The 137,694-nt window shown below is 51.2% G+C and overlaps 6 protein-coding genes across 15 annotated transcripts in view; 5 read left to right on the top strand and 1 right to left on the bottom strand.

Moving 5' to 3' along the window:
- The window catches only part of LOC111154144 (protein phosphatase 3 catalytic subunit gamma), a 103,580-nt gene extending 81,541 nt beyond the window's left edge, over positions 1–22,039 (top strand). Inside the window, exons 11-15 of one of the 2 annotated variants that reach the window (XM_022513570.1) lie at positions 10,861–10,887; positions 11,810–11,891; positions 12,519–12,616; positions 18,426–18,455; positions 19,628–22,039. In XM_022513570.1, the coding sequence (XP_022369278.1) occupies positions 10,861–10,887; positions 11,810–11,891; positions 12,519–12,616; positions 18,426–18,455; positions 19,628–19,854 (464 nt within the window). In that variant the 3' untranslated portion in view covers positions 19,855–22,039. The remainder of the gene's footprint in view (positions 1–10,860; positions 10,888–11,809; positions 11,892–12,518; positions 12,617–18,425; positions 18,456–19,627) is intronic. The other variant, XM_022513562.1, reaches the window with a different exon arrangement.
- An 8,882-nt stretch (positions 22,040–30,921) lies between these two features.
- On the top strand, positions 30,922–52,611 carry LOC111154314 (sorbin and SH3 domain containing 3). 4 transcript variants are annotated; one of them, XM_022513859.1, is made up of 21 exons: positions 30,922–31,188; positions 33,601–33,757; positions 34,056–34,128; positions 35,544–35,737; positions 36,765–36,828; positions 38,930–38,968; positions 39,422–39,515; positions 41,708–41,795; positions 42,030–42,116; positions 42,216–42,269; positions 43,055–43,141; positions 43,716–43,762; positions 44,169–44,308; positions 44,522–44,574; positions 44,701–44,747; positions 44,943–45,057; positions 46,461–46,586; positions 47,789–48,097; positions 48,753–48,856; positions 49,394–49,500; positions 51,776–52,611. In XM_022513859.1, exons 2-21 carry the CDS (start codon positions 33,656–33,658, stop codon positions 51,835–51,837), a joined length of 1,992 nt encoding a protein of 663 aa, XP_022369567.1. In that variant the 5' UTR covers positions 30,922–31,188; positions 33,601–33,655; the 3' UTR covers positions 51,838–52,611. The 4 variants fall into 4 exon arrangements, with proteins under 4 accessions (XP_022369567.1, XP_022369550.1, XP_022369557.1 ...); XM_022513842.1 differs by having other exon boundaries at positions 34,011–34,128; XM_022513849.1 differs by lacking the exon at positions 30,922–31,188 and having other exon boundaries at positions 33,156–33,757; positions 34,011–34,128.
- Positions 52,612–56,148: 3,537 nt separating this feature from the next.
- LOC111156705 (PDZ and LIM domain 2) lies at positions 56,149–69,180 on the top strand. Of its 2 annotated transcripts, none has more exons than XM_022517745.1 (10): positions 56,149–56,208; positions 57,626–57,743; positions 58,413–58,564; positions 60,993–61,062; positions 61,174–61,325; positions 61,480–61,558; positions 65,367–65,449; positions 65,694–65,839; positions 67,390–67,507; positions 68,568–69,180. In XM_022517745.1, exons 2-10 carry the CDS (start codon positions 57,651–57,653, stop codon positions 68,737–68,739), a joined length of 1,065 nt encoding a protein of 354 aa, XP_022373453.1. In that variant the 5' UTR covers positions 56,149–56,208; positions 57,626–57,650; the 3' UTR covers positions 68,740–69,180. The 2 variants fall into 2 exon arrangements, with proteins under 2 accessions (XP_022373453.1, XP_022373462.1); XM_022517754.1 differs by having other exon boundaries at positions 56,162–56,223.
- A 946-nt stretch (positions 69,181–70,126) lies between these two features.
- On the top strand, positions 70,127–79,436 carry LOC111156919 (chromosome unknown C8orf58 homolog). Of its 3 annotated transcripts, none has more exons than XM_022518061.1 (7): positions 70,127–72,630; positions 76,007–76,518; positions 76,869–77,048; positions 77,143–77,269; positions 77,443–77,555; positions 77,812–77,918; positions 78,443–79,436. In XM_022518061.1, the coding sequence occupies exons 2-7, from the start codon at positions 76,189–76,191 to the stop codon at positions 78,552–78,554; spliced, it is 969 nt and encodes a 322-aa protein (XP_022373769.1). In that variant the 5' UTR covers positions 70,127–72,630; positions 76,007–76,188; the 3' UTR covers positions 78,555–79,436. The 3 variants fall into 3 exon arrangements, with proteins under 3 accessions (XP_022373769.1, XP_022373777.1, XP_022373786.1); XM_022518069.1 differs by lacking the exon at positions 70,127–72,630 and adding an exon at positions 75,406–75,790; XM_022518078.1 differs by lacking the exon at positions 70,127–72,630 and having other exon boundaries at positions 75,406–76,518; positions 76,869–77,009; positions 77,836–77,918.
- Positions 79,437–80,491: 1,055 nt separating this feature from the next.
- On the top strand, positions 80,492–94,342 carry LOC111154098 (cell cycle and apoptosis regulator 2). Of its 3 annotated transcripts, none has more exons than XM_022513501.1 (20): positions 80,492–81,317; positions 81,594–81,685; positions 82,112–82,203; positions 82,403–82,517; positions 82,678–82,807; positions 82,992–83,088; positions 86,673–86,792; positions 88,715–88,937; positions 89,021–89,134; positions 89,671–89,834; positions 90,288–90,459; positions 90,547–90,777; positions 90,887–91,066; positions 91,877–92,021; positions 92,152–92,234; positions 92,662–92,808; positions 92,960–93,071; positions 93,172–93,360; positions 93,517–93,722; positions 93,899–94,342. In XM_022513501.1, the coding sequence occupies exons 1-20, from the start codon at positions 81,260–81,262 to the stop codon at positions 93,941–93,943; spliced, it is 2,715 nt and encodes a 904-aa protein (XP_022369209.1). In that variant the 5' UTR covers positions 80,492–81,259; the 3' UTR covers positions 93,944–94,342. The 3 variants fall into 3 exon arrangements, with proteins under 3 accessions (XP_022369209.1, XP_022369200.1, XP_022369191.1); XM_022513492.1 differs by having other exon boundaries at positions 90,887–91,108; positions 92,155–92,234; XM_022513483.1 differs by having other exon boundaries at positions 80,493–81,317; positions 90,887–91,108.
- Positions 94,343–94,974: 632 nt separating this feature from the next.
- On the bottom strand, positions 94,975–115,681 carry LOC111153683 (bridging integrator 3). The gene is made up of 8 exons (XM_022512837.1): positions 112,538–115,681; positions 109,652–109,692; positions 109,173–109,234; positions 105,739–105,875; positions 105,126–105,166; positions 98,978–99,119; positions 98,628–98,762; positions 94,975–95,907 (listed from the first exon to the last, which is right to left on the bottom strand). The coding sequence occupies exons 1-8, from the start codon at positions 112,790–112,792 to the stop codon at positions 95,761–95,763; spliced, it is 960 nt and encodes a 319-aa protein (XP_022368545.1). The 5' UTR covers positions 112,793–115,681; the 3' UTR covers positions 94,975–95,760.
- Between the last annotated feature and the right edge of the window lie 22,013 nt (positions 115,682–137,694).

Genomic DNA, 137,694 nt, shown 5'->3' with positions numbered 1-137,694 from the left:
GATCCCAGGACCCTGGGATCATGACCTGAGCTGAAGGCAGAGGCTTTAACCCACTGAGCCACCCAGGCACCCCTGAACCAGTTCTTCTTGAGGAAATAATGCAGACAAGAGAAAATTCAAACAAAATAAAGAATTTAAGTTAGGGAAAGATGGAATATGTAAGAAATAGATCTAGTAGAATTTATATTCAAATCTAGATAGATATGGAATTTATTGTCAACTCTTAATGTATATACTAAAAAAGGATTCTTAATTACCATAAAGATATGCTTACAAAATTATGCCAAAAATTGTATATAGGAATATATATTAAAGTATTGTCATAATGTCAACAGATTCAAAACAGTCTAAACGTCCCTCAGCAGAGAGGTGGGTAAATCAATTATGACATATCCATATGACAGATTCTCTACATAGAATATTATTTTCCTTATGCAAGCCTCCTTTCCCCCTTTCTCTTCTGGTTAGCTTTCATTCAGCTTATTGTAACATCCTCATGTAACATTTCTGACCTACCTGACTAGATCCAATACCCCTATCATGCTATCTCATATCATCGTGTACCTCTCCTTAGCGTTTGATAGAATTGTAATTTTGCATTTATTTGTATTATTATAAGAGTAATATATTTTACTTCCACTCAACTGTAGACTCCCCAGGTGCTAGGACACATTGTTTTTTGCTTACCAAAATAGCCCTAAAGCTAATTATAGTAGAGTAAGCATGATAAGTAAATATTTGTTGAGTTAGATTGAGTGATATTTCGTGCAACTCTTAAAAAAGAATGGAGTAGAGCTTTCAGTGCTAATGTGGAAAATGTACTAGATACTCTGTTAAGTACAAAAGTAAACAAATAGAATCCTTTCATTCCCATTTTTTACAGGATGTGTAGATAACAGCTGATACATGTTTTTTAATTTTCTTTTCTGAAAGGAAATGAAGAATAACTTTTTAGGTTATGATGGTGAATTGAACATACTTCTAATTCCATTCCATTCTGAAACTACACTAAAACCACAATACAATTTTGGTTTCAGTGATATAAACTAAGGATTTCCACTTTAGTAATGCCGCACTAGATAGTTTGGATCAACCCTGACTTAACTGTAAAGGCTAGACACAATATTCTAAAATTTGGTTTAGAGGCATTCAGAAAGCTAACAAAATAATTACCAAGTTGAGATCTGGAAAAAAATCTAGAGAGGTAAACCCAAAATTTGCGACTATTTCTCTCCTAGAGATATTCATGAATTTCAAAATAAGGGACTAAGAGGCTAAGCAGCCCTCTTGATAGAAGCTAAAAAGTTAGGGCTTGGGGTTCCTGGATGGCTCAGTTGGGCATCCAACTCTGGATCTCAGCTCAGGTCTTGATCTCGGGGTTGTGAGTTCAAGGCATGTGTTGGGCTCCATCCTGGGCATGGAGCCTACTTAAAAAGTTAGGGCTCAGGGTTTGCCAAGGCTGATGTGAGGGCTGGTAAGTTTCTGCTTCTTGGTTGGGGACCACAGAAGATTTCATCTATGTAAGAGTAAGGGTAAACTGGAAATAAAATAGCCCTAAAAGGCACTATAACCTACCTTTAAATCATTTCAGTCCATGAAATTTAAATAAAGTAGCCCTGGGCACTTAGCAAAAGAAACCTCTCTATATTAAGAGAACATCATGTAGGACTTTAAATTACTACATATAGTCTTTCAAATATAATATGTGACTCACAACCAAAAATAACTAGGCAGATGAGATTCAACAACATGAATGAGAACCAGCAGAAATAGCAAAAAATAAAAACTGATGCCAGGTTCTCCAGACATTGGTTTTATCAGACTGAACTTTAAAATAGCTATGCTAAAAACCAAAACAAAACAATGCTTACTGTGTTTGAGAACATAAAAAACTAGGTTGAAAAGTTTGGCAGAAAATTGTGAATTATAAAAACAGAGTTGATAAAGCATCAAAAGAAAATGCTAGAAATGAAAAGTAAAATAAAATTTTAAATTGTGAAAGATGAACTAACAGATTCAGTAATGCTAAACAGAGAATAAATGAACTACACAATAGGTCAGAAAAAAACCAATCTAGAACAAATCATGAAAAGAAAAAATAAAATACCAAAAAAGGACTAAGAGACAGAGGATACAATGAGTAGGCTTATCATCTGTGTGTGTGGAGTCCCACAGATAGAATGGGATAGAATAATTGTCTGAGGAGATAATGGTTAAAAATTTTCTAAAATTGACAAGACATTAAGCCACAGATTGAAGAAGCCCTGTAAACCAATGCAGAATGAATACGAAGAAAAATCCTGAGTACATCATAGTAAAAGTGCTTCAGATGACAAAAAAAAAATCTTAAAGCAACCAGAAAAAAAGAGATTACTTTCAAAAGAGATCAATTAAACTGACAGTAGAAGCAAGAAAAATGGAATAACATATTCAAAGCACTGGAAGATAAAATTGGTAACCTAGAGTTTCATACATAGCAGGACTATCTTTCAAGAGTGAAGAGAAAATAAGCATTTTTCAGATACCCCTCCCATAAAAAATTTACTTAGAGAATTACCAAGAGACCCACACTAAGTGAAATTTTATTTTATTTTAAAAATTTTTATTTATTTGACAGAGCACACAAGTTGGGGGAGCAGAGGGAGAGGGAGATGCTGGCTCCCCACTGAGCAGGGAGCCTGATGTGGGGCTTGATCTCAGGACCCTGGGATCATGACCTGTGCCAAGGCAGACGCTTAACTGACTTAGCCACCCAGGTGCCCTCTAGGTGAAATTTTAAAAAATATTATTCAGGAGGAAGGAATATACCAAATGGAAGCTTAGAGATTCAAGAAGAAATAAAGAGTAAAAATAGTAGAAAATATGTGGGTCAAATGATTGTAAATTGTATAACACAACAATAATAATGTTTTATTAGGTTTTAAAGAAAGAATTAAAACAAGACAATAATAATTGGCAGTGGGATAAATAAAGTATGTGAGGGCTGCATTATCTGGAAAGAAGAGGAAAGTAATTGTTAACATTACGCTGGGTGGGGAGGGGGCATTCCTCACCAGCTCAGATGGAAGAGCATGTGACTATTGATCTTGGGGTTCTAAGTTCAAGCCCCAGGTTAGGTGTAGTCTTTACTTAAGTAAATAAATAAACCTAAAAAATAAATTGAAAAAAAAAATTAAATTTGGGGACACCTAGGTGGCTCAGGTGATCTCTGTCAAATAAATAAATAAAAATAAAAAATAAATTAAAAATCTTTAAAAAAATTAAATTTTGGTAAGTAAGAGATACGTGTTGTAATCTAGAGTTTCCTTCAAGAAAAGAGAGTTTGTGACTTTTAAATTATAGAAAAAAATGGAATGATTAAAAAAAACCCACAAGAAGGCAAGAAAGGAAAGAAGGTACATATAACAATAAGACAAATAGAATAAATTATCATTAAGAATATTTCAGAAATTTTATTAAATGTTAATGTTTAAAAGACAAATTGTCAAGTAGGATTTTTTAACTTAATGTTTTATTAGAGACAGATCACAGCATAAGGATATAGAAAGTTTGTAAATAAAAGGAGAGGAATGAATAGATAATGCAAACACCAACCAGAGAAAAGTTGTTTTAGATAAATATTACATGAAATAGAAACTAAAAAATAAAATGTAACAATTTTATGTGTATATGCAATTAATAAGATGGCTTCATAATATATCAAGCAAAAAATAACGGAAGTACAATGGAAAGTAAAAATACTCACAATGATGGTGGGAGAATTTAACAAATATCTCTCAGTAATTGATGGATCAAGCAGACAAAATTAGGAAGACTATAGAAAATTACACTGTAATTAATGACCTTGACCTAATGTACATACAAAGAATGCTGCATCCAACAGGTGCTGAATATACCTTTTTAAACACACATAACGTTTACAAAAATTGGCCAAATACTGAGCTAAAAGCAAATTTCAGATGTCAAAGTATTTAAAATCATAATGAGTACGTTCTTTGACCATATGCAGTTAATACATAAATCAGTAACAAAAAGATAATCTAGAACATCCCCATATTTTTAGGAGACTTGGGGCGGCCTGGTAGCTCAGTCAGTTAAGCCTCTGACTCGTGATTTTGGCTCAGGTCGTGATTTCATGGGTTGTGAGATCAAGCTCCAGTCAGGCTCCACACTCAGCAAGTAGTCTACTTGAGATTCTCTCCCTCTGCCCCTCTCCCCACTCACACTCTCTCCCTCCCTCTCTCTCTAAAATAAGTAAATTTAAAAAATAAAACTTCAGGAGTGCCTGGGTGGCTCAGTTGGAGTGTCTGCCTTCGGCTGGGGTCATGATCCCAGGGCCCTTGGGATCGAGCCCCATGTCAGGTTTCTTTTTCAGTGAGAGGCCTGCTTCTCTCTCTCCTGCTCCCCCTGCTTGTGTTCCCTCTCTTGCTGTGTCTCTCTCTGTCAAATGAATGAATAAAATCTTTAAAAAAAATTTTAAGAAAAGAATAAAATTTCACATGTATATTACATACACACACACACTTGATAGGAGCGGCAGGCTGACTCGGTTGGTAGAACACATGGCTCTTGTTCTCAGGGTCATGAGTTCAAGGCCCACATTGGGGCTAGAGCTTACCTTAAAAGAAAATAAAAGTGTATGTACACACACACACACACATATACTTGATAGCCCATGGGTCAAATAACAAAACACATTGAAAATCTGAAAATATTTTGAGCTGAGTAAAAACAAAAAGTAGTACATATTAAAGTTTAAGGACAGGAAGCAAGCAGGGAGGCCTGGGCCTGGGGCTGGAGCCTGAACCTTGTGGCCATGTTAGCAGATGCTTAGTGGTTGACAGCTTCTGCTGTCTTCTGAGAATAATTAACTTATACTTGACCTTAAAGTAACAGGATGGTCAGAATTAAATAAAAGAGATGCCGTCTACAAAGAGTACTTAAAAAATTATTATCAGGCATTTTGCTTCATGTCCTGAATCACTCTACAAGCAGAGAAGATGAATCATCACCCAGAATGGTTCAGTGTGCACAGTAAGGTCCAGATAACTCTCTCACCTTGCATACCTGTGGTGTACTGACTAAGAGCAATGTGAAAGTGATCAAATTTATTGACAAAACAGCTGCTTCTGTGTGGTGTCTTCCAAAATGCATATAAAATCTTATATACAGCTTAGTTGCAATGTATTTTGAAGTCAATTTCCATGAACAAATTAAATTGTAAATTTAGTTCACCTTTATACCACACCTTGTGGTATAAAAGCAGTTCTTTTTTTTTTTTTTTAAATCTTATTTATTTATTTGACAGAGAGAGACACAACGAGAGGGAACACAAGCAGGGGGAGTGGGAGAGGGAGAAGCAGGCTTCCCGCTGAGCATGGAGCCCGATGTGGGGCTCCATCCCAGGACCCTGGGATCATGACCTGAGCTGAAGGCAGACGATTAACGACTGAGCCACCCAGGCGCCCCATAAAATCAGTTCTTAAATACCAATTGATTTAAACTTGGGGGAAAAAAAAACAAAAGTTGGGGGATGTATCTAAAGCTATGATTAGAGGAAAATTTATAGCTTTAAATATTTTGGAAAAGAAGAAAGGCAGAAAATCAGCATCCATCTCAAAAAGTTGACAAAAGGATAAATAGTACTTTAGACCTAAAGAAAATAGACGAAATAAAAAATTGATAATATTAGTTACAAAATAGGAAAAAAATACAGACGTAGTAATACCAAAATGTGCTCTTTTAAAAGACTAATAAAATCGATAAATCCCTGGTAAGATTTAACAAATAAGATAAGACAAAAATAACCAATGGTAGTACCAAAAAGTGGAGACATCAGACCCTACAGATATTAAGAAAATAATGAGAATTAATTTCTACCAATGAATTTTAAAACTTAGGTGAAATGGGCAGATTCCTGAAAAATGTAACTTACTCAAACTGACAGTATAGAAAATCTTAATAATTACGTACCTACCAAGAATAGGTTCTGTAATTTAAAGTCTTTCTATGAAGAAAAAAATGCCAGGTGAAAATAACTTCACCAGCAGATTTACCAAACACTTAAGAAAGAAACAACAGAGACACCTGGGTGGCTCAGTTAGTTAAGTGTCTGCCTTTGGCTGCTATCATGATCCCAGGGTCCTGGGATTGAGCCCCGTGTCAGGAGCCTACTTCTCCTTCCTGCACCTGCTACTCTGCCTATGTGTGCTCTCTCTCTCTCTCTCTCTCTCTCTCTCTGTCAAATAAATAAATAAATAAATGAATAATAAAGTGTTTGAAAAATTTTTAAAAAGAAAGAAACAACACTAATCTTACACAAACTCCTCCTAAGAATAAAAAAGAAGAAATGCTCCCCAGCTCATTAAGTGAGGCTAGTATAACTATGATACTAAAATGTGAAAGGACATTAATATAGATACAATAATCCTAAACAAAACATCAACAAATTGAAACTAGCAATATACATAAAAGAATTAGATCTCCCTACCAGGTTGATTTATTCCAGGAATTTTAGAAGATTTGGCCCAAAATTCAAATAGTATATAGTAATACAAGATTTTTTTTTTTTTGAGGTTTTTTTTTTACTTATTTGACAGAGAGAGTACAAGTAGGGAAAGCAGCAGGCGGAGGGAGAATGACTTGGGGCTTAGTCCCAGGACACTAGGATCATGATTTGAGCTGAAGGCAGCCGCTTAACTACTGAGCCACCCAGGAGCCCCTAAAATCTTAATAATAGCAGGAACTGGGTGAAGGGTGTATACAAACAACTTTATGAATATCTAAAACTATTCTAGGGGCGCCTGGGTGGCTCAGTGGGTTAAAACTATTCTAAAATAAAATTTTATTTAAAAGTGTAATTCATTGCATTAAAAAGATGAAAAATCATATCTTAGGAGATATAGAAGCAACATTAGGTAAAATTCATCCTTTTGCAAAAGATCCCTTAAATTCAGCTTAGAAAGGAATTCTTTAATCTAACAAACATAGCTATAAAAGTCTGTTGCAAACATCACATGGCAAAATGTTGAAGGCTTTCCTTAGTGATTGGGAACAGACAAGGATACCAGTTATCAATACCTCTATAGGGTGCCTGGGTGGCTCAGTTGGTTAAGCAACTGCCTTCAGCTCAGATCATGATCCTGGAGTCCCTGGATCAAGTTCCACATAGAGCTCCCAGCTCCGCGGGGAGTCTGCTTCTCCCTCTGACCTTCTGCCCTCTCATGCTGTCTCTCACTCTCTTTCCCTCTCAAATAAATAAATAAAATCTTTAAAAAAATCAATACCTCTATAGAATATCGTATTAGAAGTTGCACCCAATACAATAAGGCAGGAAAAAAGCTACATAGGGTATAAAGGTTGGAAAGAGAGAAACTCAACTATCATTATTTATAAGTGATATGATTGTATACAGAGAAAATTTGAAAGAATCTCTAGATTGTTAAAATCAACAAGTGCATGTAGCTGAGTGGCTGGATACAAAGTCAATAAGCAAAAATCATTTTTATTTCTATTACCAGCAACAAACAAAATGAAATCTTAAGAAAGATGCCATTTACAATATCATCCCTAACAATAAGTCTAACAAGAGGTGTGTGGTGCCTCTAAGCAACAAACTATAAAGCATTATTAGAGAAATAAAAGGAGATTACATAAATGGAAAGAAATGAAATGTTCATTGATTTTTGGAAAACTCAATATTGTAAAGATCTCAGTCATTCCCAAACTGATCTATGGATTCAGTACAAAGTCAAGTATTAACAGCCCATTCGATTCTAAAATTCCCATATGGAAATGCTGAGGATAGATTCTAAAATTTGTATGAAAATGCTAAGGATAGGTTCCAAAATTAATACGTAAATAGCTTAAGTCTTAAAGAGAAACAGGGTGGGAGGGCTTGTTCTTTATATCAAGATTAGCTATAGAGCTAGAGTAACTAGAATTATTATTGCAAGAACAGATGAGCACTGGAACAGAACAGAGAATCCCGAAACATTACAATGTATGTGGACACTTGATTTACATCAGAGATGGTGCTGCCAGGAGTAGTAGGAAAATGATGTTATTTTTAATAACTGATTTGGGGATATCGGAGAAAAAAATTAAACCTGACCTATATCATATATCAAATGCCCAAATAATTTCCAGATGGATTAATACACTCAAATATGAAAGGTAGGGGCACCTGGGTGGCTCAGTGGGTTAAGCATCTGCCTTCAGCTCAGGTCATGATCTCAGGGTCCTGGGATCGAGTCCCATGTTGGGCTCTCTGCTCAGTGGGGAGCCTGTTTCTCCCTCTCTGCCTGCCTCTCTGCCTACTTGTGATTTCTCTCTCTGTCAAATAAATAAAATAAAATCTTTAAAAAATATATATGAAAGGTAAAACAGTAAAAACTTACAGGATTCATAATGTAGAATATCTTCATGACCTTGGGGTAGAGAACAATTTCTTAGCCAGGACACAAAAGCACTTATCATACAGGAAACTATTAATAAGTTGGACTATGTTAAACAAGAGCTTATATTTATCAAAAGACCCTTTTAAGAGTGTGAAAAGACAGGGTACAGAGTGGGGGGAGCGTATTTGCAACACAATCAACAAAGGGCTCACTTGCAGAATGTATAAAGAGCTGCTGGTCAGTTAGATGAGACTTGAACAATTCTCTATTGAAAAGAGAATATCAAAATGGCCTGTAAAGATATGACAGGATATTCATTCACATTAGTAATTGTGAAAATGAAATTAAAACCACAATGAATGATTCTATAAACCCACCAGATTGGCTAAAATTGAAGATGAATTAGCAAGAACACCAAATGCTGGCCTGGGTGTGTAGCAACAGGAAGTATAAATTAGTATGTACACTTTAATAGATAATTCCAAACTGTTGTCCAGAGTTGAACATCTACATAATAACTGAGCATTCATTTTTTTTAAAGATTTATTTATTTATTAAAGAAAGCACAGGCAGGGAGAGGGAGAAGCAGGCTCTCTGCTCAGCAGAGAGCCTGACAATGGGGCTCAATCCTAGGACCCTGGGATCATGACCTGAGCCAAAGGCAGACGCTTAACTGACTGAGCCACCCAGGCGCCCCATAACTGAGCATTCTAATTCTAGGAATATACTTCACAGAAATGGCAGCAAAGAAAAATGCATAGAAATAGTCATAGTAGTCAAATTCACAGTAGCCAAAAATTGGAATCCGATCAAATGACCACTGACAGTAAAAAGGATAAATTATGGCATATGTATACATAGCAGAATTGTATACAATAATGACAATGAACTACAATAGGCAAAACACAAACATAATCTTGAGCAAAAGAAGCCAGGCACAAAAATACATATTTGATTGTTCTAATTACCTAACGTTCAAAAACAATGAAAACCATAGTGCTTGTGGATCCACACATGCTTACATGGTAAAACTGTAAAGAGCAGCAAGGAAGTGGTTTCAGTAAAGGTCAAGAGGATGATTTTCTTTGGGAAGTGAGAGACCTTATACATTTGTATTGTGTAGTTTTAGGTTTCTCATACTTGACAATAAAAAGATTTAAAAGTTACCTACATGAACAAGATTTTTGCAGGAGTTTTTAGAAGCCGGAAAACAAAGTAATGTTCCTCACTTGGCTGATTCAAGAAAGCTAAAGTAAGGGGGAATGCTGAGTTCCAGCTCAGAATTCTCAGAAAGCAAAGGAATTGGTAGTAGCAGTTTCTAGAATTGGGAACTGTGGGTTGGTGGGAGGAGGGAGATGGTCACTGAGCTATAATAAGTCTAGGCAGAAGCTGTATGAAAAGCAGTTACAGTCCTAGTTGCCCCTGGGCAACTGCCTGTTCTCCAGGTCTGGAGGCTAATCTCCAAAAAAAGTGTACACCGAAAGAATTCCTGGATTAGGGATACAACTGAGGGCATCAATACCTTGCCCAAAACAGGTGAATTGAGTGGCCATGTGCATCCTCAATATTGATCAAAAGAACTCCCTCACACAGGCCCATGCTGATGACTACCTGTAAACCTGCCAGTCAGTGGTCCATCCAGCAACTCGGAGAACCTTTTAGGCCCCCATTCTCAATCACAGGCAGACTCCAAGGATTACCCGCCACCTCAGGAAAGTCTTGTAGAAAATCAGCAACACTAACAGCAAAAAGCAATGTGAATGAACTTGAGATTCTGAAGAAAATATGAAACTGAAAAGGGGAATGACTATAATATATAGTATCTCTAAAAAGAAACAGGAAGATAGTGGCTCCATTAAACAAAAGCATACGGCTTTATTTATTTTTTTTAATATTTTATTTATTTATTTGACAGAGATCACAAGTAGGCAGAGAGGCAGGCAGAGAGAGAGGAGGAAGCAGGCTCCCTGCTGAGCAGAGAGCCCGATGCGGGACTCGATCCCAGGACACTGGATCATGACCTGAGCTGAAGGCAGAGGCTTTAACCCACTGAGCCACCCAGGCGCCCAAGCATACGGCTTTATTAAGAGATTTGTAGGCTGTTCATTTTGCCCTTTGTTTTTGTTCCCTGTTTTCAGCATCATTTGTTTCCCAAATAATATCTCTTTTTTTTGTCCAATTTTATTTGCATGACTTGTGGGGATAGGGTATTTTGGATGACAGCAGGTATGAATTAATGTAAAACTATAAACTTTTAAGAAATGGAAAAGCTGCTGACAAAAAATCTGTAATTTAATACCCTATCATGCTACCAAGGATGTCTCTTCTGAGCCAATAAAGATAGTAGCCAGCTTCTCTCATTGCATTTCACTTTGTTTTCTCTCTTCCATGTCAACTTAAATTTCTCTTCCCATATTTCTATCTTCATCTCCTTGTTTCTTGGTGTCTCTTCTCCCTGAAGATCACTACATTTCAAGCTATCGGAAAGGTATCCGACTAAAATGTGCTAAGAGCTTAATACTCTCTGTCTGTCCCACCACAACCTGTTAATTTTATTAGACCTTTTTAGTTGTAGTTGAGTGATTCAGACAGGCTCTCCATCCTCCCTTTTCTGTTTTAGTGTAAATGTTTTCTTTGCACCTGCTATATAATTCTGCAGGATGTTGAGAGCTGGAGAGGTGAGGAAGGAGAGACTATGTTTCTCTTTCTGACTTTTGAGTGCGGTCACCTGGTGCATGCCTGGACCTTGGCTTCTCATGTGCGAGCTGTTCCCTGAATCTTAGATGAGAAAAGTCCATACGATGTTGTTGTAACTTTTTTGGTGTTGCTTTAAAAAGACTTTCCCCACCATCATAATTTATATTGCACAGTTGTCTATGGTAGGAAATAACTCACTGGCATGTGAGTAAGTGAGGATTATAGAATGAAAGCAGCCCTCACTAAGTTGAGGAGAGCTAGCTCTGTCTTTTGTTTGCCCGCAGAAGACAACTGTGTGAATCATCACTTGCCATTTGGCAGGCCAAACCCCCGCATCCTGAGGTGGCCCACAGCATTCTCAGAAGAGATCTTTGCTCTAGTGACTGTCTTTGTTGACTCGTGTATGTTTCATTCTTTGCTGTGCTCTGTATTTCAGAACCACAGATGAGTTCCCACCTCTTGTAGGTCCATCCAGTCTGTCTGTGTTGTGACCCCCTCCATTTTTTTCATCTTGCTTTTCCCCTCTTCTGGGTTGTTTTTTCTCTTGCTCCTTAGAACTTCTTGGGATTTTTGTTTGTCTAAACAAGCTTAGGCCTTGATTTCTTTTTTAAAATGACAATTTCTTTAACTTAGAAAGATACTTCATCCTGCATTTTTAACAACTAACCTGTTAACAGATTCTTTTAACTCACTGATTCTTTGTATTCCTGAAGGAGGCACTACAGTTCGGAAGGAGGTCATCAAGAATAAAATCAGAGCCATTGGGAAGATGGCACGGGTCTTCTCAATTCTGCGGTAAGGATAAATCTGTTATTACAGTGTGGGAGCAAAGCATTTTGAGAGAAGATTAGAAGTTGATTTCAGAACAGGTTTTTTAGAATTGGAGTTTATATGATTAGATAGGTCTTCAGAGTCAGAGCTAAGTGCACATTGAATCTGACCTCTATGTTAAAGTGACTAGAAATGTTTTGGCAAACATTTCTTTGGTATGAGCTTAAATGTAGTGAATGGAGTGATTTAGTGTGGCTTCTGGAGCCAGGTTGCCTGTGTTCACATTCTAGCTTAGCCTCTTCTTACTGTATGATTTTGAGCCTCAGTTTCCTTGTCTGTAAAAGTGTGATAATAACAAGACCTGTCTTACACAGTTATTAGGAGGGTTAAATGGCATGATATAATGGAAGCATTAAAATAGTACCTGGCTATTAAGTACCTCTAATTGGAAAAACAAGAACCTGCTCGTTGCTTAAAATTGGAATACTTAGAGAAAACATCTCTTTCTTTGGGTCCGGGAAGAGGGATAGGAAGAAGGAGAACCTTTCCTCCATCTCTGTGCATCTTTTCTTAACTTCCCTTCTAGTATCTTTGAACTGTTGAGCAGTAGCCACCCTGACATTAACACGGGGCTTTCAACTTCCTTTGCAGAGAAGAGAGTGAGAGCGTGCTGACTCTTAAGGGCTTGACTCCAACAGGAACACTCCCTCTAGGTGTCCTCTCAGGAGGAAAACAGACTATTGAGACGGGTGAGTATGAGAAATGCTCCTTTCGTGGAAGCCCAGCAGTCAACATAAAATTGAAAATCAGGACTTCTTTCAATAAATGGTACTAGAACAATTGGATATCCACGTGGGGGGAAAGTGAATCTTAACTCTTCTTTATATACACAAAAATCAATTCAAAATTAATTATAACTTAAATATAAAAGAAAAAAATAAAACTTACAAACAAATATGGAGAGTGTTGGAGTAGGTAGAGTCCTTAGCTAGGACACAAAAAGTGTTAACCTTAAAAGAAAAAAATCAATTAATTAAATTTCATTAAAACTAAGAATTTCTAAAAATACATGTTTAGGAAATGGCAAGCCATTAACTGAGAGAAGATTTTTTGCAGTACATATATCTGACAAAGGGCTTAAATTCAGAATCTGTAAAGAACTATAGACTCAATAAAAAAGCACAAACAACCAATTTTTTTAATGGTCAAAAGATTTTAACAGGCACTTCACAGAAGAGGGTATCAAAGTGTCCAATGAGCATATGAAAATATGCTCAATATAGTTACTCATCTGGGAAATAGACATTAAAACCACAGTGAGATACCACTACATATTTGCCAGAATGGCTAAAATTAAAAAGTCTAATAATACCGAGTGTTGGTAAATTTGTGGTGAACAGAACTGGATACATTGCTGGTGGTCATGTGAATTGGTTCAACCACTTTGGGAAACTCTTGGGCAGTTAAACAAAATGTATATCCTACCCCATAACCCAGCAATCCCAGACCTAGTATATTGAAGAGGAATAAGTACATCTATCCACCAAAGGATTTGCATAAGAATGTTCACTAAAGCTTTATTCATAATAGCCCAAAACAGGAAAAAATCCAAATGTTCATCAATAGTAGAATAGATAAATGTGCTCTGTTTATACAATGGAATACTGTACATCAATGAAAAATAAAATTACGAATTCATGCAAAAACATGGTTGAATCTCACAAATATTATGGTAAACTAAAAAAGCTAGGCACAAAAGGGCACAGACTGTCTGATTTATATGTTCAAGAATAGGTACACTAGCCAAACAGTAATAGAAATCAGAATGGCACTTCCTCTGGTGGGAGAATATTGATCCATAAGGAGAAAGCGGCTTTCTGGAGTAATGGCAGTGTTCTATATCGCTCTCTGGGTAGGAGTTACACATGGGTATTCATACACAAAAATGTATAGATCTGTGCACTTTAGATATGTGCACATGATTAATGTCTCACTTACATATTGTTTCTTAAAAAGATTTATTTATTTTAGAGAGAAACAGAGCACTTGAGTTGGGGGCAAAGGAGAGAGAGAATCTCAAGCAGACTCCCTGCTGAGCGTAGAGCCCTCAAGGGGCTCCATCTCACAACCCTGAGATCATGACCCAAGCTGAAATCAAGAATTGGTCACTTAACTGAGCCACCCAAGCACCCCACTTATGCTTGTTTTATTTTGGGGTGTTAGAATTTCTCAGAGAGGGTGTTTGCCTCTGCCTGTGAGCAGAGTGCCAGTTCTAAAAAGCGTGTGGACACTGTCTTATAAAGAGAGGGCTTTATGAAACCCCGGGATGAAAATATTAATGTTTGTCAGGATAGGCATAGATCTGATCAACCAAGACGACTGATTCTAGGCACAAAAATGCAGTTGAAACATTAGCAACTTAAATTAGAGTTTCACTGCTTTTTTGTCCCTGGTTTGTTAAATTGTTTCTATTTAAGTTTTTCTTTTTTCTTGTCATTTCATTACTTATAGGAATGCTTTGCTTTTTGTACTAAGTCTGCTGATACTGATTAATAGAAATAAGCCCTTTTTTCCCCTTTCTGTTTATGGGATTGAATTCCTCCTTCTCTTTCAAATTAAATACTGGAATATTGGAGGTTAACTATTTAGAAGGAGGAATGAACATTTTTCTCCTTGGAAGTACATAACTAGTTATGAGACTGATGTGCCGCCTACTACGCTGAGGCACCTAGTACATGACTAATTAATTTCTTTTGTTTCATGGAAAGGATTAGTAAACTATTTCAGGATGAATTTTTTTCTCCCAAATGAATGTACAGTTTCTTGTGAGCAAAATACTTCCCCCATTACTTTGGTAATTAGTCATGTGAGTTACCGTGAGAGCACTTCTGACAAGGCAGGTTGGAATTAGTAGGAAACACTATGGTTGAAGAAAAAGGGAATGTCTTCTACATCCTTACTTGAAAAGTTTTGGAAACTTGCTGATCCACAAAGTTGTTTCAGTCTGGACATTGAAAGAGCAGATCTGGGATGAATTAGGAGGAGAATTAAATGGATATGCTATTTGGAGATTTGTTTGTTTATAGTCTTTGGTCTGCCTTTTGTTCTCAGTTCCAAGTATATAGTTTCTCTTCATTCCTAATTGGAATATGAGTGTTACAAACAAATACAATTTTTTATTGATGCTTTTGAAATTGATAGACATCTTCAGGAATGCGTAAGAATAAAACTAAGCTGGAGCTAACTTTTTAGAGCTTTTTATGTCTCTTTTTATGTCTTGACTGACAGAAAGTGCATTTGTCATTTTACAATCAGAGTTTTAGTTCTACAAGTTCATTGGAAAACTGGAGCATTAGCTGAAAAAGACCTTTTATTGTTCCTGTAACTTTACTTGGAGAGCTTTCCACCAACAATATCCCATATGGCTTTATAGCATATATTCATTTATGCCTTACCTTGTTTCTAGAGGGTTTTGAATAAGTTACAGTATACGTATAACACATTGAAGTAGAAATAAATATGCTTGGAATTTGGAGCACAAAGGAAAACAAACAAACAAAAAGCCAATAGATGGCCACAAATTTTACTCCTAAGCTTCCTAGTACTGAAATAAAGAAGATTGCCAGGAACTGAATGAAATTCACGAAGGTCATAAAATAAAAAACAAATAAGTTATAAATTGGACTACATCAAAATTAACATGTGTGCTGGAAATGGAACCATCATCAAGAAAGTGAAAAGACAATGCAGCCCATAGTTGGGTGGAAATATTTATAAATCATATGTTTGAGAAGGAACTGGTATCTAGAAAATAGAAAGAACCCTTATAATTGAAAAATAAAAAGACAACCCAATTAAAAAATGGGTAAAATTGAATAGGCATTTCCAAAGACATACAAGTGGCCAACAAGCATGGGAAAAGTTGCTCAATCATTAGACGTTAGGGAAATACAGATCCAAACCACAACAAGATACCGCTTCACACCGCTAGGATGGGTGTGATCACAAAGACAGATAGTAGCAAGTACTGATGAGAATGTAGAGAAATTCGGACCCTCACACCCTGCTGATGGAGATGTGAAATGGTGCAGTACTTTGGAAACCAATCTGACAGTTCCTTAGATGCTTAAACATGCAGTTGACCTTATGACCAGCTGTTCCACTTGTAGCTATATACCCCCAGAAAACTGAGAACATATCCACACAAAGACTTGTAAGCAGATATTCACACCAACATTTTTCTTTAGAGCCGAGAAGTGGAAATGGCTCAGACAGCCATCACGTGATGAGGTGGCTCTTCACACAGTAGCGTACTATTCAGTCATAAAAAGGAATGAAGTACTGGTACATGCTTCAACGGGACTAAACCTTAAAAACATGCTAAGTGAGGGGCGCCTGGGTGGCTCAGTCATTAAGGGTTTGCCTTTGGCTCGGGTCATGATCCCAGGGTCCTGGGATAGAGCCCGGTGTCAGGCTCCCTGCTCAGCAAGAAGCCTAATTCTCCCTCTGCCCCTCCACCTGCTTGTGCTCCCTCTCTCACTCTCTGTCAAATAAATAAATAAAATCTTTAAAAAAACAAAAACAAAAACATGCTAAGTGAAAGAAGCCAGTCACTAAAATCACATATGGTACGATTCCATTTATTTGAAATGTCCAAAACAGGCAAATGTGTAGAGACAGAGTTGATTATTGGTTGGCTCTAGGATTATTGGAAAGGGATTAGGGAGGTAAATAGCATTCTTTTGAGGGTGATGAAAATGTTCTAACTATAGATTGTGGTGATGGTTATACAACTCTAAATATATTAGATCATTGAACTGTACACTTTAAACAAGTGAATTTTATAGTATGTGAATTATGTTTCAATAAAGAAATAAAATAAAAATAAATATATATAAATTAAATGTAAATAAACCAGGTTTTTTTGTGACTTTTTCTTATATATAATGCCCCTTAATGCAGGCTGGTATCTTTATGCCCAGTGCAAAAAAGCATTCTAGAAGGACCCAAGACAGTGTAATACTAGTACACATTTCACCACATAACACTTAAACTCTAATTAGACCAATAACCTATATACAAATTTCAGGCTATGCTTTGTTCTTCAACTTTGTAACAGTAGGAGTGATGTACTGTTTGAAGGCGCTACCTTTTCTTGTGAACATTTATTTGTTCTGTTTGAGGAGATTAGAGAGGGTGTGACATTGCTTTACCACAGGCCTACATGTGGTTGACAAATTTCAGCACTCGATAAATTGATTCCCAGTTTCCAGTTTTCACATTGTGACAGGAAGTTAACTGTCAGTTCTTCCAGTTTCTCCTCTCTTACTGATATCAAAACCTCAGGAACAGCAAACTGTCCTGTTCATTATTTTTCCCTGACTTGTAAAAATCGGTACTGGAGGAACTGAGAGGGTTCTTCTAATAAGATCTTTCTTGCTACAACCTGTAATCTTTTCATGTATTAGGGTTTTTACTGCTTTAAAAAGATGATGCAAGGAAGTTTACCTGTTGACACTAACTTTTTTTTTTTAAAGAGAATCATTTTTTATTTTTTTAAAAGACTTTTATTTATTTATTTGACAGAACACAAGCCCGCAGAGAGGCAGGCAGAGAGAGAGAGAGATTGAGGGAGGGAAGCAGGCTCCCCGCTGAGCAGAGAGCCCGATGCGGGGCTCGATTCCAGAACCCTGGGATCACGACCTGAGCCGAAGGCAGAGGCTTTAACCCACTGAGCCACCCAGGCGCCCCTTGACACTAATTTTTAAATTACTTCCTTTTCCATCACCAAAGGAGAAGGCCCTCTTAGTAATTGGCCCGCTCTCTCCTGCACAGTGAATGGAAACCGTATGGGTTGGAAATGGCAGCTTCTACTAGATCTCTAATCCCAGATTGTACAGGAATTTGTATCCGGTATTGAGTACTTTTATGCCTTTGCCAGTTTAGTACTCCACCCCTGGGCAAGAAATAACCGTTTACTTAAAACCCATGTTTCTCTAATCTGTTATTCAAAGGCCATTCCTTTTTTATTAAGTAATTAAAAAGGACAGTTGGACCCCACATAAATTCCTTAAGAACAATAAGTAGTTTCAAGTAACTATTTTGAGTAGGACCTAGCAACAGCGCATTTAATGCCATCTGAGCTGTTAGAAACTAAAGAACAGTTGTAATGTTAAATTATTTGACTCAAGTTATTTTGATACGTGAATGTCAAAACATAAATTAGCAGCTGGCTATTTAAAAATGAGGAAAGCAGCATAACTTTTGGTTTCTTATAGTCAGCTTGACTGATCCATTGTCTTAGCTATAAATGCTATTAGCTAAAAGGGTTCCCATACCACCCGAAATGTTAAAAGTATTAGAAACTCTCCCACATCACATTTCCGCCCAATTTAGTGTTTCACAGTAATCCTCGCTTCTCTAACTGGTTGACCTTTATTATGGATGGGAATAGGCTGAGGTGGGAGCCTGGGTTGTCTGTGCTGGCAGCAGTACTGTTGGTTTACTCACTCTTTTTCTGTCTTCATTTTTGCATGCCACTGCTCCTGCCTCTTACAGCCACAGTAGAAGCGGTAGAGGCCCGGGAAGGTATGGCCATATTCCTATGATAGATGTGATCTTGTGTCTGTCTACTAGTTTTAAAGAGCTGTGTCAGCATTTGGAATCGTCTATTATTGCATCACCAGAACTGTAACAGTGAGGAAAGGAGTAAATATTTCTAGGCATGCTCACAAAGTGTTTCCTTTGTGTCCCGTATTTCTGTTAATGTAAATGACCCTCTCCATAGCTAAAGTCCTCTGTGGTCTCTGTCAGTTTTAATGCAATGGCTGAAGCTTAAGCAACTGGTCATAAGGAATCAGGTGGTTTAATCCTGTAGCCCTTCTATATAGAAGTGACTTCTGTGTCACTTCTGTGACACTTCTGTGTCTTCTGGGGAGGAGAAACTCAAACAGGTCAGCCTCTTTATCTAATGATTCTAAACGATATCAAGAGCAGAGGCAAAAGTGGACTAGGATTTAGTTTGATTTGTTTCTGAGGTTGCCCTAAGGCAGTCAAGCTAAATCATCTCTGTTTCTCTGAAAACAAATTTTGAGTAACAGGTCATCTAGGAATCTGACAAAGAAAATCATTAGAATTTATAAACTTGTGTTATTAATTTAATTGTGTTTTTATGTAAGGTGGCTCAAAATGGGAATGCCTTTCTTTGGTGATACAAAAGTTCAGTCAGAAGGAAGATATCCAGAAGCTATTATCTAGATGACTTTTAACTTACATTCAGCTCCTGGTTGTGCATGAGAAAAAGCTGTCCTTCTAAATGAAAAGATGAGCTCTTTTATTACTTTTTTTGGTCATCAGTACGCTGTTCGTGCTAAAGTTGACTACTCTGTTCAACTTGTTCTGTTATTCCAGTGTTGCCTTTTCTCTTACATTAAGCATGTTTCAGCCCCATAAGAAACCCTTACTCAAATACACTGAGGTTCAGAATGAACTTGTTAGCCATTTGTCAGGTTTACTTATGCCATGATTGATTGTCCTGAGCTTCTGTGAAAATTACTTGCACAGTTTCAACTGCCCTATTTGCCATAAGAAGCAGTAGCTTCAGGTGAGGCTGATTCAAGTCAAATGTTGCCCGTTACCTTCACCAGACATGTGCTCCTACCCTTCTATGGTTTTCTCTAGGAAGTTGCTGTATGCTAAAAAACTTCAAGCTTGTTGCTTTGCTGTCTAATCGAGCTCCTCCCTTTCCTGTTTTCCTGTAGCCATCAGAGGGTTTTCACTTCAGCACAGGATCCGGAGTTTTGAAGAAGCCCGAGGTCTGGACCGAATTAATGAGCGGATGCCACCCCGAAAAGACAGCCAGTACCCCGATGGGCCAGTGAAATTGGTGGGCCCTGCACAGTCCAATGCTGCGCACAGGAGTGACAGGGGGAGAAGAGCCAATAGTGACACAGAGCCCTGCTGTGGCACAGGTGGATCCAAAACTTAGGAACAAATTTTATTTGTTTCTTATTGGAAAAAAAACAAAAACAACTTTAACAACTTAAACCTGGAGGTGCATTCATAATTCACTCTGCATTTATGCTGTAAGAAAGGTGACCATTTTATAAATTGTTTTTAATTTATGTTTAATGTATAGAAAAAGTGCATCTGTTTTGTTTTTCCCTTTTTTCCCTACTTTTGAAGAACTGATCTGATTGTCTGATACATATGTGAAGTTCTGTGCTGCAAAGGGGACCTTCCCCTAATAAAAGGGCCGTGGAAACCTCCACCCTGGTTTCGAACTAGCCAGCCTTTTCTCCTATTCTTTTGGAAGGTAATATCTTTCATTTCAGACTAATAATAGTGTTTCAAACATAAGAGGGTGTTTTCCTTTTCCCTGTCTACAGGGTGCTGTTGAAAAAGATTGCTCAGATTTCAGTGGCTAAAACTTCTCTTCTTATGGAAAACTTGATTAAAGTAGAACTTCTAAATGAATAACCCAAACCCAGTGGTTTGAGGGCCAAGGAGAATGTTTTCCATATAACCTACTTTCTTCTGAACTCTCAGTTCTTTTTAATATGTTCTATGTTCTAGTAAGGCAGAATAAAAAGCAGTGAGGGATTTTCTTAGAGTTACTCAAAATTTCTTCTTCCAGCCATGGGCATGATGGGTTTAAACTTCCCTTAGAGCTTTGGACATTTGGAACAGTTTGCTTTCATTTTTGAAGCCCAGGTGATGTACCCAACTGCAAAGGAAGGTACAATTCTAAATATTGTATGAATGCCCTCTGTAGAATTCCTGGTAGAAAGAGGTATTTATGTCCTTCTGTGCGATTACATCAGCTCTTGTGTCTGTTCTCCCCATTGTCCTTCTGTTTTTCTATGTCAGTGTTTTAAAAACCAACGGGGGTAATGGAAACTGACTAGGGTAGAATGATCCCCTTGTGATTTGGAAGTCTTGCTAAAGGGCATTGGATGACGAGGATTTCCTATATTGTATATCAATTCCTGTGATGTTTCTCCATCTTTAAACACTCATTAGGTTGAAACTGTATGTCAGTCTGTCAGCATATTTTGGAATATAAAAACAAGTGTTCAGATACAGTGTCTGAATAGTCTTCTCTTAGTTTTTCAAGTAACAACTAGCGAGGGAAAGAAATTTCAGTGATCCTTGGGCTCTCGTTTTTAGTTTAGTCTGGTGACAGATGCCATGTCATAATACTCATCGGTCAACTTTGCAGTGACTGTGCATGTCTGGGTAATACTACACCAAAGTGCTTATTTACAGAATCCTTAATATCATTTGGGAGGTAGGAGTCCAGCAAATTGAAGCAAGCATCCTGACAATAGTGCTTTATGTTAAGTAAGTTTTAAGGACACCAGAAACCTTTTTCCAAAAAAACCCATATAATTTCACTAGAAGAATGAGGATTTAGCCTATCTGTCTCTGTTTTCCTATACCTTTTGCTAACAGTTCCCAGTTTATGACAGAGATCAAAGTATTTTAGGGCTTGGAATCTGGTGGCATGGATTGCTCTGTCACTAAAAAATGGTAGGGAGGGTATGGAGGAAGGAGATAACAGACCTCTTACTGGGTCATGAATAAAACCTACGAAAGGAAGGACACAAAGTCTTAAGTAATTATCTTTACTGATCATCATTTTTTTATATTCAAAGAGGGAATTCTTCACCTGGATAGCCTCACAGTCCTCCCTCCCCCAGCCCCAGTCTAGAAAGGACCACTGTTTTGGAAATCTCACCTAAGATGAAGGTCAGTCCACATGACAGACTTGATGGATGTGAGTCTCCTCTCTTTCTCTTTTCTCCTAGCTGAGGCTGTTACACTTACATAGTCTGCAAGTAGAAACCACTCTTAAGAGCTTTCGTCATCAGACAAGTAGTGAAATAGTTACTGAAAATCCTACAAGCAAAAAAATGCTGTTCTAGTAAAGGGATTATTATTTATGAATGTCTTCATCATCTTCTCAAAAACAAGTTGTACAGTAAAGCAAGGTTCCTTGACAGAGGCGTGGCAAAAGACCTATAAATACAGAGAACATTCTGAGGGTTGACAGATGGAGGGGGATGGGCAAAATGGGTGAAGGTGAGAGGGAAATCCAGGCCTCCAGTTATGAATGAGTAAGTCATGGAAATAAAAGACACAGCATAAGAAATACAATCAATGATACCATAGTAGGGATGTAAGGGGGGGACAGATGGTAGCTACACTTGTGGTAAACAGCATGATATATAAACTTGTCAAATCACTAAGTCATACACCTGAAATGTAACATGTGTCAACTATACTTAAAAAAAAAAAAAAAGGGATGTATTTTACAGGTGTCCTGTGAGCTGTGGAAAGATCAGCCAGAGAGGTAAGAAGTCATGTAAGAAAATCAGAGTGAGTTTGTAATAAAGCAACAAGGAAGTTAGGTTTGAAAATTCAAATTCTATTGAATTCTAAAGGTAAAGGTATTTCTTATGTTCTATAGAAAGTTGAGGTATGTGTTTCAAGAGTTTGGAAAGTTGTGTATAAATGTGTCTCCATGTGGTACATGTAGCTTCTGAAAGTGAGACCATCAGTCTGTACTTTCATCTGTTTTTGCACCTGTGACTCAAGACGGTTCAGAAGGTGTGAGCCTTGGGGATATGTGGATATATCATATATGGATATACATATTATGACAACAGTACTTGTTTTTCATTTTAGACTTCATTGGAGGGTTTTCAGCATGTTTTCGAATGTTTTAATCTAAGCAGTAGCTCCCAGGATGGCTGATTGCCTGTTCCAGGTTTGTCTAAGGCCATCATTTCAAACATTTTAGCTGATGTCAGAGCTCTGCAGTATCCCCATTCTCAAAGCCTCCTCTGTTTTATTAAATCTTCCTCCTGCATGTTTTAAAGATACTAAAAATGCTTTTCTCTTATTCCCCTTCACTTTAAGGTCCCTGGGGACCTTATTTTCTTCAACTCCTCCCATCTGGGGGGAGAAAAACACTTCTTATATCAGTTCCTTAGACATGTTGCAGGACCCTTTTGTATACTTTACTGAAATATCATTTAAAAAATGACACTTCCCAAGGACCAGTTTTTCTAATTTTGTTTTACATCTACATTATATGGAATTTCAAATTGATTGGATGACTATTTTTTTAAAGATTTTATTTATTTACTTGACAGACAGAGATCACAAGTAGTCAGAGAGGCAGGCAGAGAGAGAGGAGGAAGCAGGCTCCCTGCTGAGCAGAGAGCCCGATGTGGAGGGCTGAATCCAGGACACTGGGATCATGACCTGAGCTAAAGGCAGAGGCTTAACCCACTGAGCCACCCAGGCACCCAGGATGACTGTTTTTTTGTTTGTTTGTTTGTTTTTTGTTTTTAATAAAAATTTGAAAACTCATCTAACACAAACTTAAAACATACATACTTTTAAAATTTCTGTGTTCTGAATATTTAGAGCAAAAACAACCCAAGAAGCCAAGGGTGTGTGTGTGTGTGTGTGTGTGTGTGTGTGTTTAATGGAATGCTTAAACAAAAGCAGCCTCAGTTTTCTTTAAAACTTCAAGGCAAACACTTGGTTATGGGACAGACATTGCTAATTGGCTTGGCTGCCCTTTTTTGACTGGATACTAACCGGCAAAGTGAAAATTGTGTATCACACTCTGATGGGCTTGATCTGGCTCCTTGCCTAGGGATAGGAAAGTCAGACTCTCCAGGAATATCAGTATTTCTCATATCCTTCTGTCTATATTTACATGGCCTTTTCTGTTCCTACACAAACAGTTGTGGTTCAGTGAGGCAAATTCCTGTCAATAGCAAAGATTTGATATCTTATCCTAATAACTTAGGTATGACTTCCTGACACTGTTCAAAATAGGAAAAGAAAAATCCTTTTATCTGTTTTGCCAACAGAATATTATTATTTAATGTCATTAAGGAGCAAGGGTGAGATTTCTAAAATTAGATAACTTTAGGGCTTTTCAGCCTTGTCTTTGTTCCATAGATCCTCTTCTAAATAATATTAAAACACAAAATTTGAGGTAGCTGGTCTTCATAAGAAAATGTTATAAACCATGCTTATGTGACATGCAGCTGGGTTTACATGGTCATTACTCAAGAGTCTCCAGCCTCTCAGAAGAAGCAAGGCTAAAGTCACTTCCCTCCACCCTCCTTTGTTTTATGTAGATAAAACAGTTTACATTTTAGGGAGAGCTTATCCCAGATGACCTAGTTGATAGTTTTTCTTTCTATTCATTATCAGATTTTTTCCTCCAATTTTTTTTTTTTTTTTTTAAGATTTTATTTATTTATTTGTCAGAGAGAGAGGGAGAGAGAGCGAGCACAGGCAGACAGAATGGCAGGCAGAGGCAGAGGGAGAAGCAGGCTCCCTGATGAGCAAGGAGCCAGATGTGGGACTCGATCCCAGGACGCTGGGATCATGACCTGAGCCGAAGGCAGCTGCTTAACCAACTGAGCCACCCAGGCGTCCCATTTTCCTCCAATTTTTATATTGAAAATTATTTCTGATCCCATGTCATTCTAGAATCCCCAATATTTGCTATGGTTGTTATAGTAACAGTGGAACCCAAGTTTTTTTCAGAGCATTATTCAGCTTTTCATACCTAGGCAGAAACAATTTCAGAGGGAAGGTAAACCCAAAGCCCCAGTTATGGGAATGAGTCTCCAATTTCCTAAATAATTTGTGGTTATAATGATGGGTACCATCTTGCCTGGCACCTGGTCCACATCTTTCCTGATGTCTGCTATTAGAAGGGCAGGCTGTGGAGCCCCAACAGGAGCCAGAGGAGGGTCTGGATGACCTGAAGGGTAGTTGCAAGCATTGTGTTGCCTTAGTCCCTCTTCAGCACGGCTCGGATGAAATGCTCCCGGGAAAGAGCAGATGTGTCTAGAGAAAATTGTGTAGTTGGAAAGAAAGGGTTGTTACTCTTGAGTTGTACAGAGAACTGTGTTAACAGTAGAGCTTTGTGCCGTTGCCACAGTGTGAAAGAGGGGACCTATATTACTCTGAGACTCATGGCCTGCCCTGCATATGTCTAGCCAGCCGAAGTGAATGGGGCCAGGCTTAGCTGCCTTCATCTATGCAGTCACAAAGGTAAAGATGATACTGGCGAGGATATTCCCTCCCGGGAGGCCTTGGCCTCACGCCCCAGCAACCTTGGCAAGACTTGCTAAATAACACCTTTGTCTGAGACAGGGTTATGCATCTTCTCCTCTTCTACACCCTCATGACAAGTCAAGGTGGTTTAAGATCAAGAAGCAAGGACATGGCTGTGGACCATCCCTCTGCGCAGCTCTAAAGTAGGGCTATGCATACTGCCTTCCTGTAAGTTCTTGCCCAGATCCCCTTCACTTCCTTGACATAGCTGTTTCCAAATAACGTTTTGTGGGTTTTGTTTTGGGCTTTTTTTTTTGGCATGTTAAACTGGAAGTGCTTGTAATAAGAAGGAAGCTTACCGCAGATTTTGATTTTCAGCAAGAAAGACAGGTTTTTTTGGTCTGTTAGAGAACCTTTTCGAAGATGCCATCATGAACGCCTTACATTTCCTTTCTCAATGCACTGTGACCAATAGTATTTTTTTCCCAGTGGAAATGTTAGGAGGCATTTTCCAAGAAAGGATTCTGGTTTTACTTCCTAAATGAGGTGGTCAGACATAGATTAGCTCATGATGTCATTTTTTAAAAGGCTTTTCTGAATGATGGATTATTTGCTTGTGCTGAGAGATTACTTGCTTTTTCTTGTTTTTGGTTAGGTTAAAGAAAATGGTGGAAATGTTATTTATTGGCAGAAATTAACAAGTCTTGTGATCAAGAAATTAACTTGTTAAAACTTTCTTATTGTAAATTGGAAGTCACCTTAAAAAAAACTGTTAAAATTAAATGATAACTTAATTGGCTTCCTGTGTCTTTATTTCCTTTATTTCCTGGTAGAGGCACTTATATTTGGCTCTTACCCATTTAATAATAATTCCAGAAATCAAGGGAAAGCCTGCTGTTTGATGTCTGGTCTGGTATTTGATAAAGGAATCTCATCACAACAAAAAAAGGCCTCTTTCCCTTACCTCTTCAGCTCTTTCTTTAGTTTTAAATAGGCTTTGGGGGCTGCAGTGTTGCCTCTCCCATACTGCCTTGTCCCACCCTCCTTCCCAGCATTCGGCCCACCACTAACTCCTGCTAAAGTCCCAGCTCCTGCTGTGCCTTCTCTAGCAGAGGCCACTACTTGTAGAAAAGGAAAAAAGACATCCCAGAAAACATATAGTCTTTATAAAAGATAAAGATAATTTTTATTGTAGTAATTTAATAACTCTACTTATGATCCTAATAATAGACAGGCATGAGTTCCATCTTGGGAAAAGTAAAAGGAGCCAGAGAGACATTGAATGTGGAGCTGGACTAACAAGAAAAGGAAGTGTAAGACCAGCCTTTTGATTCCTCCCCAAAGTAGAAATACCACGAGGCACTGTGGATTCACAAGGGAAAATAATTGGAGGATTGAGGGAAGGGGAAGCACCCAGGGCCCTTGGAGTGGATAACTGTATCCATGAAGGCATTTTACCAATTCGGGCAGGAATCCCTGGCAGGCCTGAGTAAGGCAACTGTACTGTAAGCACAGCACCATCAAGGGCCACAGTGCAGTTTACAGGCCAGAAAACAGCCCAGATTTCTAGTTTCAGATAAGCTGGGTATGCATTTTGGAATCTTTGTTATCCAAATAGAGTCCTGACTTAGCAATGTCCTTATACCTCAGCTAAACCTTCAGTAAAATGAGGCAATGTTTGCCCTTATTTCCAGAGTTGTGAAAAAGGTTACTTAAAATCCTGGAAATTAAGAACTAAAATGCAACCTCCTGTTTACCTGCCACCACATGTAGACTGACTCCCTACCTTCTTGCCTGCTGTATGTAATCACATGGTCTTCCTGGGTTTTCTCTCATGACTTGCAGGTTTTAGAGAGAAACTAATCAATTTTGGTCCAGTAGATTAATAACGTAATGGTAAATTAGACAGTCTTTCTGATGTTGGTGCAGTTCAGGAGAAGGTTGGTCATAGACTTCAGGGAGTGGGAAGGCAAGATTATTCTTTGTTTGGAGGCCAGTGGACACTGTGAGGTCGGGCTCTGATCAACAAATCAACCCTCTTATCTTCCTTATCTCAGTTTACCTGCGCTAGGAAAGAAGGTTGATGCAGACCTAGTTTTCCAGCCCCTGCTCTGTGTGTCCTTCTTTGTGGCTAAGTTGACTTGGCTGGATTTTCCCTCTAAGGTCATCACTTATTTATTCTTCCCTCATAAAATCTGCTTTCTAAAGAGCTGATAGCCAGTTGCTCTTTCTTTCCTGAGAACTGAAAGAGGTTCATCCAGCTCAGTTCTTCTCAAAGACCCGCCATGTGCCCATGATGCTCGTTTGCTCATCCATAGAAGGAGACGGAACAGTTGCTGATGTGATGTCAGTGTCAAGGCTTCCTTGAAGATAACCTAGACAGTTGGACAAAAGGCTGAGTTCTGTTGCAGCCTCCGGGGTTGGGATGTGACTGACTCTGAGAACCTGCATAGATGGTTCCTGTTAATATCACATGTGTGCTGTGGAGAGACTAGAGCAAGGTAGGCCTGAAAGCCTCTTTCTCCACTCCCGTGAGGGTCTACCCACACCCTGGCCGCCAGGCACAGTCCGTATGTGACCTGTGGTGGATAGTTTTTCACTCCATTCCATCTGCTTGCTCAGTCCCCCTGGCAGAAAGAGAACACTCTTCTGAGAGACAAATTAAAAACCTGCTCAAAGCCTAACTAAAGAATATGCCAGAGTTCATCCCTGTGGAGGAAAAGGGAAGGAATAGCGATGCCCTTTCTTTGCCTACTGTGGGAGGACTGAGGTGCAGGGCCAGGAAGCCACTCAGCTGCTCAGAGGCACATCTCAGAGTGTGACATTCAAATGCCAGACTCCCAGTACTAGATAAAGATACTGCTCCAGAAATTGAGAGTTCAGGTGTATGTCTTCTGGGGTCCCTGGCTTCCGTTTTTCCATTTGAGAAATAAAACTGAATTCTCTGCTCACTTACAATAAAAAGCCACTTAAGGGCTCTTTCCATTCATCCTTTTTCTTGGTGACAGAGGTTGGTTTTCAGAGTGACCTGTATTCCTGTATGAACAACCACCACCTTCTCCGGCTCCGTATGAAGAGCCACATCTCTTGGGAGTCTCTTGGCTAATATCCCCTGGGGTGGAGGGCATGGACAGATCTGTGTTGACATGAGTGCCTCCTGGGGAGAATTTGCAGAACAAAAGGTGGCAGGCTTGAGGAGCAGGGGTGGGGGTGGGGGTGGGGCATACTGCTGACCGGGATCAGATAGCTAGGAAAAATAGAGCAGTTATGTAACTGTGTTTACTATGGCTCAGGTGACTCTGAGAAGGCAGAGGCAGCCCCCTGATGGAAGGCAGTGCCAGGGACAGGGAAAGAGTCACAGGGAAGGAGGTCCCTGTTAGATAAGGGAGTCACCAGAGCAGATAGTGCATTGGGATGAAAAGAATCTCTTTGGCTGACAACAGCCAGGTCACCTCAGACAGCCTCTCCCTAAACCATGCCAGCTGTCTGCGGGCTTAGGCCCACAGCAAGTAGAACTGAGGCTGGAGGGAGGAAGTGAGAAAGCAGATACCTGTTTCTTGGCTACATCTTTGGACTTTGCTACTTCCTCCTCCATCCTTTAATCTCCCACTTTTCAGAGGAGGGATTCTTCTCCCCAAATATGTGCAGAAAGAGAGGAATCGACTAGTCAAGATTCCTTATGCTCTATGCTCCTGCCAATCTCTCATCCTCTTTGCTATGAGGCCCAATGGCCACCAGGGAACAATAAGTATAGAGCAGCTCAGGAGAAAGGTTCAGGTCTCCAGTGGGGCCTACCCGCCACCTCCTACAGAGCTGTTTACTGGGTTCCCTATTCCCATAGAGATGAAACTGGTAGCCAGTCCCCAGCTCCTTGTCCCTGGCTGCTACCTCCCTTTGTGAGAACAGGAAGTGAGGACCTTTGTCAGCTCAGCTGCACCCTCTACATTAAATATTTATCTTGGAGTCCAGGTCAGAGCCCTAGAGAATAAGAGACGCTCGCTGCCTGTGAGAGAGGGTATGGCCAGGATTCCTGGAATTGGAAGATCTTCGGCTTCACCATCTTTGGAGAGCAAGGAAGAACATGAAAGAGATGTGGCCCTTCTTAGTCGCAAGGATTCTGACAGGTGGGGAGAAAACAGGGAAATGGGCACATATTTTAATCCCTGAGGGAGGGAGGAGGATGGTGCCTAGGGTGGGTAGGTAAGTACCTAGCTTTAGGGGTAGGACAATGCATGGCTGCCCATCTTCAAGAAGTCCCAGAATGCCTACCCTCCTTTCTGCAGATGTCTTCTGTGGCCCGGGGCTACCCATTCCTCCCCACCCTTCAGCTTTCCTGGAGAATCATAGACTCTTGGAAGGGGCCTTAAAGGTGACCTCATTCAAGAACCTGTTCAGTGCGGTCAGTACTTTTTGATGCCCATGATCGGTAGGCTTGGAACCCCTGTAATCCTCCTAGAAGTTCTTCCTTGGAAACCTTGGATCTTCTTCCAAGTATGCACCCAAGGGTCCCACTTCTACTAGTGCAGCCGGTCTGTTTCCACATGGCATCCCTGCAGACACTGGACGCTGGCCAGCATGCCTGTCTCTCTCAAGCTTCTGCACAACCTAAACATGCCTCCTTCCTCTTTCACATGTGATACCGTTTCAAGCTGGTTCACTGCACAGGGAGAGCTCTTTTAACTGAATTGAGAAAAGATAAAGCTAATAGCATCAATACTGGTGGAATTAAAAATTTTTTTTTTCATATTTTCTCCAGTCCCTGCCTTCTCCACTGTTGAGTTGAATGATGTGGTTGGAAAACACCCTAAAGTGCATGGTGGCCTCAGGACACCAGTTTTACACCAGTAGGCATGCAATAAATGTTTTCATATTTTTATAATTTATCACTGATCACTCCCCCAATGGATGTGAAATTGCCCAATTTGGTTGGTTTGGGTCTTGGGTGCCAGAACCAAGCCAAGGGCTAAGAAGTACTCCAGTTTTTCCATGACCAGTAAATATTCATTAAGCACCTTCACATTCTGTAACATGCTCCGAGCGGGCACAGAGGCTTGGAGAAGGGAAAGACGGTATGGCCAGAGGGGTTGGGAGCCAATGGGCGCAGGCTCTTGGGACTGGTGTCAGAGCAGTGGGAACAGCGGAAAAGCAGCAAGATCAAAACAACTACGGTGTATGGGAACACCAAGACCCTGGTAACCCCATCCCCGCCAAAGGGACCCCGCCCTCATCCTCTTCAGGGGCGCGGCACGCCCAGGGGGCCGCTCCCTAAGGACGATTTCCTCCCCAGGCCGCCCTCGGCGGTGCGAGCACGTGTGTGAGCATCCGCCCATTAGCTGGTGTACGCGCATCTGTGTGCGTGTGTTTCTTTGCACACGCCCGGACGCGCGCTTACGAAAGCACAAAATCTCACCAAGTGGGGAAGGAGGCGTCGGGGCCTTAACTCGGTCCGCTAAGCCACTCCACTTGTTTGGGGGGGGGTGCTTATCTCGGCCCCAGCCTGTCTGCATCTCGGTCCTGTCTCCGAGGCTGCCAGCGCAGTATCAGTTGCTGGCTTGACCCGGGATCTTTAATCATTCCTGCCCTCTGTCCTGGCTCCGCCGTGCAGGGCTCCCTTCCCACACGCTGGAAATGTCACTGGAAACTCTGAGTGGCGCTCGCCACCCCACCCCCCCCTAAACACACACACCCCCAGCCCGAACGCCAGCCCTGCGGTGGGGGCCGGGGAAGGCAGCTGGGAAACCAGAGCGGGCTCCCCGGGGACCCTCGGCGGCCCCTCCCGGCGCCGCCATCGGTCGGCCCGGCCCCCTCGGCAGGGGGCCACTTCGTCCCCGCGGCGCGCCCCGACGGAGGGCACTCGCACGCCCCAGCCGGCTGGCCCGAGCCCCCGCCCCGCAGGCTGGAGAGGGAGTCTCCGGCCCCTTCACTCTGTCCGCGCGGCCCACAGCGCAGATTGGAAGGAGACAAACTGCGCCGCCCGCCCGCGCGCCTCTCGCGGTCCTCCCTCCCTGCGCGTGCCCTCGGCCCCGTCAATCCCACTCTTCCTCCTCGGGCTCTCTGCCTCGCGGAGCCCGTCCTGACCCGGTCACGAGGGCGAGCGGCACAGCCCGGACTTCTCCCTGCCCTCCCTTCTCGAGAGCCCGCCGCGGCTGCGCCAGGCGGGAGCCGGGCAGAGATGCTCCTGCCCTCCCTGGCGTCCTCAGTCGGGGCCACCTGCTTGCTGGGGAAGGTAGGTGCCGGGAAGGGGAGGGGGCGGAGAGGAGGCGGGGGCCGCGGGCGGGGAGGGACCCGTGCCCAACCCTCAGGGAAGACAAAGTGCCCCTCCCCCTAGGGTCCTCATCCCCAGCTCTGGGTTGGAAAGAGGTGAAGAAGTCCCCTCTCGATCTGGAAAAGGCGAAATTCGAGAAAACGTGGCTTTGTCCACGTGGTCTTGTAACTGGAAAATACCCGGAAAGTCTCCTAGGGCCAAGCCCCCAAGGTCAGGGCCATACTTGGAGGTGGAAAGGAGTCTGCCAACTACAAACAGCGGAGCCACTTCACATCTTCCAGCCCTTTGGGTGAAGGACTGCCAGAATTCTGGGAGGACCCCCGGAGACTTCCTGGCACCTGTCTGTCCTCTGCCAGATGCAGGACTAATGCCTCCATGCCCCCATTTCTCTGTGAGAAGTGGCTTTTAGTTTCTCCTGGCACAGCCACTGAGAGAAAAAGTCAGCCCACTCTGCCCCACGCACCCCTGTCTATGTCTGGAGTGTACCTGCCACAGCCACCAGTGTTGGGGAGGGGTCACCAAGGATCAGTAACCCCTGTCCTGTCCTCCCCAGACTACTAGAGGACAGTTTTCACTGAGCAGGAAAGGGTGGGAAGATGGGAGGAGAGGGAAGGCGGCCGGGGTCAGCTGATGGCTGGGACTGCTGGTGCTGACCTCGCAACTTGGCTTCAAGCAGTCAGCTGGGAAGGGAGGGGTTGCTGCTAGGAGCCAGGCAGCCCCAGGCCTCTGGATCTTCTGCTGTCCCCTGCCTCAATTTCCCCCTCAAGGGGAGGGAGAACAGCGGGGGGAACTGGGGTGTGCCTGCATGTTTTGCTTTTGGTCGGAGTCCTAATTGGATCCAGCTGGGGAGCTGCTCCTCCTCCAGCTCCAGCTCTCACTCCCCCCACAGCCAGGGAACGGCATGGGAAAGCTATGTCCCCAGTAGGTCCTTCAGATGTCAGAAGAGATCCCCAGTCAGAACAGAGACAGGGACTGCCACCAGCCTTGTTCATACCGTCGGGCCCCCAAGGCCTGAGGAGGAACTGGGTGCAGGAGTAATCCCAGCCCCCTTTCAGAACTCCCAGCCCCGTGGTACTTCCCACAAGTCCCAATCAGAGCACTGCACTCCCATTTCCACTGCACACAGACACAGCACCTCACCAGGCCCCCTGGGCCTTCCCGTGAGCCCCCACACCCCTCAGGCACACACAAGCCTAGCTCCGAACACAACGCCAGAAAGGGTCCGGCCCCAGCAGGGGAGGTTGGCTCAGCTCTGGTCCAGTCCAGCTGCACAGGTGGGGAGGCCCAGGCTCAGACAAGCCCTGTTGGACAGCCTGACCTCCTCCATCTCCTGGGTGCCTGGAGTAACTTTTGCATGGGACAGCAGAACCAGGCTGGGCAGGCGGGCATGGTGCTGCCAGGAAGACCCTCTGTCCGAAAAACCCTCTGGAAAATAGGAGCACCTGGCCGGCTCAGTTGGTGCGGTGTGCAACTCTTGATCTTGAGGTTGTGAGTTTAAGTCCCATGTTAGGTGTAGGGATTACTCAAAAAAACAAAACAAAACAAAACAAAACAAAACAAACCAGCCTGGGGGTATAAAAGAAAGTGGCAGGGGGAGGGCACTCAGCAGCACCACGTCTCCATAAGCAAGTCCAGCTTGGCTCCTATCCACTGCTTTGCCTTCCATCCCACCCCCCACTGGCACCCTGAGCCCTCTGAGGCTTTAGTCCCAGGGAAGAAGGCCGAGGAAGGGAGCTGGTACTCCTTTGTGCTCAGAAGTAGTTCCTGCTGCCTGGAAATGCCTCCTCCACACTCCCCCTTCCATAACCTTGGCCCCGCTGGGCAGTAGGCGGGTTGCCTTGCTGTTGTTTTGGGGCCTCTCCCCCAGCCCAAGTAACCCCTTGTGCCTGCTGGCAAACAGATGCTCACAGAGGGACTGGAGGAGTCAGGGAACTGAAACAAAGTCCTGAATGCCCAGGCCCTCCTCTGCCAGCTGCCCCAGTTCCCTCTGCCTTCCCTCTGGGGGAGCAGGCCGCACTGTGCAGTGAGAGCCCCAGAGGGGCTGGCCAGCAGGCCCGTGTGCCCAAGTCTTTGTCCAGCAGGCCCACTCCTGGCCAGCCTCCCTCTTCCTAGCCTAGCTTCCCCCTCCCCCACTCCCACCCTGAGCTCCTGCCCAGGGCCTAACAAGCAGCCCATTGTGCCTCTGGGAGCACGCACGGGCAGCCTACAGGCCAGTGCCCACAGAGGCCTGTTTCCTGGGTCCTTGAGCTCCCACCCAGCTGGCCGACCCCCTCCCACAGCTGTCCCCTCCTCCCCCCACCCCAAGGTTGAGCCCAGAGGGCACAGGCAGCCTGAGCCCAGCAGGGCTTTCCCTTCCTCCTTCCTTCCCCACAGAGGACACACAGAGGAGCAGCTGGCACACCCAGAGCCCTCCAACCTTGACCCAAGCATGCAGGCCCCACCCTGCAGCCTCCCCGCTGGGCTCAGCCTGGACGACTTCATCCCCAGCAATCTCCGGGCCCACAGAGGGTCATCCTCCCGGGGGGCACGGGTGAGTGAGACAGTGAGGAGAGGGTTCCTGTAGGGCCAGAGTTGATGGGGACCTCCTAGGACATGTGGGGGAGCAGGAGGATTAACGGGATGGAGGGAAGGGGCCGGAGATCGCTCTAGAGAGCCTTGTTGGCTATGTGCAAGGGGGTCAGGCTGGCCCTCCAGTCCTCACCATGGGGTAAACTGTGTCTGTGCTTCCCACCCTTCTTCGGAACCTTCGGGCCTGAGCTGCTGCTCCCGGCCCCTCCCCACAGGTGCCTGTGATCCGGAATGGTGGTTCCAACACCCTTAATTTCCAGTTTCATGACCCTGCGCCCAGGACCGTGTGCAATGGGCACTTCCCCCAGAGGAGAGATGCTTCCCGGCACCCAGGTGGGTCTGCTCAGGAATACCTGCTCCAGGAGCCCTGTATCGGGGGTGGGGGATCAGAAGCTCCCAGGCCCTGCCATCTGGCACTACCCTTGGGGAGGAGCATGGAGGGCTCTCAAGGTCCTGGGCCTCTGAGCTCATCTAGCTGCCCTTCTCTGTGTGAGCACTGATGGCCCGTGAGTGTGAAATCCACTGTGGGAGAGAGCAGGCTGACGCATCTCTCCCTCCCCACCACACGCCCCTTAGCACCCCCACCCCAACCCCCCCACCCCCCCAGGGGAAGTAATTGTGCAGGGGACACAGCCTTGGGAGGCAGTGGACAGGGGGCCAAACCCCACAAGTGCGTACTCAGCAGCCAAGCAGAAGATGGGAGAGGCAGCTCTGAGAGCCCATCAGCCCCTGGGCTCCTACAAGTCATCCCGGCCTGAGCGATGGGGTCAAGAAGATCCCAGGACCTCCTGGGTGCAGGTCTACCCCCGTGGGCCCCTTTCCTGAGGAGGGAGAGATCCTTTATTGTGCTTCCCACTGAGGCAGGCACTGTGTCAAGTAATTTATTCATTTAACAAATAATTGTGGAATGCTTAGAACATGTGGGACACTGAAAAGACACACTAAGCCTTTTGTCATTTAATCCCTTGATGTCCTGGAAAGGTAAGGTACCATTAGCAACCTCTTCCCAGTGAGGAACCTGAGTCTCAGAGATGCTCAGTCACAGAGTCTGAGCTGAGACTCAAACCCTGGTCCTTCCAGCCCTGATGCCCTTATGCTGCTACTCTGGTGACTTGGGGGCTAAAGGTTCTGAGGAAGCTGAAGACTCAGTTGCCATGTCTGGTGAAGGAGTGTCTGTCCAAGAGCCTTGTGACTATGTGTCAGGCACTGTGCTGGGCACGGTCACACACACTAGCTCTCTCTGGATGTTTGCCATGATTACCCTCGTGTTACAGAAGTAGAAACGGAGGCACCAAGTGGTTTCTTGCTGTGCCACAGGTCACAACACCAGCAGGTGGCAGAGCTGGCATCTGAATTCCTTGTCCCCATTTCAAGCCCAGCGCCTTTTCTGCCACACCCTTGCTGCCTTCCCAGCCAGGATGGTCCCCATCATTTTCTCTAAGTAAGGATTCCCAGCCCTCATTCCGAAGGCTTTAAGGACAGCCCTCCGAAAGGATAGGGCGGACACGGGCACAGATTTCTCAAGGCAAAATCCATTTTCATTCACTTTAACTAAAAAATAAACAAAGGCCTCTGGTCCTGCAGGGGATGGGGAAGGCTGTAAAGTCTGTCTCAGCAAGTCAAACAAACAAGGAGATGTTGAAACTTTTGAACTCACAGGATCAATGTTCTGAAGGGCTAAGAGACAAACAAGTCCAGGTGGGGGCCCCTGCCCGGTGCTAATGCTCTGTTGCTCATTTCCCCCACAGACCCTGCTTGGTATCAGACCTGGCCCAGCCCTGGGAGCCGGCCCTCGGGGAGCCAGAAGACCCCTGCCTCCCAGCATGCCCAGAACTGGTCAGCCACATGGACCAAGGACAGCAAACGTCGGGACAAGCGCTGGGTCAAGTATGAGGGAATCGGGCCGGTGGACGAGAGCGGCATGCCTATCGCCCCCCGATCTGTGAGTCCTGGGCTGGGGGCCGCTGATGATGGGGCTCAGGGTCCCATGCTGAGCTCCACTTCTGTGAATTAAAGTGGGAGCCACCAAGAGTGCACCAAACCATTTCGGAACCCCGAGGTTCCCCCACGAGGGGCTTGGGGGTTGTCATCAGCCACAAAAATTACAGGCGCTCTTGTGGTCTGAGTTGCACAAGTGGTTTGTGGGGGGAAAGGAAGATCTAGAATGCTCCATGGGGCAAAGACCCCCTCTGTTCCTAGCCCCAGGACCTGGCACAGCCACTGAGTGAATGGCTGGGTGGAGAGAGCTGGCAGAGTCCTGAGTGAGTCGCCCTCACACTGTGGCAGGCATGGAAGGATCCAGGGCCCAGGCTCTGAGCACCCTGCCCTTCTTCCACTCCCTATCTCAAGCCAGTCACCTGCCTTCAGTTCTGCATCTGAAACTGAAGTTGGCCACATACCTCTCAGGGCTGTTTCCGTCTCAGTGGGGCAGGAGCCGTGAAATGCCATTCTAACCCTATATTATCACATTTATTTTTCATTACATAGAAATACATGTTTGTGGGCACCTGGGTGGCTCAGTGGGTTGGGCTGCTGCCTTCAATTCAGGTCAGGATCCCAGAGTCCTGGGATCGAGTCCCGCGTCAGGCTGCCAGCTCCATGGGGTGTCTGCTTCTCATGCTTTCTCATGCTCTCTCTCTCAAATAAATAAATAAAATCTTAAAAAAAAAAAAAGAAGAAGAAATACATGTTTGCTGTAGAAACATCAGAGATATAGGAAAGCAAAGAGAAAAAAAAAAAACAAAAACGAGAAACCACCCGAAATCTCAGAGCCTTGGCATGGATCATCACGGGGGATCCTTCTCTACACCTTATTCATATGTAATGTGCCGTATAAAGTTCCTTTATTAGATTTTTCACGACAGCCTGCCCACTTCAAGGGTGGCCAGAGAAAGTTTTTCCTCAGGAAGGAAAAACTTCTGTGGCTTCCTATGAAGAGGGTGGCCTGATTTTGTCTTTTCTGATCCCAGAGTGTTGATAGCCCCAGGGACTGGTACCGGAGAATGTTCCAGCAGATTCACCGGAAAATGCCAGGTGAGACATCCTTCGAGGGCCCTCTCTCTGCTGAGTGGGCTCCAGCCACCCACAGTGGGCTGTGGGACGGAGGGGCAGAAAAGGGAACTTCTGTGTACCCCAGGCTGTGTGGTGGGTCGTCCCTCATACAGGCCGAAGGGGAGGAGCCTCCAAACTCCTTTCTGTCCTTGGGAGGACAATGACTACACACTGTCCCTGGTCTCCTCGGAGAGTCCTGGGAAGTCATGCAGTCCCTCATTTGTTCAATCAGCCCCCTGACCAGACGTCTACTGAGCACTTCCTTGTGTGCCGAGCACTATTCTGGGTGCTGAAAATGAAAGAGGGAATAAAAAAGAATGTCCTTGCCCCAGTGAAGCTTAAGACAGAGAGAGAATAAACAGATATGTATTTAATATGGCAGCTGGTGGTAAGGGTAAGTGAGAAAAAGGAAAAGTCAGTGCCCAGTGCAGTCAGGGAAGGCCCTGGTAGGTGGCATTTGAGCCGAGAGCGAGAGCGGAGCCAAGGGAGGAGCCTGGCCCGCAGTGGGAGCAGCAGACACCCAGAGGCCGAAGCAGACCTGGCTGGTCCTGGAGCAGCAAGGAGAGGCCGGACTGGAGTGAGGGGGCACTGATGGGAGATGGAGTCAGAGTGATGAGATCTGGTCACAGAGGGCCTTTGGGGCCCTGATCAAGGCTTTGGCTTTTACTCTGCAAGAGCTGAGGAGTCAAGGGACAGTTGTGAATAGAGGAGTGTCATGCTCTGATGGCTCACTCTGGCTGCCAGCTCAGGGGGGAGACGAGGCAGTGAAGGACACAGCGGACCACTTAGGGGGCCCAGCTTTCATCCAAGCTAGAGGCCAGCAGTGTCTCGGACCAGTCAGCAGCAGCAGGCCTGGTGGGATTCTAGAGACAGTCATGAGAATTTATTGGTAGATTGAATGTGGCAAGAGTAAAAGACGTCAAGGACGACTTAGAACCTGAGCCAGTTGACAGATGTTCCTTCCAAACTCAGAGAGTTTTTGATGAGGTCCATCATCTAGTTGGTGATGTCAAGTAGGCAGTTAATATGCAAGTCTGTGGTTCAGGGCTGAGGCTTAAGCTGCAGGTGGAAATACAGGGGATTCACCCAAAAAGATTTTGATTGAAAGCTCCCCAACTAATTCTCATGCAAATCCTGCCATAGATGGGTTTTTTTTTTTAAGCCAGAAGACTAGATAGGATCACCTGGAGAGACAGACAGAGGCCCAAGCACTGAACCCTGAGGCCCTTGGGTGTGTAGAGGTTTGAGAGACAAGCAGGGTCAGCAAGCCGACTAAGAGGGTACAGTGGAGAGGAAAACCAGAGTTGTCTTCCTGAAGCCCAGTGAAAAAGGAATTTCAAGTGTCGTCCATGTGACAGACGTTGCTGATGGGTCAAGTATTTTGGTTTGGTAACATGGAGGTCACTGGGGTCTTTCTTGGGGGCGGTTGGGGCAATCATGGTGGGGCTGGAAATCTAGTTACAGAGAAGGGGAATCGGAGACAGCAAATTAGTTACGGCTAACTGTTTGCGGCAAAGGAAGACAAAGCAGTCCAGGAGTTGGAGGTGTGGGATCTGGAGAGAGGCATTCTGGTCTGCCTTTAAGGCAAGTGCTCTTGTGGCACGTCTGCATGCCAAGGGGACCAAGTCGGCTGGCGGGTCAGTCGCTTTTCCTAGGAGGCCCCAGAAAGTCATGAGCGCCATGAGGAGTGGGTCTGGGCAAAGGGGGTGCAGAAAGGGAAAGAGGGAGAAGAGGAAGTGGAATTTTCCCCAACCTGTCTTGGTGAGGGCAGGTTTACAAAGGTCAGGGAAAGGGTGTGTGTGGGAACGTGGGGAGGGAGGAGCAGGAGGGTTTGGGCAAGTCCACTGCCTGGGTTGGCTCACTCAGGCCCGGAGTCTGCCAGAGGCATTTCAAACCCTCCAGAGAACTGCCCTCCTAATTCCTTCCCTCCCTCGGGACATTCTTCAGGCCCTGACTCAGCCCCTCAGCCCCTCAGCCCCTGCCCTAGGCAGGAGGACGGCTGGGAGCAGCTGAGGCAGCCTCGCAGGGCTTGCTGTCCTCACTTGCTGCCCCACCCCTGATCTGGTCCTTTCTGCTCCCGCAGACCTGCAGCTGGACTGGACCTTTGAGGAATCACCCAAAGGTGAGAGGTGCGGGTGGCCCGCCCCAGCTCAGTGCCTGCATTTGCCCGTCTTGTAAACCATGCCTGGCTTTGAGGCTCCCCCGTTGGCTTAGTTCAACTTGAGAAGTTCATGTAGCCCATTTCCGGGGAGCTCCCCGTTTCCTGGCAGGTGGCAATGAAGAGCCTCAGCTTACTGTCCAGTGAGGGTCTCCGCCCTGGCTGTGATTTCTCTGGACTTCTGTCTCTTCATCTGTAAAATGGGGACACTACTCGCCCCACAGTTGTGAAGATATAGTGATGAGTGTAAAGCTCTTGGTGCCAGGCCCCCATTTAGTGGTCCAGAGTACCCCCAACCCTGTTCCCACAAGACACCCACAAGCATGTGTGGGAGTGGGTGCCGGAGTCTTCAGTGCTCACCCAGGTACCCCTAAGCCCAACTCTCACCTCCTCTGACCTGTCTTCTCCCACCTTCAGTGGCTTCCTCCTGTGCCACCTCTACAGACTCAAGGCATCCAGGGCCCCAGCAAAGACCAGCTGCCAGGCCAGGCCAGGCCTCTTCTCTGAGTGGGTGAGCCATCCTGGGAAAAGGGTCCCAGGGCTGCGGAGGGGCACTGGCTTCCTGGCTAGGACTGGCTCCCCCTGGTGGTCACAGCCAGTACAGCCCCCCCCCCCCCCATATCCCAGCTCTGCTCCTTCTTAGAGTCCCAACCATTCCAGATGCTCTTTCTTCTCCCTGCCCCGGGCCAAAGGGGAATGATGGGCAGGGGTGGACTTTGTACCCATTCCTGGTCAGGAATGCCTGTGCTGCTTTTGTGATTGGTGGCAGGAACTCATCACTCCAAAGATCCACAGGTCACAATGGGGTGGAGAGTGGGATAGCCTGAGGCTAGGTGTGGACCTGTGGCCATTCACTCCAAAGCCTGAGAGAAAACAAGGGGGGGGAAGAGGATCCTAACTTTCCTCGCAAGTGGGGGGAGATGAGGATGAGAGAGGAACCCTTCCACATAAGTGAACGATGTACTTCCTTTGCTTGGCCCAAACCACATAAGCCCAGCCCAGGCTGCCAGGCTCCTGGGGGGAAGTGGGAGGTGCTCAAACAGACCTTGAGAATCAGCAGCTTTGCCTCAAAGTGAAATCAATGAGTTTCTTATTCCTTTACAGGAAGGGGTTAACCTCACGGGCACGGCCATACCTGGCCTGTGGCTCTTGGCATCATCAATAAGGTAGAGGCTAAGAGCCCAAGATTTGAACCCAGGATTCGGATTCAAGCTGGGTTGCTGCCACTAGCCATGTGACTTTGAGAAACTTAACCAGTGCCAGCCATCTGCTGAGTGGGGACCACACGGTGGTTGTGAGGGTTTAGGCACATAGCAAGTCTTCACATGTGTTCTTCTTTTTTAAAGATTTTATTTATTTAAAAGAGAGAGACACAGAGAGAACATGAGAGTATGAGTGGGGAGAGGAGCAGAGGGAGAGGGAGAAGCAGACTCCCCATTGAGCGAGGAGCAACATGGGGCTTGATCCCAGGACTCCAGGGTCATGACCTGAGCCTAAGGCAGACCCTTAACCCACTGAGCCACCCAGGTGCCCCTCCACAAATATTATTAATATACAGGCTCAGTTATGACTAGAGCCTCCCTAAATTACGAATGATGTATTCTATGGGGCGCCTGGGTGGCTCAGTGGGTTGAGCCTGTGCCTTTAGCTTGGGTCATGATCTCAGGGTCCTGGGATTGAGCCCTGCGTCTGGCTCTCTGCTCAGCGGGGAGCCTACTTCCCCCCCCTCTCTCTGCCTGCCTCTCTGCCTACTTGTGATCTCTCTCTTTCTCTGTCAAATAAATAAAATCTTTAAAAAAAAAGAATAATGTATTCTATTCTCATTATCAGTGGTATTACTAATATTATTATTCCTAAAATAAAGAATAGAGTCATAGTTACAACCAATAAATCCTGACTCTCCGGTCAGACATTCCATCCTTTGATAAGCTTGGTACAGTGGTGGAAACATTCAGACCCAAACATTGTCTGGAACACATCAGCCAGCCAAGAAAGGAACCCTGGAGGGGGACGAAGGCAAATGTGACAGTGTGGAGCCTTAGTGGCTGGAGTGGTTTCACAGATGACATCACTGAATGCTGCACCCCCAGGGAGCAGAGGCGCAGGGAGCAGAAATAGCTTGCCCAGGGCCGGGGAGTCAGGGCTGAGGGCCCTCTGGCCTGCCCAGGGTTCTCCTGGGACTAGGCTGTAATCCCACCCACACCCTTGGGCACGTGTACAAGCCCACTGGGCTGTGACAGCTAGGAAGAGCAGCTTCATCAAGCTGCAGACACATACATAGCCATAGCCATGGGGCCAGACTGAACACACACATAGATTATTTCACTAAGGTCGGCAGGAAGGGAATCCTGGCCACTCAGGGAGTGGATGAGTGTGTTAGGCCTTCTCCTGGGCGGCTTGCATATGTTTCCTCACACCTTCACTACACCCTCACAGAGGTGGGATCCCTTTGTGACACCCACATGCCAGGTGTCCAGTCTGAGGCTCTGAGAGCTCAGTAACTCGCCAAAAGGTCACAGCTAAGTGGCGGAGCTGGCATTTGACCTCCGAGCCCGTAACTTTCCAATGTGTAACACTGCTTTCACAGGCTGGAGCCCTGGAGCGGGGGGCAGGGGGCCGTGGGAGCATGTGCAGGGCTGTGTTCTCACTTGTGCCTTAGTCTCCCTAAAAGGAAACTGAAGAGATGTCCTCCCCTTTCTTTAGAAGAAGCTGGGACCCCTCCGAAGAGTTTCCTAGAAGCACTTTCAACTCTAATCCTGGAGCACCCTCCCTACACCAGACCCCAAATCAGGTAGCCCGCTCAGCATCCTCCCCTCACTGTCCCGGGTGCTGTGCTCTTTGGCCAGGCCCCTCTGCTGAAGAGCACAGATACTGCCCGTTCAGTTTGGGGCCTGCTCTGGGCAGCCCCGAGAGTCCAGAATCCTTAGGAAGGCACTGGCAGGCAGAGGGGTGAGGCAGTGGCCTACAAGCCTGCTTTTTGGGCCTGGACAGTGTCCCAGACCGATGCCCACCTACTTCTGTGCAGGTGCTCAGATGTCAAGAAAGAGCAGACAATGTCTGGACGGAAGATTCTTGGAACCAGTTTCTGCAAGAACTAGAGACTGGACAGAAGGTGAGTGTCCTGCTGGCCCTCTGAGAATGGACATACTCCTTAGCTAGTGCATTTTGGAAAGTGAGTTCACCCCCTCTGACTCACCCTTCCCACCCTTAGCCCAAGAAACCGCTAGTGGATGACCCTGTTGAGAAGCCCTCCCAGCGCATTGAGGTGAGTGCTGCGGGATAGGTTGGAAGGGGAAGGGAGACAGCTATGCTGGGGGACAAATGAGGGAGACTTCTGGGTGGTGTTGGCCCCAGTGACCATGGGCAAAGGCCAGAGACCCCCAAGCTCTGACCCTGGCCAGTCCCATACAGTTTACCTCTGTATCCCCAGCACCTGGGACAGTGCCAGGCATACAGTAGGCACTCAAATATGTGTTGAATACATGTCTGTTGACCAGAGCGGGAGCAGAGTATGGAGTGGTCAGTGTGGATTTGTCAGGAAGTATTCTCGGAGGTGGAGCTGGAGGGCCTGGCCAGGCAGAGAGCATGGTCAGTGTAGGGGGAGTGCAGAGACAAAGGCTGGAGGGGCGGTGGGAGGGAAAGCAGGTGGAGCTCAGGCTGTGGAAAGCCATAGAAGACTTGATGAGAGAGGAAATAAGGAGCTTTATAGGCTCTCGAACAGGGAAGTAACAGGACAAAAGGCACTATCAGACATAGAGATTGACACTATCGGACATAGAGATGGGAGAGACAGGTCCGATGAGAGGGACAGTGAGAAGCTGTGGAAGGGCCATCCTGACACCTTGAGACACAGCTCTGGGCAGGCCCACAGGCAGGGAGCCTGTCCTGGCCCTGTGCCCTGAGCCTGCCCTTTACCCAAGCACAGTGTGCTTTGCTTTGTCCTGCTGCCCACTAAGTTTCTCACATCTGACCTTCGATCAGTGCTCCCCCACTGTGCCCTCCACCCCCACCGCCCCGATTCCCAAGTCTCTCCGCATAATCCGCCCCCAGGTCTTGCTGGAGAGAGAATTGGCCAAGCTGAGCGCGGAGCTGGACAAGGACCTGCGGGCAATTGAGACCCGGCAACCGTCCCCCAAGGTACCGGCCTCCCAGTCCCCTCCTGGGTGACCCTGGGACCCGGAGACCCCGGAGCAGCGGCGGAGCGTGGGTGGGAGGGGCAGGCAGAGCCGAGGTTTCGTTCCAGCAGCTCTCGGCGCGACCTTGAACAGACTTCATCCCTGACTGCTGTCTCCTTTATAAAATGCAGGGCGTTGACTTTTCCAAGTGACCCCTAAGAACCCTTCCAGGCCTATTCCACGTCAGCCTGACGTCTGGGTGCCGGGGGCTCCCCGCCCCCACCCCGCCCCTCCCCCCCATCCCGGACCTCAGTCGGCAGGGACCCCAACCCCTACCCGGCCCCGTTTCCTGGGCGGGCCTTCCCTCTTCCGCCACCCCACCGTTCTTTCCCTACCCCCCCCCCCCCCGCAAGTTCCTCGGCTCCTCCCGGGTTCCCGGCCCGCCCGCCTGCGCGGACGACTCTAGGACCCCGCGTCCCTCCCGCCCCTCCCCACCCCTCTCGCCCTTCCGAGCCGCAAACTTTTCCGGAGGCGGCCTCGGCTGCCGCGGGGACCCGGTGTCCCCGGCCCTGACCGCGCCCCGTCTCCCCGCACAGAGCTCCCAAGTGCCCCGACAGTCCCGGGAGCCGCGGCCCTCCGCCCGGTGAGTGGCCAGGCTGGCCGAGGGGGACGTGGCGCGGGGGGGGGCGGCGGCCGCGCGAGGAGGGGGCGAGCCCCGCGAAGGGCGCGGGAGGAGGGGCCTGGAGGCGGGCGAGGGGCCGCGGAGGGAAACTGTCCCCGTCCGAGGACTAGGTGGCCGCGGCCGGCCGCAGAACGAGGCCGGGGGAGCCTCGCGCTTCCCACGCGCCCTCCCGCCGCGCGCGGCCCCGGGCCGCACCCTTTCCCGGCCGGGATTGCTGGGGAAGTAGGACATCCTGTTGAGAGCCCGGGACGTGGGAGACGCCTTGGGAGGAGGCGGCGGGAGACGGGGAGATATTCGGGAGGCAGGGGTGAGTGGCGTAGGTTGTGAGGCCCCAGACAGGTGGCTCACGCACCTTGTCCCCGCGCAGCCCGGCCCCCGCCTGGAGCTCCAGTTCCCCGAATGCACTTTACCGGGGTTCCTCTCGGCCCCTGAGCCCCCACAGGATGGCAGATGGAGCAAGCCCCTTCCTAGGTCGTAGGGACTTTGTCTACCCTTCCTCCGCCCGAGGTAAGGACCAGAACCTGCTCTTTTTCTCACCCAGACGCCCGCCACCCATCGTACAACATACGCTGGGGCCCCGTGGGGGTGGGGTGGGGGGAGGACAGTCCCAGAGCCCCCTGCTAACACTGGCCCTGATCTGGGGTGGGGGGAGCAGAACCCCATCCCAACACCACTCCCCCAGACATGGCCTTCCCAAGCTGAGGTAGTGCTTTTTCACAGACCCTAGTGCCTCTGAAAGAGGGGGCAGCCCAGCCAGGAAGGAAGAGAAGAAGGTAAGGAGGGGTGGGAGCACTAGGGTTAGGGTGCATGGTGGATCTGGGGTGGTTCTCGTGATGGCTGTTCTAGACCTGCCACCTGCTTGACTAAGGTGACTTCCCCTGTCCTCTCCCCCTGCCCAGAGGAAGGCTGCCAGACTCAAGTTTGACTTCCAGGCACAATCCCCTAAGTAAGTGCCCTTCTCTCCAACTGGCCCCCCCAAACCTCTGTGTACCCTATGGGAGGAGTGGGAGGACAGGGCTGTGGTGCCCCCCCCCAGGGGGCGGGGGGAGGTGAAGGAGACTCTGGGTGCACTAGATAGGGTCTGAAGGGGAGGAGGACTGGGAGGACCTCACCTTGTGGATGTCCTTGCTCTGGCCTGCAGGGAGCTGACCCTGAAGAAGGGTGATATTGTCTACATCCACAAGGAGGTGGACAAGAACTGGCTGGAGGGGGAGCACCATGGCCGGCTGGGCATCTTCCCTGCTAATTACGTGGAGGTAAGCAGAGGAACAACTGGGAGCCCAGCTGGGAGGGTGCGTGGGTTTGCAGAGACTTAGCATGCTTATCCCTGCACAGCCCCTCTGTGGAGCTGATTGCTCCCCTACATCTTACCGGCTTCCTAATAGGTAAAACTGTGAACTCCAGGGTGCAGGTGCCAAGTCAGCCTCATTCATGCCCTTGGCCCGGGCACCGCTGGGGCCCAGTACTCTGTCTGCCCTCGGGACATGTTTCTTAAATGAGCACCAAAGATGGAGCCCAGCCCATGGAGAACCACATGAGCCCGCTCCTGCCCCAGGGGCCACCAGCCCAGACTTTCACCATCAGCATCCATCTGTCTCAGGCTGTCTTTGGGAAGGATCCTGAGGGCAAGTGGCAAGAGCAGGAAGTGTGTGACAGCTTACCAATCCACATAGACATTCATCACTTCCTTCGTGTGCATTGCCTCCCTTGTTCCTGACCTGAGAAGTGATTGGTCATCCCCATGTTACAGATGTGCTTGCTAAGGTTCAGAGATAAGTGGTTAAGTACAGGATCCAGAAGTGTATGGCTGGCTCAGTCGGTAGAACATGCAACTCTTGATCTTGGGGTTGTGAGTTCGAGCCTTGCATTAGGGGTAGAGTTTACTTAAAAATATATCAGCATTTAATGATATAAATTTCCTTCTAAGCACTGCTTTACCTACACCCACAGATTTTGATACATATATTTTTTTCATTCCACCCAAACTATTTTCTTATTTCCTTTGTGACTTCCTCTTTGACCCATGGATTGAGTTGTTGTTTAATTCAGGCTCTCTATTTGATAAGCATTAGCAGGTCTCCGCTACCTTCAGAACAGTCTCTCTGATTCTGAAATTCCACAAAGTAGAGAACAGCATTCCATGGTATTAGTAATTTACATCTTAGTATGAACTAGTTTCCTAGCTTCTTGATTTTTTTTTTTTATGAGTAGGGTGAAGCAAAGAGAACATGGGAATTCTGGGTACTGGGTGAGGTAGAAGGGGGAGGGGAAGGAGGTACATTTGGTTCTCAGCAGTGGTAAAATGTTAGATCCCCACTTTCAGATTAGGTTACCAGGCGTGTGTTGCTTTTTGGAACTCCTCATTTACTTCTGGGTTCCAATTTAAGCTCTTAGCTTAAGCTTCCATCTTTGCTCTGACATGGCCTACTCCACGCCTCTGGGGAAATTCCTCCTCCAGTAGCCTTCTGGGACTCACCACCCCTTGGCTGTGCTCACCCCAACCACCCTCAAGCTTATGCCTGGTGTCCGTGTCCTTGCTGGCCTTGGGGACAGACAGATTTCGCCCATCCATCTTCTGTTTGTTTTCTTACCCTCCCAGGAGCCCCAGGTCCCAGTTGATACCCGGGCTGAGTCTTCCTCGTGACCTTTCTTTCTGTAGGTGCTACCTGCAGATGAGATCCCAAAGCCCATCAAGCCCCCAAGCTACCAGGTGCTGGAGTATGGAGAAGCTGTGGCCCAGTACAATTTCAAGGGGGATCTGGAGGTGGAGCTGTCCTTCCGCAAGGTGCGGCCCAGCAGGAAGTGGGGGTTGGGGGGGCTGGTAAAGGCATAGGTTAATATGTGGAGAGTCAAGTGTACCCATCTTTGCCCAGTATTTAAAATTTTTCCTAATCTCTTTGGGTAGGTTTTCCTTCCTTTAGCCCATTTTTTAAAAAAAGTTGGAAACTTATAGAGTAGTTGTGTGTGTGTTTTTGTTTGTTTGTTTGTTTGTTTTCCTGGTTGCAGGTTTATAGGCTGTGAGGATCACAGTCAGCATTTTTAGAAGAACAGAATGGAAATGTTAGAATGTCTTGTGTGTAAAAAGGGTAGTTGATCAAACTTTCAAGCAGTTATGTATATACCCGTGCACGTGTGTGTGTCTGTACTAAGTTGTTATTCGGACATATTTTTTACTATAGATCATAGTCAAGGTAAATTTGAGACATGTTGTCCTAGAAAACAGGGTGCTGGTCTCCCTTTGGTTGACTTTTGGGGCAGAGGCCATGCACGCCCCTTGTGAATGTCCTCCGGAAGAGCTGGCCCCACGGGGAGAGGGGGAAGGAGGTGGCTGGGTGGAGAGAGGTGGGGGGCAGGAGAGGGCTGCCTCATTTTGTGTCAGTGAGCATGCGGGCTGGAAGGTGGCCAGGCCTCCCTCCAGGAGCTTGTGTTTTGATACCTTGGTGAGGGACACCCCTGCGAGGAGGCAGGGATAGGACCCTGTCGTGGCAGTGGTGGCTCATGCCTGTCCAGTGCTTCTTACCAGTCTGCCACTGATCTCCTTTGCTCTTCACAGCAACAGATTGTTATCCCCACTAAACATGTGAGGAAACTAGGCTCAGAGAGGCAAAGTAACTGGTCCAAGGCTGCACAGCTTGGAACTGGCCAAGCCCGTTTTGTTAAATAGCCACCAGAACACTGGGGAGAGGATGCTGTGAAGTCCCAGGGATAGGTGTCTGGCAGGCCCCAATCCGCACCCAGTGCGCCATGTTGTGGGAAGAGCCCAGACCTCTGGGCTCCTGCGGGCAGCCTGGGCTCGGCTCCTGACTCTACCACTGCCTCGTGGTGTGACTGTGACTTCCTGCTCACCTGCTCTGAGCCGGCTCGCTCCACGTAAGGCGCTAGATCTACATGAGACGCGCCGCCCCCCTGCGCCCCCTCCCCTAGGTTTCCTGGGGGACATGGTGCCAGGAAGGCCGTGCAGATGCTCATGCCCTCCTACACCTCCAGGGGGAGCGCATCTGCCTGATCCGCAAGGTGAATGAGAACTGGTACGAGGGCCGCATCTCTGGCACCGGGCGCCAGGGCATCTTCCCCGCCAGCTACGTGCAGGTGCACCGCGAGCCCCGGCTCCGCATCTGTGACGACGGCCCCCAGCTCCCTGCGTCTCCCTGCCTGACTGCTGCCCGTCTGGCTCGTCACTCTGGCTCCCCAGTAACGCCGCACAGCCCTGTGGATCCCACCGACTGGGGGAGCCGGACTTCCCCCCGCCGCACCGGCTTCTCCTTCCCCAGCCAGGAGCCCAGAGCCCAGAACCAGGTAGGGTGACCTGCCTCGTACTGGAGAGCTGAACCCCGCCACCCACGCTATATCCTCCTTTCCCTTTGGTGGGTTTGTACTTTGGAATCCCTCCTGGTCTGCCCTGGGACAGAGCAGTGGGAGAGCTGGACAGAGCTGGGACGTGGTCATGTGGGAGTCAGAAGTCTGCCATTTGCCTGCTGTGTGACCTTAGACACATGACTTACCCTCTCTGGATTGGGTTTTCTCAGCTGTGGAATGGGGTAGTAGTTCCCTCTGGGGAGGGTACTTGGGCAGGCTTGACCGAAAAGTTTGTAGTAGCCGAGGGGTGAAAGACAGCATTGGGGCTCACACTGAGGTAGCCCGTAAACACGTGCCTTTGCTTCTGAACTCATCCGTCCACGCAGCAAACCGCTGTGAGTGGGCACAGCCAGTGCATGGACACCTCCCATCCCCTCCCTGTGTTGGCCTTTAGAATCAGCCCCCTACCCTCCCTGGGCCTCAGCTTCCAAGACCTGTGAGGTGAAATGGTCGAACAGAGGCTCTGTGTCTTGGGGGTTGGGAGGATAAGATGGGGACAGGATGAGAAGCGCTGCTGCAGGGAAGGTGGGCGGGCCCGTGGCACTCTTCTCCCTCATGCTTGTGTGTGCCTCCCTTTTCTCCTGTGGACCCCCAGGGTCTCAGCACCCCCGGGTCAGCTCTATCTCATCCTGGAGGCTCCAGCCGTCCCATGGACGTGGGGGGGATGGCCCCCAACAGCACTCAGATACACTGGACCCCGTGAGTACCATCTGGGGATGCTTGGTCAGGGGGTAGAGTGTTGCTTGGCAGGCGGTACTGAGGGCAACGACCCTTCCTGCCCCTTCCCCACCCAAAGATGGAGTTGGTAAACTCCTCCCTCTGGTACTTACGGGTGATTTGGTGGGGGGCCCCTTGTCTGTGATGGTCCTGACCTGTCCCTGCCAGCCCTAGAGCTTAAAGCAGGCCTCCCACTCTCTGCACCCAACCTCGCTGGGTTTCCAGCCCCAAGGTCAGCGCATTTATGTGTGAAGTGTGGGAACTAGTAAAACAGCCCTGGAGGAGGGCGGGGGGGGGGGAGCTCCGAGGAGGAGGGGTAGAGATAGGTAGGGCTCGGAGCGCAGGGAGCGGGCCCAGAGAAGAATGCACTGAAGCCAGACAGAGACACCATTCTAGGAGCTGGGCCAGTGGCCGATGGGATAAATTAATGGGATGTAGCAAGACTTGGGTCAGACTCTCTGGACCTGTTCCGAGGAGGGGGCCAGGCTCCAGTGGTTGCCATGATGCTGTCTCCCACAGGTACCGGGCGGTGTACCAGTACAGGCCTCAGAACGAGGATGAGCTGGAGCTGCGGGAGGGGGACCGGGTGGATGTCATGCAGCAGTGTGACGATGGCTGGTTTGTGGGTATGTGGGCCTGGTGGGCGGGCTGCGAGGCAGACTAGAAGGGGGTATGTGTGAGTCCCTGGGCAGAATAGCCAGGGACAGACCAGAGTGGGTAAGTGGATTTCCCGGGCAGGATAGCTGGGGGCAGAGTGGAAGGGGGCATGTGTGAGTCCCTAGGTGGGATAGCTATGGGACAGACCAGAGGGGGTATCTGGGGGGGATATCCTGGGGGAGATGACCTGGGGGACGAGTCAGAAGGGAGCATCTTGGGGGTTGCTGGGGAGATTTGGGTGGGTTGCCACTGCCTGCCAGTGCTGGTTCAGCAAAGATTTGTGGTCTGACAGATGAGGCCAAGGTACCTGATGGAGTCATTGCAGACTCGGGGCAGCAAGATTCTGACCCTCACACCCCTGCTCCTTCCTACCACACATCTGTCTTTGGAGCAGTTTTAGGAGGAGGCGCCTGTCTCCTGAGACACTGTGTTCCTGATGGAAAGGATCAAGTCTCACACCCATGTGTCACCCACCCCTGTTCCCACTTAGCAGCTGGCTCCCCAGTCCTCAGGGCTGGCCCTAGGGCAGGTCAGGCAGAGGACTAAAGCAGGAAGCCCCGTGCTCGCTTCGGCAGCACATATACTAAAGCAGGAAGCCTCAAATTGGCCTTGGCCTGGTTCAAGGTAACCAATCCAGCAGGCTTCGCATGGCCTTTTTCCTCAGAGCTGGCAGGGCTGGCGGCCTCAGCTTCAGAGGAAGGGGTTGTCCTCAAAGAGTAGTGAGCAGCCAGAAGCCCCCTCCCACAGCAGAATGCAGAGCTTAAAGGGTGGCAAGGCTGCTTGGGCAGAGGTGACCCCAATGGCCATCTCTTGACCTAGAAACCCATCCTTTCTCATCTGAATCCTAACACCTCATTGCTGACCAAGTTTCAGACACAGCAGTGATTCTGGAGTACTAACTTGTTAACGGTTCTTGCCTGGGAGGGGAGGCTGGGGGACACATTCTCGTTTTACTCTGTACACCTCTGCCTTTGATTTTTTTTTTTTTTTTTACCACTCATAAAGTTTTGCAAATATAGACAAGAAGTGAAAGCACTTGGGGCCCCTGGGTGGCTCAGTCGTTAAGCCTCTGCCTTCGGCTCAGGTAATGATCCCAGGGTCCTAGGATCCAGCCCCGCATCGAGCTCCCTGCTGAGCGGGAAGCCTGCTTCTCCCTTTCCCACTCCCCCTGCTTGTGTTCCCTCTCTCACTCTTTCTATCAAACAAACAAATAAATCTTTAAAAAAGAAAGAAGAAAAAGCACCACTTTTGTGGTATTAAAGCCACAAGTGCTTCTAGAGGAAAGGCTTAGAAAGTTTAATGTCTTAGTCACACAAGCGCATTTCTTTTCTTTCTTCCTTTTTTTTTTTTTTTTTTTAAGATTTTATCATTTGACAGAGAGCACAAGCAAGGGGAGTGGCAGGCGGAGGGAGAAGGAGAAGCACACTTTGCGTGGAGCAGGGAGCCTGAGGCAGATGCTTAACCAGCAGAGCCACCCAGGCGCCCCACACTAGCACATTTCAAGAGCTCAGTAGCTGCATGTGGCTAGTGGTTACCATTTCAGACAGTGCAGGTCAGGGAAGGCTTCCTGGAGGAAGTGGGGGAGCTAGGTCTTGAAGGGCAGATGAGGCATCCCAGGCAGTGGAACAGTATGGGGAGGCCTGGGGGCCAGGTGAGCATGGGCTGCTTGTCAGGAAGTCAGGATGCCAGCCTGCCAGGAAGGAAAGGTTTAGGACTTTAATTTGATTTTACATTCCTGTATCTTCTAGCACTCTCCCTTCTCTACCCCAGAACACGGGTTTCTTTGGGGTTGTAGCAGACCAGAGGCTTAGATTTTAATCCCACCTCTACCCCTAAGCAACAGAGTGCATTTGGGGATTTCACTTGGCTCTCTCTTTAGACCCTGCCTGCCTGTCCCATCTCTAAATTGAAGGTGAGATCAGTGAGTTTCCTCCACATTTAAGTTCTGGATTCAGCCTCCTGCTTCTTTGCTTTCCTGAGGAAGGTGGGATAATTCAGTGGTGTGTGCCAAGTTATAGAGGACTCAAATTACTATCCTTCAATTTAGAAAGTGTAGCTTTGCCCGTCTGCCCACTAGGGGGCACAAATGAGTAAAACAAAGCCTCCCTCCCGGGCAGGGACTGCACCTGCAGTTCCCGGCACTGCCAGTAGGGGAAAGGTTTCCACGCCCTCCCCACCCCCAAACATTCTTACTAAAGAAGTCTGGGGAATGCCTTTTACACCTTTTCTCTTTTTCTCTTTCAGGTGTCTCCCGACGGACCCAGAAATTTGGGACATTCCCAGGAAATTACGTAGCTCCAGTGTGAGTGGTCTCCGTGGCAACTCAGAGCTCAGCCAGGATGGGGTGGGGAACAGTAGCACTTATTGGAGGGAGAGAGGATCCCCCCTCCATCCTCCTTCTCCAAGACCTGAGCTGCTGGCATCTGCAGACAACCCCAGCAGCCGTTCTTCAGAGCCCCCCTCAAAGCCCCCTGGACTGCTTCCTACCCACAGCTCACAAACATTCCTCCAGCAGCCTTTTTATTTCCTCCCCTACCCCACTTCCCAAATATAGAGGTCTGCTTTGAAGTGAAGACTGTTTCCAGGCCTTATTGAGACCAGACCCTGGACCCCCTCCCCCTTCCCCGCCCTGCTATGGCGTTTCCTTTAACAGGGGCTGGCTCCCAACTTCACCCCCATGGGGTTCCTCTACCAAGGACCAGCTTCCTAACCTAACAGAGACCAAAGGCCACCTCTGCCTGGAGGGGATTCGTCCCCTTTCACTCCAGCTTGCCAGCTGCCCCCTTTGCCTTCCTGCTTCCAGTTGGGTTTGGGAGTGAGGTGGGAGAGGGACACAGCCCCTCCTTAGTGCCCGAAGCCTGGCAGGAGGTCTTGCTCAAAGGCCCCCTCTTCCCCAAGGCTGCCTGGGCTGTGTGTGTCATTGCGCTGCTGTAATACCCAGAAGGACTGGGCCTCCCAGGACTGGCCTGCTCCAGGTATTCTCCCGGGAGACTGAGGTGCACTGCCCTCCTGCCTCCCCAGCTCCTCCAACCCCCACGTCCCCTCTGGAAGAGAATGTAAAATAAATCTGGATACCAGGGACCTTGCCCATCCGTTTCCTTCCGGCCAGGAGAAGGCTCCTCCTGCCCAGGACTGGGGAATTCTTTCTGCAGTTGGCTGTGCTGGGAACCAGGTGGGACGTGAGGCTGTGTGTGAAAGGGGAGGGTGGAAAAGCACCCTCATTGTCTGAAGATCTCAGCCCTCAGGTCTCGGGCAGAATGGGGCAGCCTCCAGGATCAGGCAGCTGTCCGACCAGCAGCTCCAAGAAAGCCGACGTCACAGGGCCTGGGGCGAGCCTGACTGTGGGGAGAAACCAGAGATGGGAGCTGAATGCGGCCTGTGTGCAGCCTGTTTTGATTCCGGAGCCGTCATGGGGTTGCTGGGCGAGATGACATTTCTAGCTGTTCTGCTCCTAATGTTTTCCTTCTGTGTGCTCCATTTCCACACCGAAGCTCTCGTGTGTTTGTTTACTTTCTTCTTTGGGCTCGGGTTTTTGAGCCATCAATTGCGGGAAGCTGGGAGTGGTGGGGCACAGCTTAGCCAAAGCAACTCTTCTCGCCCGAGGTTTCTCAGTCCTGCGGCTCGGTGGTCCCTGCACAGCGACGGCAGTGCCACAGCCCGGTCCTGGCTGCTCTGCCAAGAAAGAAAACTGTTCCTTGGCAGCTGCTGGCAGTTGAACGGGGCAAAAGGTGCTGCACGTGTGCTATCTGACAGAAGCTTCCCTATGACGGGTAGGATTCCATTTTAGGTAACGAGAGACTGAGGCTGAGAAACCAAGTTGTCTGGGTTGCATCATTCTAAAATGTGAAGTCAGGTCCAATGACTCTTGCCACCTCTCTGCACAAAGTGGACCGAGCGCCCAGGCAGTCCTTGTCCTGGATAAGGAAGGTCATGGGTGAGGCCAAGGACTGCCCTGGGTTGGGCCCTTTTATGTTCTTCCTGGCAGTCCTGTCTGCTAGCCTGTCACTTAGGGTACCCCCACCCCAGGTGGGTGGGAAGAAGTGGTGGTGCCTAGTTCTGCGTGTAAATGACAGGCCCACAGCCTGGCCCCTGCAATTTCCTTGAGCCTGGGTGTGGCCTGGGCCCTAGTGGGGGTTAAACAGCAGCTGGAAGAACAGGACTTACCTATGTTCCGTCTGCTCCGTCCACCCCACGCCTCACCACCATCTGCTTCTAAGTTGTGTGGTCTGGCCCATCATGTGGAGATGACCATTCTTCAGGAACCCACTGGCCTATTCGAGATCCCCTGTCCCAGCTTCTTCGCGTTCCCCAATGCCCTTAGAAAAGATACCAGGGTTGATTGAGACTTCCTTTCCCTGGGACAGAAACCGAATCCACACCCTTTTTGATGGGGCCCTGAAACCTCTGCAGCAAACCAACCCAACACCCTTGGACTGCTGCCCTGCCAGCCCCGCCTGCAGTGTGACCGTGACCGCTTCTGTGCCTTGATCTGGCCAGGAGGGAGGAGGGGAGGGGAGGGTCACAGGCCTGAGGGGCAAGGGGGAGCTGCAGGGTCAGGGTCAGAAAGTGCGGTAGGCCACTGGGAATGCTCCTCCTGCTAGAGAGGGGAGCTGAGGGACTTGCCCAGGGCTGCAGAGTTGCTTAGAGCAGGATAGTCCTCCCTTCTGGTCCACAGGGTCTTGCCCTTGGATGAGTCAATTTTGTCTTGATCATGAGTTTTGTGAATGCACAACCCATGGAATATAAATCCTGCAGGTTAACCCGTACATACTAGAGACTAGGGAAGAGTCAGGACACAGAGATGTAAACCAGAGGCCCTGCCACAAATCAGGGGTGAAAGAGAAATTAATCCCTTCAATCGTTCAAACAATATTCATTTGACATTTATTGAATGCCTACTGTGTGCCAGGCACTGTGTTAGGTTCTGGGAATGGAGCAGTGAACTGATCCCCTACCACCACCGTGCACCCCCACCACCACCCTAACAGGAATCTGTGTGCCAGCAGCTTTATCCAGGAGGACGGTCTTCACAAAGGAGGCTAAGGTAGGCACTATACTCATTTTACCCATGTGGAAAGTGAGGAAATGACCCAAGGTCACACGGTAAGAGGCAGATCTGGCATGTGAGGCTAGGTCTGTGGGACTCCAGGGCTGTGCTTGCCGGTCCTGCAGTTTCCTGCTCCCTCAAGGGCTTCCGGTCTAGCTGGGGGTCTAGTTGGGGCGGTAGAGCACTTGTGTCAGGCAAAGGGGCCACTCCAGGAGGCCCAGAGCTGGTTGGTGGGAGAGTGGCTTACCTGCACTGAGGACAGAGGCCACAGGAAGGTTAGAACAGGGGAGGTCGGTGGCAGTCCACCTGTCAGTCCATGTGGGGAGGATGAGACACAGGACACAGGTAGGCGGGAAGAGTGGCAAGGGCACTCCTTGCAGAGGGAACTTGGAGGGAATGACTCACACCTGAGGCAGGCAAGTTACAGCTGTGCCCACAGGTGTGCTTCCCTGAAAACACACCAGCCTGACAGAGAGAATGCAAAGTGGAGACTGATGGGAGATGCCGGAGCTGGCTCTTGGTGCGCCCTGAGGTCTCCAGGTTGAGGGTTGCCAGGTACGGTTCCGGAACACCATTTGCCAGATGGTTCTGAGCTGGTGCCTGGGGCCTTCCTCGGCTACCCGCTTCCTAACCCCAGGGCCTGGGTTCCAGGTGGTTGGCAGAAGGCTGGCCACATGGACAGCGAGGGCCCATGGTGATTGTTGGGGCTGGCCCACCGCAGGCAGGGCAGCAGAGAGGGTGAGGAGAGGGAAGCCAGAAATCAGCCAGGAGCATCAGCCCAGGAGAGCGCCCGGCGACCGCCAGCCAGGATTCCCTCCATCTCCTGGGCCTCGAAGGTCGCCCGGAGCCGAGCAGGCTTGTGGGGCATCTCCGTCAGGCAGGGCAGCCCTGAGCAGCCCCAGGAACCCAGCAGCCCTCAGCCACCGCCCGGGGAGCGCGCGCGCCGTTGGAGAACCGAGTTGAGGAGGGCGCGACGGCAGCCCCGGCTTGGAATCTGTGGGTGTCGGGGCTCCATCCGCGCCAGCGTCGGAGTTCGAGCCGCGAGTGGGCGGAGGAGCCAGGCGGACCGCAGACAGACCCAGCCGGCCCACCACCGCCCCGGCCCGGGCTGTGGTGAAGGCGGGGGAGGGGGGGAGGTGCTCGAGGGCCCCTGCGAAGGCGTGTGGGTGCGGCCGGCCTGGGAGAGCTTCAGGGTCGCAGCCTGTCCGGGGCTGTCCGCGCAGTGGGGCTCGCGACCCGTCACCGGAACGCCTCCCCGCCCTCTCCGAGCATTCGGGAGAAGGGCACCTCGGGGAGGACGGCCGCAGCCTCTAGGGGGCCCTAGAGAGAGAAACCCCCCCGCGCACCCCAGCAGGGCGCGGGCCAGGTGGCAGCTCCGGGGCTGGGCTGCGCGGAGGAGGCGGCCTCCTGGGCCAGGGGCGGTGGCAGGGGCGGCCCCGGGATCACATGGGCGGAGGCAGGTCTTGGAGCCCCGGGCGGGCTCTCCCCAGAGTCGGGCAGACGGCGGCAGCGGCGGTGGCGGCGGCGGCAGTGGCGGTGGCTCCTCACCCTCCCTCCTTCCCTTCCCTTCCCTCCCGGCTCTGGCCGTCCAGCCCGACGGGTGAGCGGGAGCCGGGTGAGCGGGAGCCAGGTGAGCGGGAGCTAGGTGAGCGCGCCCACCTGCGCACCTTCAGCACGGCCGGCGACCTTCCCGGCTCCGGGGATCTCGCAGCTCTGCGAGCCCGCGCCCCCTGCGCCGCTCTCCGAGCCCCGGCCCTTTACTCCGCCCACGGCTCCTCTCCCTGTAGCCTCGCCTGGAGGCCGGTGCCCCCAGCGTGCTGGGCTTTCCCGATCCCCGGCGCTCCTCTTCCAGCACCAGGCCCGCGGGTACTTTGGCCCCGGACTGGGAGAGCTGGGCCAACGGGCTGGGCACATCCCCGCGGCCCGGGGCGCGGAGTCCATCAGCCGGCTCAAAGGTCTGAGAATCCAAAGCCTCTGTAAACCGCGAGCGTCGGCCTGGGGACCTGGAGACCTGGGGCAGGGACAGGGGCTAGGCCTGGGCAAAAGGCAAAGCCAGGGACCGTAGACGGGGCCGAGAGCCCTTCTTGCTTGCTTGGCTGCCTTCTCCCCAGGCTCTTAAACACAGGAAGTGGCCCTAGTGTCCTTGATGGATTCCCACAGCACTTGCAGCCTCTGGGCCTCCCCAGGGGCAGCCCCAGGGGGGGTGCTGGGCAGGGTGGTGGCCCAGGGCTGGCATTACAGCTTCCTGCCTGGGTTGGCTCCTGGCTCCGTAACTAGAGGCTCAGGAAATCCTACCAGGGCTGGGTCTGTAAGGACACTCCCTTGCCCAGCGGAGGGGGCTGTGGATGGGACGCCTGTGGCCCCAGCTAGCAGGCAGCATCAGTCAGCTCGCCCTGCTACAGCCATTGCCAGGGGGTGGGTGTGCCCAGCTTGGCAGGTGAGCCCGTCCTTCTGCTGGGGCTGTTCAGAGGGCAGCAGGCCCCTGGAGGAGGTGGGAGGCCTCGTCTTGCCTACCTGGACCACATTGCCAGGGGCCAGGCGGGTCGCCAGGAGGCCCCTCTGAAGACCCGGGGCCAGTCCCCACCCAGCCAACTACTTGAACAGTCTGTGGTGGCCTCACCCCCTTGTTTGCTGTCACTCCTGTTCCCAGAGTGCTGCCCTCCCCCAGAGTGGGGAGGAAGTACCTTGTGCAGTCAGTTTTGGGGACAGGAAGCAAGCACTGATGGGACTTAGCCTTGCTGGTGGAGGAGGGGGAGAGGCAGGAAACGGTGACATCGCCTACCACCTGCCAGCCCCTGCCCTCCTGGTCTCCATCCAGCAAGGGCCTGTGAGGCACCCGAACGGCCTGCCTTCTGGGAGCTGTGCTGCTGAAGACTGTGGCGGTGAAGGGGGAACTCAGAGTCATGGCTTCCCAGGGTGGGGGGAAGTGAAACCAGGGGGGTGAAGGAGGGAGTTAGTCACTTCCTCTACACTCCCCCTCTCACCCCTCCCCGGTCCCTAACTGGCTTCTCTCTGGACCTGTCATCCCCTCTCTTTTGCTTCTACAGGGTCTCCAGCCCTCCTTCCTGTGATATGGCCCTGACTGTGGATGTGGCGGGGCCTGGGCCCTGGGGCTTCCGGATCACTGGGGGCAGGGATTTCCACACGCCCATCATGGTGACCAAGGTAAGGGCTAGTTCCAGGAGTTAGGATCTACCCTGTCTACCGGATCTCCACAGCCACCTTTCTTTTTTTTTTATTCTGGAGTCAGAAGGCCTACTTCTGAGAGTGTTAGCCTGGGGAGGACTGGGGCCCCATTGCCATGGGGCTGTGGTGACCACTTCAGGAACAGACTTCTGGGGATTGACAGGGAGCTGGGCCAAGTAGAGGCCCTTTCTCCTTGGTCACCCACCCTGCACCTGCTGGCAGCCACCTGGGGAAGTTACTAGAACAGGAGCCCCAAGTCCTTGGCAGTGTCCTGACCCAGGCCCAGGCCAGGGAGCATTCACGGGGCAACTACCTATGTGGTGTGTTTGCGTGGGCAGGGCTCTCTATCCAGAAGTATTTCCAAGCACAGCCCCTCAAATTCTGTCATTTTTTTGGGAGGCTCTGTGAGAATGCCAGGGATGGGGTAAAGGGGTGGTTCCCCTCCAGCTTTGGGAGGGGATTAGCTGAATAACTGGGCAGACACTGCGGTGCAGGGAGAAAAAGGGGGACACCGGCCAGCCTGGTTCAAACCTGCTTCTGTATTTCTTGGGCAGGACAGAGACACATCCCCTTTCCTCCATCCCTGCAGGAATGTCCTCGCTGTTTGAGCAGGGGTATCTCAGACCACTTGTCCCTCATCCCCTACAGGTAACTGAGAGGGGCAAGGCTGAGGCTGCTGACCTCCGGCCCGGTGACATTATCCTGGCCATCAACGGGGAGAGTGCTGAGGGTATGCTTCATGCGGAGGCGCAAAGCAAGATCCGCCAGAGCCCCTCACCCCTGCGGCTGCGGCTAGACCGGTAGGTAGGCCCTCCCCTCTGCTAGGCCGGCCAGCATTTCTTCACCCCTCTGCTGGCCTGCTGCATGGTGGCTGCCCTCTCAGCCCCAGCCTGGTCTTCCTGGGATCTTTTGGCTCATCTTTGAGAAGGTCCAGGCTCTGGAGCTTCCTCAGAGTGGGCTGAGGGGTGTCCCCGAGCCCGGCTGGGCACGCAGCCATGGGCAGGGCCGGCTGGCATCAAGCACCTGGATGCCCGGGTTTGACTGGTTCCCAAGTGTGCAGGGTAGAGGGTGTGGGCATGAAGTGGGTTGAAGAGGGGAAACGGGTGCCTTAGGCTGGGTCTCCCAGGCCCCTGCCTCCAAGAGGGGATGGCCTTTGTTCAGATCCTGGGAGGGGTAGTTTGAGGAGTTTGGGGCTCACTCCCCAGAGAACCCCCTCTGTCAGTCCCCATGGCTTCTCTGGGCTGTGCAGGTGAAGGCAGATTCCCAGGCTTGGGTTTTCAGCCACGAGGCCTGGGTTGGCTGGTGGGGCGGGGGCGAACAGGTGGCTCCCTGAGGTGGGGCATCAGAGTGAGTCACAGGACAGGAACGCTGGGAGATCCCCAGTCAGGAGAACCCTCTGGGCAGGCCTTTAACTTGAGTCAGTTACCTCCTGCCTCTCTGCCTTCCCCTCCCCTCCCAGGCTCTCTCTAGGCCCTGAGTCCATGTACCCTCTCCTCACCCCCACTGTCCCACAGAGCCATAGACGCTAGCTCCCACGACGCTCTCATGATCCCGGCCCCTTCAGTGACTCCCTCATACCACTCAGGCTCGTGAGTGTTTGCAGGACTGTGACCCAAGGAGGGGGGTGGAGAATACCTCACGGCATCTGGGAAGGGAACCAAAGTCTACAAGGGACTGCAGAGTGGGGTGGCAGAGGGGCAGGGAGATGCTGACACCATCACTTCCCATAGGTTCCTCTTGTACGCAGTGCCATCAGCGAGGGGGGCCTGACCAAGTCCCTCCAGGCCTCCAGCTCCATGATGGGCAGGTCAAGACTCCCGGCATCTTCTTTCTTTTGTCTGGTCCACTCCTAAACCCTCCCAGTCTCCTCCACAGGAGCACCCAGAAGCTCTGTTGCAGGAAGCAGTGCTCTGGGCTGGAGCCAAAGCCCTAGCTCCCTTCACTGGCCCCACGCCCCTGCCTGGGGAGGCGAAGGCTGGTGTGGTGTGTGGTGACGGCAGTTCTTGCAGACCTCTCTAGAAGTGGCCAGACATCCAGGAATGGTGTGGTGGGGTTGGGACATGGCAGGCTCTTTCTTCACCTGAGACCAGTCCCAGCCCTCCAATGGCCTCCTGTTCAAGACTCCAGAGGGAAGGGCCTTGGAGGGGTTCCCAGGGAGCTGAGGTCGGGCACCTCTTTTTGCTGGCTGTCTTGGTGATTGGTGGGGAGCTGGGCCTGCTTGTTACCCTGGCTGTCTAGGCCCTGCAAGATGGCGGGGTCTGGGAGTTGGGGGGGTTGTGGGGGAGACAGGCTCCACACTTTGTTTTATGGAGGAGAAACCTTCAGAAGGGGCTAGGAATGACTCTTTCAAAGGTGTTCCAGCCATTAGCAGCAAAGCTGGTGGGAGACAGCCTCTGGCTGGGCAGGGGAGAGTGGGCAGCTAGCCTGGCCATCACTGGGTTTTAAGGAACTCACTTTCTCTCTCTGGGCTTCTGTGTCTCCGTGGGTGAAAGATAAAGGATTATTTATATGAAATCAGCAATCTCCCCCAGAATCGATCTACAAACTGATGCTGACCAATGACAATGTCTAGACGAAATGCTAAAAAAAGAAAAGAAAAGAAAAAGAGGGGTGCCTGGCTGGCTCGGTTGGTGGGGCATAGAACTCTTCCTCTCTGGGTCTTGAGTTTGAGCCTGGTGTTAAGTGTAAAGACTACTTAAAAAAACAAAAAAGAGAGAGAGAGAGAGAGAGAGAGACGCCTGGGAGGCTCAGTCAGTTAAGTGTCTGGCTTTGGCTCAGGTCATGATCTGGGGGTCCTGGGATCGAGCCCCGCGTGAAGTCCTGTGTCCAGGCTCCATGCTCATCAAGGAGTCTGCTTCTCCCTTTCCCTCTGTCTTTCTCCCTGCTCATGCTCTCTTCCTCTCTCTCAAGTAAATAAATGAAAATCGTAAAAGAGAGAGACAGAAAGAGAAAGGGAGTACTGTGAGGTTTTATTAAAACCGAATTGATGAAATTATGTCTATTTTTCATATTGATGCTAAACTGTCCATTCCTTTGAGAGATGACAGTGGTTGTTAATAAGAGTTGTTTTGAACTTGGCAAAGTTGAAATTTGACAACCTGATGTCCACATGTTTTGAACATTTATGAGTCTTGAGAATCTGTTGGGGGAACAGCTGCAATCTGCAGCCCGTCCGGTGAGTGGGGCTCCTGGACTCCTGTGACCTGCTTCCCTCTGGCCTCTCCTCAGGTCTCGGGCCGCTTCCCCTGGGCAGACCAATGGGGAAGGCTCTGTGGAAGTGCTGGCGACTCGCTTCCAGGTAGGAAGGTGCCTTCTGCTGGGAACTCCAGCACCCTGAGGTGAGGGGAACCCTGAGGGGCAGGGCCGGTTAGGGGATGGGTGCTTCCCTTCCCGGCCCTTCTCTCCACAGGGCTCCATGAGGACGCACACGGACAGCCAGTCCTCCCTGCGGTCTTCCTGCTCCAGCCCCGTGTCCTCCAGCCCCCAGCCAGGCAGCCCCTTCTCTACCCTGCCCCTCAGCCGCCCGCACGCCCTCCCTGGAGAGGTTGTGGTCAGCCGCAGGTGAGCGCAGGGGTGGGCACGAAGGCCATAGGGTCACGAACAGGCCTGTCAGTCTCAGCAGCTCGGTTTACGGGAGCCTGAGGGCACCCTCTGTGTCCCTGAGGCAGACTGGGTGGGACGGGGGCACACACACCATCCATTTCCCGCATTTCAGTTTCCAGAGCCTGGCACACTCCCCGGGACCCACCACTGCTGACCGCTTCTCCTACGGGGGCCGCCCCGGAAACCGCCAGGTGAGGATGCATGGGGGGTGGGGAGGAGAGAATCTCATCCGAGCTGATTGCCAGTGGCACCCTTGGGGCTGCAGATGGCGGGTCCCCCTTGGGCAGCCAGTGCCTCCATCGCCCAGCAACAAGCATGCCCCTCTCCTGAGCCGGGAGGAAACTGTGTCTGCTGGTGGTCTGTGCTTGCTGGTTCCCAGCCCTGCCTGGCCGGTCCCAGGTGGCCTTCTACCTCCTGTCCTCCCACTCGCTGCCTCCCCCCTCCTGCTAGCATCCTCCCTTCCTGAGTGTTTCTCTTGGGCCAGGGCTGAAATAGTTTTGCTGCTGTTGTTGGGATGGTTCCCTTTGGCTCTGGCTGCATCTCTTGAACACATTCCTCCCCATTCCAAGCCCCATGCCCGCCCCCAACTCCCATCACCCCATCCCCCTACCTCCTCCTCTGACTCAGCCCAGAGAACCACCAGTGGGACTGTGGTTCTGCCTCAAGGTGCACTTGGCTTACTTTCTGTCTGCCCTCCTCCTTGCCCTTCTACTCTGGACAACCGCCCCCCCCCCACAACCCACCGCTGGGTCCTACTGTGAACTAGTGACAGCCCCCCACACCCTGTCTTGGTGGTATTTCTCCTCTCTAAGGGCAGGGGTGAGGAAGTGAGGGAGCAAGGACGCCAACAGTCCTGGGCCACAGCTGTTGGGGCAGAATTGGGTGGGGGGGCATATCCAGCCTTTGGGGTGAAGGGGATGAGGCCCAGCTGCTAGAATCCTCCCTCCGGGTGATTCTGCATTCCAGAAAGCAGAACCTTTGGAGATGGCCGGGGGAGGGCATTACAAACTGGGGACTCTGGGGAAGGAAGGAGAGGGCTCCCGTGGGGGCTGCATGGGAGGGTCTTGCCAGTGACTCCTTGTGAGCCCACTCAGTGGACTGCCAGGCAAGGGGGGGCACAGAGATGCCTTCGATAAGATCCCCATCTTTAAAGAATTTAAAGTATAGTTGGGGAGATAAGACAAGCATGTAAAGCAGTTTGGGAACAATTAAGAACTAAACAGTGTGGTCTTAATTATAAAAGCGGGAGGCATTCTGGGAGGGAAAAGAGGAGTGTGGGCTGGGTGGCCTGAGAAGGCTTTGTCAGGAATGTTGCTGGACGTCAGAGGTAGGACTGGATAGGGTTTAGATTAGAGGTTGATAAGCCAGGGGGATGGCAAAGCAGTGTATAAGCAGGACCTGGCGTGTCTGGGCCTGGGTGGGAGTGGGGAGGGCCTTCTCTGGGAGATCTTGGGGCTGACACCAGCTGGGACTGCGCTTGGCCCAGGGCATGGCTGGAAGGAGTCCATCCATCCTGGCCTTCTTCCTTGTGGTTCCCAAACTTGGGCAAAGGGGAGACGCCAGGGAGACACTGGAGGTACAGGGAGTGGCTCCCAAGCCTGCAGCAGCACCTTGGAACCTGTTAGAAATGCACATTCTCAGGTCCCAGCCTGGACCTGCTGGGTTAGATGCAGGGGTGAAGGGGTGGAACAGGGCGTCAATCTGTGTTTTAAGGAGCCCTCGGGGTCCTGATGCGAAGATCTGAGGACCACCCATGAAGTGTAACCAGGAGCCCTGGGCTGGGGGGGGGGGCAGGGAGACTTGGGGTAGTCCCATCTCTAACATCTAACCTTGGATCAGCCCCTCTTTCTCTCTCTGGACCTGACATTTGGTTCCCGTGCTCCGAGTTCCCTCCTTTGGCCTGAGGACCATGGTCATTCCTTCAACAAACTTATTTGATTTTTGTTTTAAAGATTTTATTTATTTGTCAGAGAGAGAGAGAGGAGAGCCCAAGCAGGCAGAGCAGCAGGCAGAGGCAGAGGGAGAAGCAGGTTCCCCGCTGAGCAGGGAGCCTGATGTGGGACTTGATCCCAGAACCCTGGGATCACAACCTGAGCCGAAGGCAGATGCTTAACCGTCTGAGCCACCCAGGCATCCCCCTTCAATAAGCTTTTGTTGAGCTGCTTTGTGTCAGGCGCCCTTCTAGGCTCTGGGGATGCGTTGGTGGACCAACAGAAATTCCTAACCCAATGAAGCTCGCATTCTGGTCTATAAATAAGGCTGTGATCAGACGGTGTGGGAATCACAGGGTCCCGTACCTCCCTCTTGGGAGCAACACTGTACTTTTAGCACCTTAAAGGCTCTGAGAAGTCCCATGAGAAATACATTTAATTTTAATAATTTCCTAAACTTAAATTTAACTACAGAATTTCTCTTGGCATCCCCTCTCCCCCCACATACCTGCCACTCACTTATTCACATCCCTGTGTTCACCAGAACACAGTTTGAGAGGTACTAGCTACAGATGAGCTCTTGGGGGAGGGAGGTGAGCAGCTTCTCTGGACTTGGGGATCCAAGGTTCCTTCTGGGAAGGCAGGTGTCCCTAGCTGACTAGGAGGGAGGGAGGAGAAAGGCAGAGCTGCTCCTGATCAGGGAGCTGGGCTCCTCTCCACCAGGGCGTCGCGGTCTGGCAGGAGGAAAGGGGTTAGAGGTGAGGTTCCCCCACCCCAGTCTGCTGTGGCCGTGGCCTTGCTGCTGGTTCCTGAGCTGGCTGGCTGGGGCTGCACTGAGCCCCAGGCTCAGGACCCCACCAGCCTTTATGGGGCCCTTCAGAAAACTAGAAGTTGCCACCTCTGGGTAGGCACATGCCTTGGTGGGCAGAGGTGAAGTAAAGACAGCACCCCTCCCTCTGGTTGGCACTTGGACTTGGCTTGCAAAGAGAGCCTGGGTGGGTTTTGGCTCGCCCTCCCAACTAGCCACTGCCCCCATGCCGGGCACAGGCTGGCCTCAGATGGCACAATGGGACATGGTACTTAAGTCTCTGTGCTGAGGAAACCATCTTACCGCCTGTCAGTGGACCACAAGGCACCAAGAGCAAGAGGGATGTAGGCTGGCGGAAGCAGGCTGCAGGGGTGAGGATCTAGGGCTGTCTTCTCAAAACCCTCAAGTTTCTGTTTTTAGCTAAAAAATTCATGCCGTTTTATCATTGGACCCTGTTCTTTGTCCCTGACTTTGAATCTTAAAATCGAGGGAATTTGGCCTTCCAGGGAACTGTGCCCTCAGCCCGGTGCACTGTGGCCTGTCTGTTGGTCTCTGAGGGGCCCCTTCTGTGGGGGGCCCCTTCTGTGGGGGCTGGCAGTGGAGATGAGCCAGGGTAGAGGGAGTGGGTGCAGAGGTGCAGGCCAGAAAGTGGAGCACCAGTTTGGTTGAAGGCGGGATTTCCACATGGACAGCAAGCGTCAAGAGCCCAGGGTGGACAGTGCGCGCCTGGAGAGGGGGTGCTGCTGTTGGGGTGTGGGTCCAAAATGGGCCTGGCCCCCGCAGACTCCCTGGGGCAGAACCAGACCTCCAGGACAGCCAGCAGACCTGGGCCCTCTCAGGAGAGGAAGTGTGTGCAGGAGAGGGTCCCTCGTGCAACCCCAGCCCTGACTCTAAGAGGGGTCTTAGGCCCTTCAGTCCATCCCTGTGTTTCCTTCTCCTCACAGCGAAAGGATCTGCTTACTTCCTCTCTGCTGTTCTGCCCCTTGCCCAGTCTCCTTGCAGAACCATTTTACTTCCACAGTCAGGGGCTGACCACTCTCCCCTTCTGGGACTGAGCAGGAGGAGTCTCTAGTTCCTAGAGGGCAGGGTTGGGGCGATGGGCCCTTGTTGCCTTGTTGCCGGCCTGCTGGTCAGCGAGAGCTGGGAGCCCTCTGGTGTTGGGCCTGGGGAACAGCCGGACTTGTCTTGGCGGCCCAGACGGCTGTGTTGGCCAAAGGCTCCAGCCGCTGACTCCTCCCCTGGTGCCTCTCTGTCCCACAGGCCAGCCTCACCCTCGCTGGCGACTCAGCTGTGCTGGTGCTGCCGCCTTCCCCCGGTCCCCATTCCTCCAGCCCCAGGCTCAGGTAGCAGCGGGCCCTGGAGGGTGGGGTGGAATCCTGGAGGGCCTGGGAAGCCAGGAGACAGAGAGGAGGAATGGGGGTGGTGGGGAGTGGGTGGGTGGGGTCCCGATGGTTTTAAGCCCAGTTGGCTGTCCTCTGAATACCCACCCCTAGAATCCTTTGCCCTAGGGCGCTCTTTCCCTGCCCCCATGCTGGTCCTCATACCCAGGAAGGGACCCTCACTCCTGGCTGCCTCCTGCCCCTACAGTGTGGACTCAGAAGGGGGAAGCCGCCTTCTGGAAGAGGACTCAGAAGTCTACAAGATGCTGCAGGAGAATCGTGAGGCGCGGCTCGCCCCCCGACAGTCCAGCTCCTTTCGGCTCTTGCAGGAAGCCCTGGAGGCTGAGGAGAGAGGTGAGCTCCTGGGGGGTGTGCGTGTTGGAAGTAGGTTCCGACAGGATGTCCCCGGACCCTAAGTGGGCATGATATTGAATAGGTATGTCTTAAGTACTCATCACAGGAGTAGGCACCAAGGGCAAGTCCCTGCACTAAAGGGGCTTTCAATCTGGTAGGAGTTCCAGGGGTGCACCCAGAGGTGCTGGCTGGGATCAGGAAAATGTCAAGAGAATGACAAAGGTGGGGAATAGGGCCCATGGGGACTGGGTCTCCAGGGAGGGCTTCATGGAGGAAAATGACGTTGACTTGACCCTTGAAGAAAGATTAAGACTTTAACAAAGGGCCTTAAGATGGCGGCAGGGAGTTTGAGCCTCAGAGAGGGCATGGGGTGGCGGGGGGAGGGGGGTTGGTTGGTGGTGGTGGCGGTGAGCGCGAGGCCTGTGGTGGCTGGCAGCCCGAGGGCTTTGGTGTGCGAGCGAGAGAGTAGCAGGGGCCTAGTCTTAGAGGTTGAGTCCTGGCTGGGGGGTCTCATGTGCCAGGCGGAGGAGTGCCCTAACCCAGGAGGTCCCATTAAATAATGCCAGGCAGATGCTGGAGTGAGAAAGAAGAGAGATATGGGCTCTTGCCAGCCATTCCGTTGTTCCTTCCACAGACATTTACTGTGCCTGTCTGATGGGCCTGTGGGGTGCCAAGTGTGATGGCCGAGAGTGGCCAGGCACCTGTCTGCCCTTGAAGAACGGTTTATTGGGGTGAGATGGTGGTCGGGGTACAGTGGTACTGTGTGTGTGTGTGTGTTGGGGGAGCACTGCCTAGTGCAGGGGAGAGACGAGGGGGCCTGGCCTGGCAGAGGCCGCAGGGAGGCAGACAATGGGACAGTCCGGAGCTCCAGATCAACAGCCTCACTGGTACAATATCTGGTGCCCGGCTTCAACTCAGAGAGTTGGCTCCTGGGGTGCTCACTGGGGTCAGGGGGTAGCGAGCGAAGCTTGTCTATCAGGACCCCGAGGCCTTGGTGGGCCCGTGGGCAGGGCCCGGAGAGAGGTGGTTGGGGGGGTGGAGCGCAGATGGTCACTGCTGGAGCCTTGGGGTCCTTGGGCCAACAGGGACCATACCCACCCTGTACCCCTCCCCCCCCCCCCCCCCCCCCCCCCGGTGCTTCAACTCAGTGTTGTTCCAAGGCTGCTCACAGGCAGCCAGGCCCATAGAAGCCCTTTGAAAGCTGTATAAAGGTATTGTGGTGCTGCTATTATCTATCATTACCATCTTTTAATTAATAGCATCATGCCTGGATCACGCCTGCTTGGTGGGATGTGTAGACACAGCTCAGACATTCCTTGGGCTGCCTCAGCTTGGGCTAACTCCGCCCCAGCCCAGAAGCGGCTGCCATCACTCCCTTCATCCATCACCTACCGGCCACACCCCCGGTGTTCCCTTAGCCGTGCGTGTGTAAGCACACCTTTTAGGAGCCTCCTCGGAGCTGTGCTGGAGGAGCGTGCATGGGTAAATAGAGCCTGGCTGCCACCACGGGGGAAAAGAGCTCTGATGTGTGTCTGTCTGCCCACCCCCAGGGGGCACACCTGCCTTCCTGCCCAGTCAGCTGAGCCCCCAGTCCTCCCTGCCCACCTCCAGGGCGCTGGCCACCCCACCCAAGCTCCACACGTGCGAGAAGTGCAGCACCAGCATCGTGTGAGTACTGGGGTGGGGGTGGGGGGCGGGCACTCCCTGGCAGGGCGGTAGGGGGCGGAGCAGGGCAGGGAACGCCCTCGGGAGGGCTCTGCAGAGAAAGATCAGTCCGGGCCCCGGGCGGGGCTTTCCACGATGCATCTGTGCGAGGGGGTAATGCGGCTTGTTCTCAGGCTTCTTACAAAGCCTTGCTGCCTTCTTCCTGCTGCATCGCCTTCTTTCTGATTTCTTTCGCCCTCCCCAGAGGAGGAGGAAATGTTATTGCTTCTGATTTCTCTCCAGTAATCTAAAAGCCTCTGGAGATCTACCTCCAGACGGGGTGCCTCCTCCTGGAAAATGTTGCTCTCCGCCCCCACCCCCTCCCCCAACCCCCCTTCCCCACCTACTTTGGAAAGGGATGGGTTTTCCAGAGGCAGGTTTGTTTTTCTCAGTGGGTGGCATTATAATGCAGCGGTATTCTCTGGCAAATTGCTGAAACCCCACTCACCCTCCCCTCCGCCCCCGCCATCAATGTCTTGCACGCGGTGTTAATGGCCAGATGACTCAGTTTAGGCAAACCCCTTAGCCTCTGTGGGCTTCGCTGTTCCACCTGCGGAATGGGATATTACCCATGCCGCTGTGTAGACACAAGGAAAGGGGTTCTCAAAGAGGAGCTGCAAAGGGATTGTCAGAGGGTTCCGCGCCCCAGAGCTTCCACTTTTCCAGCTTGTCCGCAGGGAATGCGATGCTGTGGGTCCTCATTCCTGGGACCACATTTTGAGAACCACTGCTCCATTATCAACCAGAAAATTCAGGATGCAATTTGTCTGCGTTTGTTTAAAGGGGGAACACCCCTCTTTTTTTTAAACTAGAGGTCTTGAGGGTGGGGGGTTGTAGGGTTATTGACGCGAGAGTCCTGAAGGAAGGCTCGGGGAGTCAGCATCTGAAATTTGGGGATCTTCCCTGAGTCCTGTCTCGGAGCTAGGCTCCCTGCGAATGAGAAGGGCAGCGGTCCTGCCTGGGGTCCCACCTCCACCCCAAGCCCCCAGGCTAACAGCTCTGCCCTCTCCATCGCCCCCTGCAGGAACCACGCTGTCCGCATCCAGGAGGGGCGCTACCGCCACCCCAGCTGTTATACCTGCGCAGACTGCGGGCTGAACCTGAAGATGCGCGGGCACTTCTGGGTGGGGGACGAGCTGTACTGTGAGAAGCACGCCCGCCAGCGCTACTCCTCACCCCCCACCCTCAGCTCCTAGGCCTGAGCACCTGGCTGTGCTCTCAGGCCGCCCTCAACTTTGTGGGCACCTCTGTGCCAGGGCCATGCCAACAGCAAGTTGGCCTGGAAGGGCGGTTGGTGGGTGGTGGGCGGGCCCCTTCCTCCATGCTAGGCGCGGCTAGGTCCTGGGGCCTATCCTGGGCTGTGCATGAGGACAGCCTCGCTGTCCCAGGCCTGTGCTAGAAACTCTCACTTCCCCCTGCAGGACAGGCTGTGCACCAACGGCTAAGGTGGGCACTGCACTGGATATCCTTGTGCAACAGGGGTTAAGCAGGTTGGGACACAGAGAGAAGTATGTAGAAAGAGATGGGTGGTCAGAGGCAAAAGGTATTCGCTCTGTAAAGTTTTCAACATATGAACTCTATAAATATATATACATGGACAAAACAAAGTAGATCTCCCCTCTCCTTCCCTGCCCCAGCCCCTGGGGATGAGCTTCTCTTGACCACTGGGTCAAAAGTCTTTATTTACATATTTTTTTTCCACTTTATCTTCCCCCCCCAAACCTACCGAAGCTTCTTTCTTCCTTTCCTTCCTTCCTCCCTCCCTTTCTTTCTTTCTTTCTTTCTCTCTCTCTCTTTCTTTCTTTCTTTCTTTCTTTCAGATTTTATTTATTTATTTTAAAAGAGAGATAGGGAAAGAACACAAGTCTGCAGAGTGGCAGGTAGATGAAGAGGGAGAAGCAGGCTCCCTGCTGAGCCACGAGTCTGATTTGGGGGTGGTGGTGCTTGATCCCAGGACCTTGGAATCATTCCCTGAGCCAAAGACAGACACTTAACTGACTGAGCCACCCAGGCGCCCTGAGGCCTGTTTCTTTTAGTGGAAGTTTGTGCTCTTTCTAGATACCGTCCACTCTTTTTTTTTTTTTTAAGATTTTATTTATTTGACAGACAGAGATCATAAGTAGGCGGAGAGGCAGGCAGAGAGAGAGAGAGGGGGAAGCAGGCTCACTGCTGAGCAGAGAGCCCAATGTGGGGCTCAATCTCAGGACCTCGAGATCATGACCTAAGCCAAAGGCAGAGGCTTAACCCACTGAGCCACCCAGGTAACCCCCCTTTTAAAAAATTTTTATTTTTAATCTCTCCATCTGATGTGGGGCTTGAACTTACAACCTCGAGATTAAGAGTTGCATGCTCCATTAACTGAGGCAACCAGGCACCTCTCCTGGACCCTTTTATTTATTTATTTTAAATATTGTATTTATTTATTTGAGAGAGGTAAAGCGTAAGCACAGGAGGGTGTAGATGGGGGAGGGGCAGAGGCAGAGAGAGTAGCAGGCTCCCCACTGAGCAGGGAGCCAGATGTGAGACTCAATGTGGGGTTCCATGCGGGGCTCCATCCCAGGACCCCGGGATCATGACCTGAGCCAAAGGCAGGCACTTAAGCGACTGAGCCCCCCAGGCACCCCACCTCCTGGACACTTTTATAAAGATGGCAGTTTTACTGGGATAACCCCTGGTACTTTAGAGGCCGGAGCTTCTCACTGGGAGCCTGGAGAGGAGCAGAGATGCAGGAGGCAGGCCCGGACGTCTATTCTGTCCAGGCCTCGGCTGAGGGACACAGTCTCATGTTCCCCTGGCCCTGGCTGGCCTGGCACTCTGTGGTCCTTGCTCTACTTGGGGCCAGTGCTGCCAGCTCAGTTGACTTACCCGGATGAGCCGGGTGGGCAGGAGAGGGGGCAACATCTCAAGTACGTCCTGCACTTGGCCAAGGCTGTCTGCACCCATCTGAGAAAGAGAATCACCAGAAATAACCCTGGACAGGCTGCAGGTTAGCCTTGCCTGGGAGGGACATGCCAGTGGAGCCCCCACCCTGAGGGACCACCACCCACCAAGGACCTCACCTCCAAGTCAGGGTTTTTTGTGTGCCCCTTCCACGGGAGACCCTGCTGGCTTCACTTCTAGTTGATTTGAAAACCCCAACCGAAACCAAAAAAGGATGGGTGACCAGTGCCAGGCATGTCTGCCCTCAGGTATGTTTGACTTGAGGCCAGGACAGAGGTTCCCTACCAGATTTAGGGCTGGATTCACCCACCGAACCCCAGTCCTCATCCTGGAGGACATTTTCAGAAAGGTGCATGGGTACTGCTGGGTGCTCCAGACCCACCCTGTCCCCCAGTTAGCCTGAGGAATGGGCTACAGTCTCAACTTTATTTTCACAGAAAAGATCAAAGCTGGGCTTTAGAGACGGTGCTATCTGGCTCTTTTTGGAGCGAATCTTGGTGGAGAATGTTTGTGTGGGCTCCTCGGGCATCTGTTGATACAATTTACCCCTTGACATAATCGTCTCTCTGGATAGCTGCCTTTATTTTCATAGAAAAGATCAAGGCTTTCTGTGGCTCAGGAGGAGGACCCCAGGCCAGAACACCTGGTCGGCAATGGGATGGCCTCCTTGGCGCCACCTGCTGTCAGGTGTAGCCCACGACAGGGGAGAATGCCGGCAAAAGGGGCATCCAGAAAAAGGTAGCACTTTTTCATGCTCTCCTGAAGGTGGTGGTCAAGTGGTAGCCACTGAGCTGGCACGAATGAAATCATAGTACATGGCAATGAGTGCTAAGAGCTAATGTGGGACACACAGGCATGGCCTGTGAGCACAGAGCAGAGGGCATCTCTGTGTAAGGATGAACAGAACCTGGACAGGTGCAGTGGACAAATGCTGAAGGATGGGGGTGAGTGCAGGTGGATGCTCGGTTTAGGGCAGTGGCCGAAGGAGGTACCAAGAGAAGCCTGGAAGGGGAGATGGGACCCTTGAATGCCAGAAGAAATGGTTTGGACTTCATCTTGAGACCCTGGGATCATTTTGAAAATTTTAAGCAGGGGAGTGATGGATTGGAAAAAGTGGGTGGGAGTATTAACATGGTCAGATCCCCACCTGTAACAAAGTGTGGTGGGCCAGCAATGTTCCAAGGAGTAGAGGAGAACAGATGGGGAGTGGAGACCCTTGTGAAAGGGGTATGTCGGTGAGTTGCTGAATGCCTCCAAAGGCTGGATGGGTCCACGCTGAAATCCATCTGTTTAACTGGAGCAAGCAGCTCTCCTTCCAGCGGCCCAGGGAGGGGGCAGGGGGTAGCTTCAGAGCGCTCAGCAGCTACACAGCCAGCCTCAGCTTGGGAGCACACTTCTTCTTTGGTCAGAGGAGAAGGTTGGGGGCAGTCTTTGATTTTTCCTCCCTGCCCTCAAACCCACCCCAAGCCAGCTGTGAGCGCCCACCCTCTGCAACCCAGACACATTTGGGAGGGGACACCACCTAATTATAAGACCTCAGTTTGTCCAGTGCTGTGCCCTTTTTACTTATTTCTGCATTTGGGGGAATAACTTCAGAAATGAGAGATTCGAGTTAGAAGTTCCCCCAAGAGAGCATCTAATAGAGCCCCCTTCAGTTAGAAATGGGAAGGGGACATTCCCAAAGTTTCACTAGGGAATTCTAACACACAAACATGTTGAGTGCTTTACTCCTCACAATTCTGAGGTCGGTATTGTTGTCCTCCTTGTTCTGTAAATGAAGAACCCCTGGACAGTGGACAGGGAGGATGAGTAGCAGGTCCAAGGACTCCGAGCTGGTAAGGGGAGGGGATTGGGAGTGGACCCTGGAGTCTGAATCCCGCATTTCTGGTTTGGGGCGGGGAGATTTTGCCCCTCCATCACCAGAGGTTGCCTTCCAGGGCACAAGGGAGGTCACCATGGTTCCCAGCCATCTCTACTCTGGCCGGAGATGCCCGCAGCCTCTTGGCTTGGCCCTTCCTCCCACGGGGCCTAGCTTAGTGCTGAGCTGGCAGGAAATGTGCTTCCTGAAACTGGGACTTCCCCTTGGAGGATGAGGGGCCACTGGGCATCCCTGGCCTCAGCCCGAAGAAGGATGCTGCTCAGCCACCGTGAGTCTCAGGAACTCAGGGAAGCTGCTCACCTGTCAGGCGGGCAGGAAGGGGGCGGCAGAGCTGCCCTGCTATTCCTTCAAGCATCAAAGGGAAAGGGGTTTCCTCTGATAGGAAGCAGGGTGGGAGGTGGTCATGCAGGGGTACAGAGCCCTTGGGGTAGAGAAGGCCTGACCTAGTTCTTGTCACAGGGCTACTCCAGTCAGGGCTTCAGAAGGTGGGAAGTGTGTGGCCCCCTATGATGGATCCCCATCACCATGAGGGCTCAGGTGTATCTGCATGGTTGGGGGGGGACAGAGGTGCGTGGCCTGGAAGGGCGTGTGCTTGCATGTGTGTTGGTGGGGGTGTGGGTTCTTTTGAGCCCACACAAAGCCTTGTGCTGAGACACTGCATTCCTGCTGGCTGGGCTTCCTGTTCCAGAAGCATTCTTGCCCCAGAGTCGCCAGGGAGACTGCTTGGAATCTGGCCCCACATTCTCCAGATTCAGGGCGAGATCTGGCAGAGGTTCCCTCCCTTTACCTCCCTAGCCTCTCACTACAGAGGAAGGAAGCCACCTGAGAGGCCAGCCCTCCAACCCTCCTACCTAGGGAGCCTTGGGGTGGGGTTGGACACTGCCTGTGGGGTTTGGTGCCACACATCCTGTTGGGCGAGCATAAAGCAGTTCCTGCCAGGCCCTGCATTCTCTTTCCCTGTCTGTATCTGGGGAAGAGGAATGGAGTGGGGTTACTGTCTAGGGAATAGGGTTAGGTGGGGAAAACCCAGAGGACTTATGCCTAGCAGGGAAGGGCTTGGCCTGAAAATCAAGGTATTACGAGATGGCAGGCAATTCAAGCACTAGGCTCTCATTCTTTCTCCAGACTTGGCTACTGGCCTCAGTTTCCCCATCTTATACAGTTAGAATCTTATAGTTTCCAACTTGCTGATAAGGCTCCAGTGTAAGGTGTTTGGGGAAGGGTACGAAGGAGCAAGGAGCAGAATGGGGTGGCAGACTTTCTTCCCCTCCTAGTTAACGGCCACTTCCTTCCAAGGGCTCTGGCTCCAGCCCCTCCCCCAGAGGCTCAGGTGCAAGTTTGCACGTCCACCAGCTCCCTTATCTGCCTCCGAGGGATTTGGGTCCTGCTGGGATTTTTCCAGCCCTGTCACCTTACTCAAGAGGATGAGGTTTCCTTACAGGCCAGCAGCCCCCCTGCTCACGGGGCTGTGTCACCTTGGGCAGCTGCCTGGGCTCCCAGCTTCCTTTCAGGCTGGGAGCCTTTGAGGGTGAGGAGTGGTGGAATCCCAGGACCAAACGAGGGTTGGGGTGGGGACAGGGAAGTATTTACACTTCCACCGCCTCCAGGCTGCTTCCTAGTCCCTCTGGCTCACTTCCCCAGATGCTGAAGACCCCCTCCCCAGATTTAGGGTGCTCCGGGTGAGGGAGAGGTATGGGACGAGGAGGGGATTCAGATCTAGCTTAGGACTCAAGGCGCTCTACAGTTGTCGGAAAGGATTTCCATGTGGACAGGGATCATTTCCCCCTTCTGTCGCGTCAGGTTTCTGAGTGGCTGAGTGACTTGCCCCAGGCACACAGCTGGGAGCGCAGGGACAACCTTGTCCCGGTCAGCGCTCTTCCCGCAGCCAGCACGTGGGGCTCCATTTCCTTCCGCGCTACCGTCCAGTCCCCGCCGACCCTCCACCCCCAGCTCCGGCTGCATTTCGGCGGCAGGAAGACAGACCAGCATGTGAACCGGGAGTGAGGGGGTGTCGGGTAACCCCGCACCTCCAGTCAGACAGCGTCCTCAGGAGGAGGTCTCCGCTCCTCGGCCGGGTGTGGGAGCGCGGGGCGGCCCGGAGCCCGAAGGACAGAGTATCCAGGCCTTCTCTCGGTTCCCCGGAGCGCCCCGCGCGGCCCGGCTCCCAGCCTCCGCCCCCCCGCGGCCCCTCTGGGCGCGCCCACCCCACCCCCGGCCGTCCGCACACCTGCGCGCCCCTCCCCCCCGCCCCCCGCGGGGAGGGTCCCGGGGCCGCGCCCAGCCGGGGCCGGACGCGCGTGCGAAACCTCCGGCCAGACAGCGGCGGGGGAACTCTGGCCGGGATCGCGGGCTGGCTGCCGGCGGCCGGGGCGCCGCGTTGGGGCCGGGAGCGGAGCCATGCTGGGCCGGCGGCGCGTCTTCGCCGTGGAGCCGCTCCGCGGCCGGGGTGAGTCGCCCGCCCCCCAGGCCGGCCGGGGCCTCATGTCCTGGAGCCGACTACCGCGCCCGGACCCCGCTCTGCGCTCCCTGTCCCAGCCGGTACACCCCGCCCAGGGCGCTCGACCTCGCCGCCTCCCTTCGGACGGGCTGAGTGATGGCGCTGTGCGCTTTGGAGACCTTCTGGGTTCGGGCGCTAAACCAGCCACCACCTTCCATCCCACTCCCAACGGCTCCACTTTGCTCTAATTCCCGGTGTGGACCTTCGCCCAGTCCTTGCCCCCGCCGGCTGGTCCAAAAGCCCCCTCCGCGGCCGCGAAGAAGGGAAGCCCTCTCCTTCCCGAAGGAGACTAACTAGCTGGTTTCCTGGGCCGGGGTGGAGGGGCCCGGAGTGGTCCCCAGTTCTCCCGCGCGGCCGGCGGTGAGACCAAGGCGGCCCTCCATCCTCTCCCGCGCTAGTTTGTGCATCGGTATTACAGTTGGGGACCCAGAGCGTGGGTAGGGCCTGTCGCAGAGGGGACAGTCCTCGGGCGCTTGCGCTGCTTCTCCTCCTACACCCCCTGCCCCCAGTTCCCGTTTAAGTCCCACCCCACCCCCACCCCGACTCCCCACCAAATCTTCACTATTTCTCATTTAAGAGAGCAGAAGCCCGCAGTGGTTATAGCTATTGTTATTTTTATTGCCCTCCCCCAGGAGCTTCTGGAGAGACTTCATCCTGCATCCTGATGCTAGTTTGGGACCCCAAGCTTCCTTCTTTGTGCCCTTCTCCGTCTCCCTGAGGCCGGAGGGTGGGGGTGGGGGTCACAGTCCTACTGCCCCCCGGGGAGTAATTGAAGAGACTGAGGCTCCCCATTCACGACTTAGAAGTCTTAGGCTGACCCTGGGCTCCAGGGCACAAGAAGAAAGCAGCTATCCCCTCAAAGGAGGATCGGCCATACAAGGAGCTGGTGAACACATCCCACACGGCTTTGCCTGCCGCCCAAATCCGAGGGGTCTGTGATCACCAACAAAGACTTGTGAAGGGAACCCGTGTTAACTTCTTCCAGCCAGGGATGGGGAGAGATCTGGGCGGGGCTGTGGCTGTCCAGTCTGGTCCCCTCCCTTCACCTCTGGCCCAGGACACTCCTCCCTGGGGAATGCTGCCAGTTGCCAGGAATGCTGGGGGCGTTAGGGCAGCCTGCCCAGCCTGATGCAGACTCTCCTTGCAGATTGGGTTGGTGAGGACTTGGCACACGGTTGTGTAGTACCTGGAGTCAGCAGCACCTACTGACGGATCCCAGACGCGGCTCAAGTTTGCTCACTGGACTCCTGGAAGAGGGATGGCCAGCTGAGAGGTCCCAGGAGGCAGCAACCACTTCTCAAACTGGCTTCCAGGGACTCAGGAGTGGAGATGGTTGTCGGGGACGGGCCCCTGACCACCTCACCGGGCCTTTCTCAGGTCTGTCTGGACTTTGAGCCTACAGGGAGCCCTGAGCCCCTGGCCTTTGCTCCCGTGGAGCCTCCTGCCCATCTTGGCCGGCTTCTGGCCAACCGTAAGCTGGAGCAGGTGCTGGAGCGCTCCCGCCAGCTCCCCACCTCCCCGGCCAGCATGTCACGACACTGCCGCTCACTGAATCCCCCCTGCGAGCCTGAAAGTCAAGTGCCCCCTTTTGTAGCCGGGGAACAGGAGGCCACGGAGGTGGAAACTGACCTAGAGGCAGGCCTGGAGGAAGCAGAGGTGGTGAGTGCCAGGTCTCAGGCTGGGTAAGAGTGGGACAGAAATGGCCTTCTCACATGGAGGGGGCTGCTGCTGGCTGGTGGGGCCTCACTGACTTGTTCTCCTTGGAGCTCTCTTGGGGTGGGGCATTCCTTGCTTCTGGTTGATGGCTTGTTCTCTCCTCGGCCCACTCCCAGCTGGGTGGAGGTGGGCAGAATGGGGGCTGGCCTGGCCGCATGCCTGGGTGGGTGTTGGGAGGCCAGCTGGGGGCGTGTGCCTCCTTTCCCCAGCCCCTCTGTTCCCATCTGCTGGTCTGCCTAGCATGGGGGTCTGGTTGAGTTCAGAAGTCTCCCCGACCTCACTCTGTCCCACAGGCAGGGGGCCTGGGGCCTGGAGCCTGGGCCTGTCTCCCAGGACAAGGACTCCGCTACCTGGAACACCTATGCCTCGTGCTGGAGCAGATGGCAAGGCTCCAGCAGCTCTACTTGCAGCTGCAGACCCAGAGGCCCCCACCGGTGAGTGAGCCGCAGGGCCGGCAGGCCAGCGGGGGGCAGGTGAGTGGGGGCTGTGGAGGAGGGCGGCTCCACGCGGGAGCCCTGGAAGTAGCCCTCGAGTCAGGTCTTGAGTGCCTGTCTGTCCTGTGCACAGGATCCTGAAGTGAAGGAAGAGGAGATAGAGGGGGCAGCGGGGGAGTCAACCCTGGCCCCTTCACCGCCACCCTCTCGTGACCCAAGCCGTGAGGTGCATGAACTGCTTAGCCAGACGCAGGAGACAGGTGAGAGGCAATAGCGTTTCCCTGTGTCTTGCCTGCCCAGGCCCCGCCCCCACCGGGAGACCCCGCCCCACCGCGGGAGACCCCGCCCCCACCCCGGGAGACCCCGTGACCCCGGGGGCTTGATGTGTGGCTTACTGCTTCTGGCCCTGGATAAGCTGATTCTCTTTCTGAAGGGGCAGAAACAGCTGCACCCCTAAAGGCTGGGCTGCCCAGTGCCAACCCTCCCAGGCTCTTAGAGGCCGCAGCAGAACCAGCTCAGATCTTTGCCCCCTCCCAGGGACACAAGGTAGGTGATGGGTGTCTGTGGAGGCATGGGATAGGATGGAGAGGGGGTGAGGGGGTGGGGGGTGGAGAGGTGGGGAGGTGGGGGGTGTGGGCTTGTTGGGATGTGTACACAGCGTGAAGGCCAGGAACGCTGGGAAAGGGACGGAATTCCTGACTGGAGCGGGTGACTTGTCCTGGCTGTACCGTCTGCTGTCTATGGGAGCTTGGTCAGAGGTTAGTCGTGGGGAGGAGCTCTGATCCCCTCGCCCTCCGCTCAGCGGGATCTCTCCCACTGGAACAAGGTCAAGGTCCTGCTCAACCGGATCCGTTGGAGAAGCCCGAAACACCCTGAGTCCCCTGCCTTTCCTGATGGCCCTGCCCCGAGGTGAGTCCTGGGGCCCAGCTGGGCGGGGGGGGGGGGGTGGTGTGAGGAGGAGCCTGATGAACCGGGATGCTGAGATTGTAATGCCAGTGGTGTTTTTTGGGTCCCTTTGAAATCTCAGAGACCAAGATAGTCTCAGAGAGGGTGCTGGGAAAAACGGAAGGTAGTTAAAGCATCCCTTTTACAGAGGAGGAGGCTGGGGACTGGGCCAGGGAAGGAAGTTGCTTTCCCGAGGCTACCTGTGTGGTGAGTTCGTGGCAGAGCCAGGACCAGAGCCTGGGAGATCCCCTCATGCCGGTTCAGCAAGCCCTCGGCTCTCACAGCTGAACCTTAGGCCACCTCTCGGATTTGCTGGGAGAGCAAGGTTGGGACACAAAGGATTCCACAGTAGATGATGGGGGATAATGTGGGGATAGGAAGCACTGTGTCATTGTCCCTAGCTTCCCACGGCAGATTCCATCAACTCTGGGGCCATTGCTGCCTTTGTTTCCTCCTCCTAGCCTAAAGCTACCTTTTCTTTCCCACAGGATTGAGTCAAGGGGCGTCCCTGAAAGACCTCCATGCCAGCCCCTCCGGAAGACCTTTATGCCATCATTTGTGGTTAAGAAGCAACGAGCAAAAAACCTTTCTGTGTGCTGAGACCTCCTGGTGCAGGGACGTGACCCTGGGTTGGGGGGTGCACACTGAAGTCTTCTTCCTTGCCCTTTGCCCTGTTGCTGCTTCTGGGCACTGCCAGGAAGTGATGCTCACCCTTCTCTCTGAGGAGAGGGCTGGATCTTTCTCCGCTGGGCAGCCTGGCAGAGGAGCCTGAGCTCCCTGAGAGGCCCCAAGGTGCAGCAGCCCCCAGGCTCCTTTCTGGTTGCCAGAAATCCCTGGGCCTAGTCAATGTGAACTAACTTATTTATCAGGAGTCCATGGAGCGTGTTTGGCATGGTGATCTACTGGGGCCTAGTGTGTCACAGATGCATATTTGTGCAAAATGATCCATGTATCTCCGTGAGTCAGTCACTGCTGTGAACTGGCTGGATCCAACCATCTCTTCTGAATCATACACCCAGAGGGTTGATTGATCTTCTGGGTGAGGTAACTGGAGAAGGATGGAAGCAACCTCCATTCTTCAGTGCGCAGTTACTGATTTGGAGTCCTACTTTCTTTCTCGTACCTTCGTGGGTAGCCCCAGGGCAGGGCGGCGTTGGGGGGACGGATGAACTACTATTTTGGGAGCCTCTGCATGGAGTCTTGCCTGTGAAGCAGAGCCCCCGAAGACAACCTGGAATGGAAGGGTCAGGGACAACACGGAGAATAGCAGAGTAAGCTTCAAGATCTGTCTGCAGCCGCTTTGGTCCCTAATAACCTTTACACATCAGAGCTGAAACCAGACACTCATACTAGCTTTTAGACCTTGATAAAAATCCCTTAACTTTTCTGAGCCATAGCTTCCTACTTAGTATCCCGAATGGTTTAATGATACCTGCCCTACCTACCTCACAGTCTTATTATGAAGATAAAATGAGATCAAACTCTCAAAGTGCATTGTGACTGTTACATGAACAGGAAGGGGAGGGCATGGGGTTGGAAGATGGCCAAACCGGAGGGATGATGGGAAGGCCAGAGGATAAAGCAGGCCTGGGTTGCTAATGGAGACTAAAGTGCCCAGTGATTAGCGGCGTGACTTGAAGCATGTCATTTCACTAAGTCTTAGGTCTCCTATCTGAGAATTAGGGCATTAATTCCTGACCTTATCTTCCAGGGTTGTGAGGACTAAAGGAAATGTTTCTGAGAACATTGTAAATGTCTACCAAAGTATTGTGGCGGTTTATCTATTACAGCATGTTAGGTTCCTAGCTCTTTGCTGATTGGGAAAGGGGAAAAGCTTAGTCTCCTGTAGATATCCAGTGGAGGGAAGGGTGTGGGGGAGGGGCTGTCAGTGGAAGGGACAGGCTACAGATGAAATCATTGGCTTAGGTCGGACAGTAATGTCTCCTAGAAGTAGCCGCTGATCAGGCACCCATCTCTTTCAGTCAGGAGGGGCTGCTTCTCTTGCAACTGCAGCCCTAGGGTCTGCCAGAAGGGACAAGGCCAGGTGTCGGGTGGTAGGTGCTTTCTTCTATTTGGGGGTCCAGCTCCTGCTGTCTTTGGAGCAGGAACCAATGCTCTAAAGCATACTTTTCTAATGGGACAGTAAGGCGGGGACACCACCGAGGCCAGGCTTCCTAACGCGCATCCGATCGGGGAAGGCGCACTTCCGTTCCACAGTTGGAACGGATGGCAGGCCGGCGTGGGGGAAGGGAGAAGTCGGTGGAGAGGAGGGAGGGACCATATCCGGGAGAGTGGCAGCTTCCGACCAGTGGTCGCGCTTCCGGAGAGGCGCTTCCGGTGGTGGCGGCAGCAGAGGCTGTGGTGGTTCCGGGTGTCTTTGTCCCCCCGGTGTCGCGGCCCTGGCCCGCAGGTGGGTTGGGGGGCCCCCCGCCGCCCCTCTGCCCCTTCGCCCCTCCCCCGGCCGAGGGGCTGCGAGGGCCGGGCAGCAAAGATGCACCGGGCGCGGAAGGGGCCGAGCCCCCCTTCGGAGTGCAAGTCCCGTCTCCCTGGCAACGGCCTCGGCCCTGGGGGCGGGCAGGAGGAGGAGAAACCGCGCGCCTTCGTCCTCCCACGGTGGCCCCGCCGCGGCCCGGCCCGGGAGGCCCGGTGCCGGTGGCTGCTGAGGCGGGAGCGAAGGCCCAGGGAGTACCGGAGCAGGAGGGCGGGCGGGCGCGCTGCCGGATTCGCGTTCGGCCGGGCCACGGGGCTACCTTCCCACTAGCCAGTCCGGAGAACAACGGGCCGGGCTTCCGGGGAGAGGGCCCACACCTTCTCCTCTCCGGCCCCAGCCTCCTCCATTTTTCGCGGCCTTGCGTGGAGCATTTTGGCGGATGTATTTGAATGAATGAATGTCACTGGGGCCCTTTCCGATCCCCCACTCTCCCCAAGCATCTGCGGGTGGCGTGGCATCGTGCGAGGAGCGCTAAGTTTTTGGCGACCTGGGTGCGAGTCTCAGTTTTGTCACTAATTGGTGATGTGACCCTGGGCAAGTCTCAGTCTCTGTGAGCTTCAGTTTCCTTTTCTTTAAAATAGCTTGACAGTATCACCCACCACTAATTTATTGTGAGGGCAAACTGGAACAATGTAAGTTTTGCATTTCCTGCTCTTTATGTTCCCTCCATTTTCTCCATTCATTCCTCCTCCTCACCTTCATTCAGATCCTCTGTTACTTTTTGGGGGTCCATGGAAAATTCTCTGAGCTGTTAACTTCTTTCTTTTCCAATTAAAGGTTTTTTCTAAGACTCTGAAAGAGGACAGCATTCCCAATGTCCCAGTTTAAGCGCCAGCGGATCAACCCGCTTCCAGGGGGACGCAACTTCTCAGGTGATCACCTTTATCCCTGTTTGGCTGCATACTGGCTATTACGTGCTTTGGAGTTTGTCTTTTAAAACGTGGCCCTTGGGGTTTCCCTAAGTGGAGTGCAGTTTGCTGCCAGCGTTTCATAGGAAAATAGGAGATGAGCACCGTGGTGGCAAGTGAGACCCTGTGGAGGAGTTGCTTGGAGTCACTTTGCCCTTTGGGTTCACCATACCTTCTGTCTGACTCTAGTGTTGGAAATGGTAGATGCAGCTCCTGGAGATTGCTTCTCTGTCCACATAGGCGCAGCTTCAACATCTCTTTTGGGTCCTCCTCCTGGTTTGCTCACTCCTCCTGTGGCCACAGACCTGTCCCAAAATGCCAGGCACCTTCAGGTAGGTTGGGCATTTTTTCTAGTGAGTTTCGACACCTGAGACTACCACAGCATGCTTGGGTGCCTGGTGCTTTCATTCTTGCATCCCGTGTTCATCCTCCCTGGTGCTCCTGGCCTGGGCCAGGATGCACGTGTCTAGACCCCCTTCTGACTGGGGAGCCCTAAGTTCTGGCTTTAGGGAAATCTTTTAGGTGATTCTTGGAATTAAAGAGCTGGAAATCCTAGAAGAAGCTTCTGACCTAAGAATCAGTCTGATCTCTTCCTCCTCCTCCCAGATTATGACTGTTACACATGTGTGTTTCCTTCATGTGGCTCTCGATACCATATTTTGTTGAAGCTGGATGGGGTTTGGCTGGAGATGAGATGCTAACGATGGAGTGTGGACAGATGCTCTCTGTTACTTTCAAACTGCGTTATTCTCTTACAGGGTGGGGAGAAGCAAAGGGTCTTCACTGGCATTGTTACCAGCTTGCATGACTACTTCGGGGTAGTAGATGAAGAGGTCTTTTTTCAGCTAAGGTAGGCTTGAGGTTAGTCCCCTCAATGCTTGTTGAATTCAATTCTGTCACCGTGCTGGTGGGGCCCCTCTGAAGCCATTGCTTTGCTGTTTTTATGCAAGGTGTGCGAAATCTTGATGGGCAGGGCCTCCTAGGGGCAGTCAAGGTGGCTTGGCCAGGGTCTCTGTCCTGACTGGGTCTCCTGGCTTGTGTGCTGGCAGTGTGGTGAAGGGCCGGCTGCCCCAGCTGGGTGAGAAGGTGCTGGTGAAGGCTGCATACAACCCAGGCCAGGCAGTGCCCTGGAATGCTGTCAAGGTGCAAACGCTCTCCAACCAGGTATGCGTCTTTCCGGCATGTGCATTGGAAAGGGGTGGGAGAGAAGCCCCAGTGCCCTGAAAGCAGGGCGAGAACCTTACTTTTGTCAAGGGGTGCGGCTGCGTGGTGGTGAGCAGATCAACCATGAGATGCCCTGAATTTCCTGGTTACTGTCCTGCAGCCCCTGCTGAAGTCCCCAGCACCTCCCCTTCTCCATGTGGCAGCCCTGGGTCAGAAGCAAGGGATTCTGGGAGCTCAGCCCCAGCTGATCTTCCAGCCTCACCGGATTCCCCCGCTCTTTCCTCAGAAGCGTGCGTACCAGTGGCGTGGATGTTGGGATGTGGCTTTATGGGGGTACTCTGGTTGAATGGGGCTGTAACTCTCCGGTTGTTGCTCTCAGAATAGAAGTGGGTACTGCTGTCACTGGAGGAAAGGGACAGGGAAGTTGGGCAGATATGTAGGGTTTTTGAGTCACCAGCCATTTCTTCTCTGTAGCTCTGAGTCTCTTCCAAACATCCCACACACTTCATCTGAGCCACCTGAACAGATTTCCTGCTCGGGGCCCTCACGGACGATTGGATCAAGGCCGAAGGTAAGAGAATGATCAAACAGGGAAGATATTTTATTTATTTGTCTATAGGAGCAGTGTCTCTTTGCCACCTGTTACACTAACGTTCTCTTTCTGCAACTAGATCCTGGCCTCTTTCCTCTGAAATAGGCTGATGCATTGAGATGTATATGCAAATATTAGAACTTTATAAACCTGTTCAGCAAGCAGGGATTTGATGTAGTTCATCTTGCAAAATACCATATTGAATTTTATAATTTTCCCTTTTATCTCTAGTTCTTAAGATGGAGATGCCAAAAATCAAAACTATCCAAAAATAGTAATTGTCCAAAAAAATGTAACTTTGTAGTGTATGTATTAATTTCTAGTATAAGATGTTTTTTATACACACTATACATACCAGTGTAGCGTGAGAATCCATAGGTTGCAGTCTGCCCAGAAGTCCAGGCCTGTGCCTAGAACATGGTAGCTTCATGGCCTATATGTAGCCAACATGGTGGATTTGGGACTTTGGGGGTGTTCTAGGCCGTCCTGTGTCACCTGTGAGCTCTGGGGACTGCTGGGAGCAGGCTGCCTATTCTCTCCAGCTCACGTGTTCCTTCTCTCACCTTACTCTGTCCCGAAAAGGTTTTGCTTATATCCCTAGGAGTTAAGCTCTGGATTAGTTTGCTTAAGACTTGTTTTAGTTCTTCTGTTGGTCCTCGTTTTAATTTCTTATTAGGGAAAATTGCAAATATAAGCAAAGCAAACAGAAAAGGATGATGAACTCTCATGTACTCACCCCCCCCAGCTTCAATAAGTATCAACATCTTCCATTCTTTTTCATATCTACCTCCATCTACTCCCTGCCATGTACTTGCTGGTTTTTTGTTTTTGTTTTCTTTTTTAAGATTAAAAATTTTATTGCAAATATTGTATAGATTGAAATGCACAAATCCCAACTGGACAATTTTGATGTGGGAAATTCCACATAACCCTCACCCCAATTAATATCTAAAACATTTTCCATCACTCCAGAAAATCCTCTCACGTTCAAGTTCTTTTTTGAAGTAAGAACTGTGCTGATAAGGAAAAAACCCCCTTTCTCCAGGTGCCAGTAGATTATTACATGATAAGGGCTGAGAATGCAATCCAGTGTGAACTCTTGAAAGGGCATGGAGGAATGCCGGCAAAAAGTTTCGACAAGGGACGCAGCTAGTCTGCTGAAGCTAGTGTTTGGTCATTATGAATGCTAACTAGGAGGATGGTCCTGCAGTCTAGGATTGTTTCCCATCCTGCCTCCACTACCTGAAACACCGTGTCTGTCCTCTTCTCAAGTCACTGGTATATATTTTGCAAACACCTATACTCCTTGTCCTGTACATCTTCCTGGTCTTCATCTTCCAAGGGCTTTCCACCTCTCACATCTTGTGAGTTTATTAAGGGCCTCATCACCCAATCACAGCAAGTGCCCTGAGGGATAGTGTAGCCTGGGTGGAAATCAATGGTTGCTATTGACTTTCTGCTTTAGGTTCCTATTCAGTCTTTCTGTACAGTCATGTGCATTTGATTGTCCTGAGCATACCAAGCCCAGTGCAAGGCCTGTGTTACATGAATTTCGCCATCATGCTTCAGTGTCATGGCTTCTAGAGAAAGACATTACCACTGGCAGGGAGGTACCACCGGCAGTCAGGACAGAGAATCTGCTAAGTAGGAAAGGGGGCAGTAGGAGTTAGGTCACTTTGGGAGAACAGCAATTTACAAAGGAGTCAAGCTATTTGAGCGTTTTGGCTGGAAGCCAAGTTTTATTTTAAATTTCAGGTTTTGGGACGGAGATAACAATGTCCCCGTTGGACTGTCAATACTGAACTACTGAGGTCTTTGGACAGGCGTATCCAGTGGGATGCCATCTCAGTATCCTGTGAGGCTCCTGAGCTGTCTCCCACTGGTACTGCTTTCTAATGTGTTCCTGACGATTCACAATAAGGAGAGAAAACTGGCCATTGAATTCCAGGATTCAGTGGGACATCCACTGTCACTAGCGGTGGACAGCATTTACTGAAGAGTTTGCTCCAGTCGTGGGCGAGCTGAAGAGAGCTGTCCGAATGACTGTTAGAAGCCTGGAAGTGCCGACACCCCGGAAAGGCGAGAGTGGAAGGCAGCTTTTGGATGGAGATGCTCATAAACCGGGAAATGGGCCAGGCAGATAGAGAAAAGATGAAAAACTCTCTGTTAAATGTAATGAGCTTAGATGCCCAGGGCTGGAATGACAAGGGAAGCGAGGCAGGTGGGTCTGAAGGGAAGAGCAGAATAGACTGTGGTCAGTGCCGTATCTGGGCGGGAAGAACTCACAAGTGGTTTTATTTCTCTTGTGAGACATAGGGGTTTTCCTTTAACAGTCTGGCATTTTATAATGGTCTAAAGGTTTTTCTTTTCTGTTTTTACTTCTTGAACTCATAACATGGTGATACTCTCATAAGTAAATTATTATAGAACATATAAAGTAGTACATGCTATTATGTAATGTTAAAATACTGTGAAAATGTGTCACTCCTTTCCCTTTAAAGGTAACCATTCTTAAAGACCTTTAGAAAATAATTTTGAAAAGAGAAATTAACTTCTACTTTTTTTTTTGGTCTGTGTTTTTTTGTGGTCTTTTAATATATATACTTTTTATAATTTTATTTAATTTTAATTTTTTTAAATTTTAACTTTAGAGTCCAGATTATTTTTATGCATTGTGATTAAAGTGATTAAACATTTTTTTCCATATTGCAGTGTAATCCTTGTGATTGTTTTAATGGCTGTGTAATTATTGTATTTGTTTACTATAAAAGTTTAGGTATTACTGGATATGAATGTGGTTTTTTTACTCTCGGCTTGAATTTTTCAACTATTTATAATCTGTTTTTCTTTTGAATTAACTTTCTTGGGATAATATTTTCAAGAGTGGAATTATTGGATCAAAGGGTTTGAGTGTTTTTATGACTTTAATGTGTATTGCCAAGGGTTTGTTACGAGAGCTGTTTCTTAATAAAACTTCCTTTATAGAATCCTTTGCATGGTACCATATATGTGTTTCATGTTAAAATTATCAGCTAAAATCTTTTCTCATTTCCAAAAAATTACATGTTAGCTATAAATTTTAAAGTTCAGAAAAACACAAAAAAGAAAATTATTCATAAGCCTTACTAGTCAGAGGCATCTATCATTAATTTTTTTTTTAAGATTTCTTTTTTTTTTTTTTAAGTGTTATCTGCACCCAATGTGGGGCTTGAACTCACAACCCCGAGATCAAGTCACATGCTCCACCGACTGAGCCAGCCAGGCGCCCCACTTTATTTCTTTTTAGTCTTTTGAAACTTTTTTTTAACACTGTTGAGGCATTACTGTATCCGTACTACCCTGTATGTCTTTTTGCTCACAGTGGGTGGTTTTCTGTTACAAGTATTTAAATCTCCATTTTAATAACTTTATAACAATGTGTTATGTGGCTGCTAGCAGTGGTTTCTTCATCCATTTCTCTGATGTTGGAGATTCAGATTGTTTGCAGTTCTTTTAGGCCACTTTGTATTAAATTTAAATGTAACAGTGTGGTTTCTTCCTTCTGGTGATGGACCAACCTCCAGCGACGACTATGACTCCAAGAAACGCAAACAGCGGGCTGGTGGAGAGTCTTGGGGTGCTAAGAAACCAAGGCATGACCTGCCTCCTTACCGGGTCCATCTCACTCCCTATACTGTGGACAGGTGAGTGGTGCGGTAGGAGTGGGGGTGGGGGATGGGTGTGTGTGTGAGGTTTGCAGCTGGTAACAGTTTCTTGTGGAAATGAGGTACAGTATGTGCAAGAGTCGGAGTGTGTGTGCAGGGTCACCTGCCTAGGACCTTTTTGTTTGTTTCTTAATGGGACAGTTTTTAAATTTCTAAATCTCAGATTTTGACCAGCGTAGTGCCAGTGATATGGGTTCCCTGATATAACTTCTGTGATTTGATCAGCAGAAATAATGATGCCAGGCTGTTACTAAGGCGTACATTAAAATCCGGGTACCTAATACCATTTCTAATTCAGGTAGAAAGTATAGATCATAGGCATCTTGGGACTTGTTTTCCAGGGGACCCCAGAATGATTTCTCGAGCTCTCTAGTGCGTGCAAGGACTCTGGCCCACAGGCTTACCTAGCGCACTTAGGAACTGATTGACTAAGAGCCTGACGAGGGATTCTGGATGCCATCCAGCAGTGCGGAGGCGGGGCTTTCGCCACTGCCCTGGCAGCAAAGTTCACCTAAGCCCAAGCTGAGGTGAGGGGCAGCCTCTCGGCACCTCTTCCTCGAGGTGGAAAGGAAAGAGGGCTGTCACCGTCCTTGCTGGCATCACAGGTTCCTCTCTGCGGGGCCGGGCAGGGCCTCTCCTGTGTTCCACGCTGACCCGCCTGCCTCCCGAGGTTCGTCTCCTTGCAGGACAGCATGGTCCCCACAGCATGGAGAGGGGTGCATGTAGGGCCTCCTCCCGTCAGCCAGAATCTGACTGCTGCTGGTCAGCCACACACACAGCTGTTGTGTGGAACATCTGCGGAAGCCTCTTGTACACGCTATTTGGTATTTTGCTTTTTCGCTCAGTGTGTCTTAGAATTTATTCCATGCTGACGCTGGTTAGAGGGACCTCATCCTTTTTGGCGCCTGTGCAATCTTCCACTGCATGGATAGACTGTTGATGTCACTGGTTCTCTCTTCCCACGTTTCAATCATCCTGAATTTTGCTCTCATAAACGTCCTTCTGCAGACGTCTGTGTGGACAGGTGCTAGTAGTGTACTGAGGTCAGTTCCTAGAGATGGAGTAGGTGGCTCCAAGGGTCTGATTTTAAACTTGGACACCCACTGCGAATTCTCTCAAAGAGGCTGCGTCGGTGTCCATTCCTGCCCCCAGGGCCTGAAGTGCTCGTTTCCCCACTGGCAGCGTTTTGTTACCCAACTTTTCGATTCTTGTCAGTCCCTTAGGTGAAAAGTGATAGTCCAATTTGCATTTATTTTAATTAAAAGTGAGACTGAGCATACGTTCGCAGGCTTTTAAGTCTCCTTTCTTTTTGTTTTTTTTTTTTTTTAATGGTATTTACTTATTTTTTTTTTTTAAAGATTTTATTTATTTATTTGAGAGAGAGACAGTGAGAGAGAGCATGAGTGAGGAGAAGGTCAGAGAGAGAAGCAGACTCCCCGCGGAGCCGGGAGCCCGATGCGGGACTCGATCCCAGAACTCCAGGATCATGGCCTGAGCCGAAGGCAGTCGTCCAACCAACTGAGCCACCCAGGCGCCCCTAAGTCTCCTTTCTTTTTCTGGTACCTGTTGATGTCCGTTTTCCCAGTTTTCTCTGACTTGGGAACCTTCTTGTGAACATGTTAGTAATTTGTGGGCTCCTCTTCGATCAAAACAGTGAGCCTTAGGCTGTCATATATTGCAAATGCTTTTCTGTTTCTTTCTTTTCCAGTTCGACTTGACTTTGCCATTAGGGGCTGAAACATTTTAGTGGTCAAATCTCATCCATCTTTTTCTTTTCAGAGATGTTTTCCTTCCCAGATTAGAAAATAATTTGCCCTTTTCCCCCCAAGTCTTTCATAGTTCCATTTTAAAAAATAATTTAGTCTTTGCTCAGTCTGGATACCCTTGCTTTCCTCCTCCAGCCCCAACTGTGACTTCTTAGAGCTCCAGCGCCGCTACCGCAGCCTCCTGGTTCCCTCAGATCTCCTGGCTGTGTGTCTGAGCTGGCTGTCAGCCTTCCCTCTGAGCCAGCCCTTTTCCCTCCATCCTCCAAGCCGCATCCAGGTATCTTCTGAGAAGGAGCCAGCTCCAGATGCTGGTGCTGAGCCCATCCCTGCAGACAGTGACCCCACTTATAGTTCCAAGGTGAGTAACTGGCCTCCTACCATCTTGTCCCATGGTGGGAGGAGAAAGCTCTCGAGCATGTCCCTCACACTGCCCGTGCACAGGTACTGCTGCTCTCGTCCCCGGGACTGGAGGAGTTCTATCGTTGTTGCATGCTCTTTGTGGATGACCTGGCTGAGCCGAGGGAGACACCAGAACACCCTCTAAAGCAGATTAAGGTGAGAGCTAGAGTCCACGAAGCAGGAGGCAGTCATGGGTGGTGGACGGCCAGGCCCTGTCAGATTTGCAGCCGCTTGGCTCCTATTCACGAGCTCATAGAAACAGGGAGCCCTGAGCTGGAATATTGCTATTTCATCAGAAGGACAGCATGGCTCAGGATGTTCTTGTCAGAAAAAGTTACATGGCTGGTGCATGGGTAGAGAGATCCAGCCTCCCCTGCTTCCCCCTCCACTCCTCACCACATCCTGCTGCTTTCATTCCCCAGGGGTGGTAGCTGCCTCATGGGGAGAGATCCGCTTTTTGTTTTGTTTTGTTTTTTAAAAGATTTTATTTGAGAGAATGAGAGAGTGAGCGAGCACGAGAGGGGAGAGGGTTAGAGGGAGAAGCAGACTCCCCGCTGAGTAGGGAGCCCAATGTGGGACTCGATCCTGGGACTCCAGGATCATGACCTGAGCTGAAGGCAGTTGCTTAACCAGTTGAGCCACCCAGGCACCCCATGGGTTTTTGTTTTTTAATCTTGCATCCATTTTTGCAGTTTTTGCTGAGCCGGAAAGAAGAAGAAGCAGTGCTGGTTGGGGGTGAGTGGTCTCCCTCTCTGGATGGCCTCGACCCCAAGGGCGACCCGCAGGTGCTAGTCCGCACGGCCATCCGCTGTGCGCAAGCCCAGACTGGCATTGACTTGAGCGCCTGCACAAAGTGGTGAGTGGCTGCCCCAGGCTTGTCTGTGTGTGGTCCGTTGTATAGGCGAGACTTTAGGAGGCCGAGTTCCTGTGCCTTTCTGACCTGTGAGTGCTCTTCTCTTCCCCGGTCCTACCTCATCCCTCTCTCCCGCACTTGCAGATGGTCATCCCAGTCATGAGCACGAGTAGGGATGTGTATGGGTGTTGAGGGCCAGCCGACCCTCTAAGGCTCATCCCATGTAATCCCTCAGCCACGTTTAGTGGTCCTTCATGCTGGGAGCACCCTGGATAGGCGCTGTCTGCTTACTCACGGCAGCGCATCGATGAACCATTTTCTGAGGACTTGGTCTCTTGTTTTTGTATTTTCAAAGCTGTGTGTGCAGTACGTGCTCAGTAAATGTTGATGGAAACTGAGGCAACTGCTTGCGAAGGTTGTGGGTCAGTACTCCCTTTTTCCTTTCGCTGCGAGCAGGTGGCGCTTTGCGGAGTTTCAGTACCTGCAGCCGGGTCCCCCGAGGCGGCTCCAGACTGTGGTGGTGTACCTGCCTGACGTCTGGACCATCATGCCTACTTTGGAAGAGTGGGAGGCCCTGTGCCAGCAGAAAGCTGCAGAGGCAGCTGCCCCACCCCAAGAGGTGTCCGGGGTAAGGCTGAGCCCTACGGACCAGTGGGCAGAGTAGGTGCCCTGACGTCCGGACCCAGGCGGTCACAGCTCTCGGCTTTTGTCACAGGACACAGAGCCTCTGGAGCAGGCAGCTGATGCATCAGAGCCAGTAGCCGACACCTCTAAACAGAATGCAGAGAATCCGGAGGCCACCGTGCAGCAGGAAGTGGACACCGATCTCCCAGAGGCGCCCCCACCTCCTCTAGAACCTGCCGTCATGGCACGCCCTGGCTGTGTCAACCTGTCCCTTCATAGTATTGTGGAGGACCGGAGGCCAAAAGAAAGGATCTCCTTTGAAGTAGGTGTAGGAGTCTGGGGAGGCTGTGTGGGAGGGCGTATGAGATGGCAGGGCTTGGAACATTCCCTTCTTCCTGATGCTCACGGACCTGTGCTGCCTCTTCCCTAAGGTGATGGTGTTGGCTGAGCTGTTTCTGGAGATGCTGCAGAGGGATTTTGGGTATAGGATTTATAAGATGCTGCTGAGCCTTCCTGAAAAGGTGGTGGCCCCGCCTGAACCTGAGAAGGAGGAGGCGGCCAAAGAAGAAGAAACAGTCAAGGAAGAGGCTGCCAAGGAGGCCAAGGATGAGGTACAGAGTGAGGGCGCAGCTGCCGAGTCAGACGCCCCCCCGGTGAGTACCTCTGCTGCCCGCGAGGGCGCGGGGGCTGCACGTGGGAGTGCCGTGTGGATGCGGCTGCCGCCGGGGGCCCCGTGGGGCTCCTCCCACTGCCTGCGTGCACCTTGTCCCCCCCCACCGCATGGCCGCTTGGCTAGGAGCCGGTGTGCGGCTAGAGGTGTGCCCCACTAGAAGGGCAGTGGGGCTGGAAGCGGGGCCGACATGCCACGGTAGCACAGAAGCCTCCACTGATTGTGCCGTGAGGACAGGTGTTTTGGCTACTCGATGGTTACTTGGAATGCTGCATTTTCTTTTTAAAGGTTTTATTTATTTGTCAGAGAGAGAGAGCACAAGCAGGGGGAGCGGCAGGCAGGGGGAGAAGCAGGCTTCCTACTTCCTCCTGAGCAGGGAGCCCAAATTCGGGACTCAATCCCGGGACCCTGGGATCATGACCTGAACCAAAGGCAGATGCTTAACAACTGAGCCACCCAGGCGTCCCATAGAACGCTGCATTTTCTTAACGCTTTACAAAAGCAGATGGGTCTATCTCTTGCCTAGATCCTGTCGAGTAGATTTAATTTCTGACAGGACTGAGATTGAGTCCTACAGAGAATCCCAGGTTCCTGGGAATTGCCTTAGTTCGCTCTGAATCCCTTGTCACAGAATGCCGTAAACGACACCGTGTAGACAGAACCCTTCCGGACACAGTCGGTGGGCAAGTGTCAGCTCTTATCCTTGTTAGCAGTTCCAAGTGACCGTTCTCATCTCTTGTTTTGCTTCCAGAAGGAAGATGGGCTTTTGCCCAAACCTCCGTCTTCTGGGGGAGAGGAAGAAGAGAAACCCCGGGGTGAGGCATCCGAGGACCTCTGTGAGATGGCCCTCGACCCAGAGCTGCTGCTCCTGAGGGATGACGGTGAAGAGGAGTTTGGTATGTGCTCGCCTTGTGCAGCCGCCGCCCGGCTTTGCAGCTGGTGCTCGCTTGTCCCAGCTGTGTGTCTGGGCCCAAGGGTGAGGGTGGGGGGGGCCCCTGCTCCATGCTTATCTCAGGCTTCCTGTAGCAGGAGCCAAGCTGGAGGATTCGGAGGTCCGGTCAGTTGCCTCGAACCAATCAGAGATGGAGTTCTCTTCTCTTCAGGACATGGTGAGACCTCTTTCCTGCTCCCCCTGGCCCACTGACACACAGTGAAGCTAAGCAAGGCCTGGGACTCAGTGCTGGGAGAGGGAGACTTTACCGTAGGACTTCTGGCACCCTCTGACTGACAAAAGACGAAATGTGGTTCTTGGCTCGTGAAGCAGGGCTTCCATGGGATCCAGGACACCTCCGTGTCTCCGCCCGGGTGCGTCTGAGTGAGGTACCCGATGCCGGTGCACACGCCGCTCCTCCGTGTGCGGGACAACCCCTGGTGCGGCAGAGGTTGCACAGAGGTCATACTGGTGGTCCTGTCTCCAGCTGGAAGGGGCGCCCGTTTGTGATCGTGTCCGCTCGATTTTCGGAGGGCTACGTCCTGGGCGATTTCGCCGTTTTGAGGGTGCTCTGAAAATCTTGTTCGTCCTTGTCTCTTTTGCAGCCCAAGGAGCTGGACCCCTCTGCTGTGCTCCCTTTGGACTGTCTTCTTGCTTTTGTCTTCTTTGATGCCAACTGGTGTGGCTACTTGCACCGGCGAGACTTGGAGAGGATCCTGCTCACCCTTGGGCTCCGGCTCAGTGCAGAGCAGGTACCCGCCCCTCCCATCCCCCAAGTCCCTCTGAGCCAGCCTCCCCGACAGCCGGGCGCGTTCTGGCCTGCTGCAGGGGGCTCGGGGTGCCGTGGGGCCACGGGCTTGTGTGCTCTCGTCAGGGGCTATCTTGGCTGTGGGTGTTCTCTAGGCCAAACAGCTGGTCAGCAGGGTGGTGACCCAGAACGTCTGCCAGTACCGGAGCCTTCAGTACAGCCGGCAGGAGGGTCCAGACGGCGGGCTGCCCGAGGAGGTGCTCTTGGGTGCGTCCTGCTGCCCTGCGCCTTCCAGGGAGGAGGGGCGGGGCTGGCTGCTCTCTCCTCTGCAGAGCCGAGCCTTCACTCTTCTCGTGGCCCCTTCTAGGAAACTTGGACCTGCTGCCTCCTTCGGGGAAAAGCACGAAGCCGGGTGCCACCCCCACGGAACACAAAGGCCTGGTGTCCCACAACGGCAGCCTGATCAATGTGGGGAACCTGCTGCAGCGTGCAGAGCAGCAGGACAGCGGGCGGCTCTATCTGGAGAACAAGATTCACACACTGGAACTGAAGCTGGGTGAGTGGCCTGCGGCCACAGGGCCCAGCCCGGAGGGGATTCGCAGATGCACGTGTCTGGAGACCAGGAGGGGTCCCACTGCTCACACTTCGGGCCTCTTGCCCTGGGCTTGGTGCTTAACTTAGCAGCAGTCTGTCTGCCATTTCCCCCCACCAGAGGAGAGCCATAACCGGTTCTCGGCCACGGAGGTCACGAACAAGACACTGGCGGCGGAAATGCAGGAGCTGCGGGGCCGGCTGGCCGAGGCTGAGGAGACGGCCCGGATGGCTGAGCGCCAGAAGAACCAGCTGCAGCGACTGCTCCAGGAGTTCCGGAGGCGCCTGACCCCGCTGCAGCTGGAGATGCAGCGGATGGTTGAGAAGGTGAGCCTCCCCCGGGAGAGCTGGATGGCCGGGTGCCCTGTTGGGAGGCTCGGCTGTGGGGGCAGCTGGCCACGGTGTCCCGCCCGGGTGCGTTGCTGCTGCAGCCTGGTCTCTGCGCGGAGTGTTGGTGGGGCTCCCGTCTGGGCCCTTCCTCCTCGAGTCCTCTCTCGTTCCAGGCGGACAGCTGGGTAGAGAAGGAGGAGCCAGCACCTAGCAACTGAGGGGCCTGGCGCAGGAGCTGCCCTCCCGGGAGGTCGGCGACGGAGCCTGCTGACGTTAGAGCCCTTTTGGTTCCAGAAAGAAGCTGGAGCAGGACCTGGGAGCCATAGGCAGGGGTGGCTGACCCCTGTGCTCAGCCTCCGTAGAGGAGCTCAGGCCATCAGGGTGGGGTCTGTGCTATGTGGGAAGGATGCGTGGGGAACCCCGGTTCCACTTAACAACTAAATCCAACACCTTCTGCACCCCTCGAATGTCATTTTGCCCTCCACCTTGGGATTTCTCCTGGGGCCCTTTAGTCTTGTGCTTTCTCCTGTCCTCTTCCAGTTTAGAATAAGACAGGGGAGGGAAAGGCTTTTCAGATATGTCGTTAAGGTCTGATGCCAATAAACTGAAGAAACAGCCATGGAATCTGGCCGGGGTTGAGCCCTCCCTCTGGATGGCACAGGTCCTGCTAGGTGCAGGAGCGGGTTCTTGGGGGAAGGGTCTCCCCTTGGCTGTCGCAGGAATGGAGTCCGTGCTAGCGAACTCTTGGTGTCGGGCTGTGTCTGCCAGAGAGCACTGTGTTCCGGCTGCCCCAGACTTGCCAGAAGAAACCAGCACCTCCCCATGTTCAGAATGTGGTATTGGCTCTGGCCCAGCCTTTTTCCCTGTTCCCCCCATAAGTCTTGCCTCTTTCCATAATCCGTGGTTTCAGTTTGACTTTGTATATAAAGTTGGTTTTTTTTTTTTTTTGGCTTTTTGTTTTTTAAATAAACCAAAGTCAAAAACAAGCCACGTGTCCTCCATAGCTCTTACCTTTTTCCTCTTCTAGGTGGTCCTGTGCTGCCCCCTCTCTCCCAGCCCTCGTTCCAGATGGTGGGGCGGGGCAATGGGAAGGGCTGCCCCGCACCCCCGCCCCACACCCCCTCCCCGCCCCCCAACCAGAGCACCCCACCGCCTGCTGGTGGAGAGAGGCAATGTGGCAGGGGTGCGGCCCGCTCGACAGGGCAGCACAAGCCTGACAAACCCCGGGCGGCTCTCAGTCACAGCACAGTAACAGCTGGCGATTTTATTGAAAACTTCACTTGAAAAAATAAAATTACAAGTATTTCAGGGAGACAAACCCACTGTTCTGGCTCTGAGATCTGTGAGTCAGGCTGTGACATTTTGTGCGGTCGGTAGCCGATTGACACAAGCTGAGTTGTGTTTCCTAAGGAATCTACAAGGCTTGGGGCGCTTCTCTGCACTTGGCCTAAGGCCTGCTCTGCACTTGGACAGAGGCGGGCTAAGCCAGTTTTTGTGGTGCTGGGAGGCTGGAGTGAGGGGTCTGTCTGGGCTGGGGGAATTGCAGCTCTTCCGTTCCCCATGGCAGTGTCTCGGGCCTCTTCAGGAAAGAGGAGTCTGAAGCGGAAAGGCAGTGAGGGCAGGCGGACGCCCCAGGATGGATCTTTGGAGGTAGATGTGATCCCGCCCGTGCAAGCAAGGCTAAGACCTCAGGTGAGCAGACAGAGCCTGTGCCTTTGAAGGCCGGAAGCTGGCTCAGGCCCTAAGCCGGGATGCCCTCTGGACGGTTCTTTTGGAAATGAGAAGGCCCCCGGGCTTTCTCTGCCCTGCTTACCGTCTGGGCTCTTGCTATGGGTGGGGCGCCGGCAGCCTGCTTGGGGCTCCGGGTGCCAGGCTCACTGCAGAGGGCCAGTGAGGTAGAGTGGGGGCCACTGCTGTCCCTGTATGTCTCTCGGTGGGGCCTTCTGCTGGCTGACGCCTGAGCCTAAGCTTGACAAGGGCAAAGACCAGACAGGTTGAGTTGTGTCCCAAGAGTCTTCAAAAGGGTGGCAGGGACTCAGTCATCAGCCACAATGGAGAGGGCTCTGAGCTCGCTCAGTCTGGCTTCGTTCTCTCTCTCCCGCTGCTCATCAGGGTGGCCGGGCTGGTCAAGCTGCTGGGTCAGGTCTCCGAAGATCTTCTGCATTTCAGAGTAGTACCCAACCTGTGGAGGACGAGGTTGGCAGGTGCTGGGCTCCTGGGGTACCAGGACCCACGGCCTTGCACCCCACTAGGCACCGTAGGACAGGAGGGGCCAGAGAACATTCCAGAGGCCCGCATGCTGCTGTTTCCTCAAGCAGAGCACCCAGGCTGAGTGAAGGGGGCTAGTTTCCACTTCTCCCTCCGTCCCTGCCCTCAGCCTGTCTCCTGAAACTGCTCGGCCAGCAGGGAGACTGAAGCTGTCGCCCCCAGCCCCTCTGGGACACCCACTGCTGCGGCCAGGATGTTAGTAGTAAGTCAAAGGAGGTGGGAAGCAGCAGGTCCTTGGTGAGGTGAAGGAGGGGGCTCTGCCTCCAAGCCCTCCAGGCAGCTGAGGGGCGGGTGCCGTGCAGGGAGGTGGAGGAGGCCCAAGGCCGGGGTGGGGACATTAGCCCCTAGGACACCTAGGCAGGTCCTGGGAAAGCCAGGGAGGCAGGCACTGACTAGAGGCTGCTTTAGCGGAGCTAGAAGCCGGACACCTTCATCCGGAGGAGGAGGGGCGTGGCAGGCCCCCAGAGCCCCGGGAGTCCATCTGAGAAGGAAAGGTGAGGAAGGGGACACTTCCTAGCCATCTGTTACTTCCTGAGCTGTCCCGTTGTCGACGGGTGGCACCACGTACTCAGCGTTGCCTCGGCTGTGTGGCTTGGAAGGCAGGGCTCAGAGCCCAGCGCGTTGGCCTGTGCCTGCATGTGCGGCATCAGGGCTGACAGGAGAGCCGCATGGAAGAGGGGTGCGGGTGAGCTGAGGCATGGGGGCGACCCACCAGCAGGTCATAGCCGGCTGCCAGCTGCTCAGACCCAGCGCCTTTTCCAGGGGCCACTTCTGCCTCAGTCTCTACCTCATGATCAAAGGCAAACACCTACTTTAATGAAAGCGATTCATGCTCTTCAAAACGCTACTTGGACATCCCTAAGTCATGTCACCTCCAGCTCCAAGCTGTCTCTGAGGAGAGCCCAGAGTGCTAGTACCGCAAGGCAAGGCCGAGCAACAAGTTCGGGGACAGGGTCGTGGTTCAGGTGCTGCTGAGGGAGTGTCTCCCACACTCCCACAGTTGGATGTCCACTGCGTGGAGGGGGGAGCTAAATGAAGGTGTGCCCATGGGCCGGTCACCTGAGTGGCCAGGGGCTTGAACTCATGCTGGGGGAGGGTGGGGGCTGGCCTGCCCTGCCCCCCACTCCCTGCCCCAGAGCCGCACTGCGCAGGCTGAGTCACTGGGAATGCTCACTTCTCTAGTGACTAATGGCAGCAACAGCCTCGGGAGGGGGAGGCTGGTGCCGAGAAGGCAGTAAACAGCCCCCAGCCACCCCGCTGCCTGGTTACAGGGCTGCCCTTGCCCCTCTGGGCACCCTGGAGCCTCCTACTGTGAACAGAATGGAGGGGGCAGGCAGCACGTGCCGGGGTGGGGGTGGGGAGCAGGGGGGGTAGTGGCGCAGGACGGGGAAGGCAGGGGTCTCCTTAAACACATTCCTCCACGGGGCGGGGCTGAACTGCTGGAAGGAAGCCCTTACCTCTAGGGGCAACGCTCTGGGGGCGGGCGCGGAACCCCCCACTTGTGTAAGTTCATGTTCTGCCTCATTTCTCCCTAGCGACCCAGAACATTGTCACTAACAAGGCCCAGCTCCACCATCAACCCTGCTTAGGGTTCCTGAGCCCAGGTGGGCAGCCCCATGTGTTTGGGTAGCGTCGGAAGACGGTAAGCTGGGGAAGCGGAATCCGTCTTCGGGCACCAGGGCCTGTTGACTGCAAGGAACGAATGTGTCCACTGGAGGGCGCCAGACGCCCAGGCCAAGAGCAGAAGTGGCCTGGAAGTGGCTGAGCCTTGAGCTTTGCTAGTGACGGGGAACTGAGGGAAAAGCGGCCGCATGCTGAGCACCTGCCGCTGATTGGGGGGTCCCACCTGGCGCAGACCTCTTGTCTTTGGCACCTTGACATTTTCTCTTACAAATGGGGAGAAAAATCCATGCTAATGGCTTGAATGGCAGGTGAGGAGGACAGGAGCTCTGTGCTACATTCTGTGTCCTTATACACGACGAGTGGGAGACAAGGTCTTAGCCTGCGTCCAGTCCTCTAGCAGCCCGACCAGGGTGCTATTCCCACGCCATCACGCTCACCCAGCCTGGGGCCAGTTTGCCGTTCTGGAAGGTGCACCATGGACGGGTGCCCAGGCAGGGGCCTGGAGCACGGCCCTCCCCAGAGTTCAGACACCCCTCCAGGGGCAGCTAGACGTCAGGCCACCCTGCAGTACCTGCCTAAAGAAGGGGAGTAACGAGTGGGGAAGTGTGGACACGGGGTGCTGAGCAAGGTGCCTTCCCCCCGTAGGCCTCTGTGCCTGGCTGAGCACGCCATGCCGAGAACCTGCCTGCCAAAGTGGGGGCACTGACAGTGCGCCCTGCTTTCTCCGGGGGACAGGAGGGAGAGGACGCAGGGGAAAAGCTGTTCAACAAAAAGGAAACTCATCCAGGGCTGGGACGAACCAGAGAGCAATGGAGGAGCCAAGACAGGAAGTAGAGCAAACACTGGCAGTCGGGGTCCCCGGAGGCCGTGCCTGGGGCAGGGTGGCAGCGCCACCGTCTTGGCAGAGAGGAGAGAGGCCGAGCACCCTTCCAGCTGCAGGTGGTGGCCCGGGAGGTGCTACAAAGCCCGGCACTGGCTCCCTGCGGAGCAAGAGTCCCATAGCGTCCTCACCTGGGCTCGGATCAGGGCCTCAAAGCTGGGCTGGAAGTAGTCGAGCCGGCTGTGGTAGAACCGCGGCATCTCATCCAGGAGCTGCTTGTTCTTGGCCTCAAAGTCGTCCCGCACAGGCCGCAGCTCTTCTCGGGCCTGGAAAGCAAGACGTCAGGGTCAGGGCTCCTGGTGGCTGACCTGGCGTCCATGCTGGGGGCACGATGTGTGTGCTGGGGGTGGGTGGGTGGGGGACAGTGGAACATCTGTGCCTTGCTCCCACAGCCCCGGAGTCGGTCCCTAGGTAAAGGAGGCCTGGCTGCGGGGTCCCGCAGGGCTTGCTGTCCATATCCACTGCTCCCTTCTCTTGGTACCTGGTGGAGTTTGGCCAGCACGGGCCCCGTCTTCTCCTTCTCCTCGTACTTCTCCACCTTGGCCTGCAGCCTCCGGTAGTCCTGCAAGGCCTGCTCCCGCCGCTTCACAGCCATGTTGAGGCTTGGGAAGACACTGCCGAACCTGTTGGACACGGGCCTTTCTGAGAGCTGTGGCCTAGCAGCTTGGGGTGCTGTCAAGCGCACAGCCCGTGTGTCCACTAAGTGCACTTGGGGGTTGGTGCGAGCACACCAGCTGAGGCCCCAGCGCTGGATGAGCTCCCGCCACTGAGGGTGCTCTCTGGGGTCAAGCCGAGGGAAAGAAGGCAGGGCCGAGGGTCAGCCTGCTGACCCGAGATGAGCCACGGGGGTGGGAATGCGGGGAGCCACTGTCTCGGCCACTGCTCCTTCCCCGCCTGCCTCACACGGCCCTGGCCATGGCAGAGACCCAGAACGGAACACGGCAGAGCTGAAGACTCCTGGCACTCCTTGGCCCAACATCTTCCTTTCATACAACGATCAAAACTGAGGCCAGAGAGAAACAACATGACACGTCCAAGGTTGCCATGAGGTAGTGACCGTGCAGCAGAGAGCTCAGGGGTCCCAGTCCTCTGGCACCTCCCCACCACCTCATCCTGACACTAGCAGGTGACACCTGCCGCCAAAACCTAGTCTGGGGGGCACCTAGGAGGCTCAGTCGTTAAGTGTCTGCCTTCAGCTCAGGTCATGATCCCAGGGTCCTGGGATGGAGCCCCGCATCAGGCTCCCTGCTTGATAGGAAGTCTGCTTCTCCCTCTCCTGCTCCCCCTGCTTGTGCTTCCTCTCTCGCGGTGTCTCTATCAAATAAGTGGAGTCTTAAAAACGAAAACAAAAACAAAAAACCTAGTCTGAGCCTATTTCTATCAGCGGACCATGGCACAAATAGGCATCCTCTGGTTCTCCCACTGAAATGGTGACACCATCCAACCAGATGTTTGGGGAAAACTTAAGGGCATCTGCCTGCCTCTCCCACCCCACCCACCATTCCAAAGGACCACAGGGAAAGGCTGAGGAGCATGCCGTTCACACAGAGTGGCAGTGGACACTTTGGTCCCTGTGGGCATCATCTCTGCGACAGGTGTCATCTTTAATCAGGAAGGGCAAGGAGATCGTGAGATAGACAGAGGGCAGGACCACATCCCAGGCAGGGATGCTGCCCTTCCCTTGATGAGTAAGTGTTGAAGACCAAGAAACCTGCAAGCAGGTGTTCTGGACAGGAGGGGACAGGTCAGCTTCCCTGAATGCAAAGCCTGCAGGGCAGGGGGAGCTGTCGCTGCTGCGGGATGTGGCAGGTGTCTACCCTGTAAACCGGGGGTGCCTGCAGCCCGAGCAGATCTGGCCCCGCAACCGAGGTAAAGGGTGGTGGCAGCCCTGGGGTTATTTAAGGCTGCTGGCCCCAGAGGGGGCAACTCAGAGGCAGGAGCACATGGCGGGGACTCCCCTTCATGGGTGCCCAGTAGCTCCTGGGCCACGATTAGATAGCCTGGATGCCTCATCAGAACGATTCTCCAAGTCTGCCTCTCAAAGGGGTATGCCCACGAATTTGGGGTTCTTTCTTTTCACTTTTTTATTTAAAATTCTAGTTAGATGAATTTTTTTAAAACATTTATTTATTTGAGAGGCAGAGAGAGACAATGAAAGAAAGAGAGCATGAGAGAAGAGAAGTCAGCGGGAGAAGCAGACTTCCTGCTGAGCAGGGAGCCCGATGTGGGACTCAATCCCGGGACTCCAGGATCATGACCCGAGCTGAAGGCAGTCGCTTAACCAACTGAGCCACCCAGGCGCCCCAGATGAATTTGGTTTTTAAAAGCCTCAACAAGTCAAGGGTGCCTGTGACACAGAATAATGGACTTTTTTTTTTTTTTTTTTTGCCAGAGAACAGAGAATATAAATTTGATCAAAGCACTGAATTTCCCAGCCAAGGCAAGGGATGCTGGCAGGGGATTCTGGTGGAACAAAAGGCTTATCCCCAAGAAAGGGCACTAAAATGCATCCCTCTAACGAATGGGGAGTGCTGATGGGCTCACTACCCCACTGGAAAGGCTAGAAGTGGCTAAGACATGCCCTTAGACCAATCAGTCATCAATTAACACTGAACGACAGATCTGCCCGCAGAAGAGGTCTCCTCGGTGCTGTGCGAACTGGGTGTGGGGACTGGCTACCTCCAGGACAAAGGTGTCCCCCCGCGCCCCCAGTCCATGGTAGGTCTGCAGAGGTGAGATCACCAGCAAGGACTAGCTTCGCCATGTGCCTCTGGTAGGGGCTCTGATGGGGTCTCAGTGGCTAGGCGAACCCCTCTCCCTTCCTAGGAGGGTGACCAGCAGCTGAGAGGCGGGGGCTCAAGGCAGCAGGTACAATGGAGCCTGAGAAGCCACCATCACCTCCCCCTCCACCCCAGCCAGACCACGGGCCACTGCTGGGCACCCTCATTCTCTCATTAGAATTGACCTGACTAGGTGGCCCCAGGGCCAGGGCCTCTGCTGTCCGTGCTGCAGTGGCCTTGGGGGGAGCGGGCACAGACAGGACGAGGAGGAGGCAGGAAGCAGCAGGTGAAGCGTTTTCTATTAGACAGAGGGCAGCAGCATGGACACAGCACGCGGGGCAAGCTCTGGGGGGCCGGGTGGGATGACCACCACACTGGTTGATGGTGCAGTTCTGGATACCCTCTGACCCCAGCAGCACTTGTCTTTCCACTCGTCCTCGGTTGTCACTGGGGGTCGGTTCCCAGGGCCTTCCTGGGTCAAAGGCACCAGAGACACCGACTACATGCAAGGACTGGAACAGCTTATAAAGGAGACAGGACTCCCACCCGAGGGCCAAGCCCCGGGCCCCAAGGAGGAAGCGAGGCATGGGGCCAGGACTACAGATGTCCACACGATGCCGGGCAACCTCAGGGCCCACCAAGTGTAAGAGTGGGTGTGCCTCCACGACGGGGCTCAGTCTCTGGAAGCAAGACCACCCGTTCCCTGTGGGGAGGAAGTGGCCCCAGCGCACACTGGCCCCAGCTGCTCTGTTAGAGCCAAATATCTCTTTACCACGGTAACTTCTGCCACCCAAGATGGTGCCCCTCAGTCACACGAAGAGGCCTCAGGAGGCTTAGCTGGCAGGTCAGGAGTCACTTACCACCTGGATGGTTTTGGGCCCTGGGCTCCGGGACTCCCTTGCGGGAAGAGGCAGGTGTCATGCCCTACTTACATTGAAGTGGGTAAACTGAGGACAGGCAGGGAGACCAGAGAGCGCATTTGAGGTGGCGGACAAAAGCGTGGCGGTCCAGGGCTCTGTAATCCTGGTCCCGGTTACTGCCCCAGTGAGGCCCCACCTCCCCATTAACTACGTGGACACGATGCGCGGGACTCTGCCGGCTCCCTGCGTTGGGCAGTGTGGGCACCAGGCTGGGGAGCAAGGCCAGGAGCCTGGATGGCAGCGGTTGGGGGTCCCAGGTGTGGAGTGTCTGGTGCTCTCCTCCACCCTCAGGTCAGGGAAGAAAGGGGGCAGGGAAGTGGGGGTAGGCACAGGCTGGTCCCTGGGCCTTCCCAGACTTGCTCCCACGACCGCACAGGGGTACCTGCTGACTTCAGCTGACCAGGAAAGGTGGGGGACCCGGCTCTTACCGAGGCCAGAAGTCCACACTTTCACCGGGCTGCCACTAAGAAACAAGGCTGGAAAGTTGGACCCCCTCTGCTCAGTGTCCCACTTTCCCTGAAAATTAGCGGTGATGGGGATCACGGGGAACACCGCAAACATGGAAGGCCCTGGGCCAGGGCCCGCAGGCAGACTCTACCTTCCATAGGCAGCCCAACCCACCACGGGCCACCACTTCAGCCCACGGCCACCTCTGTCCCCTTCCTCCTGAGCGCGGACTCGAGCCACGACAGGGATGGGCTTCAGGCCTCCCCTTCTATAGACGGGAAAACCGACTCAGAGGAGCAGGGACCTAGCCGGGGCTGCAGGCTGGCTGGGGGCATGCTGGCCCGCCCACCGCACAGCACCACTGCGGCGATTACAGACCATCCAGGTCCTTCTTCCTGAGGATGCCACTGTGGTGTCCACCTAGGTCACAAGCTCCTAAAATCTGTGCTGTGTCTACGCTTCCAAGAAGGGCGAACTGGGCTGGGCCCACACCACACCGTTGCTGAAGCTCTGCCCAGGTGACTATGACTGTCCTAAGGTTCAACCAAACTGCCCCCCCATGCCCCAAGCGATGGGGTGAGGAGGCAGAGAGAGGGAGGAGGGAAAGGGGGAAGGAGAAAGAGGCCGGCTGGGAGGTAGGCTGGGAGCAGCCGGCCCTGGTGGGGAATGCCTGCCATTCCTCAATCCGTGCCCACACAGCCGGGATCTTCCACCCACCAGGAAAGGGAAATTGAAAGCATCCCCATCCGACCATGTGAACGCAGCCCAGAGACTGGGGGATTAGAGGCCGAGCCCCCTGGGGGGAGACCGGGGGCGGCCGGGTGGCCATGTGGCGATGTTCTTCATCAGAGGACAGGAAAGCTGCAGTTTCCTGTTTCCGGTACCGGGGTCCCTGGGAGCGTCTCTCCTGGCAAGAGGCGGCAACAGGCAGTGCCGGTTTTATGTGGTTAGGGGAGATCGCATGTCGGCGCTGGGATGGAGGAGCCCGCCGGGGAGGCAGGCAGGCAGGCCTGGGAGGCTCAGGCAGAGGTCAGCGGATCCACTGCGGAGATGGTGCCCGCCCCCTGTGCTGCTCACCCACCTTCCTGGCAGGTGGTGGGCTGCTGGGGTGGTGGGAAGCAGCCGGGATTTCTCTCCATTTGGCTCTAGAAGCCAGGCATCAGATTTCAAGGCCGCCTCCTTGGTTGTGAAATCGAGATGGGAGTCAGTCCCCTTGTTCCCTGAGCTGGTGTCCCCTGCCTAGCTCTGCCAGCCGTGGGTGTCCATGGCAGCCTCAGTGGCGGCCCCTGGTCCTTCCCATCCAGTTGCCAACCCTCGGTCCCGGAGACCCGGTCAGAAGGCCACCAGCAATGGAGCTCCTGCCGACACCTCCCTCCCAAGCCACCAGCCTCTTCGGCACCCAGTTCCTCATGGAACCCTGCAACCCGGGGCTGAGCAGGGGATAGGGGGCCGGGGTTCAGGGAAGGAGTGGGGGACGCAGGGAGAAATCCCTTCCCACGCAGGCCGAGCCTCCAGACAGCCCAGGCTTAGAAACAGCTTTCCCTAACCCCACCCCTTGGACCCGAACAGGGAGCGAAGAGCTCCAGAGCCCCAACGCCAGGGGCTGGAGGACCAAAACCTGCTCTCTTCGTCTCCCTCCGGGCCCCGGTCCAGGCCTAATGGTAATTAGCAGAGCCTCATTACCCGGGCCTGGTGAGGCAGCTGCCAGGGACCACCACAGAAGAGGTAATAAAGTGCAGCTGCCGGGCTGGAGCAGGAGCCTTTCTAGGTCAGAGGCAGTTTGGGAGAGGCTGGGGAGGAAGATGAAGTGATCCGGGAGCTTCAAGGCAATGCTCCTCCTGCCCACCCCCCGGCCCACCCCCTCTGGGGACTCAGGGAATAGGCCTGTCTGATCACTGCCCAGGGCCTGCTGGAGAGAAAATGAGTCTTACAGAAGAACTTCTGACCCTGACAGGTCACGAGTCAGGGGACCTTCCCAGGCAGGACCCCGCTGCTGCGCCCTTCCCCATGTACAGCCACCCCCACATTTCAAAAGCCGAGCGCTCCAGGCAGCTGCTCTCCCGGCAGCGCGGCGGGGAGATGAAAGGCCCTGCCCATCCCCGCAGAGGGCTGGCCGAGATCTCTGCTCGCCCAACGCAGCCAGCTCCGGGCCCTCTGCTTCTCCACCAGGAACAAAGGGGAAAATGGCCAAGTGACCACCGGAGCAGAGGCCGTCTGGCGCGGCGGATCAGAAGTGCCTCATGGTCACTGGGCGCACCCGGGCCAGGCACGCGCACTCTGGAGCCACCACAGGAACCACCCCCGAGGACCATGGGGCCGCGGCTGGTGTCCCTGTTTCGATTCTGGTCAGCCCCGTGTGCGTCTGGAAACAGGCTGCTAGAGACCCTATCTGGCCGCCAACTGGCCAGTGGGCCTGCCTTCCCAATAAGTGCCCCGAGCCCAGGTCTCTGAGGCCTGTGGTCCCCAGACGACGTTTACTTACTTTTTTAAGGGTTCAATCACGGTCTTTTGAATCTGGTTCACCTGTTAAGAGCAAAAAACCCAAAGACATCAACACCGAGGGGAAGTCAGACTCTTCCTCAAACGAGAGGCTCCAGGTTCCTGAGAAGAGAAAAGCAGCCTCGGGGCTCTGCTGAGAACCCCGGGCAGGGACGAGACCTGGGCTGGGGGGGACTGGGGTGGGACTGGCAGGTGGGGCACCCCAACTCTGCCGCTGCAGTGAGGCAGAGCTGACGCCCGGGACACCCGAGGGCAGCAGGGAGTACTGTTCTGGTTCTGGTTCCAGGTCAGGTGTCCTCCCGCCCGCCCACTGCAGCCCTGCTCCGTGGGGAGGCCGGGTGGGCAATGACAGCGAGGGAAAGGGGCTGCGGGCGTGCACAGCTACCCTGTCTCCCTCATGGTCTCACGGTGAGTGCGCCATGGGACGCAACCAGGGCCGAGGCAGGGCTGGGAAAGAGCTCCCAGCGCTTGCAACACTCGGGCCTCAGAGGGCTTGAAGGCGGCCAAAGAGAAGACCAAGCCCATTAAGGACTCCGCATAGGCACTCCACCCACACAGAAGCCGTGAGAAGGCAGGAGAGCAAGACCCCCACTTACCTTTTCCTGGTTGAAGGCATCCATCCGTTTCATGGCCGTGTCCAGAGCTGTCACCATGTTCAGGAAGTCCTGGTCTTGCTCGCAGAGGGGATTGGAGAGCAAGTCCAAGGATATCTTCACGGCAGACTTGGACATGGCTGTAAGAGGTCAAAGCTCAGTGAGCCTGGGAAGGGACAGGCTTCAAGGTCTCATTGCCAGGACCCCGTCCTCCTGCAGTCCAGGGGCCATACTCTGACCTCCCCCAGGCCGCACACCATAAAAGCTTCAGAGTACCACAGAGCATGAGTCACGAGTCCTTCCTGTCTGGTGACTGTTCCTGACCACTGGATGCCGCTCTGGGTAATTCTTTTGAGTGGCTTTACCTTTTGCAATGACTTAATTTTCTGATGTCTAGATTTTAACAGAATCATTTGGGTGGGAAGCTATAAAAAAAATACTTATTTCTAGCTCTACAGATTCTCATTCAGTAAGTCTGGAATCCAGGAACATGCATTTTAAAGAAACTCTTAGGGGTGCCTGGGTGGTTCAGTCATTAAGTATCTGCCTTCGGTTCGGGTCATGATCCCAGAGTCCTGGGATCGGGTCCTGCATCGGGCACCCTACTTGGTGGGAAGCCTGCTTCTCCCTCTCCCCCTCCCCCTGCTTGTGTTCCCTCTCTCACTGTGTCTCCCAACAATGGAGCCTTAAAAACCTGTACCAGACCAAGAACTCCAAAGCTGCCAATGGGTTCCCACCCCACTACTCCCCCCACCCCCATTTCATTCAGGGCTCCAACAACCCGGGAGACATCTGGGGTGGTGTATTTTGGCTCCATTTCCCAGATGAGGCAGGTGAGGCTCAGAAGAGCTCGTAATGGGCTACAGGTCAGACAACTCCAAATGCAGAGCCAGGCCCAGACTCCGGGCACCTGCCTCCCTGTCTGCTGATCGACCAGGCCTGGAGACACTGTGGTTGGGCCCCACGGGCTCTGCCGGGGTGTCTGCTTATGCTGCCCAAGGTAATTTCCCCATGCACGGAGACCACTGCCCCGCTGTAGCCTTGTCCATGTGTTCTGACACCCTGTGTGACATATGGGGAGCCCGGAGATCACAGGGCAGCTCCGAGGCAGGTGGGAGCTCTATCAGCAGCTCTGGGGTTCTTGGTCCCAGACAAGTTTTTAGGTCTCCATTACTTGTAAAAAAAAAAATTCTAGAGGGGCAGGTCAAGAGACCGGAGAAGGGCCATGCCTGCTCCATACTGTCTGTGCCAGTTTCAAGGTCTCAGGGGAAAACAAGTTTCTGAATATATTACTATTTCATGCCATGAATTTAAGATGCTAGCAACCGCAAGACACATTGTTACCGCACAGACCATTAGGAAAGGACAAAAGTGCCAACTAAACATTATCAAGTGCCACGGTGTCTTGATTTCAGAGATGTTATTAAATGTGAAAAAACGTCTTTGCATGGATGAAATAAGGGTCACTCCAGTTCGTGACAGATGTGGCCTCGCCTGGCCCCTGCATCCAAGGAGGGAGCATCCCCAAGGCCAGCCCCAGGCCGCTTCGAGGAAGGGGAGACAGAGAAGCCCACCTGGGGGGACCATCTTCCCTTGGGCCCCTCCACATGCCCACGAAGAGGCCCCCGGTAGATGACCGGCCCGCCATGTCCTGGTTTTTTCTCGAACCTGGGAGCTTGCTGCCCTCACCCAGCAAAGGGGCAGAGTATGGGAGAAGCCCGGGAAAGCAGACCTCCCAGAAATGCTGAAGCAATGGAGCAAAAAACCCTCTTTCAAAGCTGTGAAGTGACTTTGCAGGCTTAGGAGCGAACATCATGTGGAACCCGCCTGGGTTATGAGATGACCTCAGACGGTATAATGAAATGATAAAGCCTCAGACAAAACTGGAAACGTGTTTGAAAAATTTCTTCCACTAATTTTTTTTTTTTTAATATTTGAAAAAAAACCCCTGAAAAGTTGGAATGGGGGAAGACTTTCTTCCCAATTTTCCTTTTCTTTCCTGAAGCGCTCACACTTCCTGCCTTTGTCTCCGTTCGAATCATCCAAACCTTCTGAAGTTAATTAACAGCATGGAATTCCCCCGGCCCCGGGAGTCCTCACCGGCCTCTGTGAGCGCTGCTGGGCCCTCACTCTCAGGGACTGGGAGGGTGTGGCCAGCCCAGCGCAAACTGGGAGCCTGGTGGCCTTTGAACTTTAAAGGAGGGGGGGGGTCTTGGACGCCACATAGGTCTCTGGAGCCCCTATGCACCCTCAGAATTTAACAGTCAACAAAGACTGGTCACATGCAGGTGAACTTGCCTGGGCACACGGGATGGGATTTTGGTTCTTGTCCAGGCAGTTGAGGAGACCTGAGATCAGGAAATTTGATTCCCCTCAACCATCTGGAGCAGCAGTTCTCAAAATGGGGTCCCCGGACCAGCTGCAGCAGCACTGCCTGAGGGTGGGCCTTCCAGGGACTCTGATGCACCGGCTGTGGGGTGCAGGCCTTGGGCGGGGCTGGGGTGCCGCTATTTCAGGAGGGCCTTCTCTGTCCAGACTCTGCTCTCGACTCTGGGCTCCAGGGGTCCCCGTTTATCCTGGTTTCTTTATTAGAAAACCATGCTATCCACTTCATGGGTCTCTGACATTCCACTGCTTCCAGAGCCGTTCACTATGAAAACACTACCTTCCCTGCATCTGGGCTCCGACCCTATAGTTGTTGGGAGAAGCACCCAGGAAGGGAAGCAGTAAGTCACAGCCTCTTTTTTTTTTTTTTTCTTTTTTTAAAAGATTTTATTTCCTAGGGCGCCTGAGTGGCTCAGTTGGTTAAGCCACTGTCTTTGGCTTGGGTCATGTTCCCAAGGTCCTGGGATTGAGCCCCACATCTGGCTCCTTGCTCAGTGGGGAGCCTGCTTCTCCCTCTCCCTCTCCCTGCTACTCTGCTTGCTTGTGCTCTGTCAAATAAATAAAATTCTTAAAAAAAAATACGGATTTTACTTATTTACTTGATATATAGAAAGAGTACAAGTAGGGGGAGCGACAGACAGAGGCACAGGGAGAAGCAGACTCCCCACTGAGCAGGGAGCCCAATGCGGGACTCGATCCCAGGACCCCGGGGATCATGACCTGAACTGAAGGCAGATGCTTAACCAACTAAGCCACCCAGGTGCCCTACCACAGCCTCTCCTGTACTGGAAAGGCAGTGGTGAACGATGAAAGATTCCACCCAGGCAACCTGGAGCTACCCACAAGACAAAAAGATGGGGCAGACCCTTGGCCCACTGCACACACAGCCTGGAAGGGCCGGGGCAGTCGTGTCCAGACCCACCTGCGTCCTGGGGATGGGCAGCGGCATGTGGCCCTGTGCACAGACCTCGGGAGCCAAGCCGCATGTGACAGAGGGCCGGAGGTCCACCTGTACCCCCGGGCTAGGCCTGGCTTAGGGATACGCCACCTACCCAGGTCAGCATCGGTGCTCTTCTTCATGTCCTTCTGCAGCCTCCTGGTCTGCTCCTCCAGCCTGCAAGGCAGGGGCATGGCCCTGGGCACCTGGCACCGCCAGCTCGCTTCAGCCCCTTCCTTCCCATCTACCTGAGCTAAACCCAACCTGACGCTCTGGACCGCCTGCCAGGAAAAGCAGGGGCCCCTGCACCGCGGGGATCTGTCCTACCAATGGTAGGCACATTGGCCTGTGCGAGGCCAAGAACCCAAAGGCTAAGAGTTAACGACTCTCACACAGCTATCAGCTGGGGGAGAATTTCTGGCAGGCTGTGAACTGAGCTGCCCTGGGCTCCCAGGCTGCTGGCGGGACAGAGGAGCGGCCCCGCTGCTGGCTGCTGGCAGTGCCAGGAGGGGCCCTGCGGGAGCTGAGACGTGGCGGGAGGCTCCTGCCCTTCTCCCTCCCAACCCCCCCATCCTTCTGGGATTTGACACTCACTGCTGGAGTTTTCCATACTCCCTCTCAAAATCTCTCTCCACCTGTAAGCAAAGAGATAACTCAATCATCAGAGAAATGACAACACGGTGGAAAAAATCTGCCAGCCAGCTGAAACTCCCCACACGCCCTCCCCGGGGCTGCGGAGAACCACCCCGTCCAGTCCACACAAGCACCGGCAGATCGTTAACGACACAGTATCCCTGTGTTCCCGAATTAATTAAGTGTTTGATTTAGGGCAAAAGACTCCCCTCCCACATAGGCCAGCCCGGCAAGTAGCAGCGGATTGTGGCTCTGTTCTGCCACCACAGGGCGCGAGGCACTGGGCTGTGTTCCCTTTCCCCACCCCCCCACCCCTCGTGGGGCAAGTGAGGTGCTCAGAATGTGACTGAGACTCAGGCAGCCCAGGGGGGGAGCAGGCGGTCCCCTGCTGCTCCACGCCCCGGTTTCCTTACAGGGCCTACCTCCTGCGACCTTCAAAGTTCAAGGTGTTTCAGGGTGGATCCAGAAAGCTCCTGTCTCCACTCTGTGTGCTGAAATGTTCCCAGTGCAAATTGTTACTCCTGGCTTGGTCAACGCTCTCTTAAAACTCTTCATAAGTTAACCGATTTCCCCAATGCCAGCAACATTTACATCAGGTGAGCGTGAGTCCTGGTCCCAATTCTGCTGCCTCCACGTCAGGAAAGTCAAGAAAGCCACCTGCACACCTAGCACCCGAATGTCCTCATCTGTCCACCGGGGCCCTGGCCATGGTCCCTTAGGAGAGTGGCCTGTGATGCAGATGACATCTGTGAGCCACAAAGAGGGGACCGAGGCCAGTCTTCCTTCCTTTCCACATGGGCAGGACCGGCTCCTTGGACAGCTTGCTGAGCCTCTGGGCTGAGGTGCTCCAGGAAAACCAGCTCATGCTCTCAGGGTGCTCACCTTGTGCTCCTGGCCACAGCCGCTCCTCCACAGCTGGAGGAGGCAGAGGTACTCATTACCCCCCTGTACTCAGGAGCTCCCTCAGACAGAGGCAAAGCAAACTGCGCATGATCACACCACTAGAGAGTGGCAGAGCCGGGAAGGGGACACGGGCGGCCTGGCTCCAAGGCCTGGGCTTTTACCTGGCATTTTGAGAATGGGGAAAAAGGTATTTGCTGATTAAAGTCATGACCTAAGAAAGATGCCTTCTTGGCTGCTCCCAGAGACTCCTGCCAGTGTGAGCCCTGAACCCTGCTTCTCAATCTCCCGACAGGCCGGCTGAAGCTCACGGAGAGGGAAACTGTGCAAAGTGTCAAGGCCCCACTGTTCTTCATCAACACACCCTTCTGTCACAGTGCCCTGTGAAGCATTCGGGAGTCCCACAGACCCCATACTCCTCCTGTGCATTTGGGTAAACTCAACATAGTCCCGGAACGGCAGAACAGTATTTGGGCCAATTATTTCCTGTTACAAGTGAGGGTAACAAAGCCCAGAGGTCGGGGGGGTGATTTTCGGGAGGATGCAGGGCTGGTCGGTGGCAAAGGAAGGTGGAATTCAGACTCTGAGCTCAGCACCCTCCTCTGCTTTGAAAATAGCATTCGTTAATCCCACAAACATTTACTGAGCAACTATTAAGTGCAACGCATTCTGCCAGGTGTGAGGGCTCCGCTGGTGAACAGACTGGACGTGGGAACTGGTGGGAGAGATGACACAGATTCAATATACAAGTGTACATGTGTAGCCCCAGCTGGGGGCAGGGCCACACGCTGGAGAACCTGCCTAGCCAGGGTCCCACGCCATGGCAACGTGTCTCCGCCCTTGCATGGACATACCTCACTTTCTCATCTGAACTGTCAAATTGTGAGGTAGTAGCTCGGGGTCTCTTCTTACTTTATGTGCCCAGCATCTGGGACCTGACACAAAACTGTGAAGTAAAATTCACCACTGGTTTCCCTCTCTCCGGTAAGTCTTTGCTCTCTTTGCAGCAGACCCCCCCCGCCCTGCCACCTCTCCACCCAGGAACCTGACATCTTCATCATCGCCTTCCTTAAGATCCAACAAAAGCTGCTCTAGAGAAATTCGATATTCGCACCCACGAAAGCATATATTCCTGACAAAAGCTTCACGTGCCCCCTATCCCGGGGGATGTGTAGTGGGGCAGGAATCAAAGTCTCAGCCAAAGCCTGAAGAGCATCTGGCGAGATGGCAGGCGAGGGCTTTGTTCTGGGGCAGGGGGCCTGGCCCTGGCCCAGCAAGTCTGCACTGTGGCAGTCCAGCCCTTTCTCTGGCAGTGCCACCGAGGACGGCGGGGGACAGGAGCGAGCAAAGAAGGACGAGACCTGAACTGATACCAGCTGTGCAGCATGAAAAATACTACCTAACGTTCTGAGCCTGGGTTTCCTTCCTAGAGGAATGGGATCGCCCTGGTTAGGCTTTCCCTGTGAAGACTGCTGGTGGCTGCCGCATTTTAGCGGCGTCGGGCCTGCTGGCTGGCTTGAGGGATCCCCTAGCAGTCTGTGCAGAGCCCGGTGCCTGGCCTGCTGACGGTGTCTCCTTGCTCCTCTCCTATATGCAGGGGCGCTGGGAGGCCCAGAGCAGTCGGGGGGTGCAGACTGGACCCTAACCCCTCAACTGGGAGGACAGGCAGCACATAGCATGGGGTCGGCTGATAGCCAGACCTTCAGCTAAGCCTGGATCGTGTGCCTGGGGGTTGCACCGGGGCCTTCCTTCACGGGACACATCCCCTCTCTTACTCTGCAGGATTTGACCACTAAGCAAAGTCTTCACATACAAAAAAGCCTTTTTTCCCCAAAAGAAAAAAATTAAATGAAGGAGGTCTTGGTCAGAATCCAGCCCTCCCGATGAAGAACACGGAGTCGGTGCTCCTGGAGGGGGGGCGGGTACGGAGAAGGCCTGCCGACCCACCGGAGCTATGGCTTTGGCTCCCAGCACCCTCTTTTGCGATCCCCACGTGTGCTGATGCGTGTGTGGGATGGCAGGGTCCCCCTGGCCGGGACTGCTTGGACTTGCACAGAGCGAGCGACGGTGGGGTTCCGGCTGGGCTGGATCACTCTGGTTGCTGAGAAACGAGGTCTCATGCTGGCAGCTGACAAGTATGTTGGGGTAGGGCTGGCTCCTTTGACCTCTGCTCAAGGCCACGTGGCTGCCTGCGATGTCCATGAACGTCTCCCTCCTCTGCTTCTGGTAGCCAGGTGTGGCTTGCTCCTACAGCTCGCTGGTCTCAAGATCCCTCTCCTCCCCTGGGGGAAAGAGCCAAGGCAACACCACCAGGATTCTGGCCCCTCAGACAACGGCTAAGGGAATAGAGAGACACACTGGAGTCTCAGTCCAAGGTCTATCCACTCTGAGGGAAGAGCCAAACACAAGAGATCTGAACATCTTTGAATGCTTGATGCTTCCGCCAAAGAGGCAACTGGCCCCAAGTCAACAATGTGAGTGTAAACACATGTGCAGACTGTCAGAGGGTCGGGGTGGGCTGGGCCGGCGAGGTTAGCGCAGGGGGACTGAGCACCCCGCCGTATGCTGCTCCCCGCATGCTCCACGGCTTCAGGTGCTGTTCCCCGCTCTCCCCGCCACTGGCCTAGGGTCAGGGTTAACACGGAGCAAGAGTCAGGATTTGTGAAGGGTTAAGGGGCCTGAGCTCCCACCCAAACTGCCACTTGTGAAGGGAAAAGGGAGATGGGTAGGCAGGGCCGGGACTCCGGCACCCGAGCCACGCTGTGGCAGGTCAGAGCTGAGGCGGAGGGCATGCGGGCCTTCTCAGAAGCCTCTCTCTGAGGGGTGCTGGGGGCGGGGGAAGCAGCTTCCCCGGGGATGTCGCAATACGATTAAATGAGGCTGAGAGACTCTCTGCTTGGCAAGGGACCATCTCCCTCCAGGGAAGGCTCGACATGGCGACCTGGCCGGTGTTCTGCCTTGAGGCTGTGGAGCGCCGCCCCAGCTGAGAGTCGGAGAGGGCGCCTTCCTGCCCGTGGAGACCCGGGCTAACTGCTTCAGAGACGGCGTCCATCCTGCCGGGTTGCAGAGGGAGGAGCTGCTTCCCTCCCCCACGCCAAGCTGTTCCAGCTGCCTTCTGGGATGGAGGGGCAGGAGGGGGCTAAGCCGAAGGCTGGGACTGGGGGGTGTGGGGGTGCCCGTCCTGCCCCTTCCAGGGCCGTGGCCAGCCCCTGCTGAGAACACGCTACCCCAGCCCAAGCCCTGACAATAACGGAACTCGGGTTAACGACCTGGGCACAGGAGAAGAGCGCGAGCACTGCACAGTGCTTCCTTTGTGTCGGCAGCTGGGTGCCTTGAGCCAAAAACCTCCTGAAACTCCCTGAAGATAACATGAGCGTTTCTGCCCATGACAGGGGCACCAGGACTTCCCGTCAGCAGGCAGCCACGTCTGCCGCTCTCTGACAGCGCCCGGGTGAGACCAGCAGGGCATTCTCACCATGTGCAGGCAGCCGCCATGGCGGCCTGAGCCCGGCCTGTTGTAGGGGCCTGGAGTGGCAGAGCACGAGACCCAAAGGGGCAGGCTCTCACTCTTCATATTTCAGTGCCTCTGAGGAGTTGAGGGAGCATAGAACTCTCTTCCAAGCCCTAACATGGCTCTGGTTCCTTGGGAGAGATCAAAGGCCCGGCCGACCATTCCCTCCCTGCCCCACTAGGGGATCCGGCCGCTCTGGGGACAGGCTGCATCCCCAGGAGTTTAGAAACTCTCTTCCCATCATGGAGTTGACATTTCTTGAGGGCTCGTTATGTGTCAGACACTGTGTTCAGTGCTTCATACGCGTGACCTTACATAAGACTCCGAATACGTCAACGGCATGGGTACCAGGATCGTCTGCACTCATGAAGGAGGAAAGCAAGGCTCAGAGAGGGTAAGGGCCTTGTCTATGGTCATCACACACAGCACATGGCAGAGCGGTGGGAATGCAGGCAGGAAACCTCCCAAATCCGGCTTCTTAATCACGAGTTGATGCCCAGTTTGTCTGGGGGAGCAGATTCCCGAAGTCAAAGGACCACAGTTCTACCTCAAACAAGACCCCCATGAGGAGCAGGAGAAGCAGGCCAGGGGCCCACTGCCAGCCTGTCTGTAGGGCCATCCGCTGGCACTGGGATTGTACCTGTCCTTCCTCTGGGGAGACCTCGCCACTCCTCAGATTAAAAGACCCAGAGATCTGTCAAAAAAGAGCCTCTGGTAAAGCTAGAAAGTGAATTGTAGCCTGTATTTTTCTATGGAGAACAATGGCTATTTCCATAGAGGTAAGGGTGTTAGGAGAGTTTTCTGTTTGTCTGTTTGTGTTTTGGTAGTGAGTGTGGGGAATAAAGGACCCTTCTCAAAAACCACTTCCCTTTTAGATCTGCCCTGGATTAAACTCTGGAGACTCAAAGCCACACCTTCCCACTTCCTGTAGCCGGCTGGAGCCCAACACTTGCACGCCCAGATTCTCTGTGCTTCAGCTGAGGGCCTCCGCAGATGGCCAGCCTCTGCATGGGAGGTAAAGTGCCGTCTGTCCTCGGCCTGCCTTCACTTGAAAGAGAAATGCAGGCTCACTTCCTTTTAAGTGGCCTGACTTTGGATTTTCCAAAGACTGAGCCATTGGTCAGATGTGTGCTGAACTTCCCTTCTTGCCAAACTGCCGTGGTAGCGTTCCTGTAGTCCTGAGTCCTGAGCCAAGCAGGGCCGAGGCTGTGAAGCCAAGGAGGCCCGTCAGGCGCTCCAGCAGGCCAACGGTGCTGGGCACAAGGAGAGGTGGTGTGTAGTAATGCTTCCCCACAGTGAGGCCCAGAGCCTGCTCCAATTTGTGGGATAGGGGGTTCAAGAGGCCATTCTTTACCAGAATTCCCCAAACTTGGAAGACCTTCGCAGCCTGAGGAAGGCAGCCCAAAGGAATGGAATGTGTATGGAACAGAGGCTCCAAGTCACTGTGACTTCATGGGCCTTGGTTTTCTCACCAGAAATATCAGGTTGGACGGGATGATCACTAAGGGCTTCTACCTCTAACTTTCTAAGAATCTGTGATTCCTCTCCCATTCTGGGGATAGAATAGGGATAAAAACCGCAGGCTTTCGGGGTGCCTGGGTGGCTCAGTGGGTTAAGCCTCTGCCTTCGGCTCAGGTCATGATCTCAGGATCCGGGGATCAAGGCCTGCATCGGGCTACCTGCTCTGCAGGGAGCCTGCTTCCCCCTCTCTCTCTGCCTACTCTCTGCCTACTTGTGATCTCTCTCTCTGTCAAATAAATAAAAAAAAAATCTTTAAAAAAAACAAAACAAAAAAAACCCCGCAGACTCTCAAGGGGGTAGGATTCACTCATGCCCTCCCGCAGACTCTGGGTCCTTGCCAAGATGCCTTTAGCAGTAGAGAGAAAGGGACCTCCCCAGAGAAGCTTCCTGATCCTCACACAGCTTGACTGGCTGGAGATAAAGGTTTGGGACATGTCCTTGGTGGGGGCCTACGTTTCAGGAGCCCTCTTAGGGAAGCACAGACTACAAGCTAGATCATAGAGATGGGCCCTATAGAAGCCACAGATTCCTCCTCACCTGTCACCTACCTCCTCGACCCACTCGAGGATGATGGGGAGGAGCCCAAGCTGATCTGTGGAAGGAAAATGTCCCAGGCTAGGAGGTCCCCACAAGCCCCAGTCTAGGTGAGGTTCTAGAGTGACATGGCTGGGAGGAAGGCAGCCTGGGTGCAGCCCTCTCAGACCCACAATGAGCTGAGTCAAAGTTCTGATTCTCTGCAAAGGCCACGTGAGACAGACTGAGCTTCAGAATGAAAGAATTGGGTTACTCACTGTTTTGGGGACAATCTGTTTCTTGGGCTGCCCAATCTTGAAAGGAATCCTATGAGAGAAAGAGACAAAGGGGGCTTTTAGGAGAGATGGGGAGGGATGTGGTTGAAAAGCACTGACGAAGCGTAAGCTGCTGTCCTCCTGCAGCGGCTTGCTCCCAGCCCCTGTGCCACACACCCCGTGGGTCTAGGGCCGGCGGTAGCCAGGCCGGGCTCCGGAGCGCCGGGCTCTGGAGCACCAGCTGGGAGTTGTGGGCACCACCTTCTGTCCCAGAGCATCTCTCCTGGCAAGAGTCCGGTGTGCAGCTGCATTGCAGGGGTGAGGGCGGGAAAGGGGAGACACCGATCGGCTCACAGTCACTGTATATCTGCGTCCTGAGGAGCTGCAAAGTCAGAAATTACAGGTTCACCGGGGTAGCGATCAGCCTTGAAAACCAGCGTTTAAAAAAACACCTTGAGCAGCACTTCTCATCTGCATTAGGGGCTTCACTACTTCGCTACAAGGGACAAACAGTAGCCCTGCAGAGCGGCTGCTGTGGCTGGAGAGGGACAACAAGCTACAGGGGCATGAAGGACCAGCCAGGCTGGGTCATTCCCGGTAAGTACTGACAAAAGTGAGCCGTGGCTAATTGTGAGAGGACTCTGAGCCTAGCCCAAGTCTGTGCTGACCCTGCTGGGATGCTCTGCACTGTAGGTTCCCCACTTGGAAACCGAGCACAGTTTGGCATAACAGAAGGAAGGTCAAGATCTAAAGCAACCCACCACTGCTACCTCTGCCTCCGAGCTGGCCACCCTCTTGCAGGTAAGGAGGGCCCAGCAATTCACTTCCTACTCTGTGAAAGGACAGGGTCAAACTGGATAATTCAGAAGCTGCCTTGAGGTGCTGAGAATTTTGATTCTCCGATTCTGAGAAGCGTGCCCAGGCCAGAGGCAAACACAGCCAGTGTCCATGGCTGGAGAAACAGAAAGTCCCCGAACCCACTTCTCCCCCCTCAGCTAACAGGGAGTTAAGTGCTTCTGGGATCAGCTCAGGGTACAGGGCCACAGCAGGAGAGCCCTGAGGGGACAATGCCATTCCCACTCCCACTCCTTTCAGTGCTCCCGTTCAAACCTCCCGCTTCCACCCATTCACCCGCCCCTTCCCTCGGCACCCCCTTCTGCCCAAGCCTGCTTTCTCTTGGCCCAAACTGACCAACACTGTTGCTAAACCCAATGGTATAATTAACCACCGATAATAACCCCAGACAACGAGCCGGTTGAGAGGATGGGCTGGCCTGAGTCACAGTGGTTTAAATTTAATTTCTGGAGGACATCCTGTTTATTGTTAACCCAGCCCGGTAATTTGGGAGCGTTAACCCTTTGGGGGCTGGCTGACTCACGTGGCTTCTGTAAACAAATAATTGGGCAGCTCTATAATTAGCGGAGGGAAGGTAAGCGCTGGAACTGAAAAGGAGAGTAAAGAATTGCTCTTTCCTGTCTTACAGCTCTAAAGAACAGAGATTAGGGGAGCACAGCTCCAGAGTCCTCTCCTCTTGCCCCCTGGTAACTCTCCCCAAAATTAGGGATCAGAGTTGACTGAGACAATGGTTTTGGCCAGCGAACAATTGCCCTCAAGGGCCATTTTGGTGACAGTGCAAATGAGGTCCTGGTGGCACTGAGAAAAGATTGACTCTGCTCCGCACGAAGCATGCTGTGGTCTAACAAGCTCTAGACCGGAAATCAGAGAGCCTGCTCTCTGCCTCTGATTCGTTTTGTGGACAAATCATGAGCTCTCCAGAGCTCAGTTTCTTAAACTCTAAAACCAAGGAGATGGACTAGAGGGTCCCTTCAGCCCATCTAAAACTTGAATTCTAGGGGTGCCTGGGTGGCTCAGTGGGTTAAAGCCTCTGCCTTCAGCTCAGGTCATGATCCCAGGGTTCTGGGATCCCAGTGTCCTGGGATCGAGCCCCACATCAGGCTCTCTGCTCACCGGGGAGTCTGCTTCCCCCCTCTCTCTCTGCCTGCCTCTCTGCCTACTTGTGATCTCTCTCTCTGTCAAATAAATAGAAAATCTTAAAAAAAAAAAACAAAACGTGAATTCTAAACTGAATCTTTGTTGTAGGAACATGGGAGCCAGATGAGAATTCTCCAGAATTCGCACAGTTGTCTTCGAAATGATGCTAACTGGGAGTCTAGTACTACAGACCAGCTACAAAGAAATTAGGAACTTAGATGCTATCACTTGTGGTGCCACAGCCTCTCTAAATCTTAATTTGGAATCACAGTATTTATAGAATTGCAAGTTACCATAGAAATTGTTCCAGTTCAACCCTCTCATTTTGTAGATGGGAGAGCCAATGTGGAGAGGTCCAGTGACTCGCCCAGGGTCATGCTGCTGGCTCACAACTGAGCCAGGAGTAAACAATTCCCTTCTCTCGCTCCGCTACTCATGGTTTACTACACTTTCACGTGACTTTGTTAGATTTCTTTAAAGGAACTAAGAAAAATCATCTGCTTAAACTACCTAATCTTAACATACTATGGAATTTCGAAGGGGCTCCTTGGTTTTTAGAAGACTGGAAACACAAGAAATGAAGAGAGCAGTGTTGCCGGGAGGAAGGAGGCTGTGCTGACCGGCTCCTTCGGCACAAATGACAGGTTACGTGTACCACGTCAACTGCGTGCAAAATGTCACCAATAACGTCGTCAGGATAACAGGTATAAGACTTGGACTGTCCAAGGCAATTGGGACATATGGCCACCCCCCTCACCCACCACATACGAGATGCCTTCCCTTCTCCCGGCTGCATCAAAGCTGTTCTCAAGTCCAAAACCTTGCGTGCCTTCTTCTAAATGTCTAAGACTTTATTTGGCATTTGAAAATAGTTTACCTTTTATGGTTAATTGAAGTTTATCCCTTTAAAAGTAAAATACAATCAGCAGAGAAAACTTGGGAAATACAGGAAAGTATGAGAGGGAGGGAAGGAGGCAGAGAAGGGGAGAGAGTGAGACAGAGAGAGAGAAAAAAAAAAGAAAGAAAAAAACCCAAAACACAGCTCACAGTCTCATATCTAAAGATAACCAAGGCTAATGTTTTGGTGTTAATTATATTTTAAAAGTTTGCAGAAAGAAAAAAAAAATCTGAAGCAAATATGCCAAATGTTAGTAGTGGTTAATGTGGGGTGGTGTGAGTGTGATTACTGTTTTCTTCTTTGCACTTTCCATATTTTTCAAATAAACTAAAAAACAAAAAAAAAAAAACCAAAAAAACCCTTGTTTTTTCCTTGACTACAAAAATAACACCTGATCAGTGTCAAACACTTAGAAAACATGGAAGACGCAAAGAACACACAGACACAGAAGAATAAACAGTAACACCCTGAATCTGTGTACACACATGTACATGGGTATATATGCACATTTACATAACTTTTAAAGAACAAAAGAAACATATCATGAAGACTTTCCTATGCCAGGATGCGGTTGCCATCAGGCTGATTTATAAGGGCTACCTAGTATTTCATTCACCATCTTATTTTTGTGCCCCTCATCACTTACTGGTGGTCATTTCAACTGTTTCAATTTTTTCCTCTATTACATATTAAAAAAAAAACTCTTTTAATAGCGAAATCTTTGCGTACATCAAAGATTAGTCACATAGGATAAATTCTTAGCGTCAGAATCCCTGGGTCAAAGGATACAGACAAGTCCAACACTTTGATACATTTGTCAAATTACCCTAGAGGCAGATTGAGACAGTTAGCATTTTTTAAAAGACTGAAATGGTTTCCATCTTACCACTAGCCCTTTGGCCTTTTTATCAGGACTTTTTTCTGGCATAGTGTTTGCCTTTCCCTCTTGTGTACGTGTGTTTAATGTACAGAAGCTTCTGATCAGTCCTAAGTCAAATCTACCAGATCTTTTCCCTTTACCATGTCTTCTTTTGGTATCTCATTGAGAAAGAACCGCCCTCTCCATCCCGACATATAAAAATTCACCTGAATTTATTTTACTGGTTTCCTTTTATTAATCAGAGTTTGCTTTCATCCGAATTCTACGTGGGCATAGTTTAATAAGACAACAAGGTCTGTTAAGTGAGACATTAGGTTCTGCCCTCCCTCCCCCGCCCTTGTCTCACTTGCCCAAGACCGTCGCTTTTGACTCCACAAACGGCATCTACCTTTGCAGCTCTAAGTAAAAATGCTTCTGTTGCTAGCTCTTGTTAGGTTTTAGGCACTAGCTCCTTTTTGTTTTGGAAGGGGAAGATTTAAGAAACCAAGCAACCTTTTCCAGGTCCCCCCAGCCAAATGACACAAAAGCCTATCTGCATCTCCTCTTCTCGACACAGTTATAAGATTTGGTTAGATCAATACTAAGTAAACTATTAGGAGAATAATGTGATTTCTCTTCCTTCCTACATGGGGCGGCGGCCAACAGATTCTTCTACCTAGGCCAAACCCTCAGAAGACTGCCGTGATCCGAGCCAACCCCCCCAGCGAAGCCACTCCCGAATTCCTGACCTGCAGAAACCAGTACTGTTGTTTGGAGACACTGTGTTGTGGGGTAATTTGTTACACAGCAATATGAAACCGGTAACACTAAGTTTTTGCTTTCCCTGAGATTGTCATCTTTCTTGCAGGTGCTGAATTTTCTACAGATTTATCCCTCACTCTTATCTCCCTTGTCAATCCGCAGTCAACACATTTATTTGCATCAGGGGTTCACTTCTGGAAGCAGCATCCTTGGTGGCCTCTGGGCAGCTTGGCCCCCGGGGCACAGTGGGCGGCCCAGGCTCTCCCCTTCTCTTCCCTCACATGGATTCCTTTCACCTCTCCCAGGAATTCTGCCACCTGGAATCTGTGTCTTCCTCTTTGTTGGTTTACTCCTTTACTCATTGGTTTGGGCGGAGTTAAAGTGTGTGTGAGGTACTTTCTTGAGACTTCCACAAGACCAAAACCCATTTCACTCTGCCTCACACCAGTTAGTTTGACTGGGTATAGAATGTGGGTGGCACTTAATTTCTTTCAGAATCTCTAAGGCACCGCTTCACTGGCTTCTCCTTTCCCAGTGCTACTGTGGTGGTGAAGTCATAAGCATGCTGATTTCTACCCTTTGTAGGGGAACCACTTCTTCACACAAGCTCATTGGATCACGTTTGTCCCCAGTGGTGTGAAATGTCACAATGATGTACCTTGTGGGTCTGATTTTGCTCATTTGGCTGGGGTATGTGCCAAACTCTTTCAGTTAGGCAGTTTATAATCTTTCGTTCTGGGATTTTTTTAAAAAAATGTGGTTTTGGTTGGTTTCTTTCCATTTTCTCTGCCTCTTATTTCTGAAATTCTCGTGATTCTGATGCTGACCCTCTTTGGTTGCTTCTCTAATTTCTACTTTTCAACATTTCCTTATCTTGTCAAGTTTTCCATTTCTGCTATTGCACACTTTTTAAAAATTTTATTTATTCATTTATGTAAGTAATCTCTATGCCCAATGTGGGGCTCGAACTCATGACCCCGAGATCAAGAGTTGCAAGCTCTCCCGACTGAGGTAGCCAGGTGCCCCATTTATGCTATCATATTTTTAATTTCTGAGATCTCTTTTTAATTTTCAGGATGTCCTGTGTTTTTTTTTTTAAATTTAGTCTTATTTTCCATGGTATCCTGTTTTTATTTCATGGATGCCTTCTCTTTCTGACGACCTTAGTGACAGCTTTAGAAAATGTTTCTTCTTCCTGTAGTCTGTTTCCCCTTAAGTTGTCTTCTGCTTCTGTCTCCATTTTTCAAAAATACTCAACACTCCCCTCGGGCTGTGGTAATCTTGGGTGTCTGCTCACATGTGTGACAGGAGACAAAACAGCTGATCAGAAGCCGAGAGTGCTCTGATGAGATCTGTCTACTATGTAGAGTGGCCTGGCTGAGCAGTTTTGTGGGGAACCCCTGATGTCAGTATGTAGTATTTACTTCTCTGGGCAGAGAAGATTCTTCTGCTGTCTCGTCACAGGACTGTTTTGCGAGCTCAGTGAGCAGAAGAGGTCAAGTGTGTGTGTGTGTGTGTATGTGTGTGTCCTGCAGGTGCCATGAAGAGTTGAAGGGTTGTCTCAGCACTCCCCACACATTCCTTCACTTCATCCTCCTGCCTTCAGGATGGCAGTCCTGTCCTCAACTGGGCTTACAGTGGATCTGAGTTTTGTGGGCCTGAAGCATATATGATTTTGCAGGCCCTTTTAAAGAAAAAGAATGCAAATTTACAAATATAAGAATAGGACAGGGCCCCTGGCTGGCTCAGTCAGTGGAGCATGTGACTCTTGAGCTCAGGGTTGTGAGTTTGAGCCCCATGTTGGGTGTAGAGATTATTTAAAAATAAAATCTTAAAAAAAAAAAAAAAAAAAACTTTTAAAAAACCCCAAATATAAAAATAGTCATGAAACTGAGTATTTACTTAGAGAAAAGAACATAACAAATTACAAGTTATAGAAGCTGACAACACGAACATCAGAAAATCAAGAATAACCTAATATTTTTATTAATCATCTGCCTGACACACCTCTGTATTCATTTCCCTACATTTTTCAGCTGCGTAGTCTATGATTGCCTTTTCATGTGACACAGAGTGGGTTAACATCATTTTCTTCGGGAGAAAAGAAAGGTAATTCAGCCTTTCCTCTCGTATGGTCGACTGAAATTTGTTTTTTATTACTGACAGTTTAGAAAAGCTTTTTTCCAACTTACCAGTAATATATAAATACAATACAAATTTTAGGACTGTTGTAAAATTTAGGAAAATCTCATGTTTCTCTCATAAATAAGATTTCAAGACACTTATCAGGTTTTCTTGTATGATGACTAATCTTAACCGCTCTCTGAATTATGGGGGTAACCAGCTTGTCCCTGGAGGAGCGCACACCGTGGGTTTTGTCATCTTCGTTATCTTTCGCGTTAACAAATTTAAATGTTTTATTAGCATGTTCATATGATTTGCTCCTCCTCTTTATTAACTAGATCATCAAACATGAATGATTGCTCCTAATTAAAACTGATCTTGTTCTAGTAATGAATTATTAGCTTTTAGTACAATTTGAAAATGTTTTGTTGTACTTTGATTTCAAGAATATCTCTATTTGGGGAGCCTGGGTGGCTAAGTGGGTTAAGCCTCTGCCTTCGGCTCAGGTCATGATCTCAGGGTCCTGGGATCGAGTCCTGCATCAGCCTCTCTGCTTGGCAGGGAGCCTGCTTTCTCCTCTCTCTCTCTGCCTGCCTGTCTACCTACTTGTGATCTCTCTCTGTCAAATAAATAAATAAAATCTTAAAAAAAAAAAGAATAGGGACGCCTGGGTGGCTCAGTTGGTTAAGCAGCTGCCTTCGGCTCGGGTCATGATCCCAGTGTCCTGGGATCGAGTCCCGCATCGGGCTCCCTGCTGAGCAAGGAGCCTGCTTCTCCCTCTGCCTCTGCCTGCCATTCTATCTGCCTGTGCTTGCTCTCTCTCCCTCTCTCTCTGACAAATAAATAAATAAAATCTTTAAAAAAAAAAAAAAAAAGAATATCTCTATTTAATTGCTCACCTTTGTCACTTTTGTTTTGACCCAATTTTTCCCCTCAGCTTTTTTTTTTTTCTTTTTCAAAATGTTTTCCAGCTTTACTGAGATACAATGGATATATGTAACACTGTGAAAGTTTAAGGTATACTTTTTTTTTTTTAAAGTATGCCCAACATGGGGCTTGAACTCACAACCTCGAGATCGTGTTGCCTTTTCTACTGACTGAGCCATGCCCCTTTCCCGTTTTTAAGTACACTTAAAGAGGACCAAAGGTACCCTTTGTATATTTGCACTCGGGAATCTGCACTTTTAGCAGATTTTAGCAAAGTTTTCAAAATATGTCTACAAATTGCAGCTAAAACAGCATACTCCCAATTCAATCCTCCAGTCACATCCCAAAAAAAGGCCTACACTACTCCACAGCTGCCTGACACGAGAGTTGGTATAAAGCAGAAAAAGGAGGAAGTGAAGGCAGAGGTCTTTTTAACTGAGTGCAGTATAACTACATTTTTGATGTTCATGAAAAATACAGGATCACGCGAACACACGGTGAGGGCTCCTTCCAGGGTCCTGGACGAGGTCCACGCAAACCAGGGGCCCTGAAGCTTAACTTTATTAAATAGTTTTCACATAGTAAATCCACCTTTGTATGCCCAGTATAGGAACTCCCTGTCTCATACTCTCCAAGGGGTGGGGCCCCTTCGTTCTTTTGCTAGGGTGAGGCAGGGACAGTCTCCCAGGGACACTGGAGTTGGGGAGGAGACGGCAGGGCTCTAAACTTACTCAGAAACAGCTTTCAACCTGTCCTTCTGATCTGAGCGCTTGGCTTCACCCCACTTCTAGAAGCACCTACTGCCACTAATTCCTGAACTTTTGAGGATTCCATAATGTAAGTTGCAATGGCTCTTGGTTTTCCTAAATGCCAGTTTAGGATTTGGCTTTCTCGGAACTTAAGACAGTTACTGCACGTAACCGCATTCCAATTCCAAAATGTGGTCTATGTTTCTATTCTCCCTGAATCTGTAGATCTGTGCCTTAAAACAAACAAACAAACAAACAAACAAAAAACCTCTTTAGTGTGCTTTTGGTAGGATTTGTAAGGGAAATGAATTAGATGAATGTATTCAATCTGTCATCTTTACTTGGAAGCTGATTTATTAACTTTTTTTAAAAAAAGATTTTATTTATTTATTTGACAGAGAGATAGCACAAGTAAGCAGAATGGCAGGCAGAGGGAGAGGGACAAGCAGACTCTCCACTGAGCAGGGAGCCCGATGCAGGTCTCAATCCCAGAACCCTGGGATCATGACCTGAGCCGAAGGCAGATGCTTAATCGACTGAGCCACCCAGGCACTGCTGATTTATTAAGTTTTAAGTAACAGCTTTATTGAGATATAATTTATGTACCATAACACTCACCCAGTGTACAGTCTGGTTGTTTTTAGTACATTCGGAAGTTGTGTAACCATCACCACCATCTAAGTTCAGAACATTTTCATCACCCCAAGAGAAACCCCGGGTCTATTAGCAATCACCCCCACTTCTCCCCTCCCTCCAGCTCGCTGGCAAAGCATTAATCCACTGTGTCTATGGCTTTCCCTAGTATGCACAGTTCATGTAAATGGAATTATATAGGAAGTAGCCTTTTCTGTTAGCTTCTTTCAAGTGGCAAAATGTTTTCAAGGATCACCCACTTTGTGGCATATATCAGGACTTCATTCGTCTTTTATCGTGGAATAATATTCCACTGCAGGGATATACCATCTGGATCCACTCATCCACTCTCCATAGAGATGGACCCACTCTCACTAGGTGATGGACACTTGGGTTGTTCTACTTTCTGGCCATTACGAATGCTGCTGCTATGAACGTCTGTGCACGTGTTTGTATGTGGACATACATTTTCATTTCTCTTGAGGATACACCTAGGAGTGAAACTGCTGGACCATACGGTTAAGTCTATGCTTACACTTCTGAGGAGCTGTCAGACTTTTCCAAGCGGCTGTGCCATTTTACAACCACCAGCAGTGGGTGAGGGTTCCTGTTTCTTCACATCCTCACCAACACTTGTCATTGCCTTTTTTACTTTAACCATTCCAGTGGGTATGAGGGTTATTTCATCGTTGTTTGACTGACACATCTCTAATGACTAATGATGTTGAACACCTTTTCATGTGCTTATTAGGCATCTGTATGTCTTCTTTGGAGAAATATCCATTCAAATCCTTTGCCTGTTTTAAAAATGGGTTGCCTTTTTTAAATTGTTGAGTTGTAAGGTTCTTGATCTATTCTGGGTAGAAATTCCTGATCAGATATATGATTTGCAAACATTTTCTCTCATTTGCGAATTGTTTTTTTTTTTTTTTTTCACTCTTTTCATGGTGTCCTTTGAAGCACAGAAATTTTAGGTTTTGAAGTCTAATCTATTTTTTCTTTTGTTGTTTGTGCTTTTTGGCATCATGTCTAAGAATTCTTTGCCAAATTCGAGGTCATGAAGACTCACCCCTATGTTTTCTTCTTAGGATTTTGTAGTTTTAGCTTTTACATTTAGGACTTTGATCCATTTTGAGTCGATTTTTGTGAATGGTGTGAGGTAAGGGTCCTACTTCATTCTTTCACATGTGGATATCCAGTTATCCTAGCGCTGTTGAAAAGACTACTCCTTCCCTGTTGGAACTGTCCTGGCCTCCTTACAAAAAAAGTCAACTGACCATAAATGTAAGGCTTTATTTCTGAACTCTTGATTCGATTCCACTGATCTACATGTTTATCTTTATGCTAGTACCACAATGTCCTACTTACTGGACCTCTGTTGTAAGTTTTGAGATTGAGAAGTATTGAGCCGTCCAACTTTGCCAAGACTGTTTTGGTTATCTGTGTCCCTTGCATTTCATATGAATTTTAGTGGTTTATTTTTTATATTTAAATCATTACTCCATTTAGAGTTTGAGTATATGGTTAGCTAGTTGTTTTAACATAATTTAGAAAATAAATTGTCTTTGAGAAATCATTTCATTAGTGTGAAATACTTCTCTTCCATACCACAGACCTGTCTACTCTTTTGCCAATAACATAGATTTAATTATTCAGGTTTATAACAGTTCTTAATATCTACCCAAACAGATCCTTCTCACTACATTTTATTTCAGGTAATTGGCTATTTTAATTTGTCTTTATATTTAAGATAAACTTCAAAGTCATATGCTATGTACCCCACCTCCCCAAATCAGGATACTTATTTCTGAAAATGCATTACATTTATAGATAGATTAACTTTTGACGATCCTACATTTTTTTACAAATACTAGGTTTGCTCATCCAGGGCCATAATACTTCCTTCCATTTACTCAAGTCTTTTTATTATATGCTTTAGTCTTATGAGTTTTTTCATATAGGTCCTGTACTTTTATTCTGTTGAATATCAAGATCCCAAAGTTAACACTGACATATGGAAGTTTTAGCCCCACACCAATTCCACTTGATTATACTCAAATGGAATTCTCTTTTTCATTTTATTGTCCTAGTACACAGGAAAGCTACTGGGTATTAAGTATTTACCCTGAAACCAGTCATCACACCTACATACTTAACCTACATAGCCCAAGAAATTCAGCGAGGAAAAAAAAAACAATTAGGTTTTTCAAATAGACAGTCATATCACTTGAAAATAATAACAAAACTTCCCTTTCCTTTCCCAATATTTTGTACCCACTTCTTGTCTTGTGTTATATAGCATTGGCCAGAAACTGTAGAGAAATGTTTCTGACTTAGTACTAAGAATGTTTCAAGGCTGACCTTTCACCATTAAATATGAAAAAGGCCTCTGGTTTCGGACAGAAAGCCTCCAATTAGTAAGGAAATTATCTTTTGGTTTCTTTCTTTCTTTCTTTCTTTTTTTCTTTTTTTTAAAGATTTTATTTATTAGAGAGAGAGAGAGAGAGGACATAAGCTAGGGGAGAGGCAGAGGCAGAGGGAGAAACAGGCTCCTCACTGAGCAGGGAGCCCGACATGGGGCTCAATCCCAGGACCCTGAGATCATGACCTGAGCCAACAGCAGACGCTTAACCGACTGAGCCAACCAGATGCCCCAGGAAATATCTTTTTTTTTTTTTTTAAAGATTTTTTTTTTTTATTTTTTTATTTATTTGACAGACAGATCATGAGTAGGCAGAGAGGCAGGCAGAGAGAGAGAGGAGGAGGAGGCAGGCTCCCCGCTGAGCAGAGAGCCCGATGCGGGACTCGATCCTAGGACCCTGGGATCATGACCTGAGCTGAAGGCAGAGGCTTTAACCACTGAGCCACCCAGGCGCCCCAGGAAATATCTTTTTGTTCCTAGTTTCCTAAAAGGTACAAAGATCGGATCTTTGAGTTCTGTCCCAGAGCCTTCTTCAGGCATCTAGATGATCAGCTTGCTCTCTTAGACCCAGTGCTGTGATTCACTGTTACTACACTCTTCTTGGTAAAGGGTCAGGCTAACCAACTTTGCCGTGTATAAATCTTGCCTTCTCATTCTGACACATAAGCCCTCTGGCACAGGGACTGCATGTTCTGCTTCTTTGCAACTCCTATGAGTACTGTAGGTACAGTGCTACGTTCAACCTTCCATTGAATGAATTTCAGCAAATATTTATTGGGGGCCTCCTTTAACCTAGAACTACTCTAGGTTCTAGGACTATCGGGGTGAACAAGACTGACTTGTTCTATCATCTCAGGGAGCGTATAGCCCAGTCTGATGCACACGGTAAGGCACTGGGTAAGTGGGTAAATGAAGGAGAAAATCAGTACGTTACCCCAGGGCCCTATACCACACCATACTCTCATTTGAGGTTCCTGAAAAAAGTTACTCTCAGATAAGTCTTTATAAACAAAGAAAGGTAAGATCATTGTTTTCGGCTTCCCAATCCTTATCTGACTAAATCAAAGCTAAAACAAAACAAAACAAAACAAAACCGGTCTCACCAGAGCTGCCCTTTAGCATTGGCAGTGAAGCCTGGCTGGACATGGTCTCAGAATATGGGCTGAGGGACAACTGTTTTATTTTATTTTAAAATATGTATTTATTTATTTGAGAGAGAGCATGCCCATGAGCAGGGGCAGAGGGAGAGGGACAGTCTCCAGCCAACTTCCCGCTGAGCACGGAGCCCAACTCGGGGCTTGATCTCCTGACCCTGAGATGCCAACCTAATTCGAAATCAAGAGTCAGTCACTTAACTGACTGAGCCACCCAGGCGCCCCCCAAACTAATAATTCAACAAGCTTAAGAGGAATTATGACGGGAGCAGAGTCTCCTGGGTTTATTCCAAGGCTGCCAAATGACAGACGTGCTTCCCTCTGCTGGAGCAAGAGCCTGAAAACTGGGGCAGGTACCCTGAGGGAACAACAGCTTCTGGGCCACCCAAGCGGTGGAAGGTGGCGGGGGGAGGGCGAGAAGACCAAGCAGAAGGACTACGCTTCAAGCAGCTCTTCTGCCTCTTCTTGTCACTGCCTCCCTGCTCTCCTCCTTGTGGTTCTAGAACCCCGCTGGCACACAGGGACTTCCTGGGGAGAAACAGCTGCTCTGGAAGGCGCCCGCGGCAAGAGCATCAGCATGGCGGCAGCTCAGAGAGCAGGGTTGCCTGGCCCCGAGGGGCTGCTGGGGCCCAGGCTGGTAGTCCTTGGGGACTTGGTGAGGCTCAGTGGGCCTCAGGACCTTCCCCAGGGTTCTTCCCTTGGCTTTGGATGAGGAAGCAGAGGTCCAGAGAGAAGACAGGGCCTGCTCCTCGCAGAATCTCTCTACTCTGGAAGAAATCGTGAGGGCTCACAGCTCTCCTGGCCTCTGGACTAGGATTCCTTAGTTGCTTCTACTTGCCAGTCCGTAAATATGAGCACCAGAGGGCAGGAGAAGGGCTATTTTGGTCTCAGCAACAAAACAGAGAAAACAATTCTCTTGAGCCTACCTCAACGTGCCCCACCTCAAAAAAGAAAAAAAGTTCTATGTGCACAAGGGGGGTGGGGGGGGGATTCACTTTCACAATAAAGAAAAGTCAACAGGATGTTCTCCGAAGCTACAAATATACTTTTTCAAACAGTAAATATCTCTATTAGCAGCACGTTGCCAGTTGGCTAATTCTGTCTGTTTCAGTAAAACCTTTCCAAAAAAACTCCTGCTCTTGTGTAATGTCTATTTACAAAAACAGCTCTTTTGCATTTTCAATTTGCTGGGTTTCTCAATCTTTTGTTTCCCCACCCCCTCTACTGCAGAGGCAGAGACAAGAGGCAGGCCCAGATGGCAGTTGGGTGGGGATCCCCTGGTCACCCCAGCAGATCCCTCAAGGCCCGCCTTCTCTGGAGAGTCCTCTGCTTCCATGACAAAGAAGAGTGGAAAGAGGGGCACCTGGGTGGCTCAGTGGGTTAAGCCTCTGCCTTCAGCTCAGGTCATGGTCTCAGGATCCTGGGATCGAGCCCTGCATCGGGCCCTCTGCTTAGTGGGGAGCCTGCTTCCCCTCTCTCTTTGCATGCCTCTCTGCCTACTTGTGATCTCTCTCTGTCAAATAAATAAAATAAAATAAAATAAAATAAAATAATAAAAAAGAAGAGTGGAAAGAAGCTGAAACCTATACGTTCTTCCCTGGTCTTCACCTTGGTCTCTGGAAATGGTTCCTACCGAATGTGAATGAGCCTAGGCCTGGCTCGGGGGTGGAGAGAACCCTGAAATGATTCAGTCTACCCCACCCCACATCTTTCTGAGGGATCACAGTTTTGGGGGGAGGGAGGAGGTGAGGGAGGTGAGAAAGAAGGGAGGGCTGAGTAAAGAAGTAGGCGGCAGTTGATAGTGGCTGAAATCCTGACTCCCCAGGGAGTGGTCTGGGCCTGAGTCACTGTCTCGGGCGGGCAAGAGCAGGAAGGTGGGCGAAAGGCAGCAGCTTCTGCCGGCTGGAAGGACAAGCCCCTCCTCCCCCCATCCTTCTGTCACCCGATCCTTGGGTCGTTGCCTTCTCTGGTCTGAGGACCCACCAAGGCTACCGCCACCTTGACACTCGGAGGGGAAACAGAGGGCTGGGGCCAGGGCAGGGCTTAGGGAGAGGCAGCTGGCTCCTGCAGAGCAGCTGCGTGCTGGAAGTCATCCTCTCGGCAGGGCCAGCTGGCCACAGGGCCACCCGGCCACGGAGAGTTCAGCCTGAGCAAGGGCAGGAGAGATCCCATCAGAAGGGGACATGGACTGAGCTGTAAAATGGCCATTTCCAGCACCTCTGACCACAGCCTCTCCACACTACCCCGGCCCCTGTCAGTCCTTCCCCCAAATTAGCCAGATCTAAAACCAGGGCACATACAAAATACTGCCCTGCCTCGCCACCAGTCCGAGGAGGTATGTGTGTGTTTAAAAATAAAAGGCATGACTCTGTGACTTGGCTGATTTGTCATTTGGACTGGAACAATCCCCCAGCTCAGCTGTGATCCCCCCTTCCCCATAGCTCCCTAGGCTGACCTCTGAGCAGTTGAGACGGAATGAATCACAGAGTTTGTGAGATCTTAGAAATCCTCCAGTTCAAGTGGCCATTTACCAAGCATCTCCTTAGTGCTGGTTGGCGCTAGGTGCCTCACAGACCACAGTTCATTTAAAGCAGTCCCCTCTTGTATTCCCCACTAGAGACAGTGCGCTGAATGGGGGGACAGACTCTGGAGCCGCACTGCTTGGCTTTTAAGTCCTTGCTTTGCCAACTGCCAACGGTGAGGCTTTGGACAAGTTACCTAACCTTCCTGTCTCTCAGTTTCCTTGCCTACAGAATCAGACAATAATATACATATCGTGTAAGGTCACTGGGAGGGCCAAACGAGTTTAGTTCCTAAAATAGTTCCTGACTATACAGTCAGCGGCCTGTATGGATTTGCAATAAAGACAGTGGTGGTGTTTTCGATGATGATGAATGAACTGAGGCCCGAGGGGGTGGCTCGACACGGTTACACAGAGGTCAGTATGGTTAGGGAAGCTGCAGTGATTTGTTTTGTTTTGGGGGCAAGCAGCAGTCCCAAGTGGGTCCACTTGCCTACAATGAATGGGGACTTCCTCCTGAGTAGTGAAAGGATTTGTGACTGAAGTCTGGAGGCTGATGGCGCTGCTAAAGGTCTAGAAACAAGAGGAAGGAAGGCAATTAGGGGAGGTAGTCTGTTTGTTTGTTTGTTCTGTAGTTCCTTAGAAAATGGGTTTCCCCATTTTATAAACGGAAAACAGAAGGCATTGTGAGGCTTACTCAACAAGCCTGAGAGAAGCCTCCAGTGCCTGCTTTCCATTCTAACGGGTGAACCTTGGCTCTGACGGCGACGGACTCTGAGAGGCACCAGCCCAGCCGTTTCGCTTCTGAGGCACTATCTCCAATCTCATTTTCACTTCTGTCTCTAACCAACCAGGAATTCTACAAAGAGCTTTCACTCGACCTTTTCCCTTCTCTGCCGAAGGTCTGAAAGCAGCACAGAGAAGGAGAAGGGGGCCTGAGAGGGAAACTCACTTCTAGGCCTACCTCCCCAGGTCATCCTTGCCTACCAAACGTGGGAGGCGGGAGTTCTCCTTCGCTGAACGGTGACGTGGGCTCTGGCTGTGATGCCCCTCAGGCCAGGCATGACAAGAATTAAGAGGATTATCAATATTGTAAGCACTCAGAAAATGACAGAGAGGAAATACTCGGGCGTTCACCGAGCATCATCATGCTCTACCATGAGGCCACACTTGCCTCTGACCTCACTCTTGAAGCAGTGTAGCCCCTCAGGCACTGCTGTTGAGCCCCCTGAGAGCTACAGCCCGATTACGTTCCCCTCCCCCTCCTCCTCACCCTGGAGGGGAGCCACAGCTCTGCCTTTAGTAGGTATCATTCCCAGACTTTCACTACGTACGTTTAAATCCATAAGCACAATACAGTACTGTTTTATAGGCCTGAACTGTACGGAAATAGTACAATATTGAATGCATCACTTTGAAACTAACTTTTTCTGTCCAGCACTATGCATCTGAGATCTGTCCACATTCATATACACAGCCCTGTTTCATCCACTGTAACGACCACCTGTCTCATTATGTAAAGACACCACACTGGAGAGGCTGGACACCCACACACAATGAAGTGAACTGCTCCCCGGCGGGAGTTGCTCTGGGCCAGGGGGTGCAAATGTTTCCAATGCCACAGGTGCTGTAGAAACCTCCAAAGTGGCTGGATCAATTCACACCACCCCTCTCCCCGCCACCTTGCACCCCGGATGCCAGTGGGCATGTGCTCTCCCTGCTCCTCGTCCTTAGATACTTGGTGTTGCCAGACTTTAAAACTATTGCCAGGGTGCCTGGGTGGCTGAGTGGGTTAAGCCTCTGCCTTTGGCTCAGGTCATAATCCCAGGGTCCTGGGGTCAGCCCCACATCACATCGGGCTCTATGCTCAGTGGGGAGCCTGCTTCCCCCTCTCTCTCTCTGCCTACTTGTGATCTCTGTCAAAAAATTAAGTAAAATCTTAAATAACCAAAAAAACCCAAAACTGTTGCCAGTCGGATGGCTGTGCGATGGCATCTTACTGTTGGCTTAATCTGCTTTTCCCTGATTACTAATAAACCAACATCTTGGTACAGGCTTTTGTCTGCTTCGGTTCCCTTTTCCTTAAAGTAACTGACACTTTTCCCATCTATGGATTAAATTCTTACGCAGCACATGGCTGGGGCTCTTCAGGGTTGCCCCCTCTACATTTCTTATTATGACCCTCAAAAACCCACCAGATAAACGGGCAACACTGTCTTCAGCTGGCTGGTCACGTGTTGGCTCGCAGCCTGAGTCCCTGCAATGCACGCCCAAATCAGTGTTTGTCTACGTGGGGTCCCACATCAATCATGTACGTTGCTACACCTTATCCCGCTGCAAACCTATCAAAATCAGTCATGAGATCAGTGGAAGTGCGCCATTCTTTTGAACCTGAACTAGAACATAACAGAAAATACTGGAATGCATCCCACATGTGCCTGAAGTATAAATGTAGGTGTGCTGCAATGCGATATCAAAGCTATTTCTGACTGCAAGTTGTGGTCAAAAAATTTAGAGGAGGCCACTGTCCAAGTTCGCGCCCCACCTTCCCCACCCACTCTCCCCTCCACCCCAGGCTCCATGCTTCCCCTTCTCTGAGCTCTCATACAGAGCACTGCCAAATGAATCCCATGAAACGGCTGATCTCCCCGTGTCATTTCCATGCTCAAAATCCTTCCATTTTCAAAAGCCGAAGCTGAGTTTTGGCTCCTCGGGGAGGCCCTGCGAGCGCTGACCAGTGGCCCTAACTCTGGTGCCCGCTGTCATCCACGCAGCCTCTCTCCAAAGCCCTCTGAGCTAAACCCAAGCCAGTCTCCTGACTGACCCCACTGAATACTCTTGATGCATTCCGTCTCCACATGCCTTTTCCACGCCATCCCTCTACCCTGGGCCCCTCTCCCACTGCTCACTGCAACGCTGCATAGTCGCTAGTCAAGGTTCAGCTAAAACTATGTCCTCTGGTTGAAACTTTTCTTGATGATGCCGTACTGACATTTGGTGATTGGCTGTCACTCCTATGAAGCCCTAGCGCTTTCCATACACTGGCTTAAGACAGGCACTGGTTCTGAGAGCCTTTTCTGTGTCCCAACATGCAGCACAGGCCCCTTGTACAGTAGGAATGTTCACTGAGCAGGAAATCAACAAACAGTTATGGAGCACAATCTGTGAGCAACAAGTTGCCATGGGCCCTACTTAATGTGTTAGCCGCCGACATAATGGGTTCGGGGAAGCGACTCTAACAGTTGAATTGCCAATTCTGAAGCTACCCCAACACATGGACATGATGAGCATAACAGAAGAAAACATCTTTGACAAAGAAGCTGTGGGATTCAGGATCCTCGGCTCTCTCCAAATGTTGGAAAAAGCCCCTTCCCCTCTCATTAAAAACAGTTGAAACAAGAGTGAGATGTCTTATGCCAGGGCCCAAAGCAAAAGGAGGGGTGGGGGGACCAGAACCTGAACTCACCCCTCTAACTCCCAGCCACATTTCTCTACACGGACGCTGATTTCCTTCGTTCTCAGTCAAACTTCCGGACCTCTAATAGAGGAAGATTTACTGCAGGCCTCCTTTTTCCTTGTCACTTAAGCCCAAGAGCATCAAGGTGTGTGGTTCCAGGGAAGGCTATGCTCCCTGGAGACAGTGAAACCAGATCGATAAGGCAGATTATATTCTTAATTCTTCTGAACTCTTCCTCCATACAATAATAAAGATACAGACACAAGGAGAGAGAGGGGGAGACAAGCAGGAGAGGAGAGGGAAGTGCTTGACTTAGGCCCAAATGGCGGATCAGTGACCTGAGATGTTTGACCTGAATATCAAATGCCTTCTTCCTAGCAGGGCAAAACACTGGACCACCTGGAGAGGAGACGCGTGGGTGGTCGGCGGATGAATGGATGGGTAGATGGTACAGGAAGGCAGCAGGTACCCACTAAACAAACGGGGTGGGTGGGCTGCATGCACAGAGGAAGCAGGGAACAAAGACCTCTCACTCTTCATGCAAAGTCCACAGTGTGCAAAGGGCATCAATATTGGACATTTCTCACTGTGACATTTTGAAAGCCCTGCCTAGCACAGAACAATGGCTACCCTCTGGGGACCATGGGCTGCACGCCCCTAGGACTTATTCAATGATGGCTGGCATACCCCATGTGCTTGGTGAACTTGACCCTGGGCATCGGCCTCCTATGATGGCCCTACGTCACTCTGGTCTCTTCCCCCACTGAGAATTCCAGTCTTGGATGAATGGATGGATTCATTCTGGGAGCAGGAAAACCACTCCAGGAGTGAATCAGAAGGACCCAGCCCCGCTCCCTTTGCCAGCCATTGAGCCATGAACTGAGTGTGATTGTGTGCCCAGGCGCCGGTGCTGTTCCCCTCTCAGGGAGATAGGGTCAAGGTCCACGTAAGAGATGACGTAGAGACCCTCTATAGAGGAAGAAAAAGGAATCTCAGCTTTGAGGGACAAAGCCACCCTTTTGGTTCTGACCCACGGTGCAAGGAGACGCCAAGCTGCACAAGCTCCACTAGTAAATTAAATCTGCAGAATAAAAATCTCAGCTTTCGCTGAACCATCAGTTGTCAATTTCAATTCTCTGCAACCTGACAGGCCTTAGGAAACAGGCTATTGGCGTTCTCGGAAGGAAAGCCTTAAGACAGGTGGAAACAGCGTGCTTCAGATCACCAGGAGAATCCTTTACCCTGGCTTCTGCTCTGTTCTCCTGATTTGTGAAGCAAAGATTGACTTTTAAAATTGTAAATGCCAATCTAAGCAATTGTACTCTCTGGTTTTTACCCTGAAAAATTAAGCAAGGGAATTCTAAAGCTTCCAGACACAGCTAGCAAGAGGATATCTATATCACAAGGTCAGAGAACCCAGGCTGACACTTTAAGGAAGTAATTTCTTTAGAAAAGGGAACTGAAGGATTGCCACTTTGCTCATCACTAACTAGGTTATAACAAGATGGGAAAGTTAGCTTTTTAAGGCTCTAGCCCCCTATCGGCCTCCTGGAGCAAAGGTGGAGGGAAAAAGAGCAACTCCTGCCGGGGCTTATTAGGGCACTGCTCCGGGATTCCTCTCGTGCTGGTACCATCTGTCTGACATTTGTCCATCAATCTTTGTCTAAGAAGCAGGAGAGCGGAGGGGACAGAAATGGTCTAAATTTTACATTAGAGAATTGTCCTTAACATTGGCTGACATTTACAACTTGTGGCCAGTGCGTAGTTTCCACTAATGGTCAAATGTGAGACTGCAAGGGCCTTCCTGAAGGAGAGTCTCCTATATTCATTCATTCATGACCAGTTATCATACATTTATTTTGTGTAAAAAAACAGACTAGACTATGGGGACAGAGCGACAAACACATTCCCTATGCTAAATGGACCTTGGATTCCAAGAGATTTGATTCATCTCATACATCTCTAAAGGTCAGTGTATTCATACAAGCAAACTATACGGCTAGACCCCCTGAGGTCTGAGGTTGTGGATATTCAGGTCCTTGGGTCTGAAGGTAAGAAAGGCCCTTTGGGCAAACCGAGTCAAAACAAATCAACCATTAAATATTATGAAGTCTCTACTACGAGCCTTCATCTACTACGGCCATCATACAGCAACATACTTTCCAACGCTGGAGCTGTGACTCTCATACTCTGAGACTCCTTAGTGTCTTTCCTCACGGCCTGCTGGTTCCCGTAATATTTAAGCTTACCTAGGTCTATGTTCCAGAGAAAGCAGTGAGTGGGTAATGGCCCTGCCAATGATTAAAACTAGTTCAAACCCACACTGGGAGTGTGGGTGTGGGTTTTCGATTCTGGACCCTTCCAAAAGAGCAGCAAGTTCTGTCTTTTAAAGACTGTTAAGTGGTTCAAAGACTAGTCATCTGAAAGCGAGTGGGTTTCTGATCAGTGAGCTGGGCCCAGACTGCTAGAGTCTACGGGAGCCTACGGGACCCGTGGAGAGATGCCCACAGGGGAGAAAGAAGGCATTTTACTCCACTTCAACGAACATTTACAAGAGGAGGAAACAGGAAACTTCCTCACTCCAAGCAGCTGGGAGAAGAGGGGACCGGTTCCACGTAACAGAAAGAGTCAGGAAACGGACGCGGGAATCCCAGACCAAGGGGATTCCCCCGCCCCTGCTCCCGGTGAGTCCTGCCGAGAGACGGAGCCTCCGGGAATGCACCGGGGCAAGGGCCCTCGAACGACCAAGGGCGGAGGGTCCGTGCTGGCAGGGCGGGAAGCGCGGG

The sequence above is a fragment of the Enhydra lutris genome, unplaced genomic scaffold (assembly GCF_002288905.1).
Source record: "Enhydra lutris kenyoni isolate GAN:26980312 unplaced genomic scaffold, ASM228890v2 scaffoldscaffold3, whole genome shotgun sequence".
Classification (NCBI taxonomy): Eukaryota; Metazoa; Chordata; class Mammalia; order Carnivora; family Mustelidae; genus Enhydra; species Enhydra lutris.
This window is presented reverse-complemented; position numbering and strand designations above follow the sequence as displayed.

Coding starts and splice junctions, on each gene's coding strand:
- LOC111156919 (XM_022518061.1), top strand. CDS start 76,189: ATGGTTGTCGGGGACGGGCCCCTGACCACCTCACCGGGCCTTTCTCAG. Junction 77,049..77,142: donor GGCAGGCCAGCGGGGGGCAG/GTGAGTGGGGGC, acceptor TCCTGTGCACAG/GATCCTGAAGTGAAGGAAGA. Junction 77,270..77,442: donor TAGCCAGACGCAGGAGACAG/GTGAGAGGCAAT, acceptor CTCTTTCTGAAG/GGGCAGAAACAGCTGCACCC.
- LOC111156705 (XM_022517745.1), top strand. CDS start 57,651: ATGGCCCTGACTGTGGATGTGGCGGGGCCTGGGCCCTGGGGCTTCCGG. Junction 57,744..58,412: donor CGCCCATCATGGTGACCAAG/GTAAGGGCTAGT, acceptor CATCCCCTACAG/GTAACTGAGAGGGGCAAGGC. Junction 61,326..61,479: donor GAGGTTGTGGTCAGCCGCAG/GTGAGCGCAGGG, acceptor CCCGCATTTCAG/TTTCCAGAGCCTGGCACACT.
- LOC111154098 (XM_022513483.1), top strand. CDS start 81,260: ATGTCCCAGTTTAAGCGCCAGCGGATCAACCCGCTTCCAGGGGGACGC. Junction 89,835..90,287: donor TTGAGCGCCTGCACAAAGTG/GTGAGTGGCTGC, acceptor CGCTGCGAGCAG/GTGGCGCTTTGCGGAGTTTC. Junction 92,809..92,959: donor TCCGGCTCAGTGCAGAGCAG/GTACCCGCCCCT, acceptor GGTGTTCTCTAG/GCCAAACAGCTGGTCAGCAG.
- LOC111154314 (XM_022513842.1), top strand. CDS start 33,656: ATGCAGGCCCCACCCTGCAGCCTCCCCGCTGGGCTCAGCCTGGACGAC. Junction 39,516..41,707: donor CAGGCCTCTTCTCTGAGTGG/GTGAGCCATCCT, acceptor CCCTTTCTTTAG/AAGAAGCTGGGACCCCTCCG. Junction 42,117..42,215: donor AACTAGAGACTGGACAGAAG/GTGAGTGTCCTG, acceptor TCCCACCCTTAG/CCCAAGAAACCGCTAGTGGA.
- LOC111153683 (XM_022512837.1), bottom strand. CDS start 112,792: ATGGACATCGCAGGCAGCCACGTGGCCTTGAGCAGAGGTCAAAGGAGC. Junction 105,876..109,172: donor GAGCACCGATGCTGACCTGG/GTAGGTGGCGTA, acceptor GACCTCTTACAG/CCATGTCCAAGTCTGCCGTG. Junction 95,908..98,627: donor AGGCCCTGATCCGAGCCCAG/GTGAGGACGCTA, acceptor CGTCCTCCACAG/GTTGGGTACTACTCTGAAAT.